The sequence below is a fragment of the Dendrobates tinctorius genome, unplaced genomic scaffold (assembly GCF_039654945.1).
Source record: "Dendrobates tinctorius isolate UK_male_01 unplaced genomic scaffold, ASM3965494v1 ptg000143l, whole genome shotgun sequence".
NCBI lineage: Eukaryota > Metazoa > Chordata > Amphibia > Anura > Dendrobatidae > Dendrobates > Dendrobates tinctorius.
The window spans coordinates 3,208,959-3,353,137 of record NW_027361810.1 but is presented as its reverse complement, the minus strand read 5'-3'; the positions used below and the strand labels follow the sequence as shown (position 1 = coordinate 3,353,137).

Sequence of the window (144,179 nt, the reverse complement as noted above, 5' to 3'; positions counted from 1 at the left end):
GGTGGTGGAGGTCTTTCTCTGGCGGGGGTGGTGCTGGGGGTCTTTCTCTGGCGGGGGTGGTGATGGGGGTCTTTCTCTGGCGGGGGTGGTGATGGAGGTCTTTCTCTGGCGGGGGTGGTGATGGAGGTCTTTCTCTGGCAGGGGTGGTGATGGAGGTCTTTCTCTGGAGGGGGTGGTGCTGGAGGTCTTTCTCTGGCGGGGGTGGTGATGGAGGTCTTTCTCTGGCGGGGGTGGTGCTGGGGGTCTTTCTCTGGCGGGGGTGGTGATGGAGGTCTTTCTCTGGCGGGGTGGTGATGGAGGTCTTTCTCTGGCGGGGGTGGTGATGGAGGTCTTTCTCTGGTGGAGGTGGTGCTGGGGGGTCTTTCTCTGGCGGGGAGGTGATGGAGGTCTTTCTCTGGCGGGGGTGGTGCTCGGGGTCTTTCTCTGGCGGGGGTGGTGCTGGGGGTCTTTCTCTGGCGGGGATGGTGCTTGGGGTCTTTCTCTGGCGGGGGTGGTGATGGAGGTCTTCCTCTGGCAGGGTGGTGATGGAGGTCTTTCTCTGGCGGGGGTGGTGCTGGGGGGTCTTTCTCTGGCGGGGGTGGTGCTGGGGGGTCTTTCTCTGGCGGGGTGGTGATGGAGGTCTTTCTCTGGCGGGGGTGGTGCTCGGGGTCTTTCTCTGGCGGGGATGGTGCTTGGGGTCTTTCTCTGGTGGGGGTGGTGATGGAGGTCTTTCTCTGGCGGGGGTGGTGCTCGGGGTCTTTCTCTGGCGGGGTGGTGATGGAGGTCTTTCTCTGGTGGGGGTGGTGCTGGGGGGTCTTTCTCTGGCGGGGTGGTGATGGAGGTCTTTCTCTGGCGGGGGTGGTGCTCGGGGTCTTTCTCTGGCAGGGGTGGTGCTTGAGGTCTTTCTCTGGCGGGGGTGGTGATGGAGGTCTTTCTCTGGCGGGGTGGTGATGGAGGTCTTTCTCTGGCTGGGGTGGTGCTCGGGGTCTTTCTCTGGCGGGATGGTGATGGAGGTCTTTCTCTGGTGGGGGTGGTGCTGGGGGGTCTTTCTCTGGCGGGGTGGTGATGGAGGTCTTTCTCTGGCGGGGGTGATGATGGAGGTCTTTCTCTGGCGGGGGTGGTTCTCAGGTTGTTTCTCTGGTGCATTTTAAGATGGCAAATTTTGGATCTTGAAGAATGTAGCAAAGGAAAAAAACAAGCGGTGTGGAATGAAAATGTAAGCAAACCTACAGAGCTGTAATGTTCAGCCCAGGAGAGTAGGACTGCAACGTATCCCTGCTGAATGACACAGGAGCGAGTACATCTCCTGCCCCTTCCTCCCAGCAGAGGCGAACTGTGGTCACCTTGGGATTTACTGGTACAGAAGAAAGGTCTTCTCTATCCTTAAGCTGGAGTCACACATAGTGACTCACCAGCGATCCCGACAACGATATCAACGTGTCAGGATCACTGGTGAGTCGCTACATGATCGCTGGTGAGCTGTCAATCAGACAGCTTCACCAGCGATCAGCACAGCGACGCCGAGCGCGCGGCATTGCTGTGTACTTAGTTACCAGCTGATCGCTGGTCTCCCGCCTGTCACGCAGCGATGCGTGCTGGCCAGCGGGAGACCAGCGATCAAAGAAATGTCCAGGGGTTTCCTGCAGCGATCAGCGATACCGGCAGGGGGGCCGGTCGCTGATCGCTGTCACACACAGCGATCTCGCTGGTGAGATCGCTGTGGTGTCACAAAACTTGTGTATCAGCAGCGATCTCACTAGCGAGATCGCTATGTGTGACGGGGCCCTTACACAGGAGCATCTCTTGCCTGGTCACCTGCTGGGACTTCTCTCCTCCCATTGGACAGTGCAGTGGGTGGTCTGAAGAAGGGTCAGTAAGAACCATTACATTCACTGTGCACAGGGCACTTGCTTGTCTCCTTCAGACTGTAGGACAGGGTGGGAGCTCAGCCAAACATCATCAGCTCGAGGCCCAGAGCTTAACACGTGTTCTAGACACTTTCTAACAGTCAGGAATAAGTCGTGTCTAAACCCCTTGACTAACGTGGCATGTGCCGAGGTTCTCTCTCACGTTTACGGAGACTTTTGGTGCATTTTCGTTACTCCATCTCCACTTCAGGTTTATCCTTCAGGTCTCTTTATGGGTCATGTAAACTTATTAAACCATGTATCTTCACTAAATGAGAACAAGGTCACTAGAAACAGGTTAGACTCCGGGGCTCGAGGAAACGCGAAACCGAACGCGAGAAACATCAATTTTCCCTCCGCCTCGTTAGCAGACAGCGCTCATAGTTCAGCGTCGCACTGGGGGATGAGGAGAGACGACTATTTCTGTGCTAAAACTTGTTCCACTATTATCAAATTATGTGGAGCAGTGATCAGCAGACTAGACACAAATATATAGAGATCAGGATGATTACTTCTTGTGTTTATTCACTGCACCAGCAGCTTCTGTGGTAATAACACAAAGTATCGGATTGCAGTGTGATACAACATAACTAACATCTGTAGCCAGGGATTCATAAGTCTGCGGCCTTGACTGGAAAACCCATTTAACAGCCAGTGAGAGTCAGAGGTTCAGGGGTTTAAATAGAAGACAACTGTGCCCCTGACTCACAGAAAAGATCCAGGGATTAATCCCATAACACCCTGACAAGAATCAAAGATTCATAGAATGGTAGAGTTGGAAGGGACCTCCTGGGTCATCTGGTCCAACCCCCTGCTCAAAGCAGGAGTCACTAAATCATCCCAGACAGATGTCTGTCCAGCCTCTGTGTGAAGACTTCCATTGAAGGAGAACTCACCACCTCTTGTGGCAGCCTGTTCCACTCATTGATCACTCTAACTGTCAAAAAGTTTTTTCTAATATCTAATCTGTGTCTCCTCCCATTCAGTTTCATCCCATTGCTTCTAGTCTTTCCTTGTGCAAATGAGAATAAAGTTGATCCTTCTACAATGTGACAGCCCTTGAGATATTTGTAGACTATATAAGTATATACAGGAGATGCCCAGGTTTTACCAGCTGTACATATATAATTATATACAGGAGATGCCCAGGTTATACCAGCTGTACATATATAAATATATACAGGAGATGACCAGGTTATACCAGCTGTACATATATAATTATAGACAGGAGATACCCAGGTTATACCAGCTGTACATATATAATTATAGACAGGAGATGCCCAGGTTATACCAGCTGTACATATATAATTATATACAGGAGATGCCCAGGTTATACCGGCTGTACATATATAATTATAGACAGGAGATGCCCGGGTTATACCAGCTGTACATATATAATTATATACAGAAGATGCCCAGGTTATACCGGCTGTACATATATAATTATAGACAGGAGATGCCCAGGTTATACCGGCTGTACATATATAATTATAGACAGGAGATGCCCAGGTTATACCAGCTGTACATATATAATTATAGACAGGAGATACCCAGGTTATACCAGCTGTACATATATAATTATATAAAGGAGATGCCCAGGTTATACCAGCTGTACATATATAATTATATGACGGAGATGCCCAGGTTATACCAGCTGTACATATATCATTATATAAAGGAGATGCCCAGGCTATACCAGCTGTACATATATAATTATATACAGGAGATGCCCAGGTTATACCAGCTGTACATATATAATTATATACAGGAGATGCCCAGGTTATACCAGCTGTACATATATAATTATACACAGGAGATGCCCAGGTTATACCAGCTGTACATATAGAATTATATACAGGAGATGCCCAGGTTATACCGGCTGTACATATATAATTATATACAGGAGATGCCCAGGTTATACCAGCTGTACATATATCATTATATAAAGGAGATGCCCATGTACAGTAGAGAATGAACTGCACTGATAATAGGTGGAATCTGAGGGCAAGATAACAAACATGAGAAATCCTCGCCCCGGCCCCGGGGAACATTCGGGGCGGTCGGCAGAGAGGTGATTTTGAGTTTATCACTACGACGGTATGAGCTGTGGGATCTCTGGTGAACTTGCTGGAGAGGTGACCGGTCATGGACGAGAGAAAATCTTGACACGTCATCCAAGCACAGCGAGTCCCAAGTGACATCACCAAAGATCTGCGTCCAGTACCAGGAGAGGGGCGCCAGGCACAATCAGCCGGGAGTGATGATGGCATCAGCCGGGAGAATTCACTGGGAATTAATGTAACAAGTTTTTTTCTGATAGAATCTTCCCTATCTGTTCCCAAATAATACATGATGCAAAGAGACAGCCGGTCATAGCGACCACTGCAGGAGACGTGTCCGGATCCAGTCCTGCTCACACAGCTGATGGCCTTACAGCATGACAATCATTAGGCCTTGTTCACACAGAGTTTTTAGTAGGCGGTGAAAAATAAAGTGGAAAACTGCAGGAAACGCTTCCATTTTTAGCAGTTTTTAAAGGAGTTTTTGTTTTTTGAAGCAGTTTTGAAGAGTTTTCTTAAAACATTTTTTGCAGCTTTTTACTGTACAATGTCTAGTTTGGAACTGATTTCATCAGGAAGGATCCTCTTCAGAAGAGTAACTTACACTTTCTTTATTTCTTCCAGGCGTTTTCGGAGAGGTTCTGCTATAAAAAAAAAAAAAATTCCTCAAACAAAGCTGTAATGTGAAGTCCAAGACAGAAGTGGGGATTGGTCCGTTGTTTACCGTAAACAGCATTGTCTGCGCTGATACATTGTAACAATTGTTGTACACAGATCCTGGGGGCATTAGGCTAGTTTCACATTTGCGCTTTTGAGCGCAACGTCGGCCTGCGAACGGCCGCCGCTAAGCCCCGCCCCCTGCCGCGCCTCCACCGGTAGCTCCGCCTACTGGCGCATGACGCTGCATGCGTCCTGCGTCCCCTATCTTTATCACTGGGGGCGCAGGCCGTGCGCAGTATGCGTTTGGCGGCGCATGCGTTCTTTTCACGGTGCGCCGAGCACAACCAAACTGCAGCAGGTTGCGTTTGGCGCTGGTCGGCGCACCGTGAAAAGGACGCATGCGCCGCCAAACGCATACTGCGCACGGCCTGCGCCCCCAGTGATAAAGATAGGGGACGCAGGACGCATGCAGCGTCATGCGCCGGTAGGCGGAGCTACCGGCGGAGGCGCGGCAGGGGGCGGGGCTTAGCTGCGACCGTGCGCAGGCCGTCGCTGCGCTCAAAAGCGCAAATGTGAAACTAGCCTTACCTTCACATGACAATTACCATTATGGATAAAGCTCTAACCCCTTAGTGACCGACCGCTGTCACTTTATGAGGTCATAACTGTGAAACGCTTCAACAGATCCCACGGATTCTGAGAAAGTTTCTTCATGACATATTGTGCTTCATGATTGTGGTAAAAATTTATTCAATATGACTTTTGGCAAAAATGTTAAAAATGTAGCAATTTTCAAACTTTTAATTTTTATGCTTTTAAACCAGAGAGTCTTGTCGCACAAAATAGTTAATAAATAACATTTCCCACATCTCTACTTTTCATCAGCACAATTTTGGAAACATCTTTTTTTTTGTTTTGTTAGGATGTTAGAAGGGTTAAAAGTTGACCAGAGATTTCTCATTTTTCCAACAAAATTTACAAAATCATTTTATTTAGGGACCACCTCACATTTAAAGTGACTTTGGGGGCCTATATGGCAGAAAGTACCCTAAAGTGACACCATTATAAAACCTGCACCCCTCAAGGTGCGCAAAACCACATCCAAGAAGTTTATTAACCCTTCAGTTGCTTCACAAGATTTGAAGCAATGTGGAAGAAAAAAAATGTACATTTAACTTTTTTCACAATAAAATTACTTTAGACCCAAACTTTTTTATTTTTACAAGGGATACAAGAGAAAATGAACCCCTAATTTGTTGTGCAATTTCTCCTGAGCATGCCGATACCCCATATGTGGGGGAAATCTATAGTTTGGGTGCATGGCAGAGGCCGGAAGAGAAGGAGCGCAGTTTGACTTTTTGAACACAAAATTGGCTGGAGTCGAGAGCAGATGCCATGTTGCATTTGGAGAGCCCCTGATGTGCCCAAACAGTGGAAATGCCCTACAAGTGACACCATTTTGGAAACCACACCCTTGAAAAATTTTATCCAGGGGTATAGTGAGCATTTTGACCCCACAGGTACAACACAGAATTTGATAACATTAGGTCCAGGTCAGGGGCGGGCTGGGCCGGGTGGCAGGGAGGCATATGCCCCCCAGGCCGCTCCCCCAGGCGCACAGGTCGGGCTGGCAGCTTTCTCTGAGCTGTGCATAGCTTTCCTTGCCAGGTGCGCAGCTCCGACTCTCTCCCTCCGTCCTCCCTGGACTTCTGGTCAGGTGACATGGCTGTAGCTAGAATGTAGGGGCTCCTTGCAGGTCCTGACTACAGCCCATACATTCTAGCTGTCTCAGTACTGAATGTGCTAGACTGTATAGGATCCTCTCAGGTCCTTTCAGCAGCCCATACAGTCTAGCTGATTCACTGCTGAAAATGATATCATGTATGGCGGGCTCCTTCCAGGTACAACGTCTGCCGTGACAAGAGGAGCTGTGCCTGCTGGGGATCGCTTGTCAGGTAAGTATTAAAAACGTTTTTTTTTTCTTTATAAAATGAATTAAATGGGTGAGGGGGGCTGTAAATGATGGAAGGGGGCTGCACATGATGAAAGGGGGGGCTGCAAATGATGGAAGGGGCTGGAAATGATGGAGGAGCCTGCAAATGATGGAGGGGGCTGCAAATGATGGAACGGGCTGGAAATGATGGAGGGGGTGCTGGAAATGATGGAGGGGGCTGCAAATGATGGAGGGGGCTGGAAATGATGGAGGGGGCTGGAAATGATGGAGGGGGTGCTGGAAATGATGGAGCAGGCCAGCAAATGATGGAGGGGGTGCTGGAAATGATGGAGGGGGTGCTGGAAATGATGGAGGGGGTGCTGGAAATGATGGAGGGGGTGCTGGAAATGATGGAGCAGGCCAGCAAATGATGGAGGGGGTGCTGGAAATGATGGAGGGGGCTGCAAATGATGGAGGAGAGCTGGAAATGATAAAGTGGGGCTGCAAATGATGGAGGGGGCTGCAAATGATGGAGGGGGTGCTGGAAATGATTGAGGGGGCTGCAAATGATGGAGGGGGCTGGAAATGATGGAGGGGGTGCTGGAAATGATGGAGGAGGTGCTGGAAATGATGGAGGGGGCTGCAAATGATGGAGGGGAGCTGGAAATGATAAAGTGGGGCTGCAAATGATGGAGGGGCTGCAAATGATGGAGGGGGTGCTGGAAATGATGGAGGGGGTGCTGGAAATGATTGAGGGGGCTGCAAATGATGGAGGGGGCTGGAAATGATGGAGGGGTGCTGGAAATGATGGAGGGATGCTGGAAATGATGGAGGGGGTGCTGGAAATGATGGAGCGGGTGCTGGAAATGATGGAGGGGTGCTGGAAATGATGGAGGGGGCTGGAAATGATGGAGGGGTGCTGGAAATGATGGAGGGATGCTGGAAATGATGGAGCGGGTGCTGGAAATGATGGAGCGGGTGCTGGAAATGATGGAGGGGAGCTGGAAATGATAAAGTGGGGCTGCAAATGATGGAGGGGGCTGCAAATGATGGAGGGGGTGTTGCCAATGATGACAGCGGGGCTGCCAATGATGAAGGGGGGCTACAAATGATGGAGGGGGTGCTGAAAATGATGACGGAGGGATGCAAATGATGGAGGGAAGTGCTGCAATTTGCAAATTATGGAATGGGGCCTGCAAATGTTGGAAGGGGCTGCAAATGATGGAGGGGCCTGCATATGATGATGTGAGGGAGTGGATAGGGGACTGCACATGATGAAGAGAGGGGGGGAAGGTGGACTGCAAATGATGAAATTAGGGACGGGGACAGCAATTGAATTGAAGGTGGGTGATGGGGAGAACAAATGAGGACCTGGGGGAGAGCAAATAATTAATTTTCAGGGTGATGGGAGTAAATGATGTATTGAATGTAGGGGGAGAGCAGGTGATAATGAATAGAGGGTGGGAGAGAGAGAAGACATGACAATGAATTGGGGCGGAAGGGACATATAAATATAATGAATTGGGGGAGCGGGAGGCACATGGTGGGGGACATTGAGGATGCAGTGGCTGGTAATGAATTGGAGGAAGAGTACAGGGGCTAATTAATGTATATATTGATTAGGTGGGGAAATTGCTATTTATTGTTGGTGGGGGCGCAGTGGTGAATTATAATTTATATTTGGAATGGTGGATTATTATATATTAATGGTGGGTGCACATCTATATTTAGATGTGTAGTGTAGAAGAAAGGGGAAAAATAGGGAATGTGCTCTGGAAGCCGTGCTCAAGGTAACTTTGTGTTATTTTATGCAGAGACGAGTCCTGGCTGAAAGAAATGATGGCGGTCTGCGCTGCATAAAAAAGAAAAGCAAAGATGAGGGGCTTCAGCTGGAGACGTCACAGGTGAGTCAGTGTGCTACCTGTACACTCACACTATAACCTGTTCACTGTGCACTATATACAGAGCTCGTGTGTATAATGTCACAGGTAATCACTGTATTACCTGGACACTGACACTATATACAGAGCTACTATGTATAATGTCACCGGTGATCACTGTATTACCTGTACACTGACACTATATACAGAGCTCCTGTGTATAATGTCACTGGTGATCACTGTATTACCTGTACACTGACACTATATACAGAGCTCCTGTGAATAATGTCACTGGTGATCACTGTATTACCTGTACACTATACACTATATACAGAGCTCCTGTGTATAATGTCACTGGTGATCACTGTATTACCTGTACACTGACACTATATACAGAGCTCCTGTGTATAATGTCACTGGTGATCACTGTATTACCTGTACACTATACACTATATACAGAGCTCCTGTGTATAATGTCACTGGTGATCGCTGTATTACCTGTATACTGACACTAAATACAGAGCTCCTGTGTATAATGTCACTGGTGATCTCTGTATTACCTGTACACTGACACTATATACAGAGCTCCTGTGTATAATGTCACTGGTAATCGCTGTATTACCTGTACACTATACACTATATACAGAGCTCCTGTGTATAATATCACTGGTGATCACTGTATTACCTGTACAATATACACTATATACAGAGCTCCGGTGTATAATGTCACTGGTGATCACTGTATTACCTGTACACTATACACTATATACAGAGCTCCTGTGTATAATGTCACTGGTGATCTCTGTATTACCTGTACACTATACACTATATACAGAGCTCCTGTGTATAATGTCACTGGTGAGCACTGTATTACCTGTACACTATACACTATATACAGAGCTCCTGTGTATAATGTCACTGGTGATCACTGTATTACCTGTACACTATACACTATATACAGAGCTCCGGTGTATAATGTCACTGGTGATCTCTGTATTACCTGTACACTATACACTATATACAGAGCTCCTGTGTATAATGTCACTGGTGATCGCTGTATTACCTGTACACTATACACTATATACAGAGCTCCTGTGTATAATGTCACTGGTGATCACTGTATTACCTGTACACTATACACTGTATACAGAGATCCTGTGTATAATGTCACCGGTGATCTCTATTACCTGTACACTGACACAATATACAGAGCTCCGGTGTATAATGTCACTGGTGATCACTGTATTACCTGTACACTATACACTATATACAGAGCTCCTGTGTGTAATGTCACTGGTGATCGCTGTATTACCTGTACACTATACACTATATACAGAGCTCCTGTGTATAATGTCACTGGTGATCACTGTATTACCTGTACACTATACACTATATACAGAGCTCCGGTGTATAATGTCACTGGTGATCACTGTATTACCTGTACACTATACACTATATACAGAGCTCCTGTGTATTATGTCACTGGTGATCGCTCTGGTGATCGCTGTATTACCTGTACACTGACACTAAATACAGAGCTCCTGTGTATAATGTCACTGGTGATCTCTGTATTACCTGTATACTGACACTATATACAGAGCTCCTGTGTATAATGTCACCTGTGATCACTATATTACCTGTACAATGACAATATATACAGAGCTCCTGTGTATAATATCACTGGTGATCACTGTATTACCTGTACACTGACACTATATACAGAGCTCCTGTGTAGAATGTCACTGGTGATCACTGTATTACCTGTACACTGACACTATATACAGAGCTCCTGTGTAGAATGTCACTGGTGATCACTGTATTACCTGTACACTGAAAAAGATAAATTTCAGCTCACCTCTTGTAGGTTCGTAAGAACTATTGAAAAGCTCTGAGCGCGGACACGTCTCTGCCAGGACGTATAATGACTCCAAGAACAGGAAGAAAGGTCCAGCTCCAGAAATTTAAAATCCAAGATTTTTATTGTATCATATTTAAAATACATTCATGGCTGCTTGTGATCAAGTAACGGCAACAAAGTTCACCGCATGATGATATTCTCCAGGTCTCTGTACGCGTTTCGAGCGCAAGTGCTCTTAGGTCGGGGTCACACTAACCAACGCAAAATACGGTCAGTATTTTACATGCGTAATACGGATGAATGGCCCCTAAACAGTGCTCCGCATGTCATCCGTAATCAAGGTGTGGTCGCGTATTTTGCGCATGTCAGCATCTGTATGTAATCTGTATGGCATCCGTATGGCGAGATTTTCTCGCAGGCTTGCAAAATGGACATATAATGGAGCCCTATGACAGGGTTTAGAACACAAACGAATAGATATAGACACATAGAATGCATATATATATATAAAAAAATGTATTCTATGTGTCTATATCTATTCTTTCGTTTCTTTATTAAACCTGTCAGTGTGAGTTTACTGTATCGTGCACTGAATTGTCGGCTTTTCTAAAAGACACCGGGTGCGTATTTCTCGCAGGTCACATGTGTGGTCCGTGTATAATCCGTATTTTTTGCGCACCCATAGACTTGCATTGGCGTATTACGGGCGTAGTACGCTGACAATCGCAGCATGCAGCAATTGGCACGGAGCGTAGAATACGGATGAGAAATATACGGCTGGTGCGAGGGACCCCATAGAGAATCATTGGTCCGTGTGTAATGCGTGATTTTAGCGCCTCTCACTCGGCCGTATTCCTCGCCAGTGTGACCCCGGCCTTAGACTCAGAGTAGCTGTGGAATATCAGCTGAACCACATATAAAACTCTGTCACAGGTGATCTAATCAGAAGTGAACAATTTGTACAAAAATAATAAAATCAGAAAAATAAGAAGAAAAAACACAAAAACACATTAATACATAACATAATAGAAATATATATAAAATTTCAATAGTACAGCATAAATTCCTTTTTTTTTAATTTAATGTCAGAGGAACACGTGTATCAAACATATATATCCAATGTGCCTCTCGGTTCCTTAAAGGTTTTTCTATGTCTCCACCTCATAAATCTCTTCTAATCCTCTCCGCTGCATGAATCTTCAAACCAAATAAATCCCTGTTATAAACAGAAGTAAAATGCTTTGACAGATAAAAACATTCCTAGTAGTAGTTTACCCGACATCATATAGGTGTTCACATGTTCTCTCCTTTACTTTACAGATAGTGGATCCTGCATACTTTAAACCGCATTTAGTACATTCAGCTATATAAACCACATAGTTTGAGTTACAATTTAAAAACTCTTTGATCTTATATATCTTACTATTAGTGGCATTAGAGAAAAATATATAAGATACACATGCAAACCCACTACAAGTCTATTGTGGATAATGCATTGGGGTATAACCCTCAAGCATGCTCAGATGACACTTAGTTAGCTGTTAGAGCACAATCAGATGAAGATACACATGCAAAACCTCTGAGGCTCTCGTGTAAATAATACATTGGGGTGTGACCCTCAAGCATGCCCAGGTAACACCTAATTAGCTGTTAAAACACAACCAAAATAAAGGTACACATGCAAACCTTCTGCAGGTCTATTGTAGATAATGCATTGGGGTGTAGCCCTCAAGCATGCTCAGATGACACTTTAGATGAAAGGCTTTAACCCCTTACCTACAATGGACGTAATATTCCGTCCATGTGACCCTGGACCTAACTACCATGGACGGAATATTACGTCCCAGCGATCAGCGGCGCCCACGTGGTGAGCGCCGCTGATCGCGGCCGGGTGTCAGCTGATTATCACAGCTGACACCCGGCACAATGTGTCAGGGGTGGTCACGGACTGCCCCCGACACATTAACCCCTTGTACACCGCGATCAAACACGATCGCGGTGTACCGGGGGGTTAAAGGGAAGCATCGGCAGGGAGGGGGCTCCCTCCGTGCTTCCCCGAGCCCCCCACGGCAGCGCAATGTGCAGCGCTGCTGCGGGGGGGCTCTTTCCCTACAGGCCCCCGGATCCAAGATGGCGACGGGGACCTTCGGGGGCCTGCAGGGAGCTGACTTCCTCACTGCCTGCAAAGCGCAGGCATGAGGAAGTCTGCAGCAGTGCCTGTGACAGATCGCTGATCTGTCACAGTGATCTGTGATGTGACAGATCAGCGATCTGTCACAGGACAGTGATGTCCCACCTGGGACAAGGTAAAAAAGTAAAAAAAAAAAAAAGTGTTAAAAATAATTTAAAAAAATCGCTAAATAAATTAGTAAAAAAAATAAAAAATATTCCCCAATAAATACATTTTTTCAAAATAAAAAAAAACAAAAACAATAAAAGTACACATATTTGGAATCGCCGCGTCCGCAGCGACCCGCCCTATAAAACTCTCCCATTAGTTAACCCCTTTAGCGAACCCCTTAAAAAATAAAAATAAAAAACGAAGCAAAAAATAATGATTTATTATCATACCGCCGAACAAAAAGTGCAATAACGCACGATCAAAAAGACACATATAAATATCCATGGTACCGCTGAAAATGTCATCTTGTCCCGCAAAAAACGAGCCACCATACAGCATCATCCGCAAAAAAATAAAAAAGTTATAGCTCGCAGAATAAAGCGATGCAAAAATAATTATTTTTTATATAAAATTGTTTTCATTGCAAAAAACCGACAAAACATAAAAAAAGACCTAAATGAGGTATCGCTGTAACCGTACTGACCCGAAGAATAAAACCGCTTTATCAATTTTACCGCACGCTGAACGGTGTAAACGCACCCCCCAAAATAAGTTCATGAAACGCTGGTTTTTGTTCATTCTGCGTCCCAAAAACCGGAATAAAAAGCGATCAAAACATGTCACGTGCCCGAAAATGGTACCAATGAAAACATCAACTCGTCCCGCAAAAAATAAGACCTCACATGACTCAGTAGGTCAAAATACAGAAAAATTATAGCTCACAATATGTGGTGATGCAAAAACTATTTTTACAATAAAAAGCGTCTTTTAGCGTCTGACAGCTGCCAAATATAAAAACCGCCATAAATAGTAAATCAAACCCCCCGTTATCACCCCCCTTAGTTAGGGAAAAATAATAAAATTAAAAGAAAATGTATTTATTTCCATTTTCCCGCTAGGGTTAGGGTTAGGGTAGGGTTAGGGCTAGGGTTAGGGTTAGGGCTAGGGTTAGGGCTAGGGTTAGGGTTAGGGCTAGGGTTAGGGCTAGGGTTAGGGCTAGGGCTCAGATTAGGGTTAGGGGTGTGTTGGGGTTAGGGTTGGAGTTATAATTGGGGGGTTTCCACTGTTTGGGCACATCAGGTGCTCTCCAAAGGCAACATGGCGTCTGATCTCAATTCCAGCCAATTCTGCGTTGAAAAAGTCAAATGGTGCTCCTTCCCTTCCAAGCTCTGCTATGCGCCCAAACAGTGTTTTACCCCCACATGTAGGGTATCAGCCTACTCGGGACAAATTACAAAACAACTTTTGGGGTCCAATTTCTTCTGTTACCCTTAGGAAAATAAAAAATTGGGGGCAAAATTATAATTTTGCGGAAAAAAATGTTTTTTTTATTTTCACGCCCAGGCATTATAAACTTCTGTGAAGCACTTGGGGGTTCAAAGTGCTCTCCACACATCTAGATAAGTTCCGTGGGGGGTCTAGTTTCCAAAATGGGGTCACTTGTGGGGAGTTTCAATAGTTTAGGTACATCAGGGGCTCTCCAAACGCACATGACACCCGCAGACCAATCCATCAAAGTCTGCATTCCAAAACGTCACTACTTCCCTTCCGAGCCCCGACGTGTGCCCATACAGTAGTTTTCTCCCACAAATGAGGTATCAGCGTACTCAGGACAAATTGGACACCAACTTTTGGGGTCCAATTTCTCCTGTTACCCTTGGGAAAATAAAAAATGGGGACTAAAAGATGATGTTTGTTGAAAAAATACAATATTTTTATTTTCATGCCCGGTCGTTATAAACTTCTGTGAAGCACTGGGGGGTTCAAAGTGCTCACCACACATCTAGATAAGTTCATTACGGGGTCTAGTTTCCAAAATGGGGTCACTTGTGGGGGGTTTCCACTGTTTAGGTACATCAGGGGCTCTCCAAAAGCAACATGACACCCGCAGACCATGCTATCAAAGTCTGCATTCCAAAACGTCACTACTTCCCTTCTGAGCCCCGACGTGTGCCCATACAGTAGTTTTCTCCCACATATGAGGTATCAGCGTACTCAGGACAAATTGGACAACAACTTTTGGGGTCCAATTTCTCCTGTTACCCTTGGAAAAATAAAAAAATTGGAGACTAATTGATCATGGTTGTGGAAAAAATACGATTTTTTATTTTCATGCCTGGGCATTATAAACTTCTGCGAAGCCCTTGGGGGTTCAAAGTGCTCACCACACATCTAGATAAGTTCCTCAGGGGGTCTAGTTTCCAAAATGGGGTCATTTGTGGGGGGTTTCCACTGTTTAGGTACATTAGGGGCTCTCCAAAGGCAACATGACACCCGCAGACCATTCCATCAAAGTCTGCATTCCAAAACATCACTACTTCCCTTCCGAGCCCCGACGTGTCCCCATACAGTAGTTTTCTCCCACATATGGGGTGTCAGCGTACTCAGGACAAATTGGACAACAACTTTTGGGGTCCAATTTCTCCTGTTACCCTTGGGAAAATAAAAAAAATGGGGACTAAAAGATGATGTTTGTGGAAAAAATATGATTTTTTTATTTTCACGCCCGGACGTTATAAACTTCAGTGAAGCACTGGGGGGTTCAAAGTGCTCACCACACATCTAGATAAGTTCCTTGGGGGGTCTAGTTTCCAAAATGGTGTCATTTGTGGGGGGTTTCTACTGTTTTGGTACATCAGGGGCTTTCCTAACGTGACATGGTGTCCGATCTCAATTCCAGCCAAAAACGTCAAATGGCGCTGCTTCCCTTCCAAGCTCTGCCATGCGCCCAAATAGTGGTTTACCCCCCCATGTGGGTTATCAGCGCACTCAGGATAAATTGCACAATATCTTTTAGGGTCCTGTTACTTTTGGAAAAATAAGAATTGAGGGTGAAAAGATCATTTTTGTGGAAAAAATATGATTTTTTAATTGTACCGCTGTACGTTATAAACTTCTGTGAAGCCCTTGGGGGTTCAAAGTTCTCACCACACATCTAGATAAGTTCCTTGGGGGGTCTAGATTCCAAAATGGTGTCATTTGTGAGGGGTTTTCACTGTTTTGGTACATCAGGGGCTTTCCTAACGTGACATGGCGTCCGATCTGAATTCCAGCCAATTTTGCATTGAAAAAGTCAAACGGCGCTCCTTCCCTACTGAGGTCTGCCATGCAGTGGTAAGCAGTGGTTCCCCCCCACATATCAGGTATCAGCGTACTCAGGACAAATTGCACAATAACTTTTGCAGTCCAATTTCTCCTGTTACCCTTGGTAAAATAAAGAAAATTGAACCTGAAGTATTTTTTTTGTGAAAAAAAGTTAAATGTTCATTTTTTTTTAATATTCAAAAAATTCCTGTGACGCACCTAAAGGGTTAATAAACTTCTTGAATGTGGTTTTGAGCACCTTAAGGGGTGCAGTTTTTAGAATGGTGTCACTTTTGGTTATTTTCTATCATATAGACCCCTCAAAGTGGCTTCAAATGTGATGTGGTCCCTAAAAATAAAATGGTGTTGCAAAAATGAGAAATCGCTGGTCAATTTTTAACCCTTATAACTTCCTAACAAAAAAAAATTTTGGTTCCAAAATTGTGCTGATGTAAAGTAAACATGTGGGAAATGTTATGTATTAAGTTTTTTGTGTGCCGTATCGCTGTGATTTAAGGGCATAAAAATTCAAAGTTGGAAAATTGCGAAATTTTCAAAATTTTTGCCAAATTTCTGTTTTTTTCACAAATAAACGCAAGTTATTTGAATGCAATTTTACCACTAACATGAAGTACAATATGTCACGAGAAAACAATGTCAGAATCACCGGGATCCATGGAAGCATTCCAGAGTTATGACCTCATAAAGGTACAGTGGTCAGAATTGTAAAAATTGGCCCGGGAGTTAACGTGCAAACCACCCTTGGTAGTGAAGGGGTTAATTGATTTAAATCTAACCACCAAATTATTATTAAAATGTCGGATAAAGGTGGCTCGGTTGTTGTCATGAATGAGAAGGATTATTCTCTAGCTATTAATAAAATGATTTCAGAAAATTCAATATATACTCCCTTAAAAGGTGATCCTACTAATTTCTTTAATTAATTTTGAATTTTTATATATATTTCTATTATGTTATGTATTAATGTGTTTTTGTGTTTTTTCTTTTTTTTTTCCTTATTTTTCTGATTTTATTATTTTTGTACAAATTGTTCACTTCTGATTAGATCACCTGTGACAGAGTTTTATATGTGGTTCAGCTGATATTCCACAGCTACTCTGAGTCTAAGAGCACTTGTGCTCGAAACGCGTACAGAGACCTGGAGAATATCCCCATGCGGTGAACTTTGTTGCCGTTACTTGATCACAAGCAGCCATGAATGTATTTTAAATATGATACAATAAAAATCCTGGATTTTAAATTTCTGGAGCTGGACCTTTCTTCCTTTTATTGGGATTACCTGTACACTGACACAATATACAGAGCTCCTGTGTATAGTGTCACTGGTGAGCTCTGTATTACCTGTACACTATATACAAAGCTCCTGTGTATAATGGCATTAGTGTTTTTTTTTTTTTATTAATAATCTGTATTGTAGTATTCGGTCACTATATGGTGGTAGTATGTGATCTGGTTATGGTGTGGCGGTATTTCTCCCTGTATGTGGTATTATTTGGCACTATGTGATGGTAATATGTGGTCTGGTCATGGTATGGAGGTATTTGTTCCTTATATATGGTTTTATTCGGTCGCTATGTGGTGGTAATATATGGTCTGGTCATGGTGTGACGGTTTTTGTCCCTTGTATATGGTATCAATGTTCATTCTAAAAAATATATGCGACTCATTCCCTTAAAGAAAGATAAATAAAAATAAACCTAAAAAGAGTATTGGATATTTTAGGAAATGTTTAATAAGTAAGAGTAGAATATGGCCCCGCCAAAAGAGTCTACCTTGTTGTGGTGGTGGCTTAAAAATTCTTTTGGCCAAAACAAAAGCTGCTGGTTATGTATGTGATCTGGTGCCTGCTGGGAACTGTTAATAGATTGGTGAGGACGTGGTGTAGAAGATGAGTTTTTCCAAGAGCGGGCGGTGGAACTGTGGAAGGCTCAAGGTGTGGAGACAGAACTAGGGTGGAGCCTGGGTGGAGTCTCAAGGGGTCCCGAAAATTTTGCCAATATGGGGCCCCGAAATTCCTAGTGGCAGCCCTGACTGTAATCATGTATGTGTTCTGCAGGACTGGTATCTACCAATATAGGGTTCCTGTAAGGTGGGACTAGTGCTCTTTTTAGTGGCTTTTGTTTTTTTTATTTATTTAGTAATAGCTTAATGTGTTTCGGTCATTATGTAGTAGAAGGTGTATGGTGGTGTCATTGGTCTGATTAGAGTGTTTTATGTAGATGTAATGGTCATATTATATTATGTATTCGCGGTGTGGTGGTGGTGGTGGTGGGCATTGTGCAGACGTATTGTTTTGGCCTTTTATAGTAGTAATATTGATCATATTGGTCGTTGCATTGTGTGTTTTGGGGTAGCAACAGTGGTATACTGTAATTATATATACATGCTATTTTAAATGGCTAAAGGTTAGTCTTATGGGGAGACATGCACTTTGGGGCGTGGGCCCTTCAGCTTTAAGGACCCTGGCAATTCCCCTGTCACACTGTGTGTTTAAATGTCTGTGTTTCTGGAGTTGTATGTTTGTAAGTAAGCTCAGTTATGGTACCATATCTAAGCAGTAACCTTGGTTGATACTGTATTGATGTAGTAATCTAGATTCTGGTACAATATGTATGCCATAAGCTTGGTTCTGTTTCTGTATCTTGTAGTAGACATAGTAAGCTGTGTTCTGCTTCCATATCTCTCTAGTAAGCTCGGTTCTGCTCCCATATCTCGGGAGTAAGCTCTGTTCTGCTCCCATATCTCTGGAGTAAGCTCGGTTCTGTTCCCTTATCTCTGCAGTAAGCTCGGTTCTGCTCCCATATCTCTGTAGTAAGCTCGGTTCTGCTCCCATATCTCTGTAGTAAGCTCGGTTCTGCTCCCATATCTCTGTAGTAAGCTCCGTTCTGCTCCCATATCTCTGGAGTAAGCTCCGTTCTGCTCCCATATCTCTGGAGTAAGCTCCGTTCTGCTCCCATATCTCTGGAGTAAGCTCGGTTCTGCTCCCTTATCTCTGCAGTAAGCTCTGTTCTGCTCCCATATCTCTGTAGTAAGCTCTGTTCTGTTCCCATATCTCTGTAATAAGCTCGGTTCTGCTCCCATATCTCTGGAGTAAGCTCGGTTCTGCTCCCATATCTCTGTAGTAAGCTTGGTTCTGCTCCCTTATCTCTGCAGTAAGCTCCATTCTGCTCCCATATCTCTGTAGTAAGCTCGGTTCTGCTCCCATATCTCTGGAGTAAGCTCCGTTCTGTTCCCATATCTCTGTAGTAAGCTTGGTTCTGCTCCCATATCTCTGGAGTAAGCTCGGTTCTGCTCCCATATCTCTGTAGTAAGCTTGGTTCTGCTCCCTTATCTCTGCAGTAAGCTCCGTTCTGTTCCCATATCTCTGTAGTAAGCTTGGTTCTGTTCCCATATCTCTGTAGTAAGCTTGGTTCTGCTCCCATATCTCTGTAGTAAGCTTGGTTCTGCTCCTATATCTCTGTAGTATCATAGAATCATAGAATCGTAGAGTTGGAAGGGACCTCCTGGGCCATCTGGTCCAACCCCCTGCTCAAAGCAGGATTCGCTAAATCATCCCAGTCAGATGTCTGTCCAGCCTCTGTTTGAAGACTTCCATTGAAGGAGAACTCACCACTTCTCGTGGCAGCCTGTTCCACTCATTGATCACTCTAACTGTCAAAAAGTTTTTTCTAATATCTAATCTGTGTCTCCTCCCATTCAGTTTCATCCCATTGCTTCTAGTCTTTCCTTGTGCAAATGAGAATAAAGTTGATCCTTCTACAATGTGACAGCCCTTTAGATATTTGTAGACAGCTATTAAGTCTCCTCTCAGTCTTCTCTTTTGCAAACTAAACATTCCCAAATCCTGCAACCTTTCCTCATAAGACAGGGTTTGCAGACCAGTCACCATTCTGGTCGCTCTTTTCTGAACTTGCTCCAGTTTGTTGATGTCTTTTTTAAAATGTGGTGCCCAAAACTGGACACAATATTCCAGATGAGGTCTGACCAAAGAGGAGTAGAGGGAAATAATGACCTCACGTGATCTAGACTGTATGCTTCTGTTAATACATCCTAGAATTGCATTTGCCTTTTTTGCTGCTGCATCACACTGTTGACTCATATTCAGTCTGTGATCTATTAGTATACCCAAGTCTTTTTCACATGTGCTGTCACTTAGCCCTATTCCTCCCATTCTATATATGCTTTTTTCATTTTTATTGCCCAGATGTAGTACTTTGCATTTCTCCCTGTTAAAAACCATTCTGTTAGTTGCTGCCCACTTCTCCAGTTTATTTAAATCTTTTTGAATCCTCTCTTTCTCTTCTCTAGTATTAGCTATCCCTCCTAGCTTTGTGTCATCAGCAAATTTAATCAGTTTACCCTCAATTCCTTCATCTAAATCGTTGATAAAGATGTTGAACAATACAGGGCCCAGGACAGAGCCCTGTGGTACCCCACTTGAGACATTCTTCCAACTGGATGTGCAGCCATTTACGACCACTCTTTGGGTCCGATCACTAAGCCAGTTATGAATCCACCTAACAGTTGCCTTGTCCATTCCATACTTAGTCATTTTTTCAATAAGGATTGTATGAGAGACTTTGTCAAATGCTTTGCTGAAGTCAAGATATACTATATCTACAGCATTTCCTTGATCCACCCAATCAGTGATACCGTCATAGAAGGAAATTAAGTTAGTCTGACATGACTTATTAGTTACAAACCCATGCTGGCTCTGTTTAATCACTTCATTCTTATCCAGGTACTGACATACATGTTGTTTAATAATTTGTTCAAAGATCTTTCCTGGTATAGAAGTCAGACTCACCGGCCTATAGTTGCCTGGGTCCACCTTCTTCCCCTTTTTGAAGATAGGAACAACATTTGCTCTTCTCCAGTCTTCTGGCACTTCTCCTGTTCTCCAAGAATTTTCAAAGATTATGGAGAGAGGTTCAAAAATTTCTTCTGCTATCTCCTTCAGTACTCTGGGGTGTAATTCATCTGGACCTGGAGACTTGAATTCATTTAGGTTAGCTAAGTGTTTCCTCACTATCTTTCTGTTTATAGATATCCTGGATTCTTCTGTTCTCTTAATAGGACAGTGAATAACAGTTGATGTTACATTTCCTTTCTGAGAGAAAACAGATGCAAAATAGGAATTTAAAAGTTCAGCCTTCTCAACATCCTGTCTTACCATTTCATCATTTTCATCCTGTAAAAATCCTATAGCATCTTTGACTTTTCTTTTACTTTTGACATATCGCCAAAATCCTTTATTATTGCTTTTGACATCTCTTGCAAGCCTCAATTCATTTTCAGCTTTAGATAATCTGATTTGTGCCCTGCAGGTTCTGCAGACAGCATTATATTCTTCTTTAGATATGCCTCCCTCTTTCCATTTTATAAACATTTTTTTCTTCCTTTTTAGCATGTGCTTAAGTTCTGTGTTCATCCATCCTGGTTTCCTTAAATGCTTCCTATTCTTCCCTCTTTTCGGAAGAATAGGAAGCTTGGTTCTGCTCCCATATCTCTCTAGTAAGCTCGGTTCTGCTCCCATATCTCTGTAGTAAGCTCCTTTCTGTTACCATATCTCTGTAGTAAGCTCCTTTCTGTTCCCATATCTCTGTAGTAAGCTCTGTTCTTTTCCCATATCTCTGTAGTAAGCTCCAGTCAGTTTCCTTGTCTACGTAGCAATCTTGGTTCCGGTCTTGTGTCTATATAGTCAGCTTGCTTCTGTTACAGTATCTATGTAGGCAGCAAACTTGGTTCTGCTCCCATATATATGCAGCTAGCTCTGTTCTGTTCCCATATCTATGTACCAGCCTGTTTTTAAAGCCTGTTATCTCTGCTGCTTTAATGCAGCGGCCAGAAATAAGCAGGGCAAAAGCACCGCAACTGGAGGGCCACTGCCTTGTGATTGCCCCCCAGGCTGAAAAGTGCCAGCCAGCCCCTGGTCCAGGTCGTCATAATGAATACGTCGTCATTAGTGTTGAGCGCCAGTGCTCGCTGCTCCGGTCTCCATCGGGTGCTCGGGTATGCACCAAATATAGCAGGTGCTCGACTGACATGCTCGAGTCTCTGCCCCGCATGTTTACGGCTGTTAGACACCCAAAAGGCAAAAATAAACATGCGGGGATCTGTGATACGTGCATACCCAAGCACCCGATGCAAACTTGAGTAGCGAGCACTGGCGCTGTATGCTAGCTGTCATATCGTCATCATTTTATTTTACTTTTGAAAAACCCCAATTCTAACTACAACCCCAACACAACCCTAACTCCAACACAACACCAATCTTAACCCCAACCCTAACACAACCATAACCCTAACATAATCATAGCACAACCCTTACCCAGGTGTGGGATTCAAATTGTTAACAACAGGTTCTGTATTTATGTGTGGGAAAACCACACCCATTTTTAAGCCTCACCCATTTTTATGCCACACCCATTTTTAAGCCACACCCATTTACACACACCTGTTATGATTGAGTCACCGTAGGAGGCAGACACAAAAATAGAAGCTACGTCCAGAAAACCAGAGAAGTTGGCAACTATCAGATTGCAGACCCCTGAACCTATCAACACAACTAGCAGTAGCCGTGGGGGGTTCCTACGATGCCCTAGACCCCTCGATCACAGCCGGAGCGCTAAATAGCCTAAAGACAGAAAAGGAAATCTAAACTGCCCCAGAGCAGACCCCAAAGTAAAAGGCAGCCCCCAACATATAATGACGGTGAAGCAAGATGAAAAAGCACTCACACAGATAGAAAGATAGGCTGAGCAAACGATGGGACCCAAGCTAACTAAACAGAACAGGAAAGGAAGGAAATTTACACCCCGGGCTCAGTTCAATTGCACAGTCATAACTCCTATGAGGAGGCAGAGACGCAGACTCATTCTCACTAAATACATCATAAAAGTCAGCCAAATAGTCAGGAACATCATGCGACTGAGGAGAGGTGGAAAACACCGGAGCCTCACTAAAGGCACACCGACAACCCCAACTCACCACAGACACAGATTTCCAATCCAAAACTGGATTATGAATTTGTAACCAGGGAAACCCCAGAACAATAGTATCATGCAGATTATGCAACACCAAAAATCTGCAATTTTCTTGATGGTCTGGGGCGACCCGCATTACCACCTGGGTCCAAAACTGAGGTTTATTTTTAGCCAAAGGAGTAGCATCAATCCCCCTCAAAGGGATAGGCGTCTGCAGAGGTGTCATCGGAAATCCACAACGTTTAGCAAAATCCAAGTCCATTAGGTTTAGGGCTGCTCCCGAATCCACAAAAGCCTTGGCGGAAAATGTGGACAGGGAGCAGATCAGAGTAATAGCCAGAAGAAACTTAGGTTGAACACCACCAACAGAAAACGTGTGTGCAAAGCGTTTCTCTCGTTTAGGACAGACAGAAATAATATGCGAGGCATCTCCACAGAAAAAACACAACTTATTACGCCTTCTGAACTCCTGACGCTGCTCTCTGGAAAAAACTCTATCACATTGCATAGGTTCAGACATTTGTTCAACAGGTGGCAACACCTCTCATGCAGCTTTGCGTTCGCGCAAACGCCGATCAACCTGAATGGCTAATGACATAGAATCGTCAAGACCAGAGGGAACAGGAAATCCCACCATAGTATCTTTTACGGCTTCTGACAACCCCTTCCGAAAGAGAGCAGCCAAGGCATTATCATTCCAGGTAGTAAGTACTGCCCACTTTCGGAATTTTTGACAGTACAATTCTGCAGAATCACGACCCTGGTTCAATGCCAGCAGGGTCTTTTCAGCCTGATCAATGGCATTAGGTTCGTCATACAACAACCCCAAGGCCTGAAAAAATGCGTTCACATTAGTTAGAATGGGATCATCTGGTTTCAAAGAAAACGCCCAATCCTGGGGATCGCCACGCAGCAAAGAGATGACAATTTTAACCTGCTGCGCGGAGCTCCCTGACGAGTTAGGCTTCAAGGCAAAAAATAATTTACAATTATTTTTGAAATTCAAAAATTTAGACCGATCCCCAAAAAATACATCAGGTGTAGGAATCTTTGGTTCAGCAGCATGTGAATGAGCAAGGTAGGCGGAAATTCCCCACACTTCCGCAGCGAGCTGCTCCACATGATCAGACAATTGCTTTATCTCCATTGAGAGAAAAAAAAATTCCCCCTACGGCCTCAGAGATATAGAGGAAAAAATACACACACTTTTTTTTTTTTTTTTACAATTCTTTCCAGCTATTGAGTACCCTAGGATCTGCGGTATGGCGGGTGATTCTGTTATGATTGAGTCACCGTAGGAGGCAGACACAAAAATAGAAGCTACGTCCAGAAAACCAGAGAAGTTGGCAACTATCAGATTGCAGGCCCCTGAACCTATCAACACAACTAGCAGTAGCCGTGGGGGGTTCCTACGATGCCTTAGACCCCTCGATCACAGCCGAAGCGCTAAATAGCCTAAAGACAGAAAAGGAAATCTAAACTGCCCCAGAGCAGACCCCAAAGTAAAAGGCAGCCCCCAACATATAATGACGGTGAAGCAAGATGAAAAAACACTCACACAGATAGAAAGATAGGCTGAGCAAACGATGGGGCCCAAGCTAACTAAACAGAACAGGAAAGGAAGGTTGCTGTCTGCAATCTGCCAAAACCCTATCAAAGACATAAGTCAACAAGCTGATATGTAAAAGACCCTGAAGCAGCTAGGCTTCAAAAACTAAATTAGCACTCAGGTATTTTCAGAAGACAGAGCTAAAGGAATTCAGCACACCCCAGCAGGGAATGGCAGAAATCCAGAAAAACAAAGCAAAACAAAGTCTAAGCACAAATGCAAAAGGCCGAGCAGAAAACTTAGCTTTAGAGGAGCAGGAATTCAGACTGGTCTCCATGGATCCCACAGAGAAATCACCCGCAGGGCAGAAGGGCGTCGGCAGCCTTATATCCAGTCAGTAACTCCACTCAGCCAGTCATCATCATCAGACTCAGGTGTTTGATAATCAGGCTCACTACCTTTCTTTACCAGAAGAGGGAGTTCCTCGGGCCTCAGTAGTGAAGGGGAAAATGAACTCACAACACACACCTTTTCCTCACATATATACAAGTAGGGGCGCAGTCAAACAGTTGAAAAAAAATAAATTGGAATAAGATCAGAACAGTGCAGATTCTGGCCAGCGGCTCTCCTGACCCGAGTGTGACAGCTGTGCACTACATTCTGATATTAACAGTTCCCATTAAACACCAGATCGCACATATAACCAGCAGCTTTTGTTGTGGCCAAAATAATTTTTAAGCTGATACCACGAGACGGGAGACTCTTTCGGCTGGGCCCTACTCTACTCTAAACTATTAAAAATAAATACATATTTATGTATTTTTCTTTAAGGGAATGAGTCCCATATATTTACTTTTTTTTAAACAACCATTAATACCACATACAAGGGACAAATATCGTCACACCATGACCAGACCACATATTACCACCAGATAGTGACTGAATACTACAATACTGATCATTAATTAAAAACACAATACTAAGTGCAATTGTATACAGGAACGGTGTATTTACTGTCAGTGTACAGGTAACACTGACTCATCAGTGACGTCTCTAGCTGAAGTCCTTCGTCTTTGCTTTTCTTTATCATCCAGCACAGACCGCCATCACTTCTTCCAGCCATGACTCGTCTCTGCGTGAAATAACACAGTTACCTAGAGCACGGCTTCCAGAGCAAATTCCCCACTTTTTCCCTTTCTTCTATGCTGCACATCTGAATACAGATGTTCACCCACCATTAATACATACTTGGTTATTATGCAACCCACCATTCCAAACATAAATTATAATCCACCACTGTGCACCCACTAACTATAAATGCCACTTTCCCCATTTAATATATAAATTAACACCTGTACTCTTTCCCCCAATTCATTACCAGGCACTTCAACCTCAACGCTCCCCACTATGTACCTCCCGCTCTAACCCTAACCCCGATTCATTATATTTACATGCCCCTCCCGCCTCAATTCATTGTCATGTATTTCTATTCCACCCTCTATTAATTATCAACTGCTCTACCCCACATTCAATACATCACTTACTCCCCCACACTCAAAATTCTTTATTCATTCTCCAGATAGATAATTTGCTCTCCTCACCCCCCCACCTTGAATTAAATTGCTGTGCCCCATCACTCACGCTGAATTCATCATTTGCAGACCCCCGTCCTCTCCCCCACATCATCATTTGCAGTCCCCCCACTTTAATTTGAAGTCCCCTTACTTCATCCGTTGCAGTCCCCTATCACCCCTCACTTCATCTGCTGTGCCCCTTCATCATTTGCAGCCCCCTATCCCCCTTCCATTTCATCATGTGCAGTCCCCCTTACCCCCCCACTTCATCATATGCAGTCTCCCTTACCCCCCACTTCATCATGTGCATCCCCACTCCCCCATCATCATGTGCAGTCACTCTTACCCCCACGTCATGTGCAGTCCCATTTACCCAATTCATGTGCAGTCCCCCTTACCCCCCAATTCATCCTGTGCAGTCCCCCTTACCCCTCACTTCATCCTGTGCAGTCCCCCTTACCCCCATCATCAAGTGCTGCCACACTCCATCATGTACAGCCCCACTCCCCCTTCATCATGTGCAGCCCCTCTAACCCAACTCCATCATGTACAGCCCCACTCCCCCCACTCCATCATGTACAGCCCTACTCCATCATGTACAGCCCCCGCACCCCTCTCCATCATGTGCAGCCCCATTCACCCCCCCTCCATCATATGCAGCCCCATTCACCCTCTTCCTTCATGTACAGCCCCCGCACCCCCCTCCATCACATGCAGCTCCGTTCACCCCCTCCATCATATGCAGCCCCATTCACCCCCCCTCCATCATGTACAGCCCCATTCACCCCCTCCATCATGTACAGCCCCATTCACCCCCCTCCATCATGTGCAGCCCCATTTACCCCCCTCCATCATGTACAGCCCCCGCACCCCCCTCCATCATGTACAGCCATATTCACCCCCCTCCATTATGTACAGCCATATTCACCCCCCTCCATCATGTACAGCTGCCCCATTCACCCTCCTCCATCATGTGCTGCCGCCTCACTCACTGAATTCATTTTTTTAAAAAAAGTTTCTCATACTTACCTCACAGCCGCTCCCCAGCAGCGCCTCTCTGCATCCCGCTTCCAGGTACATGTCGGCGTCTGCGCGATGACGTCATCGCGCAGGCCCGACACCTGACCCGGAAGTAGAGAGGGAGCTGCGCAGCTGTCAAGGTGACGGCCGTGCACAGCTCCCTGCCTGATACACTGTGATGCGGGCGGCTGTGTCTGCTGCCGGCCGTGTCACAGAACAGAGGGCCCGCCCCCACACGGTACCGGATCGCGGCTGTGAATCTCCCCCGATTCAGGGAACCGGCTGCTTTTTTAACAACCGGTTCCACCAAACCGGGGAGAACTGGCTGAATCCCACCCCTGCCCTTACCCTAACCCAAACCTAACCCCAGCCCCAACCCTAACTGCAAAGAATGGAAAAAATTGCATTTTTTTATTTTAGAATTTTTGTCTAACTAAGGGGGCGACAAATGGGGATTTCATTTACTATTTTTTTTATCACTGTGATATGGTCTATCACAGTGATCAAAAGGAACCAATAGGAAAAGTACACTATTGTTGCTGGGTATCGGCTTGCAGATCACGCACTGCGCTTCCGCTGGCCATTTCTTTTCCAGAAAGACGACGCAGAGGGCAGGCAGAAGGAGCAGGAGGGCCCGGGGATGGCGGAGGTATTAGGGTGCTCAGGGGACCCCATTTCTCTCTTTTCTGATATCAAACAAATAAAGCAGCACTCTGTAGCACCATAGCATGCAAATATGAAGTGTTATGAATGAGTCACCAGAGGAGGAAAAAACAAAAACACAAGCTAAGTCCAGAAAACCGGAGAGGTTGGTAGCTATCGGATTGCAGACCCCTGATACTATTCACCACAACTAACAGTAGCCGTGTGGGGTTCCTACGGTGCCCTAGACCCCTCGTCACAGCTGGAGAGCTAAATAAGCCGAAAGAAAGAAAGGGGAAATCTAAATTGCCCCAGAGCAGACCCCAAAGCAATAGACAGCCCCCAACATGTATTGTCGGTGAAAAACAGATGAAAACACAGACAGAAAGACAGGCAGAGCAAACGATGGGGCCCAACTAACTAGATAGGAAAGGACAGAAAAGATGCTGGCTGCAATCACGCAAAAACCCTGCCAAAAATAATGTCCAACACGTCTGATAGAAAAGGCCCTGAAGTCACTAGACTTCAAAATCACTATATCAGCACTCAGGTATATTCTGAAGACAGAGCAAAGAGATCAACTGATCAGAGACAAAAATGGAGTTCAGCCCGTCCCAACCAGGGCAGGCTGAACACAAACACTAAGTAAACAGACAAAATCTCATGGAAAAATAGCAGAGCAAAAACTTAGCTTTTAGTAGACAGGAACTAAACTGGATGCCAGAGCTCAGAGCAGAAAGGATCACCAGCAACTCTGCAGGGCGTCGGCTGCCTTATATCCACTCAGAAATTCCGGATGTCCAATCACACTCCACCTGTTCAGATGACAGGTTCTTCCCATCCAGATCAATTTCACTACCTCCTTTCACCAGCAGAGGGAGTTCATCAGACATCAGAGGTGAAGGAGAAAATGAACTCATAACAATGAAGTATGAAAATCGAATTGCATTTCTGCACTTGAAATATGAAAAATTGAGAATGCTTAGTGCATAAATTGGCCAATTCGTGTGAACCTGGAAGCCACGTTAAGCGATTCTCGTTTCCAGGACCTATCCTAATGTCAATCCTCTCTTAGACTGTTCAGACCTAGTTCATGTTTGGATGTGACGGTCAGTTTTTTTAAATCTGTATACATTAGCCTTCTGACTGAGCACTCAGCTTCTTAGCCTCAGGCGTTTTTAATCACAGCAGGACCCTACCCATTCACAGAAATATAGATTTCAGTCCAACAGAGGATTCATATTAGGTTCCCATAGAGATGAAGACTTTAGTCTAAGAGTGAATTGGCATTAAGTTAGGTCCTGGAAACGAGATTCGCCTTAACGTGGCTTCCAGGTACACATGAATTGACCAATTTATGTGCTAGGCATTCTCAATTTTTCATATTTCTAGCGCAGTAATGCAATTCAATTTTCATATTTCATATTTGCATGCTATGGTGCTACAGAGTGCTGCCTTTAATGTTTGTTGTATATGAGTTGGTGACTCTAGGTAAGCACCTTTTCAGAACTGATTTATGTTTGGATGTGATGGTCAGTTTTTTGAAATTTGTATTCTCTTTTCTGATATGTTAGATCATATCAGAGGGGAGAGAAATTAATTTTAAATCAGAGTTTTTTCTTTTTTGTGATCGCCATTATTCGGTGAATAACGGCAATCACGTGACAGGGGACCGTAAAATCCGTCCCTGATCATGTTCTCCAGGGACTCAGCTACCTCCGACTCTGGTGGGCGCTATACCCTTATTAATCAGAACCGTTAAAGAATGGTACTGAGGAATAAATATCCTTAACTGCCGCCGTTAAAAGGCGTATCGGCGGTCGTTAAGGGGTTAACGTCTATGGCTAAAATGCATCTCTTGTTTTCTAAAGACTGAGTGGTACAAAGATTTTCCAAGAAAATGGTTGTCATGGAGATAACATCCATAACTTGCTACAATGTACAGTTTTGTCCAAAAGTTTTGAAACTGACAAGTTTTATTTCTCACATTTTGCTTCTTCAGTGTTTTCGTTCTTTTAGTCGGCGGTTTCTATGGTTACTGACGGACAATTATAAACATTTCATAAGTTGTTACACTTCTATTGACAAATCCATGAAATTTCTGTGACTCCTGCCCCTTATTCTCCACACTCCTGCCCCCTTATTCTCTGCACTCCTGCCCTCTTATTCTCCACACTACTGCCCCCTTAGTCTCAACACTCCTGCCCCCTTAGTCTCAACACTCCTGCCCCCTTATTCTCCGTGCTCCTGCCCCTTATTCTCCGCTCTCGTGCCCCTTATCCTCCACACTCCTGCCCCCTTATTCTCCACACTCCTGCCCCCTTATTCTCCACGCTCCTGCCCCCTTATTCTCCACACTCCTGCCCCTTATGCTCCACACTCCTGCCCCTTATGCTCCACACTCCTGCCCCTTATTCTCCACACTCCTGCCCCTTATTCTCCACACTCCTGCCCCTTATTCTCCACACTCCTGCCCCTTATTCTCCACGCTCCTGCCCCTTATTCTCCACGCTCCTGCCCCTTATTCTCCACATTCCTGCCCCTTATTCTCCACACTCCTGTCCCCTTATTCTCCACACTCCTGCCCCTTATTCTCCACACTCCTGCCCCTTATTCTCCACACTCCTGCCCCCTTATTCTCCACACTTCTCCACACTCCTGCCCCTTATTCTCCACACTCCTGCCCCTTATTCTCCACACCCCTGCCCCTTATTCTCCACACTCCTGCCCCTTATTCTCCACACTCCTGCCCCTTATTCTCCACACTCCTGCCCCTTATTCTCCACACCCCTGCCCCTTATTCTCCGCACGCCTGCCCCTTATTCTCCACACTCCTGCCCCTTATTCTCCACACTCCTGCCCCCTTATTCTCCACACTCCTGCCCCTTATTCCCCGCACTCCTGCCCCTTATTCCCCGCACTCCTGCCCCTTATTCTCCACACTCCTGCCCCTTATTCTCCGCACTCCTGCTCCTTATTCTCCACACTCCTGCCCCTTATTCTCCACACTCCTGCCCCTTATTCTCCAGACTCCTGCCCCTTATTCACCGCACTCCTGCCCCTTATTCTCCAGACTCCTGCCCCTTATTCTCCACACTCCTGCCTCCTTCTTCTCCACGCTCCTGCCCCTTATTCTCCATGCTCCTGCCCCCTTATTCTCCACGCTCGTGCCCCTTATTCTCCGCGCTACTGCCCCTTATTCTCCACACTCGTGCCCCTTATTCTCCACACTCCTGTCCCCTTATTCTCCACATTCCTGCCCCTTATTCTCCACGCTCCTGCCCCCTTATTCTCCGCACTCCTGCCCCCTTATTCTCCACACTCCTGCCCCCTTATTCTCCACACTCCTGCCCCTTATTCTCTGCACTCGTGCCCCTTATTCTCCACACTCCTGTCCCCTTATTCTCCACACTCCTGCCCCTTATTCTCCACATTCCTGCCCCTTATTCTCCACACTCCTGCCCCTTATTCTCCACATTCCTGCCCCTTATTCTCCACACTCCTGCCCCTTATTCTCCGCACTCGTGCCCCTTATTCTCCACACTCCTGTCCCCTTATTCTCCACACTCTTGCCCCTTATTCTCCACATTCCTGCCCCTTATTGTCCACACTCCTGCCCCCTTATTCTCCACATTCCTGCCCCCTTATTCTCCACACTCCTGCCCCTTATTCTCCACGCTCCTGCCCCTTATTCTCCACATTCCTGCCCCTTATTCTCCACACTCCTGCCCCTTATTCTCCACACTCCTGCCCTCTTAGTCTCCACACTCCTGCCCTCTTAGTCTCCACACTCCTGCCCTCTTAGTCTCCACGCTCCTGCCCCCTTATTCTCCACACTCCTACCCCTTATTCTCCACATTCCTGCCCCCTTATTCTCCACACTCCTGTCCCCTTATTCTCCACACTCCTGCCCCTTATTCTCCACATTCCTGCCCCTTATTGTCCACACTCCTGCCCCCTTATTCTCCACATTCCTGCCCCTTATTGTCCACACTCCTGCCCCCTTATTCTCCACACTCCTGCCCCTTATTCTCCACGCTCCTGCCCCTTATTCTCCACATTCCTGCCCCTTATTCTCCACACTCCTGCCCCTTATTCTCCACACTCCTGCCCTCTTAGTCTCCACACTCCTGCCCTCTTAGTCTCCACACTCCTGCCCCCTTTTTCTCCACGCTCCTGCCCCCTTATTCTCCACGCTCCTGCCCCCTTATTCTCCACGCTCCTGCCCCTTATTCTCCGCGCTCCTGCCCCTTATTCTCCGCGCTCCTGCCCCTTATTCTTCACACTCCTGCTCCTTATTCTCCACACTCCTGCCCCTTATTCGCATAACATGGAGTCAAATATCGGTAGAAAACATCAATGAAACTGAGAAAAGCATCTAATACAAGATTCTGTGTGTCCAGCATACAGTTAGGTCCATATATATTTGGACAGAGACAACTTTTTTATAATTTTGGTTCTAGACATTACCACAATGAATTTTAAACAAAACAATTCAGATGCAGTTGAAGCTCAGACTTTCAGCTTTCATTTGAGGGTGTCCACATTAACATTGGGTGAAGGGTTTAGGAGTTTCAGCTCCTTATCATGGGCCACCCTGTTTTAAAGGGACCAAAAGTAATTGGACAATTGACTCCAAGGCTATTTCATGGACAGGTGTGGGCAATCCCTTCGTTATGTCATTCTCAATTAAGGAGATAAAAGGCCTGGAGTTGATTGGAGGTGTGGTGCTTGCATTTGGAAGGTTTTGCTGTGAAGGAAACATGCGGTCAAAGGCGCTCTCCATGCAGGTGAAACAAGCCATCCTTAAGCTGCAAAAACAGAAAAAACCCATCCGAGAAATTTCTACAACATTAAGAGTGGCAAAATCTACAGTTTGGTTCATCCTGAGAAAGAAAGAAAGCACTGGTGAACTCATCAATGCAAAAAGACCTGGGCGCCCACGGAAGACAACAGTGGTGGATGATCGCAGAATAATCTCCATGGTGAAGAGAAACCCCTTCACAACAGCCAACCAAGTGACCAACACTCTCCAGGAGGTAGGCGTATCAATATCCAAATCTACCATAAAGAGAAGACTGCATAAAAGTAAATACAGAGGGGTCACTGCACGGTGCAAGCCACTCATAAGCATCAAGAATCAAAAGGCTAGACTGGACTTTGCTAAAAAAAATCTAAAAAAGCCAGCACAGTTCTGGAAGAACATTCTTTGGACAGATGAAACCAAAATCAACCTCTACCAGAATGATGGAAAGAGAAAAGTATGGCGAAGGCGTGGAACAGCTCATGATCCAAAGCATACCACCTGTAAAGCACGGCGGAGGCAGTGTGATGGCTTGGGCATGCATGGCTGCCAGTGGCCCTGGGTCACTAGTGTTTATTGATGATGTGACACAGGACAGAAGCAGCCGAATGAATTCTGAGGTATTCAGAGCCATACTGTGTGCTCAGATCCAGCCAAATGCAGCCAAACTGATTGGTCGTCGTTTCATACTACAGATGGACAATGACCCAAAACATAAAGCCAAAGCAACCCAGGAGTTTATTACAGCAAAGAAGTGGAATATTCTGGAATGGCCAAGTCAGTCACCTGATCTCAACCCAACTGAGCATGCATTTCACTTGTTACAGACTAAACTTCAGACAGAAAGGCCCACAAACAAACAGCAACTGAAAACCACCGCAGTGAAGGCCTGGCAGAGCATCAAAAAGGAGACACAGCGTCTGGTGATGGCCATGAGTTCAAGACTTCAGGCAGTCATTGCCAACAAAGGGTTTTCAACCAAGTACTAGAAATGAACATTTTATTTACAATTATTTAATCTGTCCAATTACTTTTGGTGCCTTTAAAAACAGGGTGGCACATGTTAAGGAGCTGAAACTCCTAAACCCTTCATCCAATTTTAATGTGGACACCCTCAAATGAAAGCTGAAAGTCTGAATTTCAACTGCATCTGAATTGTTTTGTTTAAAATTCATTGTGGTAATGTCTAGAACCAAAATTAGAAAAATGTTGTCTCTGTCCAAATATATATGGACCTAACGGTCGAAGTCTCTGCTCCAAATTCCCCAATAACTGTCATCTGATGCCAAAAATTAGATTTCCGAGACAGGGGGTGACCCGCAGCACCACCTCGGCCTCCAGAAGTTGGTGGGCGCAATATGTCTGTGTACAGGAGAAATAGCATGTCAAATTCTCCAATATCATCAGGAGGGGACGAGCAGTTATCGGCAGCTATCGGCATATGTGTATATAGAGATGTCTGCATTATAATATATAAACATCTAGAAAACAAGTTATTGTAAATTGATTACTTCAATAATTGTTCAGGGGCCCGAAAGGAGCTGGGGCCACATCTGAAGCAGCTCCTGTTACAGACTCATAGACGGCAGCAATGTGACGACCTGTTGGATTACAATGCGCCCATATACTGTTGTTGTACAGGGACCCCCATTTGTCGGTGTCCCCCCCGGCCCTATGTGCTGCCCGGTCAGGAGGGATTCGCTTTCCATCCTAATGTATTTCTCATTTTTAGTTAGAACAGAACAAGAAACAATGCACTGAGATCCTGCGGGAAAGAGCCGGAGTCTGGGCCATTATTGAGAAGCGTTAATAGCCCAAGAAGTAGGATCTGGCCGAGAGAGATAAGACGAGACGTTTCACTCCAGCATTGCAAAAAAAAGATGTCGAGAAATAAAAGAGAAAGGAAGACGAGATCACAAGGAGCCAGAAGTGGTTTCAGCTTCTAAGAGCTTTTTAACCGGCGCTCACAGCAATAAAGCGAATCAGAAGAGGCAGCTGCACCGCGGCAACAATCCGGGTCACAGCGGTGGCCGCAAAGTCTTCAATCAGCCTAATTTGTGGTGAGGCTCTCACTGGGGGGCTCGTGGGAAGGGAAAGTACTCAGGACCCGCACACGTTCTGCACCCGCTGATGACTTTTTCTTTGCTTCATTTCAGATAATTCAAGACATTTATGCTGCAAAATTAAAGGGGAATTACACCAAGTAAATAACAAGACGAGTGGTAACTTATCAGTCTAGTGTTTCCTGTGTGGTGGGATGATGACGCTCGTCCATACAGACACTGCCTGCTGGTGTCACTATGGATAATATAACATCATGACAGGTCATATGGGCCCTCTTTATCATCCTCATCTCATTTTTCTTCCTTATGTATGTGACGGGATTAGGTGTGGACCCACTGTGCCACGGGCCGGACTTACCCTGGAGGGTCATGACTAAGTGCCTACCTGATTTTCACTAGAGCCTCTGGTGGTGAGGATAGCCTGGGCCGCAGGTAGTCACCAGGTGCCACTCCAGGGCAGTACCGGACCTGCAGCAGCTGACTCATGGGTCAAAGCAGGAATGCGGAGCACAGGAGGACAAAGATAGAAGTGTAGTCAGACGGTCCGAGATCAGAGCAGGCAGCACGGGTTTATAATACAAAGCCGGATTCAGGGGCAGAGAGGTCAGGCAGGGCGAGAAAACAAGCTGGGTCAGTGATAAGACAAAACCGATTGCTGGAGACAGACAGGAACCTAAGTTCAGGCAGGGGATAGGAGAAGGGCTGCTTAATATATCCCATGGATAGGCTAAGGAAGACAAATCCTGCAGGACACAGCAGGGCTAAATTCCTGCAAGATCTGGCCACACCGGCCTCTAGCCAAGTGGAGACAGCAGGAAGCAGCAGCAGAGCTGGGAGAGCAGCATGAGGTAACTCGGCAAGTTGGCCTGAGAAGGGGAGGTCCAGAGTAGCAAGCGCAGTCAATAGCACGGCACTGAGATCGTGTGTGAGTCACCACCGTGACAATCTACTCTTTATTCCTCTTCTGTTTTTTATACTTTTCATCTTACTTTTTTACTTTTACTATGCCTCATCTTCTTTTTACACATCTTCCTCATCCGAGCTCCATCTTCATCTTACGCCTTATCTTCTGCTTCTCAATGCCTCTTTGTTTTACGTATTTTCCTCTTCTTCCTCTATTTCCTCGTCTTACTCATCTTCTTCATCCAATTCCTTTTATTCCTCATCTTCAACTTCTTCACTTTACTCTTATTTTCTGCATGCCATGCTTTCTTCCTCTTATCTGTCTTTGCATTTTCTTTTATCTCATCTTCTTTATCTTCATCTGTTTCCTCATCTCTCTCCTTCTTTTCCTCTTTCTCATCTTCCTGTCCTTCCAAATCCCTCACATATTCATCTTCTGCCTTTTTTCTTAGTCTTCCAAATCTTGCTCTTCAAATTCATCTTCTCCCTCCTCTTCCTCACCTTCCTTATATTGCACTTGCCTTTTCTTCTACCTCTTCTTTACTGTCTTTCTTGTGTTTCTCTTGCTTCTTTTTTGTCTTGATTTTCCTTTTTTTCTCATCTTCTTTATTGTCTTCCTCATCCCTTTTCCTTGTGTTCTTCTTCCTTATTCGTTATTGCCTTCCTCTTTTTCCTCATCCTTTTTTTCCTTGTGTTCTTCTTCTTCCTCATTCTTTGCCATCTTCATCTTCATATTCTTTGGCATCTTCCTCTTCTTCCTCATTCTTTATTGTCTTCCACTTCTTCCCATCCTTTTTCCTCATCTTCCTCTTCGTCCTCACTCTTTATTGTCTTCCCATCCTTTTTCCTCATCTTCCTCTTCTTCCTCATTCTTTACTGTCTTCTCTTCTTCCTCCTCCTTTTTCCTCATCTTCTTCCTCATTCTTTATTGTCTTCCTCTTCCTTTTTCCTCATCTTCCTGATTCTTTATTGTATCCTTCTTCCTTGTCTTTGACTCTTCACACACTAAGCGTTCTGATAATCAGTGAAGCCCTTGCGGTTTCCTCGCTCTCCTGCCTGTTAGTCTCTGACTCCTCCTGACCTCCAGCTGTTCTGCTATTTTACATATGATAGATACATTGTTGCTTCCTCCTTAATAATTTATTTCTCAAATGTCTGATTTTTTTTTATGAAATTGATTTTTCTTTGACTCTTTCACGCTCAGGTGAAGAGAAATCGATCTCATCTCCCGGACCCTGACGCTTTGGCGGATGTTTTTTTCTGCTTAAATAGAATTTCTAAGCGAAATATATTCATACACTTCACTTGTATTTATAAGAGACGTCGCGAACATTCAGATGTAAATGTCACTCTTAGGTGATTGTCATTTTATCGATATCTGCAGTCATGTCACCACAACTGAGAGAATAAAACCCCTAACTAGTATTAAAGAAGCTGTGCCATAGCTGAAGTCTTGTTACAATGTAGCAGAGTAGAGAAACTATTCGGGGCTGACACATTGTGACAATCCCTCAGCTGAAGGTAAAATGAATATTCCCAGATCATAATCATAGTGAGCAATTGATATAAACAGTATATCAGAAAGTTACGGAACTTTGATTATTTTTATGATTGATGTATGACAATGGTGCCAATTAATAACTATTACCAGGCAGGTAGGTATCAATCCAACTACACAATCCTCATTGCTCCTAAACCCTCCCAGGAGAAAATGCTAAATTCACCAGACGTCTTGCAGCAGCTCCACACATTCAGCAACTTAAGAAGATTCAGAATTAGAATTAGATGTCGGTAAATGTTTGTTTTGTGTTTTCTGAAATATCCAGATATTCTGCACAGAGTCCTTCTGTGATGGAAGCGTGCAGCTCTCCTGCCATCTAGTGTCTACACAGCAGAATGCAGTCCCATCATTCTCCTGCATATTGGTCAGTAAGATTCATCCTTAATGTGTTATGTTCACTCACTGATGCATATAAACGATCCATTATACTAATATAGTGAATATTTCAGCATATTGGAACAACATTTGAATCACGTGCAATCCAAATTTAGAAGTTACAAAATGATGGCCTTGCCCAATAGAGCGAGACATGTCCGCCAGTGAGGTAGATCCTTGATCCTCTGTCTGGACAAGCAGTCACAATGCAGCATGGACAGACGATGCAATGAGGACAAAGCAATGTAGAGGCATGATGGCAGGCGGAAGAGCAAAGGCTGAAGATTTAACATAGGAAGACCAATGTAGGAGAGCCGGTTAGGCCAGGAGCCTCACAGTAGAGATGGAGCAGAGTATGGTGTTGTAACAGAGTGCTGTGGAATAGCAGAGCCGGTGTATGTCAGCTTACCCACTGGTGGTGATGCATCAGAGAGCCCAGTAGTGCAGCGATCTGGGTATGTCCTTCTGACAATGGAGCAGAGCCCTGTGACTTAGTAAAGCTGGGTAGGTCAGGAAGCGAACTATTGGCAATGAAGCAACGCCCATTAGTATAGCAGAGCAGGGTATGTTAGAACTTATGTAGTAGATCCCAATGATGTAGCAGAGCGTGGCTTGTCAATGACAACTTGAGTAGATGATCCCAGCGGAAGATGTCTAAGGCTTGAAAACATGAAGTCAAGTGCACCAAAGATCAGAGAGTCAGTGGCAGGAGGAGGACGCAGATCCTTACTTTGGATCTAGGAGAGATGAGTAAAAAGAGTTTACAATCTGTGAGGAAATAGGGGTGACCTGGCCCAAGCTGTGAATTAATTGGATTGCCCATAGTAGCACATTCCAGAAAAGAATTGCAGCATGAGAGGATTCTGGAGATAGAAGGGGGAATAAACCTAGATTATGTTCAGAATGAGAAGAAATGTGGAGGTGCAGCACGGAGAGAGCTTTACTGAGAAGCAGATCCATCACAGAATGAAGTGAGACTTAAGGAGATCACAGGTGACCCCACTGATCCGTACAATCCCAGTCGCTCTCTCAGTCTCTCTGTATTGATATTTATTTTTATCTTTAGTGGAGACGACCGAGCCTCCATTTAGAATCATAGAATCATAGAATCATAGAATCGTAGAGTTGGAAGGGACCTCCTGGGCCATCTGGTCCAACCCCCTGCTCAAAGCAGGATTCGCTAAATCATCCCAGTCAGATGTCTGTCCAGCCTCTGTTTGAAGACTTCCATTGAAGGAGAACTCACCACTTCTCGTGGCAGCCTGTTCCACTCATTGATCACTCTAACTGTCAAAAAGTTTTTTCTAATATCTAATCTGTGTCTCTTCCCATTCAGTTTCATCCCATTGCTTCTAGTCTTTCCTTGTGCAAATGAGAATAAAGTTGATCCTTCTACAATGTGACAGCCCTTTAGATATTTGTAGACAGCTATTAAGTCTCCTCTCAGTCTTCTCTTTTGCAAACTAAACATTCCCAAATCCTGCAACCTTTCCTCATAAGACAGGGTTTGCAGACCGGTCACCATTCTGGTCGCTCTTTTCTGAACTTGCTCCAGTTTGTTGATGTCTTTTTTAAAATGTGGTGCCCAAAACTGGACACAATATTCCAGATGAGGTCTGACCAAAGAGGAGTAGAGGGAAATAATGACTTCACGTGATCTAGACTGTATGCTTCTGTTAATACATCCTAGAATTGCATTTGCCTTTTTTGCTGCTGCATCACACTGTTGACTCATATTCAGTCTGTGATCTATTAGTATACCCAAGTCTTTTTCACATGTGCTGTCACTTAGCCCTATTCCTCCCATTCTATATATGCTTTTTTCATTTTTATTGCCCAGATGTAGTACTTTGCATTTCTCCCTGTTAAAAACCATTCTGTTAGTTGCTGCCCACTTCTCCAGTTTATTTAAATCTTTTTGAATCCTCTCTCTCTCTTCTCTAGTATTAGCTATCCCTCCTAGCTTTGTGTCATCAGCAAATTTAATCAGTTTACCCTCAATTCCTTCATCTAAATCGTTGATAAAGATGTTGAACAATACAGGGCCCAGGACAGAGCCCTGTGGTACCCCACTTGAGACATTCTTCCAACTGGATGTGCAGCCATTTACGACCACTCTTTGGGTCCGATCACTAAGCCAGTTATGAATCCACCTAACAGTTGCCTTGTCCATTCCATACTTAGTCATTTTTTCAATAAGGATTGTATGAGAGACTTTGTCAAATGCTTTGCTGAAGTCAAATGACATTTACTGACATTTTGCAACAAGAATTGTTTCCCACATAAATACGGGGCCACATTCCCCAAATATACAAGAATGATGGCGTAAATATGGACCTGCATTAAACAGAACATCTGACGCTTGTGAGTTCAGTATTAGAGGGGTTGTCTGAAGTTCTTAAACTGGTAAAAATGGCGAGTAAAAACGAGCAACTTTGCAATTTACTTCTTTTTAAAAATCCTTTGTTGTCAAGAAAAGAGCGATTTTCATTTTGTTTCCAGCTCATTGTCCAGGTTACCAGCCCCCACAGTTTCCTAGGTAAGGAATGTATGTCACTCAAAGGAGCTAGCCGTATCACTGGATCACAGCTAAAGATGCAAAGCTGCCCGTGCTCCCGGAGGTAAAGTTGCCAGTGCTCCCACAGGTAAAGGTAACGGTGCTCCCAGAGGTAAAGGTGACGGTGCTCCCAGAGGTAAAGCTGCCGGTGCTCCTGGAGGTAAAGCTGCCGATGCTCCTGGAGGTAAAGCTGACGATGCTCCTGGAGGTAAAACTGGCAGTGCTCCCGGAGGTAAAGCTGCCTGTGCTCCCAGAGGTAAAGCTGCCTGTATTCCCGGAGGTAAAGTTGCCGGTGCTCCCACAGGTAAAGGTAACGGTGCTCCCAGAGGTAAAGGTGACGGTGCTCCCAGAGGTAAAGCTGCCGGTGCTCCTGGAGGTAAAGCTGCCGATGCTCCTGGAGGTAAAGCTGACGATGCTCCTGGAGGTAAAACTGGCAGTGCTCCCGGAGGTAAAGCTGCCTGTGCTCCCAGAGGTAAAGCTGCCTGTATTCCCGGAGGTAAAGTTGCCGGTGCTCCCACAGGTAAAGGTAACGATGCTCCCAGAGGTAAAGGTGATGGTGCTCCCAGAGGTAAAACTGCCGGTGCTCCCGGAGGTAAAGCTGCCGGTGCTCCTGGAGGTAAAACTGCCGGTGCTCCCAGAGGTAAAGTTGCCGGTGCTCCCAGAGGTAAAACTGCCGGTGCTCCCAGAGGTAAAGCTGCTTGTGCCCTAATCCTGAGAGAGCGCAGGGAGGACCATGACACCGGGGTGATCTGTTAGAAGCAGCTGAAGAGACACAAGAAAACCCTGAACATTATGAGATTTCTGAATGTGGGAATCATGTGCTTGTTCTTTTCTTATATAATATAATTTTTTTTTATATTACACCTGTCTGTGGAGCAGTCAAATGCATGAGAGAAAATGGAGAGATAGGTGTCCATAGACGAAGAGTTCGCAGGTGACAGAGAAAAACTCTTGACTCAGAGACCAGGATGTGACAGGAGGCTGAATACAGAGACTCATCTGCGTATATACTGTATACTGTATATAAAGAGATGGATGAATGCAAGTTAATGCATAACAGGTCGTCTACTGGCCAAAGCTTACAGGACAAGAGAAAGTGTAAAGAATTGCATCAGCAGGAACTGTATAACACAGCACATGTTCCTGAGGGGAAGAGTTTTGGAGGAGACACCAGGTCAGGTGATAGCTGTGTTCCTTGCAGTTAGTAATTCTAAAAGCAACCAAGAGGCCAGTGAAGGGCTGGAGTCAGAGCTTGAAACTGTAGCAGGACAGACGTGTGGTGCAGCGAGGTTGACTTATAGCAGCCATTATAAGTGACCAGAAACAAGTAAAGAACCGAGTGACCAGACCAGTACCGAGAGAAGATCTGAGTGCCCAGATTGGAACAAGAACTGAGAGAAGAATCAAGTTACAAGACCGGAACAAGAACTGAGAGGAGAACCGAGTGACCAGAACCTGAACCGAGTGAACAGAACGGAACCTGAAACAAGTGACCTGACCGAAACCTAGACCAAGTGACCAGACCTGAACCTGAACTGATTGACCAGACCGGAACCTGAACCAAGTGACCAGTCCCAAGTGAAGGATCGAGTGACCAGATCCAAGTGAAGTGCTGAATGACTAGACTAGAACCATAACCAAGTGACCAGACTGGAAAAAAAACCAAGAGAAGAACCGAGTGACCAGACCGGAAACAGAACCAAGAGAAGAACTGAGTGACCAGACTGGAACCAGAACCGAGAGATGAACTGAGTGACCAGACCGGAACCAGAACCGAGAAAAGGACCAAGTGACCAGACCCAAGGGAAAGATCAAATGACCAGATCTGGAAGTGAAGAACTGAATGACAAGATCAGAACCAGAACTGAGAGAACAGACCCGAGTGGAGATCTGAGTCACAAGAAGCAAGCAGACCATGTTAGGTGGACATTTGTAAGATCCTCAACGTGAGTTGCAGGACTACGGTATACAGGGCACCGGTGCCACACTTCAAGGGATGGAGGCGGCCAGTGCAAAGTGTGCTAGAAGCCACTCTCATAGAAGGGACTTGTGGCCTAATGGTGCAGTAGCCGAGACTCCCGTTGGGGCCTGGACGGCGTGCGTCATTACTACCAGCGTGACTGGGAAATGACGGTGACAGGCACACGGCTACCTGCGACGCACCATAGGACAGAGCATTAGAATGGAGATGTTCGTAGCAATGTTTCGTGCCTCGTATGATAGTTTCATTGTAACATCTGTTACCGCTGCTTCGATCCGAGGAAGTGACTTACTTTTAAATTGTAAAACATCTTACTGCACGCTATAATCTGCTGACCTTGTTCGGTTTTATATCCGGATCATTCACATTGCTGTGTTGGAGGAATAAATAGTCTTTGGTTAAGTTACCGCTGTGACCTCATCTTCTGCTGCATCACAAGCACCTGTTCACATGTATACTGTACAATGCTGCTATCCTGCCTTACCCGGGAATCCAGCCGTGCAGAAGAGGAGCCATTACACCACTTGAATGCTAACTAATGATGAGCTGACTCTGCTCACTCCGTCCTAGTCCACACTGCAAAGCATACAAGTGGACTGCTGTGTCTCCTCTGGGGCCGTTATGCAGAGCAGCCGGTTATAACCTGTGGGAATCTTCAGTGACCTCACGTCTTATTCTCCAGATTGTTAAGAAGCTTTGATATAAGCGCAGAACAAAAGCCATAACCCACTTGTCAGGAGAGGACGGGTTCTACGACGCTCTGCAGCACGGGCCGGTACATTATCCCTGAGTTGTTCCATCAGGATTATTTCATTCACACCCAATATCCACCTTGGAGGCTTCATAATAAAGCAGAAGATTTGCTCTTTGTTAGGAGGGCAGAGACGCCGCCCCGGAGGCTAATGAGAAAATTTATGAAGCGAACAATTTAACCCATTCTCTCTTTGACTTGTGTCCACGAGAAACGCTGCGGCCTGATAAATGGTGTCCGCACTGACGACAGCAGGGGAAAGGTGGAAAGAATTATCATTACGATTAGATATGAAGGAATCGATGCGTTACTAATTAACTCTGTTGCAAAATTACACAAAATGTTGGATTATGGAGAATCCCAAAATTTGGGGATTTAATTTGTACTAATTCAGTAAGGTGGCAGCCGGCAGCCATGTTTGCTGTCTTTTTGAAGGCCAGAAAGAGATTATAACAATACATTACAAGACACTCCCCTCCCCCAGATGCCTGTGGGTCGCCCTCCCAGGGCCGTGGGATACTCGGTACCGGGCCGGTGTCAGGGGGGATGTGTCACAGCAGCGGTGACCCGGACCGTGGCCCTGGGCGCCCAAGTAATGGGGATAAGTAGTTAATGGAATGGAATAGTTCGTGACGCCATCTGTGGTGCTCGGCAAGGGAGGTGTTAAGCCGACGCTGCATGCGGATCCTCTGGGGCTGGTGGTGTGTTGCAGCATAGATGGTGCAGCTCCCCACAGGTGAAGCTGTAGCCCCAAGGCAGTGTAGTTGTAATGGTTGAGGAGAGGCGCAGGCAGTGTAAATGATGGTACTCAGATGGAGCGGTGCTGAGCGGGTTGGCGCAAGAATGAATGGAGGAAATCGGGGCATGTAGTTCCAAAGCTTTACTCACAGTCTGCGGTACACAAGGGTGCTTGCCTCCGTGCCGTGTCCTCCAGGTCAGAGACTCAATCAACCTCCAGGCAAGTTAGGATTCTCCCCTCCAACACTCCGCCAACATGTACCTTCCTGAACGACTCCTCTATAGTGCCTTAAAGTGTGAAGATCTCTTAGTACTGAGTTACACTGGAGTTCCTCCTGACTGATGTTCACAAGAACTCCACCCGCACGGCAGACAGCTGCAGCCTGCCCCGGGGACCCCCCTCTCCTGAGTCCCGGCTCTCTATCCAGTTGCTGTCATGCCCCAAGTCTTAGATGGGAGTAGTGCATTTACAGCCAACTATTACAGCGGTGTCTGCTGCAGAACCATAAGCATCCACACAACCTCGGGGACCGGGCCCTGGCCCCGCGCCGAGAACCTATAGGTAGGGCTCCTCTTCTAACCCACGTCCTCTCTGTTCTCTCTACTCCTTCGTTCCGTACTTGTCTTTCTCTCTCTATGGAAGCTTAGGTTTCAGGTCTACGTCTTTCTCCTTCATTTCCTTTCCCGTGCCAGCCGGCCCAGATCACTGAGGCAGCTGCAGCACTCCTTCCTCCATCCCTTCTTCCAGGGATCCTCACTCCTGTCTGAGTGACTTCCTACCCGCCTGACCTTCTGTCAGACTGACCTGTCATCCTACACTTTCCCACTCTTTTATGTCTCTTAACTCCACCCACCTCCCAGCACATCCAGTGTTCCAAAGCAGGGAACCACCAAAGGTGCTCTGCTACCCTCTGAGCAAGGAGCCGCAATGTGATTGTGCAGAACTACCCTGTTGTGTGGGGTGCGAGTGTTGGGAGTGTGGAAAGGAGTTCCCACCTTACCCGGACGGTGGGGCACTACACCTTAGGAGAAGGTGCAGTACCTCTGTGGCGACTGAGCCTCAGGAGCGCCACACCTGCCAGAGATTCCATGGTGAGCATGCATACAGGCCATGGAGGTTGTGTGCTGAGCGTGCATGCAGGCCATGGAGGTTGTGTGGTGAGTGTGCATACAGGCCATGGAGGTTGTGTGGTGAGCGTGCATACAGGCCATGGAGATTACACGATGAGCGTGCATACAGGCCATGGATAGTGAGTGCATTACTTATAGTTTTCTTGAAACAATTGTACCTGCTGATTCCAGGTCTTTATGTAGTTCTCTCCAGGTGTCCTTGACTCTTGGAAAGCTCTTGTCTGAAATTTTGCAGGGAACACCTGGTCATGGCCGGTTTATGGTGAAATCATGATCTTTCCACTTCCGGATTATGGCCCCAGCAGGGCTCACTGGACCCTTCAATAGTTTAGATCTTCTGTAACCAATGCCATCAGGATGTTTTTCAACAATAGGGTTGTGAAGGTCTTGAGACAGTTCACTGCTGTTACCCATCATGGGATGTTTCTTTTGTGCTACTGTTACCCCGGGTGGTCAGGTAAGGAAAATCTCCAGGAGTGGACCCTCTGGATCGTGGCACCGAGGGGGCCCCGGACGAGCCGCCAGGTGGAGCCAACCCCTATACAAGGATCGTTAGGAGCAGGCCCAGGGGTTCGGGTACCACGATAGCCGGTACCGAGAGGGGTGACTCAGAACGGACTGGAGTAGGACCACAGGGCTGCAGAAGACAGGACCAGAGTAGGATTGCAGGACTGGAGCACAGATGGCTGGATGGAGCAGGGACACCAGAGTAGGACTGCGGGACTGGAGCACAGACAGCAGGACGGAGCAGGAACACGGAAGGCAGGACTGGAGTAGGACTGCAGGACTGGAGCACAGATGGCAGGACTGCGGGAGACAAGCGAGTGTACGATGAAGCAGGGGCCCTGTGTGCTAACAAACACGAAGATCAGGCGCCTCCATCAAAGGAGGGCGGCCTGATATACCCCTGCCTGGTCTGCCATTGGTCCGGCGGTGCTTCCAGGTCAGGGCACCACCGGAGCACAAGTGACAGGAGGCTCATTGCACGCAGAGACGCCGTCGGCCGCGGACCTGTCAGAAGGGACCGCCGCGGCTGCAGAACGGCGGGGGGCTGCGGCGGGGGAGCGGAAGCCGGGTGAGTATACAGCGGAGGTATGATAGCTACATTGGTAATGAGACACCTTTTTACCGGCCACCAGTTATTATTTGTCACTAAGTCCCAGGATTGCTTTCTAATTTCTGATAAATCTCAGCCGGTGTCAGGACTTTCCAGGGTTTTTTGCTTCTCTCTTCATGTGTTCCTTACTTTTTCCCTGTGTAATTTCTCATTTGATTCCTTTGCATGTGTGGATTGGATGGGTTGTTATTATTATCAATATCTGGTGAGAATTTCATGTCAATAGCACCTTTAGAAATACATCAACTTTAGAAAATTGGTGACGTGTTCAATATTTATTTCACCCGCTGTAAATTGGGTTTTCTAATCAAATCAACATGCAGAATATGTCAACTAAATGTAAAAGCGAAAAGTGTAAAAAAAAAAACCTCAAACTGTTACTTTTGTACATTCCGTCACCAAGAAAGTATAATGAAAAAAAATGTTTAAAAAAAGTCACATGTGCCAGAAAATTGTATCACTGAAAATGACATCTTGTCCTGCATAAAATAAGTCTTTATACGGAAACACTGATGGAAAGTTGTAAAACTTCCGGCTGACAGTAAACGGTGATTCTGTTTGAGTGTTTATTATACAAAGGTAGAAAACATACAATATATACCCACAAAATCCTGCCACTAACAAATACAACTCTTACTGGAAAAAAAAACAAGTTCTTATCCAGACACGACGTCAAAAAAATAAAAACATGACGACACCTGGAATATGACGGTGAAAAAAAAATAAATAAATTGCTTTGTCCTAAAAGCCCCAAATAGGCAAGTCCTTAAGGGGTTAAAGAGATAAAAAAAAAAAGGAAAGTGAAAAGTAAAAAAAGAAATTATTTTAAAAATACCAGAATTTTAAAAATATAAAAGTTCCACTCATTCAAATATTTCACCCTATCAACAATAAAGAAATATAAAAAATAAGAACGCATTATCGCCGCTTCTGTATGAGTCCGATCTATCAATTTATAAAATTAATTATCTTGCATTGTGAAAACTGTAAAGAGAAAATATAATCGAAGTGATGTTTTTTTCGGTCGACGTCCCAAGAAAAGTACAATAAAAAGTGTCTGAAATGCTGTGTGTGACCCGGAAGGGCTGAAGAACAACATCAGCACCAAAAACCAAGCTCACCGCGCTCCGCCGGCAGAGCGGCCTCCGGAACGGCAGCACAACACACATTTAGTATCTTCGTATTTCCGATCTTTCTTTTTTTTTTAATCATTTAAATAAATAAAAGCTACACAGGTTTGATATCGCCGTCATCGTGCTGCAACAATGTGGCACAGGCTTATTTTTCTATAATCACCACTAGGGGGCAATCTGTAGGTAGCAACTGGCTAATCAGGTCAATAGGCGTCATATTGAGCTCGTGGAGGGGTGTAAGGTTTCCCCCTGTTGCTGCCCTCACTAATGTTTTAGGAATAATCTGCTGTTCTCATGATTTACTGTAATGACACTCAGCTGTCCCTAAACTTCTATCGCTCACTTCCTTCTTCGGCCTCACTCAATGGTCTTCTGCTGCTACTCACAAAGATGATAGATATATAGCCAGAGAAATAATAAAGTCTCCCTCACTGTTTCTACCACAAAAAAAGTCAGAAGTATTAGCAAAGAAGAAAATGTGGTTTAAAACATAACTTAAGATATGTTTCAAACCACATTTTTTTGTTTGCTAATAATACTCACAAAGATGGCCACACATTGGACCTCACCCTCACCGACCTCTGCTCCCCATCTAGCCTCTCTAACTCACCTCTTCCTCTTTCTGACCACAACCTACTTACATTCTCTTCCTTCTTCTCTACTTGTCCACTCCACAATCTCGCACACCCTCACAGAAGTCTGAAACACCTCGACCTACACTCACTGTCTGAATCCCTCCTCCCTCCTGCAGACATAAGTTCCTTATACAAGGTGGAAACTGCAGCTATTGAATCCGTCACCCCTCACACATACCAAATCTCACACAATCAACTGGCAACCCTGGTGCAAGAGCCTAACTATAGAACTACTTTTAAGTCCACACTCGCTGCAGCAAAACAAACCAACTTCTCATCTGTCATTTCCTTACAGTCTCACAACCTCAAACAGTTATTCAACACTTTCAATTCTCTCCTCCATCCCCCAGCACCTCAGCCCTTTCCACTTATCTCAGCTGAAGACTTTGACTCATTCTTCAAGCAGATCGATAACATCAGACCATGCTTTGCCCTACAACCCCCACAGCCCATTCTCATAACTACTCAGCCCTCCTCCTCCAAAACCAACTTCTCCACCATTACAGATCGACTCTCCGTTCTACTGTCAAGATCACATCTCACCACCTATGCACTTGACCCGACGCAGTTCCACCTCAGTTCCACCTCATTGCAAACCTCACCACAGTCTTCATCCCCAGAGGCGTATCTAGGCTTTATGGCACCCGGGGCAAGAATTCGGTTCGGCGCCCCCCCTTCCCCCCCCAAGTACATATGCGACTTGCACACTTAGCCATGTAGCCACGAGCCGCTCTCCCTAATGCTCTCAATGTTCAGTAAAAAACAGAGAAGCAGGAAGAGAAGCTCGTTGTCACAGGACCGTAAGTATGAGACTCGCATATGAGTGAAGTGTCCATGTGATGAGTACTGGAACCTCACAACGAATGCACTGCACACATTTAGGATTCTCCCTTGCCGATGTACAATCATGTCAGCACAAGTATGTGATTTATATACTTCTGGCCACATTCTGACTAGACGTGCCCGGCCTCGCTCTGTTCATTTTCATTGAGTGAGGCCACACACGTCTAGTCAGCATGTGACCGCATGGATGTAAATTACCGGCACGAGAGAATCCTGACAGCGTTCAGTGAGCACTGTGAGAATTCAGAAGTCTGCAGTCACATAGAATGTCTGCAGACTCAGCACAAACCTGGAGAACCCCTGTAATGTTCCTAACAAATAAAAACATGAGAATTAGTATCACAAATAACATTTACATCCAGGTACCTGATAGATGTCGTCGTCTCTGGAGTCGTCCTCCTTCTTTTCTTCATCCCCATGATGAGTTTTCTCATCCACATCTCGCCTCTGCAGACTTCCATCTTCTCCGGTCTTCTGCAGCAAATCTCCACATGACGTCCTTAAAGATAGAAGTGTCATTATAATGCTCCTAAATAAAAATGTCTGCAATATACTGTCGCCTCACACTATTCCCCTCCCTCCTCTAACATCCCTCCTGTTCACCATACTGTCTCCTATATTTACCCCCTCACTCTCTATACTGTCTGCTCACACATACCCCCGGCTCCCCATACTGTGTCTGCACACATCCCATCACCCTCACTCCCCATACTGTGTCCACGTACATTAACCCGTTCGCTCCCCATACTGTCTGCACCCATCATACTGTGTTTGCACCAATCCCCCATACTCTTTCCTCATACATACTCTTCATTTTGTGTCCTCAAATCTCCCCACACATTAAATCCCCCCATCCCCAATCCCCCACACACATTAAGTACCCCCCATACCCACTCCAAATCCCCACACACACATTAAATCCCTATCCCCACTCAAAATCCTCCCACACATTAACCCCATCCCCACTCATTAACCTCCATCACCACTCATTAACGCCTCCACACATTAACCCCCATCCCAATTCATTAACCCCCACACATTAACCCCCATCCCCACTCATTAACGCCCCCACACATTAACCCCCCCACATATTAACCCCCATCCCCACTCATTAATGCCCCCACACATTAACCCTTATTCCCACTCATTAAACCCCATCCCCACATTAACCCCCATCCCCATTCATTAACCCCCCACATATTAACCCCCATCCCCACTCATTAATGCCCCCACACATTAACCCTTATCCCCACTCATTAACCCCCATCCCCACTCATTAACACCCCCACACATTAACCCCCATCCCCATTCATTAACCCCCCCACACATTAACCCTTATCCCTACTCATTAAGCCCCATCCCCACTCATTAACCCCCCCACACATTAACCCTTATCCCCACTCATTAACCCCCATCCCCGCTCATTAATGCCCCCACACATTAACCCCCATCTCCACACATTAACCCCCATGCCCTCTACAAATCCCCCCATCTCCCATCTTTGGTGGTTCTTCAGCTCCACAGTGGAGCACACTTACCACCAGGGTTCTCTCTGGGCACCGGGGAGTGCCGTCAGCAGCGTGATTACATGACCTGATCACGCTGTTAACGTCACTCTGACCCGGCGGTCAGAGCTGCAATTTCACTGGCATCTGTATAGACGCCAGTACATTTGTTCCCTCGGAGCCGGCACGCGCTCCTTCTCTGCGCCGGCTGTCAGTTTGACAGCTGACACAGAGAACCGCCGACTCTCAGGCAGGGGGGCGGCAGAACGCAGCCGCCAGGGAGGACATTGCGGACCGCTGCATTAGGCGGCCTGACCGCCCCCCTGCTGGCTGCGCCCGGGGCAACTGCCCGGCTGCCCCCCCTAGATACGCCGCTGTTCATCCCAACCCTAACCCATCTCTTCAACCTTTCACTAACAACTGGTGTCTTCCCCTCATGCTTCAAACGTGCCTCAATCACACCCATCCTCAAAATGTCCTCTCTTGAACCATCCTCTGTGTCTATCGCCCCATATCACTTTTCCCCTATGACCCAAAACTACTGGAACAACACGTCCAGCTTGAACTGTCCTCTCACCGCTCCTCTTGCTCCCATCACTCCACTGAAACTGCCCTAACTAAAGTCACCAATGACCTACTAACCCCCAAAGCCAAGCGGCACTACTCTGTTCTCCTCCTCCTGGACCTGTCCTCTGCCTTCTACATTACTCTGTGCTCCTTCTCCTGGACCTGTCCTCTACATTACTTTGTGCTCCTCCTCCTGGACCTGTCCTCTGCCTTCTACATTACTCTGTGCTCCTTCTCCTGGACCTGTCCTCTGTCTCCTGGACCTGATCTCTGCCTTCTACACCACTCTGTTCTCCTCCTCCTGGACCTGTCCTCTACCTTCTACAATACTCTGTGCTCCTCCTCCAGGACCTGTCCTCTGCCTTCTACACTATTCTGTCCTCCTCCTCCTGGACCTGTCCTCTGCCTTCTACACTATTCTGTCCTCCTCCTCCTGGACCTGTCCTCTGCCTTCTACACTATTCTGTCCTCCTCCTCCTGGACCTGTCCTCTACCTTCTACATTACTCTGTGTTCCTCCTCCTGGACCTTTCCTCTGCCTTCTATATTACTCTGTCTTCCTTCTCCTGGACCTACCCTCTGTCTCCTGGACCTGATCTCTGCCTTCTACACTACTCTGTCCTCCTCCTGGACCTCTCCTCTGCATTTGACACAGTGGCCCACTCCCTATTACTACAGACCCTGTCATCTCTTGGTATCACAGACTTGGCCCTATCTTGAATCTAATCATATGTAACACACGGACATTCGGCGTCTCCCACTCACGCACCACCTCCTCACCGCACCCCCTATCTGTCGAAGTCCCACAAGGTTCAGTCCTACGGCCCCTGCTCTTCTCCATTTACACCTTTGGCCTCAGACAGCTCATTGAATCTCACGGCTTTCAGTATCACCTCTATGCTGAATGTTAGGCATCGGGTTCCTGTTGCTGCACAGCGGGAATCCCGAGCCTTGCTTCCGGCGGTCTCCCATTCCTCTCCAGCCGCAGAGGAGGTTGCTCAGCAGACTCTCAGGTCCCGGCGCTCTGCCCAGACCAGCTCCGTGGGTTTGGTTGCTGCTGCCAAATCTGGGCCAACTATAGCAACGCTTGCTGGTCAGCAGCGAGTCTCTCCAGGGACTAAGTCCTCCTGTCTGTCCACTGAGCATGCCCGTGGAGTGATCTCCCATTGGAGATCGAAGGTCACGTGCTCAGGTCCTGCTCCTGTTTGGATTGGCCCATCCGAGAAGCCAGGAAGGTCCCGGACGCTCGTGGCTATAAAAGGTTCGCATGGCCGCTTGGCCATGCGCTAGGAAAGACTGTATTTTCAGACTATGAGGAGTGAGTGATATATGCACGTATGAATGTCTCTGGTGAATGACTCATTAAGAAACCCCTACCCTGGGTACGCATGTGTTGTGCAGCCTAGCCTGCTAGTGTCCAGGCTTAGGCATAGGTAGGTCAGAGGTTGAGTCACGCCTCAATCCTCACCAGTGACTCGGCACGCCTCAGTGCACGTGCTCCACACTCCATAGCCAGCGTCTATAGCGGCGCTCGCGTCAGCGACGCCACGCGCTCAGTGGGCCTAGAGGGACTCTAACCCCGTGTCCTTGGGGTAGAGTTCTGTGGCCGTACGCTGTGCGCTCTTTTGGCCGGGCTCTGTGAGCTAAACAGGCTCCGGCATCTACGTTCAGCGGCTGTGCGGCTCTGTGCATTAACAGAGTTCGGTCCTGTTCACATTGGGTGACGTAACCCACGTGTGACTGGTTTCACACCGCTTAATTCTTCCGCCATTATCTAGCAGCAGTGTACCACCTCTGCACAGTGGACCCCGGGCTGCGAACGCACCAACTACTATTTTATAATTTGGTGCGTTCCGCCAGTCCTAACACTGATGACACACAGATCTACACAGATATCACCTCCCTACTAACCAGAATCCCTCAATGTCTGTCTTCTATTTCATCCTTCTCCGCTAGATTTCTATAACTTAACATGGACAAAACAGAATTCATCATCTTTCCCCATCTCACTCGACACCCCCAACGAACCTATCCATTACAGTAAATGGCTGCCCACTCTCCCCAGTCCCACAAGCTCGCTGCCTCGGGGTTATCCTGAACTCTGATCTCTTCTACGAACCACATATCCGAGCCCTTTCCACTTCCTGCCGACTTCAGCTCAAAAATATTTCCCGGATCCGTACATTCCTCAACCAAGAATCTGCAAAAACCCTAGTCCATGCAGTCATCATCTCCCGCCTTGACTACTGCAACCTCCTGCTCTGTGGCCTCCCCTCTAACACTCTCGCACCCCTCCAATCTATTCTAAACTCTGCTGCCCGACTAACCCACCTATCCGCCCGCTATTCCCCGGCCTCTCCCCTCTGTCAATCCCTGCACTGTCTTCCCATTACCCAGAGACTCCAGTTCAAAACCCTAACCATGACATATAGCTGTGGCAAAAATTAAGAGACCATCACATCAAATCCCTGTCATGGCCGCTCAATCTCCAGACCTGAACCCCACTGAAAACCTCTGGAATGTAATCAAGAGGATGATGGAGAGTCACAAGCCATCAGACAAAGAGGAACTGCTTACATTTTTGTGCCAGAAGCAGCGTGACAGACTGGTGGCAAGCAGCCAAGACGCATGAAAGCTGTGTTTAACAATCATGGGGATTCCACAGAATATTGATTTCTGAACTCTTCCTGAGTTAAAACATTAGTATTTTTGTTTCTAAATGATTATGAACTTGTTTTCTTTGCATTATTTGAGGTCTGAAAGCACTGGGTTTTGTTTTTTTTTAATTTTGACCATTTGTCCTTTTCAGAAAATAACAAAAAAATTAATTGCTTAGAAATTCGGAGACATGTTGTCAGACGTTTGTAGACTAAAAGAACAATTTACATTTTACTCAAAAATATAGAGAAAAATCAGACAAACTGAACATTTGGAAGTGGTCTCTTCATTTTTGCCAGAGCTGTACAAAGCCATCCACAACCTGAGTCCTCCACACATCTGTGTCCTCATCTCCCGGTACTTACCTGCACGAAACCTCCGATCCTCACAAGATCTCCTTCTCTACTCCCCTCTTATCTCCTTTTCCCACAATCTCATCCAAGACTTCTCCCGCGCATCACCCCTACTCTGGAACTCTCTACCCCAACACATCAGACTCTCGCCTACCATGGAAACCTTCAAAGGGAACCTGAAGACCGACCTCTTCCGACAATCCTACAACTTGCAGTAACCACCGATCCACCAAACCGCTGCACGACCAGCTCTACCCTCGCCTACTGTATCCTCACCCATCCCTGGTAGATTGTGAGCCCTCGCGGGCAGGGTCCTCTCTCCTCCTGGACTGTTTCACAACTTGTATTCTCCATGATTACTGTACTTGTATTTATTATGTACACCCCTCCTCACATGTAAAGTGCCATGGAATAAATGGCGTTATGATAAATAACAATAATTTGTTAATTCCTCACCAGCTTCAAGATCTTTTTGTTTCCATTCATAGATAGATTTTTTTTTTCTTGCATTTCTGGTTGAAATCAATCAGGTATGACTGGCACCATCCTCAGCATTGGCATAACTAGTGCGATGGGCCACGGTGCACAATGTGGATCTGGGTCCCCCCTCAAACAAATATCCAATTAGTAAATATATAACATTAATTACTAATCCCCAAGATAATGGAGTCAATCCCCGTACAGATCAGCGTCGGCCTCCAGATCAGCGTCAGCCTCCGACGTCTCCCATGGATCCTGCCATAAACTGCGATGTGTGAATGTGACAGTAACGAGCAGTCAGTGACTCCACAGGACCCACCTCTAGGCGTAATGTTCCCTCTTACACATGCTGTGTCTTTTCGCAGTTTTTCATAAGGTTTTTTACACATGTTTGCCATTGTTTTGTTGTTTTTTATTCCATTTAAGAATGATCTTTTTCTAACATTCATGCCATATGAATAAACTGATGAGAAACGTCAGAAATGGCATAATTTAGAAAAAGAATACCACAAAAAAACACTGCAGCCTTTACCTACTAAAAAGTACCGATAAACATAATCACTGCCCAGTTCTGCCTCAATCTGTACAGTGAAGCCGGTCTTCACTGCTGTTCCTAGGTTGTCCACATGGTGGCAGCCATCACCAACATTACAGAGTCACAGCACTATCTGTGCCCAGCAAAGGAGTCGAGTAATTTGTAACCTGCGAATTTCCAAGAAAAGCTCCATTATTTCTAGGAATATCACCTCTCACCGAGGACTCGTCTCCGCCATATGACGCACACAGGGGCGAGCTCGGATTAGTAGAACGGCTGCAAAATGGATTCAAACCTCCAACGTCTCCATTAGGTCACTTAAAATTCTTAAAGAATCTATATATGTATACAGTTGGGACCAGAAGTATTTGGACAGTGGCACAATTTTCATTTTATGGCATTTTCTTAAAGGGCCACTCACTCAAAATGGGCAAATTTAGGGTCAATAATAGGACAAACAATAAATGACAAAAAAGACTCTCCTGTAATTTGTCCTAATCGGTGAGAGTCCACTGTCGTGTCTTTATTTACCGGTCTCCTCTTCCCATCTAAAATGACTGATAACAGAAAGCAATATCTTATTAAACTCCTATACAATTCTTCTCCTTCCATCTGACAGGGCTGAAGGATAGTGATGGGCTGTGATGGGAAAAATATGTTTCATTTTTATCACTGGCTGATAACAGGGAACACAAGACTGTATTCACCTGTGTCCTGTATTCAGAGAGAAATGAGGCAGCCCCGAGAACCCATAAACCCATAAACCCATGCTGCCCTACAGTCCTAGCGCTCTCTGACGTGGCTGATAACAGAAAACAATGCGCTGTATTCACCTGTCAGACCACGATTGACGGATTATTCACCTCTTTGTTGTCAACCTGTGAAATGGCTGAGAACAGGGAACAATGCAGGGGTGAGGAGTTGGGCTCAGACATTGCAATCAAGGCCTAATAGAAAACTCCCATTATTAAAATCCTGGCTTTAAGTAACAGGTTCTGTCTCTTTAAGAAAAATGCAGTACTGATAAATAGAATTCTGGAAGGATACATTGTGTCGCTGTCACGTGACTGACGCCCTCTGGTATTTTCCAGGGAATAATTTCACACAATCCCGTCCTCGTGTATAAACCGCTTTATCTTTTTCTGGGTAAATGGGTTAAAGTGATATAATCTTTTATGTGCAGCCATGGTCTCATGTCTGTAATCACAGGGAATTATATCAAAGCCGCTTTGAAAATCTGCACTGAGAATTTTCCTATGGCCGGGGTCACACGTGCGAGAAACTCCCACATCAAAACCCGGCACTGCCGCCGGCGCTCGGACCGGAGCTACGGCTGCTTGTATTTCTATGCCGATCCCGAGTGCCGGTGGCAGCGTTGGGTATTGATGCGGTAGTTTCTCGTATCACACTCGCAAGTGTGACCCCGGCCTAAAATAAAGACGGGGAACTCTGTGTGGTTCTTAAAGAGACAGTGAATGCAAAGGAAAAAAAACAAAACTAAAATACCCACTCCTTCCATTGTAATACATATCTCACCACTACCACTACCGCCACTCTCCTCCCCCACTACTAATACTATCCTCCCCCACCGCTATCCTCTCCCCCCTACCCCCCACTATCCACCACTCTCCTCCCCACTACCACCACCACTATCCTCCTCCCCCACTACCACCACTACCCCCCCCACTCCCCACTATCCACCATTCTCCTTTCTCACAAACCCTCAATCAGACCATTCTCTGGGTAAGAGGCGGCCTCCCCTTGCAGAAACCTCCCCCTATGAGAGACCGCCACCCCTTAGATAAACCAGCTGTGTCTGAGTGGGGCAGGGTAGGTGGCGTAGTGCTCCAGTTTCTTGGTTCAGACTCTTGCAGGATCTTTTCGGATCTGTCGAGCTCTAGATATTGGGTTTAGTGTCCCCTTAAAGCAGGGGGTCCCAATCTGTGGCTTGTGGGCCCATGATGTGTGTCACATGGCTGTGAAGAGCAGGTCTCCAGATGGAGACTTTTGTGAGGCGCTCCCGCACAGAGGATCTGAGTGTGCAGATAGGATAAGGAGTGGGGACCACACTGGATGTCTATGAGGGGGCACCAGGTCTCGGAGTCAGGCCCGGCGTCAGCCCCCGGCGGACCCGGGCAAGTGCCGGGACCCTGGCGAGACGGGGGGACTCACTCACACTGTCTGGGAATGCGACCTTGGCTTGAATCAGTGGCGGTGGCGCCGGCAGCAGACGCGCTTCTATTGGACGCATACATGAGAATTCAGGCCAACGATAGCGCGTCGTCAGCCAATCAGAGTCCAGGCAGTCAGGAGAGTCTTCCTGTGATTGGTGGAGAGCTCCCCTGTCCCCCCTCCCCCTGTCTCTTCTCACGTGTGCCGCTCAGGGAGGAAGTGACGAGGCGGAGACAGGAGGAGGCGGGTGGAGGACAGAAGCTTAGTTTGTGTGCATGGAAACGGAACGGAGGGACAGTTCGGAGACACCGACACATCCAGGCGCTCGCTGAGGCTCCAGTCCTCGCTCCAAGTGGCGGCTCCTCCTGCTGCAGCAGCTGGCACCGGCGGACACCGACACATGATCCCAGCGGGCAGCGGTGGCACTCACTGAGGGCTGAGGCTCCTCGCTCCCCAAGTGGCGGCTCCTGCTGCAGCTGGTACCAGACACCGACGGCGACACATGATCCCGGTGCTCGCTGAGGCTCCTCGCTCCAAGTGACGGCTCCTGCTGGCTGCTGCTGCAGCTGGCACTGCAGGTACTCAGTATTCTGTAGTAACACTTCTCAACCCCCAAAAAAGGTGATTTTTGGCTTTAGGGAGGGGGAGGGTGTGATACCTGGGGAGGGGTGATGATAGTTACAACAATGAAAAAATGAGTAGGGGGGACCGGGCCGGGGTCTCATTGCTTCATAATCATTACAATTCATCAGGAGGAGCGTGCTGATAATGACAAACCTCCAGGGGGACTCCGAGGAGGGTATGGTATGTAACTTATGGAAGCCACTAGTGAGGAGCCCAGCAGAGAAGAGAATGAGCCCAGCAGAGATGAGAATGAACCCAACGGGGGAGATGAGCCTATTATTCTCTATGGGTCATTATATGGGGCCCATTCTATATGTATGGAGCATTATCCTGTTTGGAGCATTATATGGGGCCCATTATCCTGTATGGAGCATTATATGGGGCATTATATGGGGCCCATAATCCTGTATGGAGCATTATATGGGGCCCATTATCCTGTATGGAGCATTATATAGGGCCCATTATCCTGTTTGGAGCATTATATGGGGCCCATTATCCTGTATGGAGCATTATATGGGGCCCATTATCCAGTATGGAGCATTATATGGGGCCCATTATCTTGTTTGGAGCATTACATGGTGTCAATTATTCTGTATGGAGCATTATATGGGGCCCATTATTCTGTATGGTGCTTTATATGATGTCCATTATTCTGTATGGAGTATTATATGGGGACAATTCTGTATGGAGCAATGTATGAGGCCCATTCTGTATGAAGTATTGTATGTTGTCCATTTTTCTGTATGGAGCATTATATGGGGCCCATTATTCTGTATGGATCATTATATGGGGGCTCATTATTCTGTATGGATCATTATATTGGGCCCATTATTCTGTATGGAACATTATATTGGGCCCGTTATTCTGTATGGATCATTATATTGGGCCTGCTATTCTGTATGGAGCATTATATTGGGCCCGTTATTCTGTATGGAACATTATATTGGGCCCATTATTCTGTATGGGGCATTATATGGTTTCCATTATTCTGTATGGAGCATTATATGAGGCCCATTTTCTGTATGGAGTTCTGTATGGCGCATTGTATGGGGCCCAATATTCTGTATAGAGCATTATATGATGCCCATTATTATGTAAGGAGCATTATATGAGGAATCTTTTTCTGTATGAAGCAATATATGGGGCCCATTATACTGTATGAAGCAATATATGGGGCTCATTATTCTGTATAAAGCAATATTTGGGGTTCATTATATTGTATGGAGCATTATATGAGGCCCATTATTCTGTATGAAGCAATATTTGGGGCTCATTATACTGTATGAAGCAATATATGGGGCTCATTATTCTGTATAAAGCAATATTTGGGGCTCATTATATTGTATGGAGCATTATATGAGGCCCATTATTCTGTATGAAGCAATATTTGGGGCTCATTATTCAGTATGAAGCAATATATGGGGCCCAAAAAACTGTATGGAAGACTATGTGATGCCCAGAATACTGTATGGAGTTCTATACTGTTCGATCTTAAATGAAAACTTTTGACTCCCCACTAGGGCACGCACTGTGCTCTGCGAGAATTTGCTGGTTTCTGAGCTATTATAGAATTTACAATAGAGATCACTCATGTAATGTTAGAAGTAAGTGATATCTTTGGCATTGTACTATGTCTATATTTCTTTGCCGTATCTGTGCATCATGAATTGTGGTACATGTTAAAGGGGCCCACTGAGACACTTTCGCCCCGGGGCCCACAAAAATCTGGAGCCGGCCCTGCTCGGAGTGATTGCTGTGGGGAGGTTTTGGCTGTCATTATGTCGGTAGTGGGGTCACGGTGCATCGGGGGTCACTACTCAGAGCTGAATATGGCTCTCAATGTAAGAACGTCTGGGGACCACCGCTTTACAGCCCACCCTCATTTCACAGATTTTCAGATTACGGTCGCTCTTCTTCATAAACTACAGAAGATTTCATATCCGGCGGAGCCCCAAGCTGCGGAGCCGGGACAGGGGCCATTATAGGGTTATAATGTCCATATGGAAATCCAGTCCTGTGACTATTAACCCTAAGAATCCTGGATGACCTTATCAATGATGGAGAAGAAAACATTGTGTGACTCGGTAAAGTGGATGCATAGCCTCTTAAAGGGGATGTATGAGAATAGCAGGACATGGCTGAATACAGCGCCCCCCTTGCCTATGGCGGTGTCTGGTACTGCAGCTCTTTTTTGTCGTTATGATATAGGCGTGTGGAGCAACCCATATAGCTGTTGTTACAGTTTTCACAGCTTCTTTCTGCTATTTCATTGTTCTCCGCTTTTCCAGAATCCGCAACCTGGGTTTTAGGCCCACAAATAAACTCTTGTATAACGTGGATCTGCCTCAACTTTCTGCACCTTTCGGTTTCCAGATCTGCAACTTTAATCAAAGTGATTTTCCTGCAGCGAATTAGTGTCAGTCACTGCATTCATAGAGGCATCACCCCGATTCCCAGAGACCCGAAATTATCTATCGCTCTGTCCCACTGCTGCCATGCTTACCTGCATGCTAGCTTCTCAGGCATTCTCTTTATGAACCAGTGAGCTCAGGATGAACAGAATAATCACCTGCAGAAGAATGGAGGTACACCAAATATCTCGGTATGGCTCATGAATCAGAAAGCTCAGGATGAACAGATACATTCTCCTGTTACTATTACATCTCAGTGTGGAAGTCTTAGCATTTACTGTCACTCACGATGGGAGAAACTCAGTGTGAATATGATTATTGGGTTCTCCCCTTTAGTGAACCCATTTCTAAATCTCCTGCCTGGAAATTCGGAGTAAATTCAGAGGGACCACCAGACTCAGGACCACAATTAACAGATAGGGGGACAAGGCTGCTGCATGCATTCAAGGAGGCACATTGATCTCACTGAGAACTGTGTAATACTTCACGCCTCCCTGTGGGGGCGCTGAAGAGAAATTGAAGACTTTCTGACGGGTTAGACTACGGTTGATCGCTGGGGGTCCTGACAGCAGGATACTCTACCATCAGTCTAACATGAAGAGATTGTTTAATGTGGAGAGCCCCTTTAATACAAGCAGGATACACCCTGACACTTGATCTATAAACTTTCCCTGTAACATTGCTTTTCCTATGTTCTGATGGTTTTTCAGCCCTTCATAGAATAAGCAATAAACTGGTGTGTGCGGGGGGGGGGGGCTATCAGGGGTGAAGTGTCGCTAATTGCACTGATGGAAATGGTTTCTCCATAATGGGCTGAGATCCGGAAGCTGCGGACACAAAATTCATAAAACATTCAGTGTTTTCCAGAAGTTTGCTGCGTCAGGATGAATGACGGTGATATATGGGCTCTGGATACGACATCTGAATTTCTGCAGTTCCCTGATATATTGTAACAATGTAGAGAAGCGTCAGTGATGCTGATGGTTACAATGTATCAGGCGCCATCTGCAGAATACGAGCTGTTCATGGCAGCCTGTATCCTGTATATACATGAAGGCAGGTAACTGTGATTCAGGATAATGTCGCATTTACATGTAGCTGAAAAGTGGGGCCCCGGAATAGGATACTGGTGGGCCCTTGGCTCCTCAATCCAGTACTGATCCTACTGCTGGTCCAAACGGTGACTCTTTAGGAGGCACCGTCCCCTAATAATCGGGTGTTCGGGAGGCAGAATAGCGGCGTGCTCCTGAGGAAAGAAGATTAGAGCAACCCAACCTTCCTCATCATGGTCAACCAGCTATACACTGGTATTTATATGTGACCACTGTATGGCACAAGCATACATGCAGTGTATAGCAGTATTATGTGACCACTGTATGGTGCTATTATATATACAGTGTATAGCAGTATTATGTGACCACTGTATGGTGCTATTATATATACAGTGTATAGCAGTATTATGTGACCACTGTATGGTGCTATTATATATACAGTGTATAGCAGTATTATGTGACCACTGTATGGTACCAATATATATACAGTGTATAGCAGTATTATGTGACCACTGTATGGTGCTATTATATATACAGTGTATAGCAGTATTATGTGACCACTGTATGGTGCTATTATATATACAGTGTATAGCAGTATTATGTGACCACTGTATGGTACTAGTATATATACAGTGTATAGCAGTATTATGTGACCACTGTATGGTGCCAATATATATACAGTGTATAGCAGTATTATGTGACCACTGTATGGTGCTATTATATATACAGTGTATAGCAGTATTATGTGACCACTGTATGGTACCAATATATATATACAGTGTATAGCAGTATTATGTGACCACTGTATGGTACTAGTATATATAACAAGTGTAGGGACCCGTAAGCGTGAGGAACTTTGGCGCAGTTTACGGGCTCAAGTATTTTGGCCAAAATATCAGCTAATACCTCACTAATTGGTAAAATTTTTTGCACTACATTTTTCGGGGTGCAGCCGAGCCCAGACACGTTTGGTCTCGTATGAGGGGTGTTCACACTGGGATGCATTGAGAGGGTGCTGGCCAGCCCGCCTAATCAAATAGTAGGGGCGTTACTAATAGGCTGTGAACCAGACACCATGCAGTTCCCTTGTGTGAACGGTACCCTATGCGGACCTTCATTGTGCAATTGTATACTGGGCAGTCACCCCCTCCAGGAATGGGTATGTGGAGAGTGGCTGTTAATCTGGTATTTTGCACCTGTGTTGCTAACATCTTGCTTTATGGGCTGGCTGCACCCTGCAGTGCATTTGTTCTAGACCTGGGCAGGTAAGTGTTGCTGCCTTTTTGCTTGTTGTTACTAGTATATATACAGTGTCTAGCAGTATTATGTGACCACTGTATGGTACTGTATGGTACTAGTATATATGCAGTGTCTAGCAGTATTATGTGACCACTGTATGGTACTAGTATATATACAGTGTCTAGCAGTATTATGTGACCACTGTATGGTACTAGAATCATAGAATCGTAGAGTTGGAAGGGACCTCCTGTGCCATCTGGTCCAACCCCCTGCTCAAAGCAGGATTCGCTAAATCATCCCAGTCAGATGTCTGTCCAGCCTCTGTTTGAAGACTTCCATTGAAGGAGAACTCACCACTTCTCGTGGCAGCCTGTTCCACTCATTGATCACTCTAACTGTCAAAAAGTTTTTTCTAATATCTAATCTGTGTCTCCTCCCATTCAGCTTCATCCCATTGCTTCTAGTCTTTCCTTGTGCAAATGAGAATAAAGTTGATCCTTCTACAATGTGACAGCCCTTTAGATATTTGTAGACAGCTATTAAGTCTCCTCTCAGTCTTCTCTTTTGCAAACTAAACATTCCCAAATCCTGCAACCTTTCCTCATAAGACAGGGTTTGCAGACCGGTCACCATTCTGGTCGCTCTTTTCTGAACTTGCTCCAGTTTGTTGATGTCTTTTTTAAAATGTGGTGCCCAAAACTGGACACAATATTCCAGATGAGGTCTGACCAAAGAGGAGTAGAGGGAAATAATGACTTCACGTGATCTACACTGTATGCTTCTGTTAATACATCCTAGAATTGCATTTGCCTTTTTTGCTGCTGCATCACACTGTTGACTCATATTCAGTCTGTGATCTATTAGTATACCCAAGTCTTTTTCACATGTGCTGTCACTTAGCCATATTCCTCCCATTCTGTATATGCTTTTTTCATTTTTATTGCCCAGATGTAGTACTTTGCATTTCTCCCTGTTAAAAACCATTCTGTTAGTTGCTGCCCACTGCTCCAGTTTATTTATATCTTTTTGAATCCTCTTTCTCTCTCTTCTCTAGTATTAGCTATCCCTCATAGCTTTGTGTCATCAGCAAATTTAATCAGTTTACCCTCAATTCCTTCATCTAAATCGTTGATAAAGATGTTGAACAATACAGGGCCCAGGACAGAGCCCTGTGGTACCCCACTTGAGACATTCTTCCAACTGGATGTGCAGCCATTTACGACCACTCTTTGGGTCCAATCACTAAGCCAGTTATGAATCCACCTAACAGTTGCCTTGTCCATTCCATACTTAGTCATTTTTTCAATAAGGATTGTATGAGAGACTTTGTCAAATGCTTTGCTGAAGTCAAGATATACTATATCTACAGCATTTCCTTGATCCACCCAATCAGTGATTCCGTCATAGAAGGAAATTAAGTTAGTCTGACATGACTTATTAGTTACAAACCCATGCTGACTCTGTTTAATCACTTCATTCTTATCCAGGCACTGACATACATGTTGTTTAATAATTTGTTCAAAGATCTTTCCTGGTATAGAAGTCAGACTCACCGGCCTATAGTTGCCTGGGTCCACCTTCTTCCCCTTTTTGAAGATAGGAACAACATTTGCTCTTCTCCAGTCTTCTGGCACTTCTCCTGTTCTCCAAGAATTTTCAAAGATTATGGAGAGGGATTCAAAAATTTCTTCTGCTATCTCCTTCAATACTCTGGGGTGTAATTCATCTGGACCTGGAGACTTGAATTCATTTAGGTTAGCTAAGTGTTTCCTCACTATCTTTCTGTTTATAGATATCCTGGATTCTTCTATTCCCTTAATAGGACAGTGAAGAACAGTTTATGTTACATTTCCTTTCTGAGAGAAAACAGATGCAAAATAGGAATTTAAAAGTTCAGCCTTCTCAACATCCTGTCTTACCATTTCATCATTTTCATCCTGTAAAAATCCTATAGCATCTTTGACTTTTCTTTTACTTTTGACATATCCCCAAAATCCTTTATTATTGCTTTTGACATCTCTTGCAAGCCTCAATTCATTTTCAGCTTTAGTAATCTGATTTGTGCCCTGCAGGTTCTGCAGACAGCATTATATTCTTCTTTAGATATGCCTCCCTCTTTCCAGTTTATAAACAATTTTTTCTTCCTTTTTAGCATGTGTTTAAGTTCTGCGTTCATCCATCCTGGTTTCCTTAAATGCTTCCTATTCTTCCCTCTTTTCGGAATTGTTAACAACTGTGCTTTGAGAATTTCATTTTTCAAGATTTCCCAGCCTTCCTGGACATTTTTGTCTTTAAGGATATCCAGCCATTGGATCCCTCCAATTCTCTTTCTGAATCCCTTAAAATCGGCCTTTCTGAAATCCAACCTTGACGTCTGAGTCTTTATACATATATACAGTGTCTAGCCGTATTATGTGACCACTGTATGGTACTAGTATATATGCAGTGTATTGCAGTATTATGTGACCACTGTATGGTACTAGTGTAATGCTGACGAGAAACTAAGTCAGAGAGTGGACCCTCTGGATCGCGGATCCGGAGCCCCTGGGCCGAGCACGCCAAGTGAAGACCGACCCCTATACAGGGATCGTTTGGGGCAGGACCACAGAGGACGGAGGCGCGACAGCCGGAACCAAGAGGGACGGCTCCACGGACAAAAGGCCTGGAGAGGCAGCGGACTGATATACAAGCAGGGACGGGGAGTACAGGAAAAGACACAATATGGAAATGGCAAGGGAAAGGACCAGGGCGAACTGGAGACAAAGGACGGGCACAGGAAGGGAAAGGAAGCAGCGCCTGGGCAGACTGAGGAGAGCAAGGGAACGACACTGAGGACGGCAGGGAGATAAGGCAGAGAAAGGTAAGGTACAGGAGAGCAGTGGCGGCCAGAGGGTGCAGAGAACTACACAATCATCAGGCGTCCTCCTAACAGCGAGGACGCCTGAAATAGACCAACCCCCGGAAGTGCGTCCCCCAGTCCAGCCCCTCAGCGCCGCCCACCGCTGGAGAGAGAGAGCGGGGGGAGGCGTGCACGGGACAGGGGGCGGGAGACAGGAGCCGCCGTGAGGGAGAGTGGATGACGGACGCGCGCCCGGACGGGAGCGCGCAGGTGAGGAAACGCTGCGGCGCGCGCTGCTACAGGAGGGGCATCGGCGGACATAGCCGCCGATGTCACAACTAGTATATACACAGTGTATAGCAGTATTATGTGACCACTGTATGGTACTAGTGTATATATATATATATAAAGTGTATAGCAGTATTATGTGACCACTGTATGGTACTAGTATATATACAGTGTCTAGCAGTATTATGTGACCACTGTATGGTACTAGTATATATACAGTGTATATATGTGACCACTGTTTGGTACTAGTGTATATATGCAGTGTATAGCAGTATTATGTGACCACTGTATGGTACTAGTATATATACAGTGTATAGCAGTATTATCTGACCACTGTATGGTACTAGTTTATATGCAGTGTATATATGTGACCACTGTTTGGTACTAGTGTATATATACAGTGTATAGCAGTATTATGTGACCACTGTAGGGTACTAGTATATACACAGTGTCTAGCAGTATTATGTGACCACTGTATGTTACTAGTATATATACAGTGTCTAGCAGTATTATGTGACCACTGTATGGTACTAGTATATATACAGTGTCTAGCAGTATTATGTGACCACTGTATGGTACTAGTATATATGCAGTGTATAGCAGTATTATGTGACCACTGTAGGGTACTAGTATATATGCAGTGTATAGCAGTATTATGTGACCACTGTAGGGTACTAGTATATATGCAGTGTATAGCAGTATTATGTGACCACTGTATGGTACTAGTATATATATACAGTGTATAGCAGTATTATGTGACCACTGTATGGTACTAGTATATTTACAGTGTATAGCAGTATTATGTGACCACTGTATGGTACTAGTATATATACAGTGTATAGCAGTATTATGTGACCACTGTAGGGTACTAGTATATATGCAGTGTATGACAGTATTATGTGACCACTGTATGGTACTAGTATATATACAGTGTATAGCAGTATTATGTGACCACTGTATGGTACTAGTATATATGCAGTGTATAGCAGTATTATGTGACCACTGTATGGTACTAGTATATACACAGTGTATAGCAGTATTATGTGACCACTGTAGGGTACTAGTATATATACAGTGTATAGCAGTATTATGTGACCACTGTATGGTACTAGTATATATACAGTGTATAGCAGTATTATGTGACCATTGTAGGGTACTAGTATATATGCAGTGTATGACAGTATTATGTGACCACTGTATGGCACTAGTATATATACAGTGTATAGCAGTATTATGTGACCACTGTATGGTACTAGTATATATGCAGTGTATAGCAGTATTATGTGACCACTGTATGGTACTAGTATATACACAGTGTCTAGCAGTATTATGTGACCACTGTATGTTACTAGTATATATACAGTGTCTAGCAGTATTATGTGACCACTGTATGGTACTAGTATATATACAGTGTCTAGCAGTATTATGTGACCACTGTATGGTACTAGTATATATGCAGTGTATGACAGTATTATGTGACCACTGTATGTTACTAGTATATATACAGTGTCTAGCAGTATTATGTGACCACTGTATGTTACTAGTATATATACAGTGTCTAGCAGTATTATGTGACCACTGTATGTTACTAGTATATATACAGTGTCTAGCAGTATTATGTGACCACTGTATGGTACTAGTATGTATACAGTGTCTAGCAGTATTATGTGACCACTGTAGGGTACTAGTATATATACAGTGTATAGCAGTATTATGTGACCACTGTATGGTACTAGTATATATACAGTGTATAGCAGTATTATGTGACCACTGTAGGGTACTAGTATATATGCAGTGTATAGCAGTATTATGTGACCACTGTATGGTACTAGTATATATACAGTGTATAGCAGTATTATGTGACCACTGTAGGGTACTAGTATATATACAGTGTATAGCAGTATTATGTGACCACTGTAGGGTACTAGTATATATACAGTGTATAGCAGTATTATGTGACCACTGTAGGGTACTAGTATATATACAGTGTATAGCAGTATTATGTGACCACTGTAGGGTACTAGTATATATGCAGTGTATAGCAGTATTATGTGACCACTGTATGGTACTAGTATATATGCAGTGTATGACAGTATTATGTGACCACTGTATGGTACTAGTATATACACAGTGTATAGCAGTATTATGTGAACACTGTATGGTACTAGTATATATGCAGTGTATGACAGTATTATGTGACCACTGTATGGTACTAGTATATATACAGTGTCTAGCAGTATTATGTGACCACTGTATGGTACTAGTATATATGCAGTGTATGACAGTATTATGTGACCACTGTAGGGTACTAGTATATATGCAGTGTATAGCAGTATTATGTGACCACTGTAGGGTACTAGTATATATGCAGTGTATGACAGTATTATGTGACCACTGTATGGTACTAGTATATATACAGTGTCTAGCAGTATTATGTGACCACTGTATGGTACTAGTATACTGTATATACAGTGTATAGCAGTATTATGTGAACACTGTATGGTACTAGTATATATGCAGTGTATAGCAGTATTATGTGACCACTGTAGGGTACTAGTATATATGCAGTGTATGACAGTATTATGTGGACACTGTATGGTACTAGTATATATACAGTGTATAGCAGTATTATGTGAACACTGTATGGTACTAGTATATATACAGTGTATAGCAGTATTATGTGACCACTGTAGGGTACTAGTATATATACAGTGTATAGCAGTATTATGTGAACACTGTATGGTACTAGTATATATACAGTGTATAGCAGTATTATGTGACCACTGTAGGGTACTAGTATATATGCAGTGTATAGCAGTATTATGTGACCACTGTAGGGTACTAGTATATATGCAGTGTATGACAGTATTATGTGGACACTATCCTCGTTACACTTTTACCTGGGGGCTCAACAGACGCACCAGGTGACTCGCTTTCTCATAAATAATTGTTCCAAATAGCTGTGAACGTCTCCTGCTCTGTTCTGCGCACTGATGATGCCCGGGGCCCTCGTTACAGGTGCAATGTGTTCCATGGTGTCGCATGCTCATGTGTCGCTGCTGTCAGGTGTCACTGACTGAGAACACGTCACAGTTCCTCCTCCACTACATCAGTGTAACTATTTTGTTATTGTGGCTGTAGTGTAACTAAAGGCAACAAGATAACAATCACACAGGGCTACACATAGTGATGACCCTCCTGTTACTGCGCTCCAGTGTTGTGTCTGTGTGGTTAAAGCAATAAATGGAGTGTAAGGGGGTGAGAGAGAATTACCTCCTTGCTTCCCTTTCTCTAATTGTCTTTGATCTGTTGATGTTTACATGTTGCTATTGTTGATAACACTGGTCAACAGCATTTTTGGTGCCAAAGATATTTCATCGAATTTAGGGTATTTTTGGGGTGCTGATTCTGAATATGTCATCAGTTTTGCCAGATTGGCTCAAGTTTTTGAGATTTTTGGTATCTTATTTATAGCACTTGTTGGTAAATGCGACGCATCATCTCATTAATTTCTTTGGATTAGTACTTGAACTGAGCAGTTCTCAATATAGTTTTGTGTTAATTAGTGTTCTAAAAGTTTGTTCATAGCTTGATTTTTGCACTAACTTTATGTTGTTGTCTGTTTTCCAGTGAAAAGCATGAACTCATCAAGAAGAAGTTGTCTTAACGATCCAGACTCATTCTGTTACATTTGTGGTGAATACACACTGCCAAAACATAGAAGAAACATAACAGACTTCGTAAAAAAAGTGTATTTTGCCTATTTTGGGGTTATGCTTGGGGACCAAGACAAGTTTTGGGCACCACACATAGTGTGCAAAGCATGTATCGAATTATTACGAAAATGGAGCAAAGGACAAAGAAAAAGCTTCAAATTTGGTGTTCCAATGGTGTGGAGAGAGCCAAAAAATCATCATGATGACTGTTATTTATGGTAAACACAGGTACAGGCACATCTTCACAATGAGGGACAGGCCTTCTTGCAGATTCCATGTTACTCCCATTTTCGTTTCTTATGCTTATTGAATCCTTGCACTTGCACTGCACAGAAATAACAGTCATCATGATGATTTTTTGGCTCTCTCCACACCATTGGAACACCAAATTTGAAGCTTTTTCTTTGTCCTTTGCTCCATTTTCGTAATAATTCGATACATGCTTTGCACACTATGTGTGGTGCCCAAAACTTGTCTTGGTCCCCAAGCATAACCCCAAAATAGGCAAAATACACTTTTTTTACGAAGTGTGTTATGTTTCTTCTATGTTTTGGCAGTGTATATTCACCACAAATGTAACAGAATGAGTCTGGATCGTTAAGACAACTTCTTCATGATGAGTTCATGCTTTTCACTGGAAAACAGACAACAACATAAAGTTAGTGCAAAAATCAAGCTATGAACAAACTTTTAGAACACTAATTAACACAAAACTATATTGAGAACTGCTCAGTTCAAGTACTAATCCAAAGAAATTAATGAGATGATGCGTCGCATTTACCAACAAGTGCTATAAATAAGATACCAAAAATCTCAAAAACTTGAGCCAATCTGGCAAAACTGATGACATATTCAGAATCAGCACCCCAAAAATACCCCAAATTCATTAAAATATTTTGGACACCAGAAAAAAAATTTTTTTTCGTTGACCTGTGTAATGTCTATGATGAATGCTTGCGGTACTGCTACATAGGAACATAGCTGTTCTCTATTTACACCTTTGGCCTGGGACAGCTCATAGAATCTCATGGCTTTCAGTATCATCTTTATGCTGATGACACACAGATCTACATCTCTGGACCAGATATCACCTCCCTACTAACCAGAATCCCTCAATGTCTGTCCACTATTTCATCCTTCTTCTCCACTAGATATCTGAAACTCAACATGGACAAAACAGAATTCATCATCTTTCCCCCATCTCACGTGACCCCCCCTATGAACCTATCAATTACAGTAAATGACTGCCCACTCTCCCCAGTCCCACAAGCTCGCTGCCTCGGAGTAATCCTTGATGCTGATCTCTCCTTCAAACCACATATCCAAACCCTTTCCACTTCCTGCCGACTTCAACTCAAAAATATTTCACGCATCCGTTCATTCCTCACCCAAGAATCTGCAAAAACCCTAGTCCATGCCCTCATCATCTCTCGCCTTGACTACTGCAACCTCATGCTCTGCGGCCTCCCCTCAAACACTCTCGCACCCCTCCAATCTATTCTAAACTCTGCTGCCCGACTAATCCACCTGTCCCCCCGCTATTCCCCAGCTTCTCCCCTCTGTCAATCCCTTCACTGGCTCCCAATTGCCCAGAGACTCCATTACAAAACCCTAACCATGACATACAAAGCCATCCACAACTTGTCTCCTCCATACATCTGTGACCTCGTCTCCCGGTACTTTCCTGCACGCAACCTCCGATCCTCACAAGATCTCCTTCTCTACTCCCCTCTTATCTCCTCTTCCCACAATCGCATACAAGATTTCTCTCGCGCATCACCCCTACTCTGGAACTCTCTACCACAACATATCAGACTCTCACCTACCATCGAAACCTTCAAAAAGAGCCTGAAGACCCACCTCTTCCGACAAGCCTATAACCTGCAGTAACCACCAATCGACCAAACCGCTGCACGACCAGCTCTACCCTCGCCTACTGTATTATCACCCATCCCTTGAAGATTGTGAGCCCTCGCGGGCAGGGTCCTCTCTCCTCCTGTACCAGTTATGACTTGTATTGTTTAAGATTATTGTACTTGTTTTTATGTATACCCCCCTCACATGTAAAGCGCCATGGAATAAATGGCGCTATAACAATAAATAATAATAATAATAATAATAATAATAATTACCGCTCACATTTTGGGTACTGCCACATTTATATATGTGTAAGGCTGTGTGCACACGATGCAGATTTCCAGCGGATCCGCAGCGGATTTTACCGCGCAGAAATGCTGCAGATCCGCATTGTGATGTACAATAGCATGTTAATCAATAGAAGAAAAAAACTGCTGTGCAGACGCTGCGGATTTTTCCGTGCGGTTTTCTTGTGGTTCAAAATATGCAGCATGTCACTTCTTTTGTGCGGTTTTCCACCTGCTCCATTCTCCAAATCCACAAGAAAACTGTAAGAAGAAAGGAAGAAATCCGCAGGAAAAATGCAGGTCATTTGACCTGCGGATTTCTTTAATTCTGCGCGGAAAAATCCGCAGGGCAAAAAGTACGTGTGCACTTAGTCTAAGTGCACACGTAGCAGAAAATTTCTGATGGAATACCTGACTCCCTTCCCAGAAACCGTGCGTTTTTTTCTGTGCGTTTTCCGTGCGTTTTCTGCGCGGTTTTTATGCGTTTTTTCCGCGCGTTTTCAAAACGCATAGAAATAGCCAGAAATGCGGAAAAAGCCGCGAAATTAATGTGCATGCTGCGTTTTTTACAGCGATGTGTTTTTTTTGCAGTGAAAAACGCATCAATATGCACAAAAAGTGCAAAATGCATAGAAATGACTGGGAAGCTTTATTTTTAGCGGTTTTATAGGAAAAACCGCTAAAAATACCGCTAAAAAACGCTGTGTGTGAACACAGCCTTACCATGCTTTGGAGACTGCGTTTCTTAGTGTAATGTGATGTATATTGCTATTCATGTACAGTTTAGGGTAAGTCAGTGCATCCTCCTGTCATGTTCTCACACTGGTTTTTTTATTTAATCGCCCTCTGTGTCTGTACTGTTACATTTTCTGGCTGATAACCGTCTCATGCAGCATTATATTAACACCCGATTCTTACGCTGTGGCTGGTCCATACAATCAGGGCAACTGTTACCACCCACCTTTCGTGTCTACCTCTTTCCTCATAGACTGTAAGCTTGCGAGCAGGGCCCTCACTCCTCTTGGTATTTGTTATAATCTACTGTATGTGATTATTGTTATGCTGTAATGTCTATTGTCTGTACAAATCCCCTCTGAAATGTAAAGTGCTGCGGAATATGTCAGCGCTATAGAAATAAAATTATTAATATTATTATTATTAGTGTCTGCTTTTGTAGCACTCTCTTTGATGCACTCTCAAACATCAAGGCCTGCATGCCACCGCTACCTCTGCACCCCCTATTGCACATCCTCTCCAAGTGGAAGTAGATTTTTTTTTATAGAATTCTTAATTCACAGAAGGACTGCTGCCTTAAAGGGGTTGTTGGCTTCTCACATAATCTCAGTACATTTCTGGGCTGCAGAATTATGACAATAAGTAATTTACTTTCTGTCGCTAGTTTGCACGGTTTTCTAGATATTCTGAACAGAACGTCCAAGGGGGAGTGTGTTATGGTTGAAATGGGAACTAGTCGTAACCTCCTACTCTACTCCAAACCTGCCCTCTATAGCAACAACCCCACCCCCCATAGCTACAAGCCCTCCCCGTCCACATGAAGAAGCCCTCATCACACAGTAACAAATCCTCCCCCTCCAGCAGCCTCAGTGCAGAGAGCAGACCACCCAGTTGCTCCTCCCCCAGACACACACTGAACAGTGATCTATGGAAAGTGAAACTAGTGAGGAGGGAAAATCGTCCTGTATTCTGGGATAGGCTCCTCCCATCAGTATTTGTGTCATTAGAGACACAGTGCTCACACATACACTGCACCAAATCTGCTGCTGTGTGAAGACATCAGTGACACAGAGCTGTCTTATTCACACAGCAGAGGCTTTGTCACACAACAGATTACATCAGTGACTGCCATCCCCTGTGCAGATTAGAAGCTGCAGACCCCCATCACTGGCCATCACACAGCCTGTTCTCACTGCTGCCAGCAGCCTGGGACAGTGAGGGAAGGAATTACTGATAATGAGTTATGTATTGTAATCATGGAGTGGCCCAGAATACAGGACAATTTTCCCTCCTCACTAGTTTCACTTTCCATAGATCACTGTTCAGTGTGTGTCTGGGGGAGGAGCAGCTGGGTGGTTCTGCTCTCTGCAGTGAGGCTTCTGGAGGGGGAGGATTTGTTACTGTGTGAGGAGGGCTTGTTCATGTGGACGGGGAGGGCCTGTAGCTATGGAGGGTGGGGTTGTTGCTATAGAGGGCAGGTTTGGAGTAGAGTAGGACGTTACGACTAGTTCTCATTTCAATGCCATAACAACCCCCTTGGACGTTCTGTTCAGAATATCTAGAAAACCGTGCAAACTAGTGACAGAAAGTAAATTACTTAATGTCATAATTCTGCAGCCCAGATATGTACTGAGATTATGTGAAAAGGCCGGACAACCCCTTTAAAGGAGTTTTTTTTTCATTTTTGACAACCCCTTAAGGATAATATTAGCTGTAATGTTACAATTACTTAGGATTCAGAAGGGCCACCTAACGTGTCCATAGCGGTGCCTAAAAATCAAAGTAATAATGATGATAAATCTCTGCAGTGAGTGCCTCTCAGTGCAGGGGAGATGCTCCTAATATTGGGGTTCAGGTTCGGTTTCCTTGGGTTGCTTTATCTGCTGAGGGGGACCTGTGCATTGTCACACTGTTTCCTGCCCTGTCATGCCTGCTCTAGGTGATCAGGTGAGGATCTGAGTCACACTATGACCAGGAGCCATTGTTATTATGTGCACCCAGCAGGCAGCACAGGGCTGGGCACTGGGCAGCCCCATGATAACAGGACTGCCAGCTCAAAAGAGTGACAGCTCACCAGCCCCATGTAAGGAGTGGTTTTCTTAAGGAAGTCCAAATGCAAAGTCTCTTATTCTTCCACCACAGTAACTAGAGCCCTAAATCCATCACGTCTCTGCCAACCCCCCAATTAATAACTGCCCCTCAGTCCCCCAGACTCTGCACTCCTGCTCTCACAGAGGCTTCTAGCCATTGCCAGTCCCAGTCCACCTTAAGAGCCACATTCTGAGCCCTCAGCTTGTGGAAGAGTCCATTGTGTCCTGGAGGGGGGGAGCATTCCGCGTGCTGATATTTCACTGTCTGGCTCTATGGTCTTAGTGGATACAAATCCCAACAGGGAAAAAAGATGAAACTTTGTATCATGTAACAGCAGAAAAAGCCTGAACTGATGACAAGAGCTGCGGAGAGGGAGCAGAGGCGGCGGCGCCTCCCCGGCAGGATCATCAGCCCGGCGGCGGCGATATAAGGAGCGGTGCGCAGAGCTGCGAGCACTGGAGTGTGGGGGCTCCACAGAGCTGGGGCCACAGGGACCCCGCACAGCATGAAGTGAGGGGCCACAGCTGGTGAGTACCGGGCAGCAGCCCCATGTCACAGGGCTGGGGGCCACAGGGACCCCGCACAGCATGAAGTGAGGGGCCGCAGCTGGTGAGTACCGGGCAGCAGTCCCATGTCACAGAGCTGGGGCCACAGGGACCCCGCACAGCATGAAGTGAGGGGCCGCAGCTGGTGAGTACCGGGCAGCAGTCCCATGTCACAGAGCTGGGGCCACAGGGACCCCGCACAGCATGAAGTGAGGGGCCACAGCTGGTGAGTACCGGGCAGCAGCCCCATGTCACAGGGCTGGGGCCACAGGGACCCCGCACAGCATGAAGTGAGGGGCCGCAGCTGGTGAGTACCGGGCAGCAGCCCCATGTCACAGAGCTGGGGCCACAGGGACCCCGCACAGCATGAAGTGAGGGGCCACAGCTGGTGAGTACCGGGCAGCAGCCCCATGTCACAGAGCTGGGGCCACAGGGACCCCGCACAGCATGAAGTGAGGGGCCACAGCTGGTGAGTACCGGGCAGCAGCCCCATGTCACAGGGCTGGGGGCCACAGGGACCCCGCACAGCATGAAGTGAGGGGCCGCAGCTGGTGAGTACCGGGCAGCAGCCCCATGTCACAGCTGGGGCCGCAGGGACCCCGCACAGCATGAAGTGAGGGGCCACAGCTGGTGAGTACCAGGCAGCAGCCCCATGTCACAGGGCTGGGGGGCACAGGGACCCCGCACAGCATGAAGTGAGGGGCCACAGCTGGTGAGTACCGGGCAGCAGCCCCATGTCACAGAGCTGGGGCCACAGGGACCCCGCACAGCATGAAGTGAGGGGCCACAGCTGGTGAGTACCGGGCAGCAGCCCCATGTCACAGAGCTGGGGCCACAGGGACCCCGCACAGCATGAAGTGAGGGGCCGCAGCTGGTGAGTACCGGGCAGCAGCCCCATGTCACAGAGCTGGGGCCACAGGGACCCCGCACAGCATGAAGTGAGGGGCCACAGCTGGTGAGTACCGGGCAGCAGCCCCATGTCACAGGGCTGGGGGCCACAGGGACCCCGCACAGCATGAAGTGAGGGGCCGCAGCTGGTGAGTACCGGGCAGCAGCCCCATGTCACAGAGCTGGGGCCACAGGGACCCCGCACAGCATGAAGTGAGGGGCCACAGCTGGTGAGTACCGGGCAGCAGCCCCATGTCACAGAGCTGGGGCCACAGGGACCCCGCACAGCATGAAGTGAGGGGCCACAGCTGGTGAGTACCGGGCAGCAGCCCCATGTCACAGGGCTGGGGGGCACAGGGACCCCGCACAGCATGAAGTGAGGGGCCACAGTTGGGCACAGATACAAGGGGATGGCAGGAAGGAATCTGCAGTGAGCTCCTCTTCATCAGTGGTTAACCCTGTCACTGCTGCCAGACCTGATACTCCCTGTTCCTGGGGTGGGGGGGGGCCCAGAGTCTGCAGAGAAGTGTCAATTACTAAAAAGCAAAAGTGCTTCTGCCCAGGCATGCAGGGGTTAACTGCTCCAGACCCTCACTACATCCCCCAGGGTGATCCTCTGGAGACCATGGAGGAGTGACCTATGGAAGGGTTAATAATGAGTTGTTTGGGGGAGTTTTTTGTTTTTCATTCTTTATTTCTTTTTCTGCTTAATATAAATGAAAAAACTTCTCATCAAGACTGAAGATCTGATCTCTGTGGTCCTAACTTGTCTGAGCCGCGACGTCCTGTTAGAGAATGCTTTATCAGTTTGTGTGGCTCCCTTAGGAAATAATAGCAATTTGCATGGGACTGTTCCATTTATATAAGAATTGCATATATGTTCAGGTCTCCACCTGCTGAGAAACTCTTGTCACAGGGTAGACTGGGACTTGTAGTGCTGCACATTGTGCTGGGTGATGTCTGAGTCATGTTGCAGCCCAGGGGCCGGCGCCTGGTCCAGTCAGTCATGTTGCAGCCCAGGGGCCGGCGCCTGGTCCAGTCAGTCATGTTGCAGCCCAGGGGCCGGCGCCTGGTCCAGTCAGTCATGTTGCAGCCCAGGGGCCGGCGCCTGGTCCAGTCAGTCATGTTGCAGCCCAGGGGCCGGCGCCTGGTCCAGTCAGTCATGTTGCAGCCCAGGGGCCGGCGCCTGGTCCAGTCAGTCATGTTGCAGCCCAGGGGCCGGCGCCTGGTCCAGTCAGTCATGTTGCAGCCCAGGGGCCGGCGCCTGGTCCAGTCAGTCATGTTGCAGCCCAGGGGCCGGCGCCTGGTCCAGAGTTGTAATGTGCTCACTCATTCTGCCAGTGACGTGACAGTTTTCTGTTAGTTGTGTCAGGTCTGTTTGGTTTTGACACCGGATCCCCACCAGAATGAAAAATGGGGCGATGGGGGGACTAATTTTCCCACCTTTTGCAGTAATTAACTTTTGTCAAATAAGGAAAAAGTTTGGTGAGGGGAATCTGCAGAAACTGTTCTTGTGGGTGGAAGGAATGGACGGCTCTTCCTTCACTTTCTGTTTGGCCAACAGGGCTGAGTGCTGTATCTTAGAATGTAAAAAATGCTATACAGGGCACCAGATAAGCGGGAGTGTGCACAATCCTGAATGCGGAATCTAGAACGTCAAGCTACGCAATGAGTTCTAATGAGCAAGGTTAGGAAAACTCTGCTGCTTTCCTCCCCCAAACAGCGCCACACCTGTCAACTGGTGGTTTGTTGTACTGCAGCTCAGCCCCATTCGATAATAATTGTTGTTGAATGAAGATGCTGACACATTGCCAGACAGCTGTGTGAGAGCGGCTGTATTTAAAAACAACTTGAGCAACTTGTCTGCGATTTGCTTTTGTGGCACAATATTAGGCGGTGTGCCCACGTTGCATTTTTTTTTTAAGTGTTTCCGCCACATTTTTGCCACTGTGGAAACTCTTAAAAAATGTTAACAAAACGCATCACATACATTGATTTTCAACGCAATCCGCAATTACTGTGCCCATGCTGTGGATGTTTCCTCTGCGGAATCGCACCGCGGTAAAATCCGCAGCATGTCCATCAATTTTGCGGAATCGTGGCGATTCTGCCGCCATAGGATTGCATTGAAAAGCTCACTTTATGCATGTGGCCATGCTCACCATACGAAAAGTGAGCGTTTCATGTGCGGATGGTACACACGGTCCGGAGGAGAGGAGACTGTCCTCCAGGCCCTGGGTACCATAATCCTGTAAAAATAGAGTTAAAATAAAAAATTGGGATATACTCACCCTCTGTCAGCCCCTGGAGTCCTTCCGGCCCTCAGCAGCGCTGCCAACAAGTTCCTGCGCGAATGACCTTTGACGTCGTGTGACCGCGACGTCATCAAAGGTCCTTCGCGCAAAGCACTCCTGGGAACGGAACTTGTTGGCAGCGCTGCTGAGGGCCAGAAGGACTCCGGGGGCTGACAGAGGGCAAGTATATCCCTATTATTTTTATTTATTTTTAACATTCTATCTCTTACTATTGATGCTGCATAGGCCGCATCAATAGTAAAAGGTTGGTCACACTCGTCAAGCGCTATGCCTGTGACCAACCTGTCAATCACTTTTCCAAGCGATGCTTCAAATCACTTGGAAAGCGCTAGCATTCTGCAAGCTAAAAAAAAAAGCTTGTGTTTTGTGGGAAAACGCATGTGAATTCCGCATGCGTTTTACCTGCAGCGGGGAGTTGCGGAGCTGCGGACAATTCTGCAGCATTTCTGCAACGTGGGCACTTGGCCTTAGAGCTCTGATTTTGCTGTGAATAAAACGGAAACGTCACAGGCGCGTTGCGATGGCGTGTGACTTGCATGATAGCGTTTGACTTGCGACCAGCAATAGAAAATCTGAGACATCTGCGATCTGTTGCAGTGGTTCTCAAGCCGCATCCCGACAACGGAGGAGGTTGATCCGTGCAACGATGCTGCGCCATCTCGCTTGTTGCTGTAGCAATCTTCATAAAAATCTGTTTCAGAATCTAGAAAGTCACTTATGCTAAGTGCTGTATAAACAGAAATCATGTAATGAGGTCTCTGGATTACCAAACACAGGATTTTAAGTAAAAAGAAAAAGTTATCATGTGACCTTGAAAGGCCCTAAATGTAGAGGCAGAGGGCTGAAGGAAGCGGACCCTGACCCTCTATCCAATACGGTGACTGCTCCAGCAGGGAGGTCGGTTCTGTAGATCTCCCCCACAATAACCTCAAATATCGCTAAATCCCATAAAATATAGATGGAATTGTATTTTATCTTAAGACATGTGCATAATAAATGAGATGTATATAATATTCACGCACAGGAGGTTTGAGCCTCCGCGTTCTCCCTGCTGGTTCGGTGCCTGCGCAGAGCTTGCTGTGGAGACTCCCATTTAGTTCTCACTCACCGTATAATCTGTGAGTGTCTATGGATTAAGATTCCCAATAATTCCCAGCAGAGGATACAAATGTCTGGATGACCTCAGACTGCAGACACATATTACCTATATAACAGAGATCTCTGATGAGGGGTAGATCTGCTGGGACTCCCAAGGGCTTCTTCACACGTTGCGTTTTTTTTTATCTTCTGCACATTTTACAAGAAGAGTAAAGTAAATGGGATTTCTACAATTCACTTGTAGTGGAGTTTAAAGGGAAAAACACGCTGCAAGTCAATTCTTTCTGAATTTTCACTTCAGCTGTTCACCAATGAGATGAAAAAGGCATAAAAAAATTAGTTTACTTTACATTTTCCAAACAGTAGCCTGCATCTTCCTTGCAGAAAAAAAGCTGCTTAAAAAAAAAAAAAGCTTTGTGAGAACATTCCCTTACACTTTGCTATCGTTGCTTTTCCTTAAATCTGATAAGTGACAATGACAAAAACTATTACAACGGATGATGGGGGTCATTGTTATCTTTTATACTAAGCTTAAAAACCTATATTGGGGTGTAAGGCGGCAACCGCACCTGAAGGTTAGTTGTTTTTGATACATATTCTGTAAAAAAGGGAAAACAATTGATTTAAGAGTTTGTTAATTTGTCTCAGAACAAAACTGATACAAAAACGTCACTGCACACTGGGCCCATTTATTGCCGAGCCGTGCGCAGGTCGTATGACGCTAGGTGAAGCGCCTGTCACGCGGCCGCAGGGACTCGGCGTCACCATGTGCTGCTGTGCGGGACGACGGGGATGGCACCGGCAGTGTAAGCGTGTCATGAAATCTAAGAAATATTCATACCTCTCGCTCCTGTTCGTAAATCGTTTTCACTCCAACAAGGATTGATTTCGGAAGATCTATTACGATTGTGCTTTACGATCAGTTCCCTGACATGTGACCTAATGGGTCTCCACACTGGATCCTAAAGTGTAAATCCCACTGTTACCCTCATAGCATTCCACCTGTGTGCATGGGCGTCGGGTCCAGGCCGCCACACACAGCCCCTAGTCTAAGGCTGTGTGCACACGCTGCGGATTTTGCTGCGGTGTACAGTACCATTATTCCCTATGGGAATCAAAAACTGCAGTGCAGACGGTGCGGAATTTTCCGCGCGGATTATCTGCGGTTTTCAGTCCGCAGAAAGAATTGACATGTCAATTCTTTCTGCGGGTTCCCCTGCGGCTTGCCATCTCCTCCATTGAGGAGATGAAAAACCGCAGAGCAATCCGCAGGTAAAACCGCAGGTATTTTGACCTGGGGATTTTACAAAATCCGCGCGGATGAATCCGCACCTAATCCGCAGCGTGTGCACACAGCCTAATGCCGGTGAGATTCCTGTTGCCTCCTCTGTTATGACTTCTGATAGGAGGAGATGACATCGATCACAATAATGGTCTTATTAAGTAATTGCGCTCCATGCAGCATCTGATCACACCGGCTGCTGTCCGCACACAATATATTGCAGGTATAAACAGAAAAAAGCCGAGTTGACACAATGCATCTTTGTTTTTTGCCACATTTTCTGTAAACAATGTAAAATTGCTTAAATTCTGTCCACATATTTGGAAAATCACACAAGGTATCCCAAATGCATTGTGTAAACCTGGTTTCTGCTATTAGTCTGCAGGCTAGCAGCGTTACTAAGCCGTCCAGCCGCTGTACTGAACGTGTGGCTCCTGGGAGGAAATGAACTTTATTTTCCGACCTGCAGCCGCCAGCTTTCAGCCTTGGTGACGCGGTAGGTAGCCGATTCTGTCTACACGCGCAGCTGTCGGCACGCCCGTCACTTTGACCCGTCGCTGTGCACAGATACATTGCAGCGTCATCTGTCAATCAAACTGCCTGTGCTGCTGCCAGTCACTGGACACTGCGCCATTTCTGTAGCCGCTCTGTGCACACAGTATGGCTGAAGGCCGGTGACTCCTGGAAGGAATAAAGGACATTTTCTCCTGGTAGCCACACCTTCAGCTCAGCGGGGGCTGCCGTCTGTATTGCTCTCCAGTAATTTGGGGTGGGCTTTTATTTGCATAAAAGAAAGTAGTAAAAACTGACGACGCTGCTGCTGACGGCGGGACGCTGCTGCTGACGGCGGGACGCTGCTGCTGACGGCGGGACGCTGCTGCTGACGGCGGGACGCTGCTGCTGACGGCGGGACGCTGCTGCTGACGGCGGGACGCTGCTGCTGACGGCGGGACGCTGCTGTCGCTTAAATTGTTTTTTGTGTACAAGAAAAATTCCTTCTGTCTGAATGAGACCTGACTCTTCCAAACTGATTTACCACTTTGGTGCCTGAATTTCCTTATAATACAGTTCAGACTCCAGAATAAATCTGAATTGTAAAACGACCTCTGCAGCTCTCTAGTATACTTCACATCACTCCGCTTGTGGTCTGTGAATGAGGAGGTTGATAGTTGACCTAATCTGACAGCTGAAGGTTCGTTACAATACATGTGAGTAATGGATGCACAGATCTCCTCCTCCTGAGCTGATCCTTTGCTACAATGTGTCGGTGTGATTCCTCCTGAAAAAATACCAGAACACTGGTCCCCATTAAAGTCAGAATCCATCAGGGTCTGTGCTTGTGGACTGCCCCCCCCCCCCCCCCCGGTCAGTGGTTACTGTGTATCCACTACTGTAGACAATGTGGGATGGAGGGAGAGGAGCATCGTCCTCCACCACCATCTCCCCCATCCTCCTCTTCTGCTCCTCGCCATCAAATTATTTTTTTTTCTGTTTTCACAGTAATGTTCAGTACGATCTGGATGCGGGAGCGGTGATCGGGGTCTCCATGGTGATACCATCATTAGCACACAAGGGGGGTTCCTGGTCTTCTTCCTTGGACAGGATAGAATTGTGAGGTGCAAGATGGCGGCCAAAACCAACGGCAGATCCCCCCCCCGAATAATCAATATAGTGCATAACATCGGAGGAACCTCCTGCTCCACAACATAGAAGAAGCCCCTAATAGTACTGGAGCGTTATAAGAGGGGCTGATATCAGTCACATATGGTGTAATGTCTGGGGGTTATATCAGCACTGGAGCGTTATAAGAGGGGCTGATATCAGTCACATATGGTGTAATGTCTGGAGGTTATATCAGTACTGGAGCGTTATAAGAGGGGCTGATATCAGTCACATATGGTGTAATGTCTGGGGGTTATATCAGCACTGGAGCGTTATAAGAGAGGCTGATATCAGTCACATATGGTGTAATGTCTGGAGGTTATATCAGTACTGGAGCGTTATAAGAGGGGCTGATATCAGTCACATATGGTGTAATGTCTGGGGGTTATATCAGCACTGGAGCGTTATAAGAGAGGCTGATATCAGTCACATATGGTGTAATGTCTGGAGGTTATATCAGTACTGGAGCGTTATAAGAGGCTGATATCAGTCACATATGGTGTAATGTCTGGAGGTTATATCAGTACTGGAGTGTTATAAGAGGGGCTGATATCAATCACATATGGTGTAATGTCTGGAGGTTATATCAGTACTGGAGCGTTATAAGAGGGGCTGATATCAATCACATATGGTGTAATGTCTGGAGGTTATATCAGTACTGGAGCGTTATAAGAGGCTGATATCAGTCACATATGGTGTAATGTCTGGAGGTTATATCAGTACTGGAGTGTTATAAGAGGGGCTGATATCAGTCACATATGGTGTAATGTCTGGGGGTTATATCAGTACTGGAGCGTTATAAGAGGGGCTGATATCAGTCACATATGGTGTAATGTCTGGGGGTTATATCAGTACTGGAGCGTTATAAGAGGGGCTGATATCAGTCACATATGGTGTAATGTCTGGGGGTTATATCAGTACAGTATATTCTTTGTCCTGCATTCGGCAGACGCCATTATTTTTAGTGAATACCTTTCATCTTTTTATTACGGAGCCGCTATATTTAGCCCCTTCTAGGCCGGACTACAGTGCTGGGCGGGGACCTGACAGTTGGCGCTGCCGGCATATCCTCGTCATTCCTTACATAGCAATCTCTGGGTTTATGTGAATTTTTTTTTTTTCATATTCCTGTTTCTATGAACTATATGGGTGGATTCTGCTCATCCTGAGCCTCCTTGTTCCTGAATAGAATTCTTGTACAACAGTAGAGACTGACACAGCGGAAGATTGTAACGATCAGTTGTGTGGTTTATGAATTTCAGCCGGAGAGAGCAGCGTTTTTTGGTTCTCACCCAAGATCTGTTAATGAGTTACTCTGGAATTCAAGATCTTGGAGCATGCTGGGGGTTGTAGTTTCTCAACAGCTGGAAGGCCGCAGGTTGGAGACCACTAGAGTAGACCATCTACAAAGGGTTATTGCCAAGAGGCCACCGAATAGGCAATAAATTGCTGATTCCTGGGACCCCACATGCTCCCCCGCCCCATAGACTTGGTGCACATATGCGGCCACTGCTCCATTCTACCAGTGCATTTCAGAGGTCTGTTCCCGCGATCAGTGGGGGTCCCGGCAGTCTCTTAACCTGCAGATTTCTGGGGATCACTTATCATGTTAATGGGGAATATGTTGCCCACCCAGTAATAACCCCTTGCACTGTTAACCCTTCACTCTCCACAGTGAACTTCTGCATCCACTCATGACATTTCCTGTGTGCATAAACCACGGATGCAAATCCAGCCGAGCGCCTGGACCGCCGGGCGGCTGAACAGCGCTCTGCCCCTTGCCAGCGGTGCCGTCTGTCTGATCAGCGGTGCAGATGTGGCCTGGGGTTAGGACTCTTCAGTAATTCCGCAGGGCGATTCTTGGTGCGGGGCAGATGGCTCCGGACGTGTCTCATAGCGAGTGAGGTCTCAGCTCGGCTCTTGTGATTCATTACCGGAGACACGATGACGCTCGGTGGCTTCGCACAGCAGATTTTTAGTTATTAGCTGCTCTGGTGAATGGCGCTGCTCGTTACCCCGACGCGGCGCTGGCATGCGCCAGTTACAGCTTCTATATAGAGGTGTAGCTCTGAGGTATCGGGGCTCCAGGTCTTATGGATCTGCAGGGAATGTGGAATCATAAGTCGCTTTACATCGGCATTCACAGGTTCATTCTACAGCTCTGCAGACCACTGGTAATCAGGAATCTGTTCTGTCTCATAAACCGGAATAATTTTATCTGACAACAGGTCCAGTGTCCGAGTCCAAAGCCCGTGTAAACCGCACAACCGCCCACGAAACGGCCCGGGAGCCACGTGTCCAAATGTGCCCCATAGATGTATGGGATCCTGCGTAGCTTGTGCTGGGATTTAAAGGGAATCTGTCACCAGGTTTTTGCTCCCCGATCTGAGAGCAGCATAATGTAGAGACGGAGACCCTGATTCCAGCAATGTGTCGTTTACTTGGCCGCTTGCTGCAGTTCTATCAGAAGGAGACTATTACTAAAGGACTAGTACACCTGCTGACATATGAGCTCTGCAGGGCCAGTGTTGGGGGCAGGCAGACCAGGTGTCCGCTCCTCGAGGGACCCCCAGCTGAGCCAGTGGTGTGCGCTAATAGCACAACACCACGCAGCCGCTATGGGGCCAGTTAGAGGAGCTCCAACCCCCCCCCCCCCATTCGCTCGTTCAACTTATCAGCGTCCTAGACGCCAATACAGTTGAAAGCGTCACATGACACTCCCTCACCCATCACTCCCCCTCTGCCTCTGACTCAGCCGTTGCGTGATGACGTCACTTCATTGTGTGCCAGCAGTGGAGCCAATGAGACCGGAGCAGAGCCTGGAGCAGTACGGGAAACAAGGAGGAGAGGTGAGTATAGTGTGTGTGAATGAATGCGGGGGCTGCATTATACTATGTGTGTGTGTGGCTGCAGTGTGCCCTGACGGGGGCTGCATTATACTCTATCAAGGACCATGGGGAGTGCATTATACTATACAGGTGCTTCTCACAAAATAAGAATATCATCAAAAAGTGAATTTATTTCAGTTTTTTATACAAAAAGTGACTCTCCTCTATTCTGTAGAGTCATTACACACAGAGTGATCTATTTCACGGGTTTATTTCTGTTAATGTTGATTATTATGGCTTACAGCCAATGAAAACCAAAAGTCATTATCTCAGTAAATTAGAATACTTTATAACACCAGCATGAAAAATGATTTTAAAATCTGAAATGTTGTCCTACTGAAATGTCTGTTCAGTAAATGCCCTCAATACTTGGTCGGGCTCCTTTTTACATCAATTCCTGCATCAATGCGGTGTGGCATGGAGGCGATCAGCCTGTGGCACTGCTGAGGGGTTATGGAAGCCCAGGTTGCTTTGATTGCAGCCTTCAGCTCGTCTGCATTGTTGGGTCTGGTGTCTCTCATCTTCCTCCTGACAATACTCCATATATTCTCTATGAGGTTAAGGTCAGGCGAGTTTGCTGCCAATCAAGCCCAGTGATACTGTTGTGTGTACACCAGGTATTGGTACTTTTGGCCGTGTGGACAGGGGCCAAGTCCTGCTGGAGAATGACCTTTCCATCTCCATAAAGCTTGTCGGCAGAGGGAAGCATGAAGTGCTCTAAAATGTCCTGGTAGACGGCTGCTCTGACTTTGGTCTTGATAAAACACAGTGGACCTCCACCAGCAGATGACATGGCTCCCCAAACCATCACTGATGGTGGAGACTTCACACTAGACCTTGGAAATCGCGGTCCCAGAGTCTGGAGGAAGAGTGGAGGCCACAATCCAAGCTGCTGCAGGTCTAGTGTGAAGTCTCCACCATCAGTGATGGTTTGGGGAGCCATGTCATCTGCTGGTGTAGGTCATACACTTCAGTAGGCCAACATTTCGGATTGTAAAATAATTTTTTAAGCTGGTGTTATGAAATATTCTAATTTACTGAGATAATGACTTTTGGGTTCTCATTGGCTGTAAGCCATAATCATCAACATTAACAGAAATAAACACGTGACATAGATCACTCTGTAATGACGCTATGTAGTGAAATATGTATGACCAGTATTAAATTGGCATCTGTTCTAGGCTGCAGCCCTTCACAAAGGTCTTGACCTGTGTTATACTCAGAAAAAACAGTTTTCAAGGTCTCAACCCCAGGGGGGCCTTCCTAAGAGCACACAGAATTGGGGACATTTCACAACTTCTGGTGCCTCTGCAGTGAGATGCCAAAATGCAGCCTGAGGCTGTGTGCACACGCTGCGGATTTTGCTGCGGTGTACAGTACAATGATTCCCTATGGGAATCAAAAACCACAGTGCAGACGGTGTGGAATTTTCCGCACGGATTATCTGCGGTTTTCAATCCGCAGAAAGAATTGACATGTCAATTCTTTGTGCGGATTCTGCTGCGGTTTGCCATCTCCTCCATTGAGGAGATGGAAAAACCGCAGAGCAATCCGCAGGTAAAACTGCAGGTATTTTGACCTGCGGTTTCACCTGCGGATTTTACAAAATCCGCGCGGATGAATCCGCACCTAATCCGCAGCGTGTGCACACAGCCTGACACTGTATTTACTATGAGAAAGAAAAGTTATACAAACAGAATTCAGAGAAAAATAATTTATTCATTGGTCGAGTCGCCATGATCCAGTCACAAATCAGCAATTGGAATATTAACATGAGAGGCCGGTCTAGAAATCTGATCTCCAGATTAAATCTATAAATTAGGGACAGCCAAGCTGGTGTGAGCCATTCCATAATTATCCCCCCCCCCAGGGAGCAGAATGCCAGACTGCAAAGTTTAGACATTTCTGTAAGTTTCTCCCTTTAATTTTATCACTGTTTGGCATATTTGAATGTCACTTTTTAGTTCCATTTTTTTTTTTTAATATCTTTTTATTGTAAGCACTGTACCTTTTCTATTAAAGCTTAAAACTTTAATAGGTTTGAACCTTGTATGCTCTAAAGAATCCATAGCCTTAGAGTGTGCGCTCCTGGTGACTGGCACATAGTAGTAGTATCATCTCCGGTACTCATCGCCCGTGTGTTCGGTGAGTGGTGGCAGCGTGTGTGACCAAGGTGTGTGGTCTGTGTCGGGGTGTGATTTATGCTCTAATTGCAGCATAGAACACAGGTTGAATGCTGCACCGAGTGAGAGGAGATGGATTAACCCTTGCAGGTGCAACCCCAATTCGCGTGTTGAGAAGCCGGTACGTGACACTCTATGTAATAATGGAATATGAGATTCACTTTTTGTATTGAACTGAAATAAATAACTTTTTGATGATATTCTAAGTCTGTGGCATGCACCTGTATATACTACATGGGATCTGTATTATACTGTATCAAGGACTGTGCCCGTCAGGGTGTGTACACACGCTGCGGATCTGCAGCGGTTTTGGTCCTGTGTGCGGTGTACAGGATCATTAAAATCAACGGTAATTAAAAACCGCAGTGCAGACGGTGCGGAATTTTCCGCACGGATTTGCTGCTGTTTCAAAACTGCGGCATGTCAAATCTTTGTGCGGATTCCGCTGCGGTTTGGCACCTGCTCCATGACAGGTGTCAAACCGCAGGGGAAAAACTGCAGATACACCGCAGGTGTCCATATGGCGGTCCATAGCAAAATCCGCAGGACAATCCGCAGCGTGTGCACACAGGATCATTCTTCCTCAGCTGGTGTAAAGAATCGTGGGAACAAGCATCAAACGACTTCAATGCTGTCAATCACGCTTGTTTAACAGTCTGAACTCTGCACCTTTAAATACAACCGAAATGTTTGTGTGATGTGAGATATGTGAGCATTTGGGGCCCCACTTTCTCTAAACCGGCCCTGGAGCTCTGTATAACACCTCCACCAACACTGGTTGCTTTCTGCCTATGCACTGTGTACAAGAGAGCTGTCAATCAGAGGCAGGTTATACATTACTCCGCATTCAAAAAAATTGCTAGAACTGCAGCGGGAAAACACAGGGATTTATCAAAACTGCAGCAAGGAGCCCAATAAGTGACACATTGTTGAAATGAGGGTCTTTGCCCCTACATCCTGTGGCCCATGACCGCAAAGACAGTGGCAGATTCCCTTTAAATGCTCCTTTTAATAATAATGTAAGGTATGACCTCATATGGACAGTCAGAAGAGAAATGACATATCTCACCACCCAGCATCCTCCATCCAGAGAACAAGCCGCATCTTCAAATGCATATAAAGGTAAATTGTGATGCAGCTCTGGATGTGACTGGAGCAAGCGTGATGCAATGTAAAGAGAGTTGCACAACTTCGACCTTTCTGAATATTATTGGAGCGGTAGCGACCTGTGCTCTGTAGCTTACAATGATGGCTGCACCGTGCTACATTGTATCACATGAAGAATACTGTGTACCTGAGCAGTGGCGGAATGTGGTGCCAGCTGGTTACAAGGCGGTGCTGCCATGTGGCCTCCTAGAGGCCAGGAGAGGGTTAACGTTCCGTATCTCGGCTAACAGACAGCAATTAGCGCCATTCTCTTCCACGATCCATCAGAACATCCAGTGCTCAGAGATCTAATTAACATTTGTGCCAGTTGAATGTAGAAAGGATCTTAGGCGGCTGGAAAGAAGCGTTCAGATCTGTGCCACGTCTCTGTGAACCGAATATCAGGATTGAGAGAATCGAGGGCTCGAGTGAAGGAGACAGATTGCTGAGAGGAGAGTGACTGTGGGAGAGGTGCAAAAAAAAAACAGGTACAAATGGCAAGAAAAATGCTAGATTAAACTTTCAAAAAAAAAAAAAAAAAACCCCACCCAGTGCATGTTCACAAGTATCAAGCAGAATAATGAGTGCAGCTCTGGGGTATAATACAGGATGTCATGGCTGCACAGCAATGTCTGTTTCACACCTCTTCACAGCCACTTTGTTATTCCAATGTATGTTATGGGGCATATAAGGGTAGACCTGGCTGTGGTTTCTGTCAGTTTGAGGTCAATCTCCAGTAACATTAATATGAAATATTGGAGTGAGACTCTATCGGCAGTATCGGTGGTTAATGGATGGAGGAGGTGGTGTAAACAGTTCATTAACAATTCATAGTTTTCATTTTCCTTCCTCCTTCCCCGCCTGATCCTCCAGTATCGTTCACTCACATTTCAGCTTTTTAGCTATTGCGTTCTTAAATCATGAATCAGAAGTGAATTAGGCCATTTCATGCTGACAGTTGCTGAGCGGAATAAAGCGCCACTGTAAGGGCTCATACTCGAGAGAAACTCAGATGATTCTCGCGTCTCAATACCCGGCACTGCCACCGGCACTCGGATTGGAGCGTTCAGCTCCATGTATTTCTATGCAGCTGAATGTTCTGGTCCTGAGTGCTGTCGGCAGTGCCGGGTATTGAGGTGGGAGACTTATCTGAGTTTCTCTCAAGTGAGTGTGAGCCCTAAAATAGAGAGTGGAGCATGGAAGCAACGGGATGGAGACACCGATCCATACATCAGGAAAATGCAGGAGCATTCTGTACAGTACCTGGATACGAACAGCTTGGGGCGTAAAATATCATAACGTGTACCCTAGGATTCCTACACCAGATTCTCCATAAAACTTTCAAAGAAAGCACTTTAGTACTATAATACTGCTCCTATATACAAGAATATAACTACTATAATACTGCTCCCTGTGTACAAGAATATAACTACTATAATACTGCTCCTATGTACAAGAATATAACTACTATAATACTGCTCCTATATACAAGAATATAACTACTATAATACTGCTCCCTGTGTACAAGAATATAACTACTATAATACTGCCTCTATGTACAAGAATATAACTACTATAATACTGCCCCCCATGTACAAGAATATAACTACTATAATACTGCCTCTATGTACAAGAATATAACTACTATAATACTGCTCCTATATACAAGAATATAACTACTATAATACTGCCTCTATGTACAAGAATATAACTACTATAATACTGCCTCTATGTACAAGAATATAACTACTATAATACTGCCTCTATGTACAAGAATATAACTACTATAATACTGCCTCTATGTACAAGAATATAACTACTATAATACTGCCTCTATGTACAAGAATATAACTACTATAATACTGCTCCTATATACAAGAATATAACTACTATAATACTGCCTCTATGTACAAGAATATAACTACTATAATACTGCCTCTATGTACAAGAATATAACTACTATAATACTGCCTCTATGTACAAGAATATAACTACTATAATACTGCCTCTATGTACAAGAATATAACTACTGTAATACTGCCCCTATATACAAGAATATAACTACTATAATACTGCTCCTATAGTAGTTATATTCTTGTACATAGGAGCAGTATTATAGTAGTTATATTCTTGTACATAATACTGCCGCTGTATACAAGAATATAACTACTATAATACTGCCCCCATGTACAAGAATATACTATAATACTGCCCCTATGTACAAGAATATAGCTACTGTAATACTGCCCCCTATGTACAGGAATATAACTACTATAATACTGCCCCCTATGTACAAGAATATTACTACTATAATACTGCTCCTATGTACAGGAATATAACTACTGGTCCGTGGATGTCTGCCCCGTGCCTGGGGCGTTTCACGCTCTCGCTATATCGGCTCATTGCTGCTCCTGTATTATGACGTTACTTGTTGGATTGACCACAGGTTTTGCAGCTTCACCTTTCTCTGAGATGCGTCATCTTCCGTCTTCTTGGTTTCCCAATTGTTTCTTCTGATATTTTAGAGAAACGAGGTCAGAATTTGAGAATTCTATGAGGGGTTTATAATATGACACATGGGGGGGATGTGGTGTTTCTTCCCCTCGGGGGGTCTCCGATCTTTTATCTGAATGTTCTCCTCTCTGGGGTGAGATGTTCAGATATCAGAGATTCTGCAGCTGCTATTTTCCTTTTGCAGAGGAGGGGGTGTAATGGGATTAAGCAATTTAGACATCACACGTTGCCACAGATACAAGAATTGCTTCTCTGGGAATGTGCGTCTGAAGAATTTCTGATGGTCCGTGTGGAATTCGTCGAGGCTCGCCATGGATGGAGCATTAACCCGTGTGCACCTGGTGACTGGGTGGTCGGCCAGGCTGTAGGGCGATGGGGCCCGTTGCTCTCATCCTGTGTTATCAGAGGTTTGTGCTCTTGGCTTCCTATCTCCATTAGTCCCATAGACAATGAATGGAGCGGAGGTGTGCATACTCCACTGTGGGGTGCTGTACTCGGCTTTCCCCAGCACTCTCATAGACCGGGAAGGAAGCCGAGGTGAAGCATGCGTACCTCCGTTCTGCTGAGCCTTGTTCTTGGGATTCCTGGCCGCACCCCCAGTTATTAGTAAGTTATAGAATGGGGGACAATTCCTTCTAGGATTTCTGTGTTAATCGATGGTTTCCAGTATTGAGCACTTCCTCTTGGGTTGAGTGGAGACTAATGATGACGTCCATCTTTCTCTGGAGGACTTTTCGTTTCCTGCTTTCCCAGACAAACCATTGATATGATGGAGAATGGTGTAATGCCTCATTATCCCTGCGGGGGCACTGCAGGGAAACAGAGCGTACACCAGGTGTGCCGAGCAGTTACTGTCGATCACTAGGGGAGACTTTATCAGCTGATTGGTGACGAGTCTCCAGATCGTGATTGTGGTGAGGACCCTCCGAACATTGCGCCATGGGAAGGCATATGATCTCCAATGACTCTGCTTTATTTCGGGTTTTTTTCTCTCCGTTTTCCGAGAACCCCATAAATCTGCCGCTCTCTGTTGTGTGAACCTCCGTCGGTCCCTTAGTCGTCCCCGTGCATTTTATCTCTTGCGGGGTTTTCTATCTGTAAAGATCCCGATCACAATAGAAATAGGACGCATTCACATGGCGCGGTCGGATTGCGAGTTTTTGTTTTTTTATTTTTATGTCATAAACAGCAACGTTCCTGCGCTGTGAGAACGCGCCCTTACCTGAGCCCGGCGCTCTCCTCACATTACAGTAATGTCCCAGTAATCGGCCATTGGACAGTCCGGGGTACCGGCTTTCCCCACAGCCGGGGGTCTTATCATGAGTCTCATTGTGCCGTTCCTCTCGCTGGTTTCTCATAGTCGGGTTGTGTAATTTTCCTTTAACCCTTTCCGCCATCTGCATCCGGCTGGTTACACTGTGACTAATCGTCTCGGTCTCTGCAGGAACCGTACTGAGGACAAGATGGCTACCAGCGCTGTCCTGAGCGACAACCTGCCCACCTACAAGCTGGTGGTGGTGGGCGACGGGGGCGTGGGGAAGAGCGCACTCACCATCCAGTTCTTCCAGAAGATATTTGTGCCGGATTATGACCCCACCATAGAGGACTCCTACCTGAAGCACACGGAGATCGACGGACAGTGGGCCATTCTAGACGGTGAGAAAACAGTGACCCCCCCCCCCCAATGTGGCTGTGGCACGGGTGTCCTAAGGGGTAACTGTCCAGTCACTAACCGATAATTCGGGGGGATTTGGGGGCAGATTTGCCTTTCCAGTTGGATAGTTGTGTTAGAATGTGGTGGGTCTGGAGGAGTTGTCATAGGGTTTTCCTACAAAATCCGATCCATTACGTGATCAGCACAAGGGCCGATATTCGCAGCCGATGATCACATACAAAGCTTCAACCCCATCGTGTCCTCAAAGCATCTGCAGATTTATGAGTAGAGCACATGCTGCACGGGGTGTAAAGCGGTCCGCAGCATGGTTTCACTTGCTTTGTGATGATTTCGAGTTGCATCATGTCTTGTACTCTAGTCACACTCAAAGCTGCATTCTCCATTCTGCTGTCAGTGACCCTGAATCCACGAGCGCTATACAAAAATGATGCTTTCTGCAAGACGGGAGGCCGATGTGGAAATCTCCAGAGTCACAGCAGTGCGCCCTGAACCAGCGAGTATTGCGATGGTGCCACAGCCAGATCTGTGACAGCTTTGGGAGGGACTGGAGTACAAGATCTCTGCATTTCTGTACATTTATAGTATATAGATCCACCAGAGCTTTAGTAATGCATTGAGAGCCCTGTGGCAGGGGTGGTGATTGACAAGCTGTCAGTGTGGCTGATACTTTCCACCGGCGCGGCCTCCCCCGCCAGTCCGCCTCTCATCACCACCCTATAATACAGCCTGACAACCCCGCTCACGTTTCCCTGCTGAACATCCTGCCCTAAATCTGATCTGACAACCGCCACTAATCGCTTTCATGTAGCCGCTCACTACCTGCGACATTGGAGCCCCTGACGGAGAAGACATGGGGGTAACACTGACACAAATCTACTATTTGTTTCCTCCTCCCCCTGTGAGACTTCAGTTACACAGTAAAGTCTTGTTATTAAGCAGAGTTATGGAAGCTGTGCTAATAACTGATCGATGTCTTAATGTCTCATTTCAAGATCTCTGCTTGTTGTCAGTAGATGGAGCATTTTATGTTACATCCTGGGAGTAAACCCATCAGCATGAACCTTCTCCTGGCCTGAGAGTTTGTTACATTGTATCAGTCTGATATCCAGGCAGCTGATGTACCAGAACTTCAGCTGTAGATGGAAAACGAGTTAACTCTACATTGTACAATATCTGGCTGAGCCTGTGATGTGGGCAGATGGGTTTTCTGCTTTGCCAGCAGCGTTTGTCTTGAATATACGTTGTGCTCTGATTCACCATTTTAGAGAATGCTGCTTGGAATGGACGGCAGCAGTGTTCTTTATATACAGGGGAAAAGACCCTCATTGCTGAAGATTTGCTATAGTTTTATTCAGTCCGTGCAATCTTCTGTGAGTGACGCACCTCGGACCCCAGCCTGATGCGTCTTACCTGACGTGATACATTAGAACAAACCTTGAAGACCGGAGAGAGAATTCTCCCTTGCACTGGATACACTGTAGCTAAACCTCAAAGTATAAGCAGGAAGACTCCACTCACTGACAGCTGGCAGAGATGTTTAAAATTGTATATTGACGTTTTTCTTCAGGAACGCACCGCTCCCCTCCGTCCTGCTTGCCAGGGGGCAAGGCGTGCCTGACTATTGGCAGTCGGCATAGTTGAGCTGCTCCTAGCAGTGGTGGCTGTGCCTCTGCAGCAGTGGTGGCTGTGCCTCTGCAGCAGTGGTGGCTGTGCCTCTGCCGCAGTGGTGGCTGTGCCTCTGCCGCAGTGGTGGCTGTGCCTCTGCCGCAGAGGGACACTGATCTCTCTATGGGTCCTGCTTCAGGGCGTAGAGCTTGTAAGCATTACACTCCTTGCCCAGGAAACTGGCCACCTCTGCAGAAGAGGTCGGCAGCATAAGCAACGAGCAGTAAACTATAGAATTATATATCCATTCATTTTTTAACAGAAAACCAACATTTATTAAAGATGAGACCGTCACTAACGCTTTGTCCTCTGATACGTGTCTGTTATTCCATCATTATCTTGGAGGAATATAAAGGTTGGTGTGTTTGCGATTTATAGCTTGTCCACAACCAACAATCCTACAGAGTTGAGAGAACTTTCTCAGTTTTTCACTTCAGTCCTGACTACAGTGCGTTTGGCCTTGGGATCATTGCCATTGACTGAGAGCCGGAGCTGCAGTGGACGATGCCGCCTGCAGGGCTTCCAGCATTGATGCGGAGGCCAGCTCAGCGCTGAGGGGGTTAAGCCTGCTGTTCATTATAAGGTGTCCATGCCAAGATGCCGTCAGTTTCACATTTGTAAGTTCTCCTTTTTATCACAACCGCTCCTTAATACGTCATCACAAGTCCGGCCGCACCCAGCGGCGACCTGTGCCGGCAAGTGAAGAGCTGCAGATTGTGAAATATCCAGAGACGATCGGAAGGATCTGATCCATCTACAGCAGGGACGAAATAAATACACGGGGACAGAACTCAAAGCTTGGACTGAGTCTCAGCCGACCTTGATATTTATTAATGCCTACAATTGAGGACGTTTTTCCTTATTACGTATAACAATGGCGTTTCTAATATTGCAACAAACTTAGTTTGTCCCCTGAACAAAGTGTATATTAATTAATAGATCGTAGAATAAGATATAGAACAATATAGTATGTTATGCAAGAGCAGTAAAAAGCAGATGACCGAATGTAAATCTGTAATAACGAAGGATAATCTTTGATTAATACAGGTATTAAAGTGTGATGAAAACACAAGTATCCCCACAGTAACCTCCGCACCCACGGTGTGCTGACCCTATGGTGACCCCATCACAGTATGATTCTCCAATTGTAATCTCCACATAGTCCTCCATACAGTATAATGGAGCCCACATCATGCTCCATACAGTATAATGGGGCTCACGTTGCCTTCAGTACAGTATAATGGGCCTCGCATTGCCTTCAGTACAGTATAATGGGCCCTGCGTTGCCTTCAGTACAGTATAATGGGACCCACATTGTCATGAATACAGTATATTGGGCCCCGCATAGTGCTCCAGAGATTATAATGGCCTGACATAGTCCTCCATACAGAATAAAGGCCCTGCATCGTGTTCTATGTAGTACAGTATAATGGCCCCACATAGCCCTCCATACAGTACAGTGGGCCCTGCATCATGCTCCATACAGTATAATGGCCCAGCATAGCACTCTATACAGAACCGTATAATGGCACCACATAGTCCTCCATACAGTATAATGCACCCCACATAGTCCTCCATACAGTATAATGCACCCCACATAGTCCTCCATACAGTATAATGGCCCCACATAGTCCTCCATACAGTATAATGGCCCCACATAGTCCTCCATACAGTATAATGGCCCCACATAGTCCTCCATACAGTATAATGCACCCCACACACATAGTCCTTCATACAGTATAATGGGGCTCACATTTAAAAATAAAACCACTTCTGCCCGTTCTCCCTGTGCTCCGGTCTCTTCATGTTGACTTCAGATCCTCTGCACATCTCGGTACAGCGGGCGCTTTGTAATAACGTCATTGCGCCCGCTGCGGTGAGATATCCGACACAGAGGAAGAATGATGGGGGAAGAGTCAGCTGATGCTCCGATCTCCATTATTTGATTATAGTTTAAGGTTCGAAGTCGGGTGGGGGGTGCCGTCTGGCACCGCAGGTCAAATATACTCCCCTTGATGGCCAGAGTTTGACATGTGATCCAAAGGGTAAAAGAAGGTGTAAAATCCCAGATTATAAGCCTCCTCTGCTCTGAGTAATGAAGCTCAAGCTGCGCCAATGCCCCGACCCTCCTGGCGCCACCCCTCATTTTTCAGCATATTTCTTGGGGTCTATGATCTTTTTGTCTTTGCTCTAAACTGACATCTTCATGCACTCACCTCCTGTGCTCTTCTGCTTATACACAGCAGCTAATCTGATCAAGCCGAGCTGCAGTGTAAAGCATGGGTGGGGAGATGCAATCCGGGCCATGGGTGAGACCGTATTTGGGCTGCCTCCATTCGACAATGCAGCTAAAATAATAGCTGTGCTCTAATTGTGCAAGGATGGGTAGGCGATAATGCAGCAATCTGGACCTCTGCTGAGACAATATGTAGAATTCTGGCTACTTCAGACTCCATGTGTCAATGTAGATGAGATCTGTGCTAAAATGGTGTAAAGCTGCAATGTAAAGCATGGGGGAAGGACCCCAGTAACACGTGTGTCTTCCAGACTTGTCATACACAATGTATCAAACCCTTTCCCGGAATTGGTGGAACGCCGTAGTATTTGTCAGCACTTCATAGCAGTGCAGTAGTTGGTGGGTAGCGGCGGCGTACGTGGCTCTTTCTGGGGAGGAAGAATCTAAAGTCCTGATGCCGTGAAAATCATTGTGAGAATCGTGTTGGAATTTCTGCAAACTAATAACCCTAAAATGTGGAAAAATAAGAACAAATATGACCTCAAATAATAAATATTTCCCTTTTCTTGGTCCAGTGCTGGACACGGCCGGGCAGGAGGAGTTCAGCGCCATGAGGGAGCAGTACATGAGGACCGGCGATGGTTTCCTCATCGTGTTCTCGGTCACGGACAAGGCGAGCTTTGAACACGTGGATCGTTTTCATCAACTCATCCTCAGGGTCAAAGACCGGTAAGAATGGAGAGTGGCAGCCGGATGTGGGGGGGCAGGGCGAATTATTAAAAGGGATTTATTTTACAAAGCATGTGGTGATAATCCAGATCTCTGAATTATTATAATTTGTGGAGATTCTTTAATTCAGCTGACACCACTCCAATCAGAGGATGTAATTAAAGGGATGGTATCCCTTTAAATATAGGCTGTCAGTCAGGATTTGGATGTTATGATGTTTGTTTTTTTTTCTTGTTTCAGAGAATCGTTCCCAATGATTTTAGTTGCAAACAAAGTTGATCTGATGCACTTAAGGAAAATATCAAGCGAGCAAGGAAAAGAGATGGCAGTAAAACACAACGTAAGTGCAGGGGCGATGACAAAGTGCTGCGCAAATGCAGGGGCAGCCCCCTCCACAATCCTGTGTCTGGCTGTGAGACTTCTGGCTGCAACACCGTCTCCCCCCTCCCCCCTCATCCTGTAAACCCAGGCCCCTCCAAACTCTGCGGGAAGAAGCTGCAGATGAGCAATAGGGCAAAAAATCTCAGACAACCTCCTGTTCACTTTTCAAGAGAGCTGAGTTAATCTCTTTCCATTGCATGACAACAATCAGAGATCCCAAACTGTGGGAAGAGGAAGGTGCATTACCTATTGCTTGCTAAAATCCATACATTTGCAATGTGAGCAAATGGCACAGATAGATGTAGGATCTCACAACAATTTGTAAAGTTGCTTGTTTTCTATTTTCCTGAAAGTAGAAGTCAATGTCTCTCGCTTCGGATCTTCTTTCAATTCCAGATTCCTTATATTGAAACAAGTGCCAAGGATCCACCTCAGAACGTGGACAAAGCCTTCCACGACCTCGTCAGGGTGATCAGGTAAGATGCGCTCATCACATACAGGATGATTTCAGCCCTGTTCTCATTGCTACTTCTTCCACGAGACAGCTGATAGTTTCTGCTTCCTCCATGCTTTATACTGCAGCATTTTTGTGTAGATATACCATACTGTATGCTGGCTACAATGTGCCATCACTACTGCGGCAGCCAAGCCTCCACATTGACAGACGCTAGTGAAACAATAAAGTATCAATGTTGTAGAATGTTAAACGTTTTCCTTTTGTTACAATGTTTCACAGGCAGCAGCTTCCAGAGAAGAGTCACAAACAGAAGAGGAACACCAAGTGGCGAGGCGACCGCGGGACGGGCACTCACCGGCCGTTCTGTGTGATCTTGTGACACCTGGGCATTGCCAGAACTGCCGAGCATGAGCACTGCCTGTCCGGGACCCGCAGCGACCTGGGGGCTGCCAGATCCAATACTTGATGCTAGGGCTGAGCCCGCGATGTCTGGGCAGATCACCGCTCCCGACCAGAGAAGGTGGGCAATGCCCCCAATGAGATGGGTCAGACTGAGACCCCCTCCCCCACTTGTTGGACTGTGGATGTATTTATTCCTGTATAATGTGGTACATTTCTTTGAAGTTTCTGTGGCAGGAATTTACTTTTTTTTCATGTTGGAAGGAGTCAGATCCTAAGGGATTGGAGACATTTGGCTGCTGAATGGGGAGAAGATCAGAGATTCCGGCATTAACCACTGCATTGCCAGAGCGCGCACCGCTGATGGTCTTAAAGTGCCACAACACCCCAAAAAATATATATATATATATATATATATATATATATATATTGCACTTTTTAAGTATTTAGTACTTCTCATCATGAACTCCCATCCCCTATGGGAAAAACTAAATATTCGGATGCAGTGTATACACAACACAAAGGACCATACACACTTGAATAATGTAAGGTAGAGAAACTGCGCTGGAAGACCCCCGACGTGGGGCAAGGACCCTGCTGCTCACCGCAGACCCACAATAACCCAGGAGCAGCAGGATGCCTGTGGCCCCCCAGAAGCCCTCTAGAGACGCCCATCCTGGTGCTATGTTACATGGTCTCAGCCACGATTACAAACTTTGCTTCTTCTTTTCTAAGGACCTGGACCACTGGAGGATTTGTTTTTGTATCTTTTTTTATCAGCATTTTCCTTCATTTGTAAATGAATTGGCCATAAAGCACTTTTTTTTTTTTTTTTTTTTAAACTTCTTATCCTGTGACTGTCTCTCTGGTGCTTACCGAATGTCTGAAAGCCATAGGCCAGTACTTAAAGGGTTAACCAGCCCATCCGAAATGAATAAGAATTTTGGGAGGGAGTATACATTCCAGTTGGGGGGAACCCCAGACAATGTGTCAAAGCCTGGCACCGGGCCAAGCCAGGCCACAAGGAATGAAAAGGCCCTTTTCTTCCTTGTGTGTTTTAATTTGTATGAGGACTTGTCAAGTAGCGTTTTCGTGAGACACAAAATCCGATGAGAATTACGAGACAGTGGGTAAAAGGAACGCAGATGTCATTCCACTGACTTGTGTTTTACTTTTTTAATTTTTTTTCCATGTGAATGTATTAACTTATTTCTAGGGAATAAAACAGTAAAAGCGTCTGCAGCAGGGAAGTGTCGCCGCTTATTCCAAATCCAAGAGGTTAAAGGGATCTTATATTTATAGCAAGAAAAATCCACAGGAGGCTGAAAGAATCCGGAGCAGAGAACGAAAACAGAACAACGTCAAGGTAACGGAGTCCTGTGTCACCGAGAAAGAGGGAGCAACTCTGATCTAGAAAGTCCCAACGCTTCAGATTCGTCTCTACATGGGACAGTATTATAGTAGTTCTATTCTTCTACATAGGGGCAGTATTATAGTAGTTATATTCTTGTAGATAGGAGCAGTATTATAGTAGTTATATTCTTGTAGATAGGAGCAGTATTATAGTAGTTATATTCTTGTACATAGGGGCAGTATTATAGTAGTTATATTCTTGTACATAGGGGCAGGATTATAGTAGTTATATTCTTGTAGATAGGCGCAGTATTATAGTAGTTATATTCTTGTACATAGGGGCAGTATTATAGTAGTTATATTCTTGTACATAGGGGCAGGATTATAGTAGTTATATTCTTGCACATAGGGGCAGTATTATAGCAGTTATATTCTTGCACATAGGGGGCAGTATTATAGCAGTTATATTCTTGTACATAGGAGCAGTATTATAGTAGTTAGGCCGGGGTCACACTAACCTGCGCAAAATACGGTCCTCAGTTTACAGGCGAAATACGGATGAATGACCCCTAAATAGTGCTTCGTAGGTCATCCGTAAGCAAGGTGCGGTCGCGTATTTTGCGCATGTGAGCATCCGTATGGCGAGATTTTCTCGCAGGCTTGCAAAATGGACATATAATGGAGCCCTATGACAGGGTTTATAACAGAAATCAAAGATTAGATATAGACACATAGAATGAAAATATATATATATATAGGCATTCTATGTGTATATATCTGTTCTTTCATTTCTTTATTAAAACTGTCAGTGTGAGTTTACTGTATCGTGCACTGAATTGCCGGCTTTGCTAAAAGACACCGGGTGCGTATTTCTTGCAAGTCACATGTGTGGTCCGTGTGTAATCCGTATTTTTTGCGCACCCATAGACTTGCATTGGCGTACTACGGCCATAGTACGCTGACAATCGCAGCATGCTGCGATTGGCATGGACCGTAGAATACGGATGAGAAATATATACGGCTGGTGCGAGGGACCCCATAGAGAATCATTGGTCCGTGTCTAGTGCGTGCTTTTAGCGCCTCTCACTCGGCCGTATTCCTCGCCAGTGTGACCCCGGCCTTATATTCTAGTACATAGAGAGTAGTATTATAGTAGTTATATTCTTGTACATAGGGAGCAGTATTATAGTAGTTACAGTCTAGTACATAGAGAGCAGTATTATAGTAGTTATATTCTTGTACATAGGGAGCAGTATTATAGTAGTTATATTCTAATACATAGGGGGCAGTTTTATAGTAGTTATATTCTTGTACATAGGGAGCAGTATTATAGTAGTTATAGTCTTGTACATGGGGAGCAGTATTATAGTAGTTATATTCTAGTACATAGATGGCAGTATTATAGTAGTTATATTCTTGTACATAGGGAGCAGTATTATAGTAGTTATATTCTAGTACATAGGGGGCAGTATTATAGTAGTTATAGTCTTGTACATAGGGAGCAGTATTATAGTAGTTATAGTCTTGTACATAGGGGCAGTATTATAGTAGTTATATTCTTGTACATGGGGAGCAGTATTATAGTAGTTATATTCTTGTACATAGATGGCAGTATTATAGTAGTTATATTCTAGTACATAGGGGGCAGTATTATAGTATAGTCTTGTGTATAGAAGCAGTACTATACAGTTGTGGCCAAAAGTATTGACACCCCTGCAATTCTGTCAGATAATACTCAGTTTCTTCCTGAAAATGATTGCAAACACAAATTCTTTGGTATTATCTTCATTTAATTTGTCTTAAATGAAAAAATACAAAAGAGAATGAAGCAAAAAGCAAAACATTGATCATTTCACACAAAACTCCAAAAATGGGCCATACAAAAGTATTGGCACCCTCCGCCTAATACTTGGTTGCACAACCTTTAGCCAAAATAACTACGACCAACCGCTTCCGGTAACCATCAATGAGTTTCTTACAATGCTCTGCTGGAATTTTAGACCATTCTTCTTTGGCAAACTACTCCAGGTCCCTGATATTTGAAGGGTGCCTTCTCCAAACTGCCATTTTTAGATCTCTCCACAGGTGTTCTATGGGATTCAGGTCTGGACTCATTGCTGGCCACCTTAGAAGTCTCCAGGGCTTTCTCTCAAACCATTTTCTAGTGCTTTTTGAAGTGTGTTTTGGGTCATTGTCCTGCTGGAACACCCATGACCTCTGAGGGAGACCCAGCTTTCTCACACTGGGCCCTACATTATGCTGCAAAATTTGTTGGTAGTCTTCAGCCTTCATAACGCCATGCACATGGTCAAGCAGTCCACTGCCAGAGGCAGCAAAGCAACCCCAAAACATCAGGGAACCTCCGCCATGTTTGACTGTAGGGACCGTGTTCGTTTCTTTGAATGCCTCTTTTTTTCTCCTGTAAACTCTATGTTGATGCCTTTGCCCAAAAAGCTCTACTTTTGTCTCATCTGACCAGAGAACATTCTTCCAAAACGGTTTAGGCTTTTTCAGGTAAGTTTTGGCAAACTCCAGCCTGGCTTTTTTATGTCTCGGGGTAAGAAGTGGGGTCTTCCTGGGTCTCCTACCATACAGTCCCTTTTCATTCAGACGCCGACGGATAGTACGGGTTGACACTGTTGTACCCTCGGACTACAGGGCAGCTTGAACTTGTTTGGATGTTAGTCGAGGTTCTTTATCCAACATCCGCACAATCTTGCGTTGGAATCTCTTGTCAATTTTTCTTTTCCGTCCACATCTAGGGAGGTTAGCCACAGTGCCATGGGCTTTACACTTCTTGATGACCCTGCGCACGGTAGACACAGGGACATTCAGGTCTTTGGAGATGGACTTGTAGCCTTGAGATTGCTCATGCTTCTTCACAATTTGGTTTCTCAAGTCCTCAGACAGTTCTTTGGTCTTCTTTCTTTTCTCCATGCTCAATGTGGTACACACAAGGACACAGGACAGAGGTTGCGTCAACTTTAATCCATGTCAACTGGCTGCAAGTGTGATTTACTTATTGCCAACACCTGTTAGGTGCCACAGGTAAGTTACAGGTGCTGTTAATTACACAAATTGGAGAAGCATCACATGATTTTTCGAACAGTGCCAATACTTTTGTCCACCCTCTTTGTTATGTTTGGTGTGGAATTATATCCAATTTGGCTTTAGGACAATTCTTTTTGTGTTTTTTCATTCAAGACAAATTAAATGAAGCTAATAATACCAAAGAATTTGTGTTTGCAATCATGTTCAGGAAGAAACTGAGCATTATCTGACAGAATTGCAGGGGTGTCAATACCTTTGGCCACAACTGTAGTAGTTATAGTCTTGTTCATAGGAGCAGTATTATAGTAGTTATATTCTTGTACATAGGAGCAGTATTATAGTAGTTATATTCTTGTACATAGGGGCAGTATTATAGTAGTTATATTCTTGTATATAGGGGCAGTATTATAGTAGTTATATTCTTGTACATAGGAGCAGTATTATAGTAGTTATGTTCTTGTACATAGGGGCAGTATTATACTAGTTATATTCTTGTACATAGGGGCAGTATTATACTAGTTATATTCTTGTACATAGGGGCAGTATTATAGTAGTTATATTGTACATAAGGGGCAGTATTATAGTAGTTATATTCTTGTACATAGGGGGCAGTATTATAGTAGTTATATTCTTGTACATAGGGGCAGTATTATAGTAGTTATATTCTTGTACATAGGGGCAGTATTATAGTAGTTATATTCTTGTACATAGGAGCAGTATTATAGTAGTTATATTCTTGTACATAGGGGCAGTATTATAGTAGTTATATTCTTGTACATAGGGGGCAATATTATAGTAGTTATATTCTTGTACATAGGGGGCAGTATTATAGTAATTATTGATTACTGATTATTATAAAAGGAAAAAGAAAAGTATAGTATATAAAGCTGATCTAACATAAGTAATAACTTAGGTTTTATTCGCATGTTGCTCGTGTTTATGTTACATAGATTTGCGGGTGGTGCAGGGTGGTCCTGGGAAGATTATTGGGGTTTTAACGCTTTCAGATTCTATTTCATTTTTCAGTCACTTACTGAGACCATAAATAATAATGAATGATGAGCAGTGAAATCCATGGGTAATGTTATTTACAGCCCTCTAGGGAGCTGTTCTGTCTGCAGAGCTCCACATGGAAGATACTTGCAGATTCTGAACTTGATCCTGTTACAAATAATCAATGCTGCGACTGCTGCTAATGTGATGTTCTCAACACTGGATCCCTGGAGCAAGGGAGCAGAACTCTCTGGGAATGATAGGTTAGATACACAGCTCAGCAGTCAGCATCACACAGGAGAGGATTAGATACACGGCTCAGCAGTCAGTATCACACAGGAGAGGACTAGATACACGGCTCAGCAGTCAGTATCACACAGGAGAGGATTAGATACACGGCTCAGCAGTCAGCATCACACAGGAGAGGATTAGATACACGGCTCAGCAGTCAGCATCACACAGGAGAGGATTAGATACACGGCTCAGCAGTCAGCATCACACAGGAGAGGATTAGATACACGGCTCAGCAGTCAGCATCACACAGGAGAGGATTAGATACACGGCTCAGCAGTCAGTATCACACAGGATAGGATTAGATGCACGGCTCAGCAGTCAGTATCACACAGGAGAGGTTTAAAAGCCAATGAATAATGTGTGATAAACAGCTGGAAACACTGAACACGATATATCGGGCAGAATGAGAGGCGGCACTTGTGGGGGCGACGGACGGCGCCATTATCTGCGCAGGAATCGTCAGAGACGTGGAGCGAAGGAGCTTTCCCCGCTGAGGAGCGGACGCTTTACCCTTTTATTAGTCCGGCTGCCTCCCTGACAATTCCGCTTTCTTTGCCTCTTCTCCTGAGTTGCGGACTTTTATATTTAGCGCTGATTTTTCTGGTCTTTACTAAGGGGGCATTGTACACAGGGGTCACTATGCAAAGCAGCCTGAAAACACGCCCCCGGAAATCCATGTAAGACACGCCCCCGGAAATCCATGTAAGACACGCCCCCGGAAATCCATGTAAGACACGCCCCCGGAAATCCATGTAAGACGCGCCCCCGGAAATCCATGTAAGACACACCACTGGAAATCCATGTAAGACACGCCCCCGAAAATCCATGTAAGACACGCCCCCGGAAATCCATGTAAGACACGCCCCCGGAAATCCATGTAAGACACGCCCCCGGAAATCCATGTAAGACGCGCCCCCGGAAATCCATGTAAGACGCACCCCCGGAAATCCATGTAAGACGCGCCCCCGGAAATCCATGTAAGACACGCCCCCGGAAATCCATGTAAGACACGCCCCCGGAAATCCATGTAAGACACACCACTGGAAATCCATGTAAGACACGCCCCCGAAAATCCATGTAAGACACGCCCCCGAAAATCCATGTAAGACACGCCCCCGGAAATCCATGTAAGACACGCCCCCGGAAATCCATGTAAGACGCGCCCCCGGAAATCCATGTAAGACGCGCCCCCGGAAATCCATGTAAGACGCACCCCCCGGAAATCCATGTAAGACACGCCCCCGGAAATCCATGTAAGACACACCACTGGAAATCCATGTAAGACATGCCCCCAGAAATCCATGTAAGACATTCCCCCGGAAATCCATGTAAGACATGCCCCCGGAAATCCATGTAAGACATGCCCCCGGAAATCCATGTAAGACAGGCCCCCGGAAATCCATGTAAGACAGGCCCCCGGAAATCCATGTAAGACATGCCCCCGGAAATCCATGTAAGACAGGCCCCCGGAAATCCATGTAAGACAGGCCCCCGGAAATCCATGTAAGACAGGCCCCCGGAAATCCATGTAAGACAGGCCCCCGGAAATCCATGTAAGACAGGCCCCCAGAAATCCATGTAAGACAGGCCCCCAGAAATCCATGTAAGACACACCACTGGAAATCCATGTAAGACAGGCCCCCAGAAATCCATGTAAGACAGGCCCCCAGAAATCCATGTAAGACACGCCCCCGGAAATTCATGTAGGACACACACCCAGAAATCCATGTAAGACACGCCCCCGGAAATCCATGTAAGACACGCCCCCGGAAATCCATGTAAGACACGCCCCCAGAAATCCATGTAAGACACGCCCCCAGAAATCCATGTAAGACACGCCCCCGGAAATCCATGTAAGACACGCCCCCGGAAATCCATGTAAGACAGGCCCCCAGAAATCCATGTAAGACAGGCCCCCAGAAATCCATGTAAGACAGGCCCCCAGAAATCCATGTAAGACAGGCCCCCAGAAATCCATGTAAGACAGGCCCCCAGAAATCCATGTAAGACAGGCCCCCGGAAATCCATGTAAGACAGGCCCCCGGAAATCCATGTAAGACACGCCACTGGAAATCCATGTAAGACACACCACTGGAAATCCATGTAAGACAGGCCCCTGGAAATCCATGTAAGACAGGCCCCCAGAAATCCATGTAAGACAGGCCCCCAGAAATCCATGTAAGACACACCACTGGAAATCCATGTAAGACACACCACTGGAAATCCATGTAAGACAGGCCCCCGGAAATCCATGTAAGACAGGCCCCCGGAAATCCATGTAAGACACGCCCCCGGAAATCCATGTAAGACAGGCCCCCGGAAATCCATGTAAGACACGCCCCCGGAAATCCATGTAAGACACGCCCCCGGAAATCCATGTAAGACACGCCCCCGGAAATCCATGTAAGACACGCCCCCGGAAATCCATGTAAAACACGCCCCCGGAAATCCATGTAAAACACGCCCCCGGAAATCCATGTAAGACACGCCACTGGAAATTCATGTAAAACGCCCCCAGAAATCCATGTAAGACACGCCCCCGGAAATCCATGTAAGACACGCCCCCGGAAATCCATGTAAGACACGCCCCCGGAAATCCATGTAAGACACGCCCCCGGAAATCCATGTAAAACGCCCCCAGAAATCCATGTAAGACACGCCCCCGGAAATCCATGTAAGACACGCCCCCGGAAATCCATGTAAGACACGCCCCCGGAAATCCATGTAAGACACACCACTGGAAATTCATGTAAAACGTCCCCAGAAATCCATGTAAGACACGCCCCCAGAAATCCATGTAAGACACGCCCCAGGAAATCCATGTAAGACACGCCCCCGGAAATCCATGTAAGACACGCCCCCAGAAATCCATGTAAGACACGCCCCTGGAAATCCATGTAAGACACGCCCCCAGAAATCCATGTAAGACACGCCCCCAGAAATCCATGTAAGACACACCCCCAGAAATCCATGTAAGACACACCACTGGAAATCCATGTAAGACACACACCCAGAAATCCATGTAAGGTCGGTTTCACACATCCTGATATTTCAGGTTCCAGAAAAAATGGTACCAGAGTTATCAGTGTCTGTGTGTTTACTACGTGTGGCAACCGTGTGCCGCATCAGTAGCACATGGACGCCGCCGGGGAAGGAGCGCTACTGTAAGCCGCTGTCCCATGGCAGCTGGTGCTGAAGCCGGCTTTCATCCATTTCCTCCTGCTCTGCCGTGGTCAGCGCGAGCAGAGGAGAATGAATGAGAATCTGACCTGTTGTGATCTCCGGACCGTGGGAGAATGTAAGTGATAAGGTCACTGTGTCAGAGCTTGAACGGCCGTGACCTCATCACTTGCATTTTCCCACGGTCCTGAGGTCACAGCAGGCCAGTTTTTCATTCATTCTCCTCTGCTCACCGGCAGAGCAGGGGAGAATGGATGACAGCCGAGTTCAGCAGCTGCCGCTAGGGAACAAGGGCTCACAGTAGCGGAGCCGTGTGCACTGTTCGCCGTGTGCACTGTTCTCCGTGTGCACTGTTCTCCGTGTGCACTGTTCTCCGTGTGCACTGTTCGCCGTGTGCACTGTTCTCCGTGTGCACTGTTCTCCGTGTGCACTGTGTGCACGTTTTGCGGCCCGGCCCGTACACTGTGCAGGTGGCCTGGAACCTTACAAAAAGTGTAATACACAAATAAAAACTCCATTAGAACAGAAATGTTTATTTAGAGGGAAATTGAAAAGTTGTTGTTTTTTTTTGTACAAGTTTGCTGCTATTTTAACCATTTACAAAGAAGACACAATCCTTTTAATTAAAAGAAAAAAATGGGTTTGGCACCGTGTTAGCAGCTGATAAATGAATGCTCAGTGTGAAAAACAAGATAATCTTGTAGTTATGAGACCTTTTAATGGCTGAAAAAAATAAATGATGTTCCCCAGCAGCTTCCGGGACTTCTCAGGTCCCTTCCTCAGAGAACACGCAGAAGCGGCAGCCAGACGCTTCATCATCAATGATCGCTCCCAGCTCCTCCTGCAACGGTTTTCTGAAGAGTTCCCTGAGCAATGAGCGCCCTCTCCTGGTGATCACGACATAAGACGACTGCTGCGGCTGATCACTGGAGGACGATCATACGATGATTGACGTTTGCGGAACCTTCTTCGTGAGAGATTACGCGATAGCGTGATACAATGTTGTGTTTTCTACCTTCACAATGAAGACTCCAACCCTAAATCAGCCAAAAAATCACAACACTGAAGCGTCAGCGTGAAGCTTCATATACAAGCACCAAGCCCAGGACACAAACAAAACGAGCGATCGCCCTGCGGTAAATGTCCATGTCAGTGGTGACCGGGCTGTGCAGTATTATACCCCAGAGCTGCACTTAATGTACATGTCAGTAGTGACCGGGCTGTGCAGTATTATACCCCAGAGCTGCACTTAATGTACATGTCAGTGGTAACCGGGGCTGTGCAGTATTATACCCCAGAGCTGCACTTTATGTCCATGTCAGTGGTGACCGGGGCTGTGCAGTATTATACCCCAGAGCTGCACTTTATATCCATGTCAGTAGCGACCGGGGCTGTGCAGTATTATACCCCAGAGCTGCACTTTATGTCCATGTCAGTGGTGACTGGGGCTGTGCAGTATTATACCCCAGAGCTGCACTTTATGTCCATGTCAGTAGTGACCGGGGCTGTGCAGTATTATACCCCAGAGCTGTACTTTATGTCCATGTCAGTGGTGACCGGGGCTGTGCAGTATTATACCCCAGAGCTGCACTTTATGTCCATGTCAGTGGTGACCGGGGCTGTGCAGTATTATACCCCAGAGCTGCACTTTATATCCATGTCAGTAGTGACCGGGGCTGTGCAGTATTATACCCCAGAGCTGTACTTTATGTACATGTCAGTGGTGAACGGGGCTGTGCAGTATTATACCCCAGAGCTGCACTTTATATCAATGTTAGTAGTGACCGGGCTGTGCAGTATTATACCCCAGAGCTGTACTTTATATCTATGTTAGTAGTGACCGGGGCTGTGCAGTATTATACCCCAGAGCTGCACTTTGTGTCCATGTCTGTAGTGACCGGGGCTGTGCAGTATTATACCCCAGAGCTGCACTTTATATCCATATCAGTGGTGACTGGGGCTGTGCAGTATTATACCCCAGAGCTGCACTTTATATCCATGTCAGTGGTGACCGGGGCTGTGCAGTATTATACCCCAGAGCTGCACTTTATGTCCATGTCAGTGGTGACCGGGGCTGTGCACTATTATACCCCAGAGCTGCACTTTATATCCATGTCAGTGGTGACCGGGGCTGTGCAGTATTATACCCCAGAGCTGCACTTTATATCCATGTTAGTAGTGACCGGGCTGTGCAGTATTATACCCCAGAGCTGTACTTTATGTCCATGTCAGTAGTGACCGGGGCTGTGCAGTTTTACACCCCAGAGCTGCACTTTGTCCATGTCAGTAGTGACCGGGGCTGTACAGTATTCTACCCCAGAGCTGCACTTTATGTCCATGTCAGTAGTGACCGGGGCTGTGCAGTATTATACCCCAGAGCTGCACTTTATATCCATGTTAGTAGTGACCGGGCTGTGCAGTATTATACCCCAGAGCTGTACTTTATGTCCATGTCAGTAGTGACCGGGGCTGTGCAGTATTATACCCCAGAGCTGCACTTTATGTCCATGTCAGTAGTGACCGGGGCTGTGCAGTATTATACCCAGAGCTGTACTTTATGTCCATGTCAGTGGTGACCGGGGCTGTGCAGTATTATACCCCGGAGCTGCACTTTATGTACATGTCAGTGGTGACCGTGGCTGTGCAGCATTATACCCCAGAGCTGCACTTTATATCCATGTCAGTAGTGACCGGGGCTGTGCAGTATTATACCCCAGAGCTGCACTTTATATCCATGTCAGTATTGACCGGGGCTGTGCAGTATTATACCCCAGAGCTGCACTTTATGTCCATGTCAGTAGTGACCGGGGCTGTGCAGTATTATACCCCAGAGCTGTACTTTATGTCCATGTCAGTGGTGACCGGGGCTTTGCAGTATTAAACCCCAGAGCTGTACTTTATGTACATGTCAGTGGTGAACGGGGCTGTGCAGTATTATACCCCAGAGCTGCACTTTATATCCATGTCAGTAGTGACCGGGGCTGTGCAGTATTATACCCCAGAGCTGCTCTTTATGTCCATGTCAGTGGTGACCAGGGCTGTGCAGTATTATACCCCAGAGCTGTACTTTATGTCCATGTCAGTGGTGACCGGGGCTTTGCAGTATTAAACCCCAGAGCTGTACTTTATGTACATGTCAGTGGTGAACGGGGCTGTGCAGTATTATACCCCAGAGCTGCACTTTATATCCATGTTAGTAGTGACCGGGGCTGTGCAGTATTATACCCCAGAGCTGCACTTTATATCCATGTCAGTAGTGACCGGGGCTGTGCAGTATTATACCCCAGAGCTGTACTTTATGTCCATGTCAGTGGTGACCGGGGCTTTGCAGTATTAAACCCCAGAGCTGTACTTTATGTACATGTCAGTGGTGAACGGGGCTTTGCAGTATTATACCCCAGAGCTGCACTTTGTGTCCATGTCTGTAGTGACCAGGGCTGTGCTGTATTATACCCCAGAGCTGTACTTTATATCTATGTTAGTAGTGACCGGGGCTGTGCAGTATTATACCCCAGAGCTGCACTTTATATCCATGTCAGTAGTGACCGGGGCTGTGCAGTATTATACCCCAGAGCTGCACTTTATGTCCATGTCAGTGGTGACCGGGGCTTTGCAGTTTTACACCCCAGAGCTGTACTTTATGTCCATGTCAGTGGTGACCGGGGCTGTGCAGTATTATACCCCAGAGCTGCACTTTATATCCATGTCAGTGGTGACCGGGGCTGTGCAGTATTATACCCCAGAGCTGCACTTTATATCCATGTCAGTAGTGACCGGGGCTATACAGTATTATACCCCAGAGCTGTACTTTATGTCCATGTCAGTGGTGACCGGGGCTGTGCAGTATTATACCCCAGAGCTGCACTTTATATCCATGTCAGTGGTGACCGGGGCTGTGCAGTATTATACCCCAGAGCTGCACTTTATGTCCATGTCAGTAGTGACCGGGGCTGTGCAGTATTATACCCCAGAGCTGTACTTTATGTCCATGTCAGTGGTGACCGGGGCTTTGCAGTTTTACACCCCAGAGCTGTACTTTATGTCCATGTCAGTGGTGACCGGGGCTGTGCAGTATTATACCCCAGAGCTGCGCTTTATGTCCATGTCAGTAGTGACCGGGGCTGTGCACTGTATGTCCATGTCAGTAGTGACCGGGGCTGTGCAGTATTATACCCCAGAGCTGCACTTTATGTCCATGTCAGTAGTGACCGGGGCTGTGCAGTATTATACCCCAGAGCTGCACTTTATATCCATGTCAGTGGTGACCGGGGCTGTGCAGTATTATACCCCAGAGCTGCACTTTATGTACATGTCAGTGCTGACCTGGGCTGTGCATTATTATACCTCAGAGCTGCACTTTATGTCCATGTCAGTAGTCACCGGGGCTTTGCAGTATTATACCCCAGAGCTGCACTTTATGTCCATGTTAGTAGTGACCGGGGCTGTGCAGTATTATAACCCAGAGCTGTACTTTATGTCCATGTCAGTAGTGACCGGGGCTGTGCAGTATTATACCCCAGAGCTGCACTTTATATCCATGTTAGTAGTGACCGGGGCTGTGCAGTATTATACCCCAGAGCTGCACTTTATGTCCATGTTAGTAGTGACCTGGGCTGTGCAGTATTATACCCCAGAGCTGTACTTTATGTACATGTCAGTGGTGACCGGGGCTGTGCAGTATTACACCCCAGAGCTGCACTTTATGTCCATGTCAGTGGTGACCGGAGCTGTGCAGTATTATACCCCAGAGCTGCACTTTATGTCCATGTCAGTAGTGACCGGGCTGTGCACTTTATGTCCATGTCAGTAGTGACCGGGGCTGTGCAGTATTATACCCCAGAGCTGTACTTTATGTCCATGTCAGTGGTGACCAGGGCTGTGCAGTATTATACCCCAGAGCTGCACTTTATGTCCATGTCAGTGGTGACCGGGGCTGTGCACTGTATGTCCATGTCAGTAGTGACCGGGGCTGTGCAGTATTATACCCCAGAGCTGCACTTTATGTCCATGTCAGTAGTGACCGGGGCTGTGCAGTATTATACCCCAGAGCTGCACTTCATGTACATGTCAGTGGTGACTGGGGCTGTGCAGTATTATACCCCAGAGCTGCACTTTATGTCCGTGTCAGTGGTGACCAGGGCTGTGCAGTATTATACCCCAGAGCTGCACTTTATATCCATGTCAGTAGTGACCGGGGCAGTGCAGCATTATACCCCAGAGCTGCACTTTATATCCATGTCAGTAGTGACCGGGGCAGTGCAGCATTATACCCCAGAGCTGCACTTTATGTCCATGTCAGTGGTGACCGGGGCTGTGCAGTATTATACCCCGGAGCTGCACTTTATGTACATGTCAGTGGTGACCGAGGCTGTGCAGCATACCCCGGAGCTGCACTTTATGTCCATGTCAGTAGTGACCGGGGCTGTGCAGTATTATACCCCAGAGCTGCACTTTATGTACATGTCAGTGGTGACCGGGGCTGTGCAGTATTATACCCCAGAGCTGCACTTTATGTCCATGTCAGTGGTGACCGGGGCTGTGCAGTATTATACCCCAGAGCTGCACTTTATGTCCATGTCAGTGGTGACCGGGGCTGTGCAGTATTATACTCCAGAGCTACACTTTATATCCATGTCAGTGGTGACCGGGGCTGTGCAGTATTATACCCCAGAGCTGCACTTCATGTCCATGTCAGTAGTGACCGGGGCTGTGCAGTATTATACCACAGAGCTGTACTTTATGTCCATGTCAGTGGTGATCGGGGCTGTGCAGTATTATACCCCAGAGCTGCACTTTATGTCCATGTTAGTGGTGACCGGGGCTGTGCAGTATTATACATCTCACATCTCACCACCTGTGCACTTGACCCCATCCCATCCCACTTCATACCAAACCTCACCACAGTCTTCATCCCAACCCTAACCCATCTCTTCAACCTATTACTAACAACTGGTGTTTTCCCCTCAAGCTTTAAACATGCCTCCATCACACCTATCCTCAAAAAGCCCTCTCTTGACCCATCCTCTGTATCTAACCATCGCCCTATATCACTTCTCCCCTACGCCTACAAGCTACTGGAACAACACGTCTACCTTGAACTGTCCTCCCATCTCTCTTCTTGCTCCCTCTTCGACTGCTTACAATCTGGCTTCCGGTCATACTACTCCACTGAAACTGCCCTTACTAAGGTCACCAATGACCTCTTAACCGCCAAGAGCAAGCGACACTACTCTGTCCTCCTCCTCCTGGACCTGTCGGCTGCCTTTGACACAGTGGACCATTCCCTATTATTACAGACCCTCTCATCCCTCGGCATCACAGACTTGGCCCTATCCTGGATCTCATCATACCTAACAGACCGGACATTCAGCGTCTCCCACTCACACACCACCTCCTCACCTCACCCCCTATCTGTCGGAGTCCCACAAGGTTCAGTCCTTGGGCCCCTGCTGTTCTCTATTTACACCTTGGCCTGGGACAGCTCATAGAATCTCATGGCTTTTAGTATCATCTCTATGCTGATGACACACAGATCTACATCTCTGGACCAGATATCACCTCCCTACTAACCAGAATCCCTCAATGTCTGTCCACTATTTCATCCTTCTTCTCCGCTAGATTTCTGAAACTCAACATGGACAAAACAGAATTCATCATCTTTCCCCCATCTCACGTGACCCCCCCCACGAACCTATCAATTACAGTAAATGACTGCCCACTCTCCCCAGTCCCACAAGCTCGCTGCCTCGGAGTAATCCTTGATGCTAATCTCTCCTTCAAACCACATATCCAAGCCCTTTCCGCTTCTTGCCGACTTCAACTCTAAAATATTTCACGAATCCGTTCATTCCTCACCCAAGAATCTGCAAAAACCCTGGTCCATGCCCTCATCATCTCTCGCCTTGACTACTGCAACCTCCTGCTCTGTGGCCTCCCCTCAAACACTCTCGCACCCCTCCAATCTATTCTAAACTCTGCTGCCCGACTAATCCACCTGTCCCCCCGCTATTCCCCAGCATCTCCCCTCTGTCAATCCCTTCACTGGCTCCCAATTGCCCAGAGACTCCATTACAAAACCCTAACCATGACATACAAAGCCATCCACAACCTGTCTGCTCCATACATCTGTGACCTCGTCTCCCGGTACTTTCCTGCATGCAACCTCCGATCCTCACAAGATCTCCTTCTCTACTTCCCTCTTATCTCCTCTTCCCACAATCGCATACAAGATTTCTCTCGCGCATCCCCCCTACTCTGGAACTCTCTACCACAACATATCAGACTCTCACCTACCATTGAAACCTTCAAAAAGAGCCTGAAGACCGACCTCTTCCGACAAGCCTACAGCCTGCAGTAACCACCGATCCACCAAACCGCTGCACGACCAGCTCTACCCTCGCCTACTGTATTCTCCCCCATCCCTTGTAGATTGTGAGCCCTCGCGGGCAGGGTCCTCTCTCCTCCTGTACCAGTTATGATTTGTATTAAGATTATTGTACTTGTATGTATTATGTATACCCCTCCTTACCTGTAAAGCGCCATGGAATAAATGGCGCTATAACAATAAATAATAATAATAATTATGCCCCAGAGCTGCAGTTTATGTCCATGTCAGTAGTGAGCGGGGCTGTGCAGTATTATACTCCAGAGCTGCACTTTATATCCATGTCAGTGGTGACCGGGGCTGTGCAGTATTATACTCCAGAGCTGCACTTTATGTCCATGTCAGTGGTGACCGGGGCTGTGCAGTATTATACCCCAGAGCTGCACTTTATGTCCATGTCAGTGGTGACCGGGGCTGTGCAGTATTATACCCCAGAGCTGCACTTAATGTCCATGTCAGTAGTGACCGGGGCTGTGCAGTATTATACCCCAGAGCTGCACTTAATGTCCATGTCAGTGGTGACCGGGGCTGTGCAGTATTATACCCCAGAGCTGCACTTTATGTCCATGTCAGTGGTGACCGGGGCTGTGCAGTATTATACCCCAGAGCTGCACTTTATATCCATGTCAGTGGTAACCGGGGCTGTGCAGTATTATACTCCAGAGCTGCACTTTATGTCCATGTCAGTAGTGACCGGGGCTGTGCAGTATTAGAATCATAGAATCGTAGAGTTGGAAGGGACCTCCTGGGCCATCTGGTCCAACCCCCTGCTCAAAGCAGGATTCGCTAAATCATCCCAGTCAGATGTCTGTCCAGCCTCTGTTTGAAGACTTCCATTGAAGGAGAACTCACAACTTCTCGTGGCAGCCTGTTCCACTCATTGATCACTCTGTCAAAAAGTTTTTTCTAATATCTAATCTGTGTCTCCTCCCATTCAGTTTCATCCCATTGCTTCTAGTCTTTCCTTGTGCATATGAGAATAAAGTTGATCCTTCTACAATGTGACAGCCCTTTAGATATTTGTAGACCGCTATTAAGTCTCCTCTCAGTCTTCTCTTTTGCAAACTAAACATTCCCAAATCCTGCAACCTTTCCTCATAAGACAGGGTTTGCAGACCGGTCACCATTCTGGTCGCTCTTTTCTGAACTTGCTCCAGTTTGTTGATGTCTTTTTTAAAATGTGGTGCCTAAAACTGCACACAATATTCCAGATGAGATCTGACCAAAGAGGAGTAGAGGGAAATAATGACTTCACGTGATCTAGACTGTATGCTTCTGTTAATACATCCTAGAATTGCATTTGCCTTTTTTGCTGCTGCATCACACTGTTGACTCATATTCAGTCTGTGATCTATTAGTATACCCAAGTCTTTTTCACATGTGCTGTTGCTTAGCCCTATTCCTCCCATTCTATATATGCTTTTTTCATTTTTATTGCCCAGATGTAGTACTTTGCATTTCTCCCTGTTAAAAACCATTCTGTTAGTTGCTGCCCACTTCTTCAGTTTATTTAAATCTTTTTGAGTCCTCTCTCTCTCTTCTCTAGTATTAGCTATCCCTCCTAGCTTTGTGTCATCAGCAAATTTAATCAGTTTACCCTCAATTCCTTCATCTAAATCGTTGATAAAGATGTTGAACAATACAGGGCCCAGGACAGAGCCCTGTGGTACCCCACTTGAGACATTCTTCCAACTGGATGTGCAGCCATTTACAACCACTCTTTGGGTCCGATCACTAAGCCAGTTATGAATCCACCTAACAGTTGCCTTGTCCATTCCATACTTAGTCATTTTTTCAATAAGGATTGTATGAGAGACTTTGTCAAATGCTTTGCTGAAGTCAAGATATACTATATCTACAGCATTTCCTTGATCCACCCAATCAGTGATACCGTCATAGAAGGAAATTAAGTTAGTCTGACATGACTTATTAGTTACAAACCCATGCTGACTCTGTTTGATCACTTCATTCTTATCCAGGTATTGACATACATGTTGTTTAAATAATTTGTTCAAAGATCTTTCCTGGTATAGAAGTCAGACTCACCAGCCTATAGTTGCCTGGGTCCACCTTCTTCCCCTTTTTGAAGATAGGAACAACATTTGCTCTTCTCCAGTCTTCTGGCACTTCTCCTGTTCTCCAAGAATTTTCAAAGATTATGGAGACGGGTTCAAAAATTTCTTCTGCTATCTCCTTCAGTACTCTGGGGTGTAATTCATCTGGACCTGGAGACTTGAATTCATTTAAGTTAGCTAAGTGTTTCCTCACTATCTTTCTGTTTATAGATATCCTGGATTCTTCTATTCCTTTAATAGGACAGTGAATAACAGTTGGTGTTACATTTCCTTTCTGAGAGAAAACAGATGCAAAATAGGAATTTAAAAGTTCAGCCTTCTCAACATCCTGTCTTACCATTTCATCATTTTCATCCTGTAAAAAATCCTATAGCATCTTTGACTTTTCTTTTACTTTTGACATATCCCCAAAATCCTTTATTATTGCTTTTGACATCTCTTGCAAGCCTCAATTCATTTTCAGTTTTAGCTAATCTGCTTTGTGCCCTGCAGGTTCTGCAGACAGCATTATATTCTTCTTTAGATATGCCTCCCTCTTTCCATTTTATAAACATTTTTTTCTTCCTTTTTAGCATGTGCTTAAGTTCTGTGTTCATCCATCCTGGTTTCCTTAAATGCTTCCTATTCTTCCCTCTTTTTTCGGAATTGTTAACAACTGTGCTTTGAGAATTTCATTTTTCAAGATTTCCCATCCTTCCTGGACATTTTTGTCTTTAAGGATATCCAGCCATTGGATCCCTCCAATTATCTTTCTGAATCCCTTCAAATCTGCCTTTCTGAAATCTAACCTTGACGTCTGAGTCTTCACAGGTCTTCCGCCTCTAGTTATCCAAAATTCTAAAATAGCATGGTCGCTACCTCCTAGGGTCCCAGCCACTTTTACCTCCTCAACCATTTCCTCCCTGTTTATAAGGATTAGATCCAAGGTAGCAGTTCCCCTTGTTTTCTCCCCTACCTTTTGGAAGATAAAGTTGTCAGCAAGAGAGGATAAGAATTTCCTTGACCTGTTAGTTTTGCCTGAGAGAGATTCCCAACAAATGTCTGGATAGTTGAAATCTCCCATGACAACTATGTCATATTTTTTGGAGAACTTGGCCATTTGATGCATAAAGAGTTCATCCATATCTTCAGCTTGCACAGGCGGCCTGTAGTAAATGCCTACAATGGTGTCCTTTCCATTGTTCTGTCCTTGTATTCTTACCCAAACAGTTTCCACAGAACTCCCAGTCTCTGAAGCTTCAATCTCTGTGCAGATATACGCGTTTCTAACATAAAATGCAACACCCCCTCCTCGTTTATCAAGTCTGTTTCTTGCAAATAAGTTGTATCCTTCTAGTCTTGTATTCCAATCATGTGTATCGTCCCACCAAGTTTCAGTGATTCCAATGACATCATATTTCTTTTCCTGTGTTAGTAGTTCCAATTCTCCTTGTTTGTTGCCCATGCTTTGTGCATTAGTATAGAAACATTTTAGTTTGTGATTAGTTTCTCTTTCTCCAATATGTTTATTAATTAGATTCTTTCGTCTTTGTTCTTCCTTTCCACTTCTAATAGCAGAGTTCTCAATAGCATTTGTCAGGTGTATGGCTTTTTCTGGTCTTTTGCTTCCCTTCCCATGTTGTTCTAGTTTAAAGCTCTCCTTACAAGTGTAGCAAGGCGACTTCCAAATACCTGCTTTCCAGTCTTCGTAAGGTGCACCCCATCTCTAGGAAGTAGTCCATCGTATAAGTAGTTCACTCCGTGATCCAGAAATCCAAATCGTTGCTGACGGCACCATCGACGTAGCCAGTTGTTCACCTGCAGAATCTTATTCCACCTCCTTGTTCCATGGCCATCCACTGGGAGGATGGAAGAGAAGACCACCTGCGCTCCTAGTTCTTTCACTTTCTTGCCTAAGTCTTCAAAGTCTCTGCAGATGGTTTCCAGGTCGTTTCTTGCGGTGTCATTTGTCCCCACATGTAGTAGCAGGAATGGGTAGTCATCTGTAGGTCTGAAGAGTCCTGATATCCTGTCAGACACATCTTTAATTTTTGCACCTGGAAGACGGCACATTTCTCTTGAAGTTATATCCGGTCTGCAGATAGCGGCCTCTGTTCCTCTCAGCAGGGAATCCCCCATGACCACCACTCTCAGTTTCTTCTTCACAACATTTTTCTTTCTCCATCCAGGAGGACTCTGAAGGCGTACAAGGTTGCTGTTTGTTGGCAAAGTCTTATCCTGATGTATTTCTTCATCGTTTTCCTGCGTGAGAGCCTGGTACTGGTTTCTGAGCAGTATGGGTGCTGACTGCCTCCTGATCCTCCTGCTTCTCTGGGTCACATGTCTCCATTCCTCTGTTTCTTCAGGTGCACTTCGAATTTCTTCTCTTTCTGTAACATGAAGAGATAATTCTGCTCTGTCCAAGAACTTTTCACCTTCCTTATACCCCAGAGCTGCACTTTATGTCCATGTCAGTGGTGATCGGGGCTGTGCAGTATTATACCCCAGAGCTGCACTTCATGTCCATGTCAGTGGTGACTGGGGCTGTGCAGTATTATACCCCAGAGCTACACTTTATGTCCATGTCAGTAGTGACCGGGGCTGTGCAGTATTATACTCCAGAGCTACACTTTATGTCCATGTCAGTAGTGACCGGGCTGTGCAGTATTATACCCCAGAGCTGTACTTTTTGTCCATGTCAGTGGTGACCGGGGCTGTGCAGTATTATACCCCAGAGCTGCACTTTATATCCATGTCAGTAGTGACCGGGGCTGTGCAGTATTATACTCCAGAGCTGCACTTTATGTCCATGTCAGTGGTGACCGGGGCTGTGCAGTATTATACCCCAGAGCTACACTTTATGTCCATGTCAGTAGTGACCGGGGCTGTGCAGTATTATACTCCAGAGCTGCACTTTATGTCCATGTCAGTGGTGACCGGGGCTGTGCAGTATTATACTCCAGAGCTGCACTTTATGTCCATGTCAGTAGTGACCGGGGCTGTGGAGTCTGAGTTGTGTAGTCAGTGTCAGGGTAACTGAGGAGTTGGAGGTTTGGCTTGCAGAGCCCGGCTGCTGCTGCTGAAAGTCACTGCGCCATTACCCATAGATTCCTAACAGTAATATGCGGTGCCGGCTGATAGGGGGCGCCAGCCGTCAGCCCACCACTAAGGACCAGCCTAAAGGGCCACTATTAATACACCAGTGGATTTATGATGGCTTCTGTCAGATCACAGAACATCGCCAGTGCGTTCAGCGCCTCGTAAAAACTGAGAAATTAAAATATCTCCTGATCTGAGCCGCAGGATGAGAGATCACACGGGATCTGGGGCCATCGCATAGGTTCAGGTGGGATCACACGGGATCCAGGGCGATCACATGGGGTCCGAGGTGATCACACGGGGTCAGGAAGGATCACACAGGATCCGAGGTCATTGCATGAGGTCAGGAAGGATCACTTAGGATCCGCAGCGATCACACGGGGTCTGGGGCCATCGCACGGGGTCAGGAAAGATCACACGGGGTCCAGGAGGATGATTGATGGCACGGGGTCAAGGAGGATCACACGGAATCACACAGCGTCCATAGGAATCACACAGGGTTCGAGGCGATCACAGTATCCGGAGGGATCTCACAGGGTCCGGAGCGATCACAAGTCACACGGGATCGGGCGATCTCAGCATTTTCTGCCGTCGCCGTCTATAGCGCGCAATGTTGATACAACGTGTCTACTGACGTCACCGCGCCCTGCGTCACTGGAACGCAGCGTCATCTGCGCTTGTTCGTCAGGCCGCGCTTTACGGCCGCAGAGGCTGCTCGTGTTGGAGGTCAGAACCGGAACTTGTTTCGGGGCAGCTGCAGGGATTATCGCGATAGTGGCTTATAGTGTCACGACATGTGGTAACCTGCACGTATTGTGGTTGTTTGCAGGTTCTGCAGGACATGAGGCACCGGGGGCCCCTGGGGGTCTGCAGGCTGATACTTATTAGGGGTCTTGGCCTCTGGGTGGGATTGTCCTCATGTAGTGAGCTGCTGCCGCTTAGTTTCACTGTCCCCCCACTGTCCACATCTCTGCTTGCTTTCAGTGACTGGGACGCTGTCCTGGGCGTTATTTGGGGGTCTATGCTCAGCCTGTTGCCCCTGTAGGTAGTTTTGGGGTGTCTGGCAGATTTCTGACTGTTGTCTGTTCTCTTGTTGTCAGGTTGTCGGAGCATGGCGTCCGCCCTGTTCTTGAAGCTCTGCGGCTCGGCTCGGCAGCACCGGGGGAGGCTTCTCGGGGCGTCTTCTCTGGCTCTGCTTGCTGTGAACGTTTCGTACCACGTGTTCCCGGAGCAGACGTTCAGGAGATTGTATCAGGCGTGGACGAGAGGCGAGCCGGCACCACTCAGCGAGCACCTGCAGACCCTGCTCCGAGGGGTCCTGGCTGACGCCCACCTGTCCCCCTCAGGCTTCACTGCATTTGCTGCGTACGGCTTCCAGCCTGTCAGTGCCGGGGTCCCGTGGTTTCCCAGCGGCAGCTTGATTGGAATTCCCGCTAATTATAACAGTACGGAGGCGGATGGAGCCGGCACCGCGGACCGTCTGCTGGTGATCAATGGCCAGGAGGTGGACTGGGCGAGTGAAGCCGGGATCCGGCTACGAGACTCCCTGACCTTATCCGTAAAGGCCCAGAAATTCTCCATGGCCCGGGAAGCTCTTCACGCCCAGTCCAGTGGCCCCATCTTGCAGGCGTCGGTGGCCCCGCTCTGCCTGACCAGCGTCTGTGTATCCAGTGTGGCCATCAAGCAGCTCCTCGGTCTGTACTCCGGACCCCTGATATTGCGGGGGGTCTTCAATGTTCTCGCCGTTCTCCTGGGCTTTACGGGCTATTGTCTGTGCTATGAAGCAGTCAGTCACTGGTTGGACTACAGGTCAGACAGGAAGGCGGCTGCGGTGTCTGCGGAGTATGCCCAGGGTGGGCTGGAGTTCTACGAGAAGATACTGGCACGTAATAGGCTGCTCCGGGGGATTATGGGTAAACAGGGGGAGACCATGTACGCACCCAGTGGGAACCTGTTCCCAAAACATAAACTGAGACTGAAGCACGCCCCGTACACATGCCGGAGAGACCGGATCCTGCACGCTCTGGAGAAGCTGAAGGAGTGAAGCATCGTCAGGAATGATCGGGCCAGACCGTGTGCATCCTTATAGAGTTCCCTAAATGTTCTCTCACCGGATCGGAGCCGTTCCCAATATCCCCACCGTCCGCACTAGGCTGCAGAGGGCATGACCACCCAGGGGTCGTCCATCCGTCTGTCCTGCCCTGTTTGCGGTCTGTATATGGCACCCATGGTTCCACTTTCTCTGAGATCCATCATGCTCTTAGCTGCTCCCGAGCACTCGGCAGCACTTATCTGATGCTGCCACATTGGAGAAGTTTCTGGCCATTTACCAAGGAGCCACGATAGATACAAGTCATGCGGCGAATCCTGGAGACGCGAACCTGCGTTCCTGCAGTGTGGACGCTCTGTCATGTGAGCTGATGAGCGTCATGGCATCAGCTGATCCGACACAATAAACCGTTGCTTTCTACAATTCATAATTTTATATATTTTTCCCATAAATCCATCGTTTTTATGCATGTCGGAAAAAGACATGGAGGCCAGAGAGTGTCCACAGCCTCTGACGGCCTCATTGTAGTTCATTGGATTTCTGTGTTAGGGGGGTTACGGCGTAAACCTGACGGTAGTCAGCAGAGAGCTCTATATGTGAGTGAACCTGGCCTTAGCCTGGAGGCTCCCCATGCTTCACAAAGCAACACTGCTCTATTAAAGGGGTAATCTGGCCCTGCTCACTTCTGCACCGGGTTTTAACGCCGCGTCATCTGTTTTTTGGCTCATGCGAGTTGGCATGCATCTGAAGTCATCACAACACCCCCCTGATGTGGACGTGAGCACTTTCCAGATGATCCCTTTAATGCATAACTCTGATCAATGACTTCAGTTTAGCTCCACTGTCTACTGGAGTCTACAGTAGTCTGAACTATACCCCTCCTGTCTCATTAGCTCAGCTGCTGCTCTGAGCCTCCCCAATGGAGGATCAGGGAAGATACAATGTGAATAGCCCCATTGACTATAATGGGTCAGCGGTCTGTCCATAAACACATACAGCTCTGCTTTACACTGCAGCTCTGCTTAGTCTCGTAGTAGTTACAACCCCCCCCCCCCCCAGTGGTGCTCATGTGATTGTGGGGGTCTGACATACTGACTATTGAATGTTATACACCAGATTACTCTACATATCGTGAAGAATCCTGCCGGATTTGTCCACGTTTCCGGAATATTCCTTGGTGGCTGTGTGTCCTCATTGCAGACACATCAGGGATACATGTGCTCGCAGCAGGCGATGCAGATACGTGTGCATGCAGCAGGCGGTGCAGATTCATGTGCACGCAGCAGGCGGTGCGGATTCATGTGCACGCAGTGTGCGGTGCGGATACATGTGCTCGCAGCGTGCGGTGCGGATACATGTGCTCGCAGCGTGCGGTGCGGATACATGTGCGCGCAGCGTGCGGTGCGGATACATGTGCGCGCAGCGTGCGGTGCGGATACATGTGCTCGCAGCGTGCGGTGCGGATACATGTGCTCGCAGCGTGCGGTGCGGATACATGTGCTCGCAGCGGGCGGTACGGATACATGTGCTCGCAGCGTGCGGTGCGGATACATGTGCTCGCAGCGTGTGGTGCGGTGTGGATACATGTGCTCGCAGCTGGTGGTGCGGTGTGAATACGTGCTCGCAGCGTGCGGTGCGGATACATGTGCTCGCAGCGGGCGGTGTGAATACATGTGCGGTGCGGATACATGTGCTGGCAGCGGGCGGTGCGGTGTGAATACATGTGCTTGCAGCGTGGTGTGGGTACCTGTGACGGTAGTGGGAGGTGCGGATACATGTGCTCGCAGCGTGCGGTGCGGATACATGTGCTCGCAGCGTGCGGTGCGGATACATGTGCTCGCAGCGTGCGGTGCGGATACATGTGCTCGCAGCGTGCGGTGCGGATACATGTGCTCGCAGCGTGCGGTGCGGATACATGTGCTCACAGCTGGTGGTGCGGTGTGAATACGTGCTCGCAGCGTGCGGTGCGGATACATGTGCTCGCAGCGGGCGGTGCGGATACATGTGCTCGCAGCGTGCGGTGTCGGTACATGTGCTCACAGCGGGCGGTGCGGTGTGAATACATGTGCGGTGCGGATACATGTGCTGGCAGCGGGCGGTGCGGTGTGAATACATGTGCTTGCAGCGTGTGGTGTGGGTACCTGTGACGGTAGTGGGCGGTGCGGATACATGTGCTCGCAGCGTGCGGTGCGGATACATGTGCTCGCAGCGTGCGGTGCGGATACATGTGCTCGCAGCGTGCGGTGCGGATACATGTGCTCGCAGCGTGCGGTGCGGATACATGTGCTCGCAGTGTGCGGTGCGGATACATGTGCTCGCAGCGTGCGGTGCGGATACATGTGCTCGCAGCGTGCGGTGCGGATACATGTGCTCGCAGCGTGCGGTGCGGATACATGTGCTCGCAGCGTGCGGTGCGGATACATGTGCCCGCAGCGTGTGGTGCGGGTACCTGTGACGGTAGTGGGCGGTGTGGATACATGTGACGGTAGTGTGGCAATCCTGCTGTATCAGGAGGACAGGGATTAGATTTTAATTTCAGGCTACGTACATTCCCTGCGCCAAGCGTGACCCTGAGAGGAGCTGACGGCAAGCAGAGAATCCGGCACATTATTGATTCGTTACACAGACATTATGTATTATGTTACCTCCTCTGCTCAACACAAGTGCAAAAAATCAAAGGTCAGAAGCTGATGAGGAAATCCTTACAGTTTCCAACACCTCTGCTTGCTGTCAGGCAATAGAAACTCTGGTCCATTTTACATAGTTAGCAGTCTTGTTACCAAAAAAAAAGTAAAATGCAACCAAATGCGCCAATTTGCTTAAGTGGCGTAGCCAGGAGGGCAGGAAGTCTGGAAGTATTTAATATGGCGTCATGTCCATAATGTGATGGTGCTGCCAATCCACAGCCTCAGAGGTAATCTTTACTTATATGAGAGGGACTATTGATGCTGGTGATTGGCTGCAGCGTTGATATGAACATGAGGTCATCACTGCAGGTTTGGCGAGGAGCAGTGGTAGAGCGCTGGGCGAGTGAATGGCACACCGTCACATTGTACAGTGCTCCGCACGGTCCAGCTGTGTCCATGTTGCACTCAGTTCTGAGCCTCGTCCAGATGATGGTTGGTTTTCAGGTGTTAGGGACATAAATACAGAAATTACTGTGCCCTTTTTAAAAAAAAAAAAAAAAAAAAAGAATCTTTTGGGTATTTTGCGCCCTTGAAATTGAGTTGAAAGTTGCCTGATGCTTTAAAATGTTGCACATTTATCTTCTGCACAAAAAAAAAAAAAAAACCCGCTGCGGGTGTAGTAACGTACATTTCTACTAAACATTATAACTTTTTGAAAAGATCCAAATGAAGAATTAGTCGAGAACATCTGGACTTATGATCGTTCTCTATGCCCACGGCGATGAACAAATAATAAAGGTGTCCGAAAGCTTAAAAAAAAAGATACAAAATGGATAAATTAGGCAAAGAAACAAATGAGAGAATGGCTCAAAAAAAGACATAAATGATGGTGCATCGGCCTCTGGTGCAGAACGCCATCTGGTCAGCGTACGCCGGTGACTTCTCTCATTCCCCTGGGCTTCACTTCTACCCAGAACAGTCCGGCCTCAGACTCTTATCGACCCTCGTGGGTGAGATTCTGGGCCTCATCCTGGCAGTGCTTGCAGTGGCGTTAGGAGGCCATCAGTCGTGGGGGGCATAACTACAATATCTGTGGCCGGACTCTTATGTCGCTGGTGAGATCTGCCTGTGTGGCAGCTCACTAGCGACCACTTAGCGATGCACCAGCGATCCTGACCGCGTCATATCGCTGGTGCATCGCTAAGTGTGACAGTACCTTTACTGGTGACTGACTACGGCTGTATGACATAATGGTGGCTGTTTGGCACAGAGGAGCACCCCTATCATACACACCCCCCCCCCATCATGGCTGAGTGCCCCCCATACATCCAGCCATGGCTGATCATGTGACTGTGACCTTTTGCTCGCCGGACGCAGTAACGTTTCCAGACTCCGCTCACGTGTTGCTCTTTATTAATCAGATGATCACACGTATTACTGATTAACGGATTTTATATTCGCAGGACTACAGGGAATGTAGAGGATTGGGGCTCAGTCGGTGCGGTCTCTACACCCGGTGACAATACATATGGACGGGTTTGATCAGGATGAGCGAGCCCTTGCAGTTATGGTCGCAGAGCTTTTTCCAGTGCAGAAGCCCCTTATTGTTGAGGTGGGCATCGTAGCAGGAGTCGTACCACCAGCCGCCGCCGTAATTATTGGCGCAGTTTGTATTGTAGAGCCGGTCGTTGTCATCATCGTGGGTCGAGAACCTCATGTTGTCGTGTAGGTTTTTGTGGGTCCCCGCTGACATGGCGTCCCCAGCGTCTCCCTCGTATGTCCCCAGCCTCAGGCGGTACTTGTCCGCAGCGGTGGTCAGGTAGAAGCTGTCGTAGTCCGCCGTCTTGGTCCTGTTCTCAGAATCAACCAGGAGGAACCGGACTTTGTTCCACTTCTGCTCCGTTAACAGATTGATATAGTGATTGCCGAGGTAATGATCCAGCTCGATGTTCCCGAAGCCGTACTCGTACCCTGTCCACGGTTCGCTCCAAGTGATGTTTGTGCCGAGGCTGTTCCTCTGGATGACGGTCCAGCCCCCGCAGTCATACATGTAGCACTGGACTACGAGGTAAGGGGAGCCCACCGGCTGGATCACGTAGACTCCGCTCTTCCTGTGCCCCAGGAGGTAGAGTTCATCACAGTCCCTGGTGAAAAAGACTGAAAGAGACCAAAACTAATGAAACCATCAGGACGTTCACAGATCAATTATACGGACGTTGTGCGGGTGGGTGACCGGGGGGTCCAAAGACCCCTCTGGATGCCTGAAGTTACACCCCACTCTCCGCAACACCCAGAGGTCAGGAATTTGGAGGGTCCGTCCTGGAGAAGAGATTAGGAGCAACTTGGCCCCAATGAGCTATAGGGGGCGCTGTATACTGGGGGGTGCTCTATACTGGAGGATGGTGGGAATTACCCCATCGTTATCACCTATGTAGGAGAAGCCAGTAGTGGGATGGACATCGGACCCTCTTAGGGCACCATCATATTAATCATCGTTGCCATAAGCCGTCTCGCGTCTATTACACAGAACAATAATTCTGGAGAAACCCAACTCGGAATATTTACTAATATTAAAGAGCTTTTCTGATTTTCTATGTGAAACTTTGGGGTAAGATCTCTGCTTGATGTCAGTTTATAAAAGCAAGTTTACTTACATTTAGGGACTGAAAAACGAATCCTCAGCGTCAGCAGCCTGGACTCCGGACTAATGGTGTGAGCCCGTCCAGGAGAGAGCCGTGCGGCTCACAGAGGATCGCCGGTAACAAACCCTCAGCATTAGGTCTGGACAGACGCAATGACTGCTCATCTCACTGTCAGCAAGCAGAGATCTTAAAAACAGTGAGGAAACACAAAGGGGCCGATTCATTATGATTGGGGTTGTACAGTCTGGGTGAAGGGGCCGCGGAGGGGTAAAATGCGCCAAAGTCATTATAAGGGACATGTCGCTTAATAAACCTCCTGCCCCTCCCCAGAAATGGCGCTAGAGTCAGGGAATGGAGTGACGTTTCTAGGGAGCATCTCTAAAGTGTCTGCTGCACCCCTGTACCACCCATCCTAAGGCCACCGTGGTGAAGATCTCAGGGCTGAAGACAAAAATATGTCATAAAACTGTAAAAAAGTGATTTACATGTAACATACGGAACTGTGCAAAGGACTTGGGCAGGAGCTGAAAAATGCTACAGAGTACAGGCTCATTCACACACCAGTATTTGGTCAGTATTTTGCATCAGTGTTTGTAGCCAAAGCCAGGAATGGAACTTACCGAGAAAAACTATGATGGAAAGACTGACGGCTGATCTTTGTTTAGGAGACACTCCTGATTTTGGCAAATACAAATGCTGGTGAAATTCTGATCAAAAATACTGATGTGTGAATGAGGCCTAAGAAAGGTATCAAAGCCAGAAGAGGTAATAGTTTTGTCAATTAACAAAATAACAGAAGAGATCCCCGAACCCCATCATCCAATGTCACTAGGACAAGGAGTCCTGGGGGGGTGATGATCTGGCCCCTGCAGCCCCGAACTCCCATCATCTGATGTCACTAGGATGAGGAGTCCTGGGGGTGATGATCCGGCCCCCGAACTCCCATCATCTGATGTCACTAGGATGAGGAGTCCTGGGGGTGATGATCCGGCCCCCGAACACCCATCATCCAATGTCACTAGGACGAGGAGTCCTGGGGCGGTGATGATGCGGCCCCCGAACACCCATCTTCCGATGTCACTGGGACGAGGAGTCCTGGGGGTGATGATCCGGCCCCCGAACTCCCATCATCCAATGTCACTAGGACGAGGAGTTCTGGGGTTGATGATCCGGCCCCCGAACACCCATCATCCACTGTCACTAGGACGAGGAGTCCTGGGGGTGATGATCCGGCCCCCGAACTCCCATCATCTGATGTCACTAGGACTAGGGAAGTCCTGGGGGTGATGATCCGGCCCCCGAACACCCATCATCTGATGTCACTAGGACTAGGGAAGTCCTGGGGGTGATGATCCGACCCCCGAACACCCATCATCCACTGTCACTAGGACGAGGAGTTCTGGGGTTGATGATCCGGCCCCCGAACACCCATCATCCAATGTCACTAGGACTAGGGGAGTCCTGGGGGTGATGATCCGGCCTAGCAGTATGTCTGCCTCTGACTGATGGACCGCCGATGGATGACTATTCCCCAGTCAAACTCGTGCAGTCTCTTCCTAGTGCGGGGGTCTTACCTTTCCGCTGTCGTAGATCGTTATAGTTGATGATGGTGCCCACATCATCGATCATTTTGATATTAGCAATCAGCGGATTTGCCTTTTGATTGGGATCATTCCCCTCATCCGTCCAGGAGACGGAGACACCCGACAGCATCAGGCAGCAGCAGGTCCACAGCTTTACCGGCAGCATCCTGGCACTGGGAGATCTGGGCCCAAACACTCAGACACGTACAAAAAAAAGCTTTTTATATCCGGTGAATGAGGGAGCGGCCATGAAGGTTAATGTTCGAGTCTCCAGCTGTGAAGTGGGACCCAACCAGGAATAAAAGTCCTGTAACTCCAGAGCAAATATCCCTGTAAGGGCGCCAGGGCAGCTCCGGGACCAAGCACGTGCGGATCCGCAGATTGGACGTGGCTGATGGGTCGGCGCTGTGTTTGACACCTGTCGGGTGGGGGGACATTTATTGTCTGAGGACCTGGTAAAAGTTTATTACTACATTAAACAGATTTATGAGACATTTGGCCTCATCCGCCTGCTGCCGACACCTAAGGGCTACAGAATAATGAAGTATTTCCCTAAACGAGGAGTCATCTTCCACATCTCCAGAATCTGCTCTTCAGCCCCCAATACTGACCCCTATCTGCTGCCGATCTCCATCGACAGCGCCGCTCCAGTCTCGACAAGTCACTCCAAAGAAGCTGCGTTCTATATTAGACCTGTATGGAGTCAAGAATCTGTCATCCGATTCTCAGGGGGCCCTAAGTTCAGCTCTGTCCCACCCTTATGTTTTACACTGCAGCTCTGCTCTATCAAGGGAAGCTTTTAGCAGTTACTTCAGCTTGTCTGCACTGTCTACTAGAGTTTGAGGAAGCACAAAATGTTTCATCAGAGGCTCAGACTCTTGTCTGTTTCTTTCCCATACTTTACACTGCAGCTTAGTTCTGTGACATGGAACTTAGCTACATTGTCTGCTGGAGTCAGGTAGTGTGAAATCTGAAGTCTTTTGTATAGCTGGAGCAGAGCTGCACTTTATGTCCGTGCCGGTAGTGACCGGGGCTGTGCAGTATTATACTCCAGAGCTGCACTTTATGTCCATGTCAGTGGTGACCGGGGTTGTGCAATATTATACCCCAGAGCTGCACTTTATGTCCATGTCAGTGGTGATCGGGGCTGTGCAGTATTATACCCCAGAGCTGCACTTTATGTCCATGTCAGTGGTGATCGGGGCTGTGCAGTACTATACCCCAGAGCTGCACTTTATGTCCATGTCAGTGGTGACCGGGGCTGTGCAGTATTATACCCCAGAGCTGCACTTTATGTCCATGTCAGTGGTGACCGGGGCTGTGCAGTATTACCCAGAGCTGCACTTTATGTCCATGTCAGTGGTGATCGGGGCTGTGCAGTATTATACCCCAGAGCTGCACTTTATGTCCATGTCAGTGGTGACCGGGGCTGTGCAGTATTATACCCCAGAGCTGCACTTTATGTCCATGTCAGTGGTGACTGGGGCTGTGCAGTATTTTACCCCAGAGCTGCACTTTATGTCCATGTCAGTAGTGACCGGGGCTGTGCAGTATTTTACCCCAGAGCTGCACTTTATGTCCGTGTCAGTGGTGACCGGGGCTGTGCAGTATTTTACCCCAGAGCTGCACTTTATGTCCGTGTCAGTAGTGACCGGGGCTGTGCAGTATTATACCCCAGAGCTGCACTTTATGTCCGTGCCAGTAGTGACCGGGGCTGTGCAGTATTATACTCCAGAGCTGCACTTTATGTCCATGTTAGTAGTGACTGGGGCTGTGCAGTATTATACTCCAGAGCTGCACTTTAGGTCCATGTTAGTAGTGACTGGGGCTGTGCAGTATTATACTCCAGAGCTGCACTTTATGTCCGTGTCAGTGGTGACCGGGGCTGTGCAGTATTATACCCCAGAGCTGCACTTTATGTCCGTGTCAGTAGTGACCGGGGCTGTGCAGTATTATACCCCAGAGCTGCACTTTATATCCGTGTCAGTGGTGACCAGAGCTGTGCAGTATTAAACTCCAGAGCTGCACTTTATGTCCGTGCCAGTAGTGACCGGGGCTGTGCAGTATTATACTCCAGAGCTGCACTTTATGTCCATGTTAGTAGTGACTGGGGCTGTGCAGTATTATACTCCAGAGCTGCACTTTATATCCATGTCAGTGGTGACCGGGGCTGTGCAGTATTATACCCCAGAGCTGCACTTTATGTCCATGTCAGTGGTGACCGGGGCTGTGCAGTATTATACCCCAGAGCTGCACTTTATATCCATGTTAGTCGTGACCGGGGCTGTGCAGTATTATACTCCAGAGCTGCACTTTATGTCCATGTTAGTAGTGACTGGGGCTGTGCAGTATTATACTCCAGAGCTGCACTTTATGTCCATGTCAGTAGTGACCGGGGCTGTGCAGTATTATACCCAGAGTTGCACTTTATGTCTGTGTCAGTGGTGACCGGGGCTGAGCAGTATTTTACCCCAGAGCTGCACTTTATGTCCGTGTCAGTAGTGACCGGGGCTGTGCAGTATTATACCCCAGAGCTGCACTTTATATCCATGTCAGTGGTGACCGGGGCTGTGCAGTATTATACCCCAGAGCTGCAGTTTATATCCATGTCAGTGGTGACCGGGGCTGTGCAGTATTATACCCCAGAGCTGCACTTTATATCCATGTCAGTAGTGACCGGGGCTGTGCAGTATTATACCCCAGAGCTGCACTTTATATCCATGTCAGTGGTGACCGGGGCTGTGCAGTATTATACCCCAGAGCTGCACTTCATGTACATGTCAGTACAGTAGTGACCGGGGCTGTGCAGTATTATACCCCAGAGCTGCATTTTATATCCATGTCAGTGGTGACCGGGGCTGTGCAGTATTATACCCCAGAGCTGCACTTTATGTCCATGTCAGTGGTGACCGGGGCTGTGCAGTATTATACCCCAGAGCTGCAGTTTATATCCATGTCAGTGGTGACCGGGGCTGTGCAGTATTATACCCCAGAGCTGCACTTTATGTCCATGTCAGTGGTGACCGGGGTTGTGCAGTATTATACCCCAGAGCTGTACTTTATATCCATGTCAGTGGTGACCGGGGCTGTGCAGTATTATACCCCAGAGCTGCACTTTATATCCATGTCAGTAGTGACCGGGGCTGTGCAGTATTATACCCCAGAGCTGCACTTTATATCCATGTCAGTGGTGACCAGGGCTGTGCAGTATTATACCCCAGAGCTGCACTTCATGTACATGTCAGTACAGTAGTGACCGGGGCTGTGCAGTATTATACCCCAGAGCTGCACGTCATGTACATGTCTGTGGTGACCGGGGCTGTGGAGTATTATACCCCAGAGCTGCACTTCATGTACATGTCAGTGGTGACCGGGGCTGTGCAGTATTATACCCCAGAGCTGCACTTTATATCCATGTCAGTGGTGACCAGGGCTGTGCAGTATTATACCCCAGAGCTGCACTTCATGTACATGTCAGTACAGTAGTGACCGGGGCTGTGCAGTATTATACCCCAGAGCTGCACGTCATGTACATGTCTGTGGTGACCGGGGCTGTGGAGTATTATACCCCAGAGCTGCACTTCATGTACATGTCAGTAGTGACCGGGGCTGTGCAGTATTATACCCCAGAGCTGCACTTTATGTCCATGTCAGTGGTGACCGGGGCTGTGCAGTATTATACCCCAGAGCTGCACTTTATATCCATGTTAGTAGTGACCGGGGCTGTGCAGTATTATACCCCAGAGCTGCACTTCATGTACATGTCAGTACAGTAGTGACCGGGGCAGTGGAGTCGGAATCGTGCAGCGGAAATTGAGGAGTCGGAGGTTTGGCTCACAGACTTCACAGTTAAGCGCAAAAGCAACAAGTAATGCCCAATATGGCGGGATTAATCTCGGACCGGTTTCGTATAGTGGAGCCCACTGGCAACTTACACAATGGACACACCTAGATCTTTGGGACATTTTGGGGTCATTTATGGGTTGCACAGGGGCCACACAGCGGGGGGCAGTAATAGGTGGGCACAGTGCTGGAATTGATAAATGTGTCTGTGTAGTGAAACAGCTGGAAGAAGTCATCGTGGTGGTCTGGGCCACACAGGAAAAGTCCAACACTCCATCACAAAGTCCTGTCAGTGTACGTATCCGGACTGTCATCCTCTATAGGGGCTGCGGGACTGGGGTCTACCACAACACGGTCACCATATGGTGGTGATACGGTCCTTGTATAGTGTTTCTAGTCAGTTATCGGCTGAGGGGGCACTGTACCCATTAGGGATGGGGCATATTCTCTGCGCAGTCAGGTGGAGCCCACCTAGATGTGTTTGACCCCCGCTACCCTGTGCCAAACCCTCAGCTCTGCCCCTGGTGTCTTATCATTAATAAAATATGCTGCTACTTTCTGTAATAATGGAGTTATTCCCGCCTTTGCAATTTACCACTCGTTAAAATTTGCAGTCGTCCTTGACATATTAACACCTTTCTGTTGTTTACAGCTTGTTGCCTAGGAGACCGACCACCACTGCTGTCCAGCTTGTAAGCACTGCTTGGATTAGGATGTAGCAGGGCGCTCCTGTGATCCTGGCTAGCTTCATAACAGCACTTACAAGCTACAAAAAAAAAATCTTGCAAGCACTGCGCATGTTCTGCTCTCCAGCAGCAGTGGTCTGTCTCCAAGACGACGAGCTGCAAACAAAAGAAAAGTGGAAATATCTGAAGAATGGCTGAAAATGTTAACAAGCAGTAAGTCTCATTATCCCATGATATCCATCTGCAGATGGGAAAAACCCGAAAATAATTGTCCCAGTGAGATAAGAATCGACGTAGTTACTGGGCGGCCATTACCTGCCCCCTGCAGAGGAATATCCGGCACCTTCAGCCCCTGCGGAGCCCCAGTATTATTCCACACCGGGGAGGACTACAGAGCTAATCTACGGCCCACCAGTGTAATGTACCGTGCATACACCCTGCTGGTAGAGGGGCCCCACGCCTGGCACCAGGGGCCACACAGACAGGAGAGCCCCTCTGCAGAATATTATATGGGCCCCTCTGCTGCTCCTCAAAGCACAAACGCTCCTGCATTGGAGAGGATAGTGGCCCCTTTACCCTTCGGGCCCCTGTGTGGCTGCACAGATTGCACCAATGGGTGGTCTGCCTGTGTTGTGGGGGATGGGGGCACACGTTCTGCGTTGCTGATTATATCATTTTCTTAGAAGATTCCAGGGGTGCAAATATTTCAGGATTTCTGGGGCTTGAACAGTCACTGGCCTCTATACGGCTCGCCTTCCCCTTATTTTGGACAGATCTGAAAAGGTTAACTAGTTCTCCTGATGAGCCGACAGAGGAGGAAGCCGCGTCCTTTATGGCCGGTGCCCGCTTTATGATGCCAGCTGGTCGCCCGGGATAAATGAAATATAAAGTTATCATAAACTCTGCTCACAAACATCGCCGGGATCTTCCTCCAAATTTTACAGACCTATAAAATATTCCAGGCGTTTAATATGAGCGCAGTGCGGCCCCGGAGACGCTGCGAGGAGCGGATGCCTGCGGTCCCAACGTAAGTGCCCGCCGGGGAGGAGAAGGCATGGGCGGGGTAGAGGTAGGATGTATGGAGCAAGATGTAATGTGGCCGGTGAGCTGTGGAGAGAGGCCGGGGGGGGACGCATTTAGGAATTAGAACTTTTACAAAACTCGCAAAGTCACTAGAAGTGGAGACAAGTGAAACGTGCGGCAAATAACAGCGACGCTCCCATGAACAAAACCGACTGCAGAAAGTCTCCACGAGCGAATATGCGTTTTTTTCCCTCACGGTTTTCTGCAAACATCTGCGGTTTTATTTATTAACACTTTTCAGTGAAGATTTGATTCATCCTTTTTTAAAGTGCAAAAATATTGAAGTTTCAAAGGGAATAACACAAATGTTGTAGGAGAATACTGCGCAGGTAAGCGGGGTCTGGAAACACACATCGGAGGGGTCTAGAAACGCACAGCGGTCGGGGGCTGGAAACACACAATGGTCGGGGTCTAGAAACGCACAGGAGTGGGGGTCTAGAAATGTACAGCAGTGTGGGGTCTAGAAATGCACAGGAGTCGGGGTCTGGAAACGCACAATGGTCGGAGTCTGGAAACGCACAGCAGTGGGGGTCTAGAAACGCACAATAGTCGGGGTCTAGAAACGCACAGGAGTCGGGGTCTGGAAACGCACAGCAGTGGGGGTCTAGAAACGCACAATAGTCGGGGTCTGGAAACGCACAGCAGTGGGGGTCTGGAAACGCACAGCAGTGGGGGTCTAGAAACACACAGGAGTCGGGTCTGGAAACGCACAGGAGTGGGGTCTAGAAACGCACAGCAGTGGGGGTCTAGAAATGCACAGGAGTGGGAGTCTAGAAATGCACAGGAGTCGGGGTCAAGAAACGCACAATGGTCGGGGTCTAGAAACGCACAGCAGTGGGGGTCTAGAAACGCACAATAGTCGGGGTCTAGAAACGCACAGCAGTGGGGGTCTAGAAATGCACAGGAGTCGGGTTCTGGAAACGCACAGCAGTGGGGGTCTAGAAACGCACAGGAGTCGGGGTCTGGAAACGCACAGCAGTGGGGTCTAGAAATGCACAGGAGTCGGGGCCTGGAAACGCACAGCGGTTAGGGTCTGGAAACGCACAATGGTCGGGATCTAGAAACGCACATTGAAGGGGTCTAGAAACGCACATTGAAGGGGTCTAGAAACGCACAATGGTCAGGGTCTAGAAACGCACAGGAGTCGGGGTCTGGAAAGGCACAGCAGTGGGGGTCTAGAAACGCACAATAGTCGGGGTCTACAAACGCACAACAGTCGGGGTCTGGAAACACACAGCGGTTGGGGTCTAGAAACGCACAGGAGTCGGGGTCTGGAAACAAAGCGGTGGGGGTCTGGAAATGCACAGTGGTGGGGGTCTAGAAACGCACAGGAGTCGGAGTCTGGAAACGCACAGCGGTGGGGGTCTAGAAATGCACAGGAGTCGGAGTCTGGAAACGCACAGTGGTGAGGGTCTGGAAATGCACAGTGGTGAGGGTCTGGAAACGCACAGGAGTCGGGGTCTGGAAACGCACATTGGTGGGGGTCTAGAAATGCACAGGAGTCGGAGTCTGGAAACGCACAGCGGTGGGGGTCTAGAAATGCACAGGAGTCGGAGTCTGGAAACGCACAGTGGTGGGGGTCTGGAAATGCACAGTGGTGAGGGTCTGGAAACGCACAGTGGTGAGGGTCTGGAAACGCACAGTGGTGGGGGTCTGGAAATGCACAGTGGTTGGGGTCTGGAAACGCACAGTGGTGGGGGTCTGGAAATGCACAGTGGTGGGGTCTAGAAATGCACAGGAGTCGGAGTCTGGAAACGCACAGTGGTGGGGTCTGGAAATGCACAGCGGTGAGGGTCTGGAAACGCACAGTGGTGGGGGTCTGGAAACGCACAGTGGTGGGGGTCTGGAAACACACAGCGGTGGAGGTCTAGAAATGCACAGGAGTCGGAGTCTGGAAACGCACAGCGGTGGGGGTTCAGAAATGCACAGGAGTCGGAGTCTGGAAACGCACAGTGGTGGGGGTCTGGAAATGCACAGTGGTGGGGGTCTGGAAATGCACAGTGGTGGGGGTCTGGAAACGCACAGTGGTGGGGGTCTGGAAACAGCGGTGGGGATCTAGAAAGGCACAATAGTCAGGGTCTAGAAATGCACAATAGTCGGGGTCTGGAAACGCGAAGTGGTTGAGATATGGAAACACAACGGTTGGGGTCTAGAAATGCAAAGCGGTTGAGATCTGGAAACACACAGCTGTCAGTCTAGAAACGCACAGCAGTTGAGATCTGGAAACGCACATCTGTTGCAAGTGTTCATGAATCATAGAATCATAGAATCGTAGAGTTGGAAGGGACCTCCTGGGCCATCTGGTCCAACCCCCTGCTCAAAGCAGGATTCGCTAAATCATCCCAGTCAGATGTCTGTCCAGCCTCTGTTTGAAGACTTCCATTGAAGGAGAACTCACCACTTCTCGTGGCAGCCTGTTCCACTCATTGATCACTCTAACTGTCAAAAAGTTTTTTCTAATATCTAATCTGTGTCTCCTCCCATTCAGCTTCATCCCATTGCTTCTAGTCTTTCCTTGTGCAAATAAGAATAAAGTTGATCCTTCTACAATGTGACAGCCCTTTAGATATTTGTAGACAGCTATTAAGTCTCCTCTCAGTCTTCTCTTTTGCAAACTAAACATTCCCAAATCCTGCAACCTTTCCTCATAAGACAGGGTTTGCAGACCGGTCACAGATGAAATCACATCTGTTTTTCTTGTCTGTTAAAATGCAGATTTTCTTCATTAAAAAACTGCAGCATTTCCGCTACGTGTGAACACGGTTGCAGCGTTGTTCTGGCTCGTCAGGTTTAGTACATCTGCCCCATTCTAGTCTATATCCAGAGGCTGCGCACAGACTAACATAGCTCACAGCTGGGCATTTGCTACAGTTGCATCCAGTTCCAGCAATGCTCTGTGAGCCGCCACTTGAAGCTGCTGCGTTTTACCACCATGGATACATTGTAACAAACCATCAGCACAGGTGCAGTCTTGCTGCTGCTGTGTTTCTCTCAGAGCACGTTATCCAGACTGGATATAATTGTTACAAACCCTCAGCTGTGACAGACATTAGGTCTGGATAGGTTTTCAGCCTCTGATGTTCCTATTCACTGACAGCAAGCGCAGGTTTTGTCTAGAGCTGATTGCCATGATACCTGTTCTGTGTTCTCCTCAGGATGACTCCTCGGTGGCCCTTTGTCCTGGGCGTCCTGCTCACCTGGACCCTTGTGAGATGTGAAGCTTTCACCTTCGTGTCCCGGGCAGAGTTATATTCCCAGCTCGCTAACAGACACGTGCTGAGCCTCGCACAGCTGCAGCAGCTGCACAATGTGCCGGCGGCCGGGGTGCTCCGAGGTGAGTGCCACCATCGTCAGTTGGGTCACACATAGGACGACGTCTCCTCCGGTGATGAGGGAGCGACCGCCGAGCGGTGCGGGCCGATACACTAAGGCTGTGTGCACACGCTGCGGTTTTACCTGCGGTTTTACCTGCGGTTTTGCCCTGCGGTTATTCATCTCCTCAATGGAGGAGATGGCAAACCGCAGCGGAATCCGCAGAAAGAATTGACATGTCAATTCTTTCTGCGGATTGAAAACCGCAGATAATCCGCGCGGAAAATTCCGCACCGTCTGCACTGCGGTTTTTGATTCCCATAGGGAATCATGGTACTGTACACCGCAGCAAAAACTGCTGCGGGTCCGCAGCAGCCAAAACCGCTGCGGAACCGCAGCAAAATCCGCAGCGTGTGCACACAGCGTAAGTGCTGAATCAATGCTACAGAGAATCTATATAGAAGAGCCACTCGCTGTTCACACGTTCAGGCTCTGTGCAGGCGTCCAAAGACGATAAATGGTTAAAGAAGTGTCCTGTTTTCAGGCGTCTTCTGCTTGGACCCGATCGCTGGTTTATATTATACAAAAAAAAACGCTGGCAACTAAAGAAACCGCAAAAAGCGAAACAAGTGCAAAGATGTTAGAGGCGCAGGTGTGTGAAAACTGAGTGGGTTTGTGAACATCTAAAAGACGTCATGTGCACTCACCCTAAGGCTGTGTGCACACGCTGCGGATTCTGCTGCGGTGTACAGTACCATAATATCCTATGGATATTAAAAATCGCAGTGCAGACGGTGCAGATTTTTCCGCACAGTTTTCCTGCGGTTTCTAAACGGCAGAAACAATTGACATGTCGATTCTTTCTGCGGATTCCGCTGCGGTTTGCCATCTCCTCCATTGTGGAGATGAAAAACCGCAGGGCAAAACCGCAGAGCAATCCGCAGGTAAAACCAAAGGTATTTTGGCCTGCAGATTTACATGTGGATTTTACAAAATCCGGGCGGCCAAATCCGCACCCCAATCCGCAGCGTGTGCACGTAGCCTTAGGCTGTGTTCACACGCTGCAGATTCTGCGGCGTTGTACAGTACCATTAAAGTCTATGTAACATGCAATAGGCAGTGCACATGCTGCGGATTTCTCCACGCAGATTTGCTGCGGATTTGAATCCACAGCATGTCAATTCTTTGTGCAGATTCCGCTGCGTTTTTACACCTCTTCCATTATAGGAATCCGCAGTAAATCTGCACTAAATCTGCAGGTAAAACGCAACGTGTGCACATACCCTTAGGCTGTGTTCACACGTGGTCTCTTTGCTGCATTTTTTTTCTGCACCAAATCCTGCTTTCTTGGGAGTAAAGAAGCTGCAGAAAAAAGCAAGTTTTGCGTTTTTTTTTTATGTTGCATTTTTGTCATGTTACGTTTGTCTCTTGTGCTGATAAAGTTTAGTGAAAAAGAAAATCATATTCTACTTCATAAGGTTTTGGCCCAAAAAATACAGCAAAACCGGACCCCTGCGTTTTTTCACCACCAATGCTCTATTCTGCAATAAAACATGCAAAGCCCAAAGTCCTGAGGCCAAAACCCAAGAGCGGGAGATTTCTGACAGTTCATAGACTTTACTGTAAAACGCAGCTGAAAATTTGCATAAAAAACATTTGCTGCTTCCAAACTGCTGCGTTCTACATCCCAAGCTCAGTGGATGGATTTATAGAAATCCCACAGTGCTCCGATTTACCGCTGCGCACACTCCCCGCAGGATTACAAACCGCAGAACGGTAATTTCAGCAACGGAGACGCGTCGTTTCCTCCATAGCCAATCATTCCATGCAGTAGACTGTGTGATTAGAGAATACACGATCATGGGCACGCAGCCTAAGGCTATGAGCAACCGTAGTTGGAAGTGCTGTGGATTTTTCTGCACGGTTTTTGAAAAATCCGCAGGTCAAAATACCTGCGGTTTCAGACCTCTACAATGGACGAGGTGTGAAACCGCAGCGGAATCCGCACAAAGAATTGACATGCTGTGGATTGTAACCCGCAGCAAATCCGCGTGGAAAGATCCGCAGCATGTGCACAGCGTTTTTGGTTTTACCATTGAAAACAATGGTACTGTACAACGCAGCAGAAACTGCTGCAGACCCACAGAGCCTGAAACGCTGCAGATCCGCAGTAGAATCCGCACGGTGTGCACATAGTCTTATGTGGCTGATGCTCCAGTCACCTCCAAAGCTGCATTCACAAATTTGCCAGAATGATGTAACAGCTCAGCTCTAACTACTGTATATAACTGTGCACTGAACTCCTGCTGCATCTAATCACAGCAAACGGGCAGAATTATAAATGCAGCTCTGGTTGTGGCTAGAGGTTTGGGTACATTGTAACTAGTCTATCCTCACATGCATTTTTTCTGTCTTTTTTTCTGCACCAATAATGACAGTAGTGGCTGGAAAAGTGCTGCGTACAATACAAATTTTGTTTTAGTCTTTTTTTTGTTTGTTTGCATTTTTTACTTATTCATTTTTAAAGGGTTAAAAGCGCTGCAAAAAACACTGAATGAATTGATATCATACATCCGGACTCAAAATACACACGAAAAAACGCAGAGAGTCCAGAAATGGTTCTGTAAAATGCTGCACGTCTTACCAAATACAATGCGTAAAATATGCAGCAAAACGCCGTGTGTGAACATAGCCCGAGAACACGTCCGGGTGACACATCCCGGTGCGGTCTGTTTTTTCCTCGGACCCATCGGTTATAAATACCAGTCCGTGAGACTCGGCGCTCGTTCTCATCCGTTTTGCTGTTCGGCCTCGGCCATTAACGTCTCTGGGGATCCATATAGTAAAACGAAAAAAGTGGTTTGGTACCGTGTTAGCCAGTAGAAAAAAATATATAAAGTGCTCTCAGTGAGAGAAACAAAATAGGAATCTTGTGGGTATGATACCTTTAAATGGCTAACAAATAATAGTGAATGTTGTTACAAAGCAAGCTTTCGGGCCTGCTTACGTCCCTTCATCAGGCTGATTGGCGCACAGGAGACGCGTCGTGCTCTGGAGTGAAAAAAACAGAAACAACAAGGACGACACCGGAGAAAAAAACGATTTTTGTCTCATATGCTGAGATCAAAGGAAAGTTCACGGGAGCGGATAAAAACAGTTTCGTTTTTTCATCCATACAATTTCTCATTCATCTTTAGTCTGCTGCCGCCCTTCCTACATCAGCGGTCAGTAACATTTACGAGAACCGTTTCCTGTGATAAATGACAATGTGTGGGCTCATTCCACATGCGATCGCCCCAATGTTCCTCTCTGGGGCCGATCACATCTGTATCTTCTCCTGCCGATTCGGCAGCACGCTGCGATTACACCCGAGAGTCGGACCGCTCGCACTTCTACAAGTCTAGGGGTGTGAGTGATACATCGCACTGCACTCGGATGTCACCCCGTGTGCCGGCAATGGAGGAGATGGAAAAATGACCGCTGTGCGGCGATACCGGAGCACGGACGCTCGGCTCACGCTCGCAGCAGCTGAGGGTCATTAGCTCTCGCATCCGATGTCATGCACTAATAGGACCCCGGCCTATCTGTGAATATCGGATGCTGGACGGGTGGTCCGCATGAGCGACGATTCTTTTCTCGGGCACCCATAGACCCACTTTTCATGGTCAGCGCTTGAATCGATAACACGGCGGTGTGACCGCAGCCTCACATCCATGTGTGATTGAAGCAGAAATGACTTATTCTTTTGTGTATTTAAACATTACATATAAGTTTTTTCATCTTTTTCTTAGAACTTGTGGCCAAAGATTGCAGAGCGGCTTACCTGAACATGAGACGGACCAGTGGGCTGTATGTGCTGTGGCCTAAGGCCTCCCCGCCAATGGTGGCGTACTGTGACCTGAGTCCGGAGGGGGCTGGCTGGACCATCCTGCAGAGGAACTCGCTGCAGGCCTCCATGGCTTTTGGGTCTCATAACTGGGACCAGTACAGAAATGGCTTCGGTGATCTGACGGGGGACCACTGGTTGGGTAATGACCTGATCCACCACCTTACCAAGCACAGCCCCTTCATGGTCAGGATCCTGCTGGTCGACGGACAGGGTAACAAATACCATGCCGACTATTCTAGCTTCAGGGTGGACAGTGAGGGGAACGACTACAGCCTGAGGTTGGGGGACTACTCCGGGGATGCGGGGGACGCCCTGACCACCATAAATGAGTCAGGGACCCATGACAACATGAAGTTCTCCACCATAGACAGAGACAATGACCGCTGGAGCAAGAACTGCGCAGAGGCCTATGGAGGAGGGTGGTGGTTCGACAGTTGCCACTCCGCTCTGCTCAATACTGATGGCACCATGTACTGGGGGGGTCTGTGTGACCAGAACCGGACCTGCCGGGCCTCGAGTATCATGGTGAAGCCAGGCAGGAAGAACTGCTCCCGCCAACCGCTGCCCGGAGCCGGGGAGTAGTACCCCAATCATTACAGCCAGTCGTAAATCATCCGCCCCCACGTGTGAGGCCCCCACAGCAGAAATGTTGCTCCGGACCAGATCTCCCCTGATTCCATGTGATTACAGTGTAACAATAAATCGGCAGCTTCGCAATGTCGCCATCGGCCGCTCTGGTTTCTTAGTGGTAGGAGAAGTTCTACAAATGTCGAATATACAGTGTCTGCTCACAGCTGAGGGGCTGCTACAATTACATTCATCCTCCAGATACTCTGTAAGGCCCTCGTCACACGTCCATGGAAGACACCTATGTGAAAAACCGATACTGGTGTCACCAGTGTTTGCCATCTGTCTGTCACTAGTGTTTTTCCAGTATGGATAAAAAAACAGAAATAAAAAAGCTTCTCCTATACATTGCAATGTGAAACATGTACAGCACACGGATCGTACGGGTGCAACACACGGATCGTACACATACAGCACACGGGTCGTACAGGTACAACACACGGATCGTACAGGTATGACACACGGATCTTACACATACAGCACATGGATCGTACAGGTATGACACACGGATCTTACACATACAGCATACGGATCGTACACATACAGCATACGGATCGTACACGGATCGTACAGGTACAACACACGGATCGTACACATACAGCACACGGGTCGTACACGGATCGTACAGGTACAACACACGGATCGTACAGGTATGACACACGGATCGTACACATACAGCATACGGGTCGTACAGGTACAACACACGGATCGTACAGGTATGACACACGGATCTTACACATACAGCATACGGATCGTACACATACAGCATACGGATCGTACACGGATCGTACAGGTACAACACACGGATCGTACACATACAGCACACGGGTCGTACACGGATCGTACAGGTACAACACACGGATCGTACACATACAGCACACGGGTCGTACAGGTACAACACACGGATCGTACAGGTATGACACACGGATCTTACACATACAGCATACGGATCGTACACATACAGCATACGGATCGTACACGGATCGTACAGGTACAACACACGGATCGTACACATACAGCACACGGGTCGTACACGGATCGTACAGGTACAACACACGGATCGTACAGGTATGACACACGGATCGTACACATACAGCACACGGGTCGTACAGGTACAACACACGGATCGTACAGGTATGACACACGGATCGTACACATACAGCACACGGGTCGTACAGGTACAACACACGGATCGTACAGGTATGACACACGGATCGTACACATACAGCACACGGGTCGTACAGGTACAACACACGGATCGTACAGGTATGACACACGGATCTTACACATACAGCATACGGATCGTACAGGTATGACACACGGATCTTACACATACAGCATACGGATCGTACACGGATCATACAGGTATGACACACGGATCTTACACATACAGCATACGGATCGTACACGGATCGTACAGGTACGACACACGGATCTTACACATACAGCATACGGATCGTACATGGATCGTACAGGTACAACACACGGATCGTACACATACAGCACACGGGTCGTACACGGATCGTACAGGTACAACACACGGATCGTACAGGTATAACACACGGATCGTACACGGATCGTACAGGTATAACACACGGATCGTACACATACAGCACACGGGTCGTACAGGTACAACACACGGATTGTACACATACAGCACACGGATCGTACACATACAGCACACGGATCGTACAGGTACAACACACGGATCGTACAGGTATAACACACGGATCGTACACGGATCGTACAGGTATAACACACGGATTGTACACATACAGCACACGGGTCGTACAGGTACAACACACGGATCGTACACATACAGCACACGGATCGTACACGGATTGTACACATACAACACAAGGGTCGTACACATGCAGGGACCCAAGATGTGAGGCCTATGCAGGGGCGGACATACACATGTGGTCAAAATTGTTGGTACCCCTCGTTTAATGACAGAAAAACCCACAATGGTCACAGAAATAACTTGAATCTGACAAAAGTGATAAATAAAAAATCTATGAAAATGAACAAATGAAAGTCAGACATTGCTTTCAGCCATGCGTCCACAGAATTTTTTAAAAATAAAACTCCTGAAATAGGTCTGGACAGAAATGATGGTGTCCCTGAAAATAATGTGACAAAAGGGCCATGTTACATCGTGGTGTGTCCACTAATGATCATCACAGGGGTCTACAATCCTGGAGTCAGTGAGTGGCCGGTATAGAGGCTACAGATCCTCACTGTGCTGTGTGGTGACACGGTGTGCATCACACTCACCATGGACCAGAGGGAGCGAAGGAAAGCGTTGTCTCAGGAGATTAGAGAGAAAATTATAGACAACCATGTTACAGGTAAAAGGCTCTATATTCACAGATGGAAAAATGAAGCATTGCAAGAAAAGAACACTGTCCCTACTGTAAAACATGGAGGAGGCTCTGTTATGTTCTGGGGCTGCTCTGCTGCATCTGGCACAGGGTGTCTAGAATCTGTGCAGGGTACAATGAAATCTCAAGACTATCAAGGGATTCTAGAGAGAAATGTGCTGCCCAGTGTCAGAAAGCTTGGTCTCAGTCGCAGGTCATGGGTCTTGCAACAGGATAATGACCCAAAACACACAGCTAAAAACACCCAAGAATGGCTAAGAGGAAACATTGTCCTATTCTGAAGTTTCCTATTCTATGAGCCCTGACCTAAATCCTATTGAGCATCTTTGGAAAGAGCTGAAACATGCCGTCTGGAAAAGGCGACCTTCAAACATGAGACAACTGGAGCAGTTTGCTCTTGAGGAGTAGTCAAAATACCTGTGAGAGGTGCAGAAGTCTCATTGACAGGTACAGGAATCGTTTGATTGAAGTGATTGCCTCAAAAGGTT

General features: G+C 46.8%; 4 protein-coding genes across 8 annotated transcripts; 3 read left to right on the top strand and 1 right to left on the bottom strand.

Annotated features, from left to right (window-relative positions):
- Positions 1-73,869: 73,869 nt before the first annotated feature.
- Positions 73,870-98,802, top strand: MRAS (muscle RAS oncogene homolog). Of its 4 annotated transcripts, none has more exons than XM_073545329.1 (6): positions 73,870-74,021; positions 91,460-91,671; positions 96,167-96,320; positions 96,561-96,660; positions 97,098-97,177; positions 97,438-98,802. In XM_073545329.1, the coding sequence occupies exons 2-6, from the start codon at positions 91,479-91,481 to the stop codon at positions 97,535-97,537; spliced, it is 627 nt and encodes a 208-aa protein (XP_073401430.1). In that variant the 5' UTR covers positions 73,870-74,021; positions 91,460-91,478; the 3' UTR covers positions 97,538-98,802. The 4 variants fall into 4 exon arrangements, with proteins under 4 accessions (XP_073401430.1, XP_073401429.1, XP_073401431.1 ...); XM_073545328.1 differs by lacking the exon at positions 73,870-74,021 and adding an exon at positions 75,001-75,076; XM_073545327.1 differs by lacking the exon at positions 73,870-74,021 and adding an exon at positions 75,167-75,238.
- A 20,759-nt stretch (positions 98,803-119,561) lies between these two features.
- Positions 119,562-121,438, top strand: TMEM177 (transmembrane protein 177). Of its 2 annotated transcripts, none has more exons than XM_073545325.1 (2): positions 119,562-119,691; positions 120,066-121,438. In XM_073545325.1, the coding sequence occupies exon 2, from the start codon at positions 120,077-120,079 to the stop codon at positions 121,007-121,009; it is 933 nt and encodes a 310-aa protein (XP_073401426.1). In that variant the 5' UTR covers positions 119,562-119,691; positions 120,066-120,076; the 3' UTR covers positions 121,010-121,438. The 2 variants fall into 2 exon arrangements, with proteins under 2 accessions (XP_073401426.1, XP_073401427.1); XM_073545326.1 differs by having other exon boundaries at positions 119,653-119,764.
- A 3,600-nt stretch (positions 121,439-125,038) lies between these two features.
- LOC141049159 (fibrinogen-like protein 1-like protein) lies at positions 125,039-128,980 on the bottom strand. Its single transcript, XM_073545324.1, has 2 exons — positions 127,859-128,980; positions 125,039-125,799 (listed from the first exon to the last, which is right to left on the bottom strand). Exons 1-2 carry the CDS (start codon positions 128,031-128,033, stop codon positions 125,150-125,152), a joined length of 825 nt encoding a protein of 274 aa, XP_073401425.1. The 5' UTR covers positions 128,034-128,980; the 3' UTR covers positions 125,039-125,149.
- A 4,002-nt stretch (positions 128,981-132,982) lies between these two features.
- On the top strand, positions 132,983-141,656 carry LOC141049157 (fibrinogen-like protein 1-like protein). Its single transcript, XM_073545321.1, has 3 exons — positions 132,983-133,423; positions 136,635-136,813; positions 140,583-141,656. Exons 1-3 carry the CDS (start codon positions 133,368-133,370, stop codon positions 141,260-141,262), a joined length of 915 nt encoding a protein of 304 aa, XP_073401422.1. The 5' UTR covers positions 132,983-133,367; the 3' UTR covers positions 141,263-141,656.
- The last annotated feature ends 2,523 nt before the right edge of the window (positions 141,657-144,179 follow it).

What these genes read in the sequence shown, in the direction of transcription:
- TMEM177 (XM_073545325.1), top strand. Translation starts at nt 120,077, where the DNA reads ATGGCGTCCGCCCTGTTCTTGAAGCTCTGCGGCTCGGCTCGGCAGCAC.
- LOC141049157 (XM_073545321.1), top strand. Translation starts at nt 133,368, where the DNA reads ATGAGCGCAGTGCGGCCCCGGAGACGCTGCGAGGAGCGGATGCCTGCG. An exon ending in CGGATGCCTGCGGTCCCAAC is followed by an intron (nt 133,424 to 136,634) that starts GTAAGTGCCCGC and finishes TGTTCTCCTCAG; the next exon opens with GATGACTCCTCGGTGGCCCT. An exon ending in GGCGGCCGGGGTGCTCCGAG is followed by an intron (nt 136,814 to 140,582) that starts GTGAGTGCCACC and finishes TCTTTTTCTTAG; the next exon opens with AACTTGTGGCCAAAGATTGC.
- MRAS (XM_073545327.1), top strand. Translation starts at nt 75,180, where the DNA reads ATGTCACAGAGCTGGGGCCACAGGGACCCCGCACAGCATGAAGTGAGG. An exon ending in AGATGGCAGTAAAACACAAC is followed by an intron (nt 96,661 to 97,097) that starts GTAAGTGCAGGG and finishes TTTCAATTCCAG; the next exon opens with ATTCCTTATATTGAAACAAG. An exon ending in GACCTCGTCAGGGTGATCAG is followed by an intron (nt 97,178 to 97,437) that starts GTAAGATGCGCT and finishes AATGTTTCACAG; the next exon opens with GCAGCAGCTTCCAGAGAAGA.
- LOC141049159 (XM_073545324.1), bottom strand. Translation starts at nt 128,033, where the DNA reads ATGCTGCCGGTAAAGCTGTGGACCTGCTGCTGCCTGATGCTGTCGGGT. An exon ending in CGATCTACGACAGCGGAAAG is followed by an intron (nt 125,800 to 127,858) that starts GTAAGACCCCCG and finishes GGTCTCTTTCAG; the next exon opens with TCTTTTTCACCAGGGACTGT.